Source organism: Astyanax mexicanus, chromosome 20 (assembly GCF_023375975.1).
Source record: "Astyanax mexicanus isolate ESR-SI-001 chromosome 20, AstMex3_surface, whole genome shotgun sequence".
Lineage (NCBI taxonomy): Eukaryota > Metazoa > Chordata > Actinopteri > Characiformes > Acestrorhamphidae > Astyanax > Astyanax mexicanus.
The window spans coordinates 29,544,285-29,662,682 of NC_064427.1; the positions used below are offsets into that span (position 1 = coordinate 29,544,285).

Consider the following 118,398-nt stretch of genomic DNA (forward strand, 5'->3'; position numbering starts at 1 on the left):
TCTAACTAACAATTTTACAATTGCTGCCAATTCCAACTGCATATTCCTATTTATCATTAATAGTATGTTGATTATTCTAATTATTCACTACTATTACAATTATTTTAGTACCACCTGAGCATATTTGACCTATATGGTTTCATAGTGATCAATAATCTATAAATAGTCTGACTATCTGTAAGGTTTCTTCCTTCAGCTCTGAATGAGTTTTCCTTGCCACCTTCACACTGTTATTCTGTGACTGAGAAAAAACCCTAAATAACAATATAATTTCCCAAATACTGCCATGTCCTTCCACTTACATTTCATTTTAATGATCTCAGTTTACGCAAAAATGTCTCCTATCATGACAAGGATAAAGTCACTAAGGGATTTTGATCTGGAGTTTTTGCATATTCAAATATGGAGGATCAAGCTCAACCATTTAACCTGTACCAGTTTATCTCTATATATTTACCTTATATCAAGGACATTTAGATAATATGCTCATATGTATAGCATCTAATGCATGTACATTTATATTTTATTTATTTGTAGGCAACAGTTATTAGCCAGGACACTATTACAGTAATCATGTCCATTGTATTAAACAGCAGACTCCAACATTCCTACTTTTTTCAATATTCTGTAAATCCTCTCTATATAAATTGTCTTTGTTTCCATTGATTTACTACAGTTTATTAATTAAAGTTAATTTCTTAAATGAATCCTCTTTATCTTAGATACTGTGTATAGGCTTGTACAGTACTCTCTAGCGATGCTCTCTAACTGTATGCAAATACTGTTATGCTGCCCTGTGCTGTCCAGGTACAGAGAAACAGCCATACAGAAAGACCAAAGTGTGTGGAAATCAATAAATGGCTGAAAACGTCCCATTTAACTTAAAAGCACAATCAGATCACGTCATGTCTGATTCCAGATGTGGAGATAACCTCTTATAATAACACACACTGTGTAAAGCAGACGCTGTCCAAACATAAACAGTCAGCACACTACTGCACACACTCCAGCTTTGCATAGTTTTTTGAACAGTGACCTGCTTGAACAGGAGGGATGGTGCCGACTTTGACTTTTAAATGTACCTCTTTCTAATGTGAACCACACCCGCAGGGAAAGAAAAAAGAGCGAGGCATCCTTTTGTCTTCCCTCAATAGCCAGCAGAAAGAAAGTGAATGAAAACAGCTCTGACTCTTTGTAACATACGACTGTCGCAAACTGAACTGAACGGTTAAAGCATTCTCAGACACTAACGGCTGTGGCAGGGAAAGAAAGAGCATTCAGTCTATCGTGGCCAAGGTGTTTGTGTTTGCTGTTTGATTTTGCTTTTTCTTTATGGATTTGTGAGTGTAGCTGCTTCTGTTAAAAAAGACCATCTAACCTGCGTCCATATAAAGAGCTTAAATAGAAATCTTTTTGAAATATGTCTGTCATAATAACTATTTTTGTTTGGACCATGTACTGTCCCAGAAATATTTATGATAAGAAATATAATTTTTTTTTATTATTATTTTAATTTAGGTACATTTAATGCCACTGATATGATGATGAAATCAGCATAATATTGAAATTCATTAAACCTTGAACCACATAAAATGTATAAGTATTAAAATGTCATGGCCAGATTTTTTTGTTTTCGCTGTACATTGAAGACATTGGGGTTTGAGGTCAAAAGATAAATAGATCAGAATTTTAACTGTAAGTTCATCTAAATGTGTTACACAACTTAGAATGTACAAAATAATAAATACATATAATAAAGAGGCTTAAACATAACAGTTATAATTTGAAAGTAATAAGAGCATTTCTTAAGGACCCAACAGTGATCTTTTAGCCAGGTCTACAGGCAGCTTTACGATGTGCCAGTTGAAGTGTCAACAGTTTTAATATGTGCCAGTTGAAGTGCCACGCGCTTTAAGTATTGCTAGTTGGTGGTATAGGTTGTGCTTGTTGAAGTGCTTGCTGTTTTAGAATGTGCCAAATGAAGTTCCGGCGGCTGTAGGATGTGACAGTTTAAGAGCTATCTGATTTAGAATGTGCCGGATAAAGTGCCAGCTGCAGTAGGACGTGCCAATTTAAGTGCTGGCTGCTTTAGAAAATGCTGGTAGAAGTGCCAACTGCTTTATAATGTGCAGTAGTAGAAGTAAAAGTGCAGGCTGCTTTAGAATGTGCCGGATAAAGTGCCAGCTGCTGTAGGCTGTGCCAGTTTAAGTGCCAGCTGCTTTAGAATATGCTAGTAGAAGTGCCGACTGCTTTATAATGTGCCAGTAGAAGTGCCGGCTGCTTTAGAATGTGCCGGATAAAGTGCCGGCTGCTGTAGGATGTGTCAGTTTAGGTGCAAGCTGCTTTAGAATATGCTAGTAGAAGTACAACTGCTTTATAATGTGCCAGATGAAGTGCCAGCTGCTGTAGGATGTGCCAATTTAAGAGCAGGCTGCTTTAGAAAATGCTAGTAGAAGTACAACTGCTTTATAATGTGCCGGATGAAGTGCCAGCTGCTGCAGGATGTGCCGATATAAGTGCCGACTGCTTTAGAATGTGCTGTATGAAATGTTGGCTGCTGTAGGACGTGCCAATTTAAGTGCTGGCTGCTTTAGAATATGCCAGTACAAGTAACGGCTGCTGTATATGGAGGCTATAGTTTAAGTGGCTGCTGCTGTAGGATGTGTCAGTAAAAAAGTGCAGGTGTTCTGTCGAATTTTGTAGATCACCACATGCGCAGTACCTCTGGGAAGCATGTATCGATGGGTAAGACAATTCGACAGAACACCTGGCTGCTTTACGATATGCGACTTGAACTGCTGGTTGCTTGCAATATTCCGGTTTGTTTGACTGTTTTCACTGGTGGTTTTAAGGGCGGGGCTACAGCGGCGTTGGCCCTTGCTGAAATCTGATTGCCCTCCTGAAGTGCCCCTGTCCTATCACTTATCTGCCCTTTTCGCGAGAGCGACTATCAGATTATAGGCGGATGCAATTCCATGTACAAACACTAATGGCGCTAATAAGATAAATAGAAATATTCAGTATGATTAAATATAATATTGGAGAGGTTTTGATGTTTTGAACTGACAGTATTTGTGACAAAGGTTTTAAAAATGAATAAAATGCTGGATTTTCTCAAATGCTGTGTGTTTGACAGTATTTTGTCTATATAAAGTAAAAATGCATGTGAAATTGGGAAGGCGATTTTCGTAGAGTTATTTTTGTGTAAATATTTAACATGAAAACATAAAATCTGCAATTTATTACACATAGAAGCAAATTTGCTTCTATGTATATAAATTGATTATATACATATCGAAGCAAAAGAAAAAATAAAAAATGAAGCAGAAGGAAACTTGAGATTAAATAAGCAAAAAACTTTTGCAACATAATCCACAAAAATCAACAAAAACATAAAATTAAAAACAAAAACTTGGAAAATCCATACACAAATACTTTTTAAATTATTGCAAAAGATAATTAAATAATTAAGACTATTTTTATATTTTGTCTGTTTTTAATTTGCAGTTTACACTGTTTCCTTTTGATTCATTTTTTATTTTAAATTTGTTTTGTGTAAAACTTTTGGCACAAAATAAACTCACAATAGGATTTATTGTGTAAACTTTTTAAAATGACATTCAAATGCTTGAATCTGGTGTGTCTGGTGAAATAATACTTGACCCCTATGAATATTGTGGCCTCCTAGATCCTCCACTTGCTGCTTTAGGATGTGCATCGAGTGTCCACAAGAGGTCAGGATAAGGCTAAAGTTTCATTCAGCTGTATATAGATTAGAATGGCAAAAATGAATGTAGCAGATTTGCCACTATACCAGCCTATAGTTGGAGCTCTTCGTCTTCAGAAAAAAGTGACAGTTTAGCCTGCTTTAGGTTGTAATATTGTTTTGTTAAAGCAAGAGAAATAAATGCAAAAAATACAGTCTGAAATTAGCATTTTATAAGACACAGTTAAACACAAACACTGCAGTGGCAGTTAACGGTACTATAATCAATATGTGCAGTATAAATTAGGCTACATTCAAACTACACACACTTATCGAGCTGTAAACAGCACTACAACAGGCTACGTGTGTAAATGTCTGTTCTGGGCTTTAACCCTCTGTAGTAGTAAGAAGTCAACAGTCCACAGACTTTGGTAACTCTTGCTCTTTACGTCTCTCCTCCTTTTCAAACCAGGAAACTGCGGGCTCGCTTTCAACAGCAAGCTCGAGCGGATGCTTGTCACCACTGAGAGCTACTTCTCCAACAAACAGATGATTTTAATTTAAGCCTGGCCTTTTTTTATTATTAAACTGGACTGACCAGTTGAAGCCCTGAAAATGAGGTAAGACTGCCCATTTGTGATACTAAGTTTTAGGATCATTTTTATTTCAGCAGACTGGTTTTAAGCTCATGCTTTTGAACCCTAAGTTTAGCCTGTCGAGTGTCGCAACTTTGTAACGACTGCTGTGCTCAGTACTCTCAGTAGATACTGAATTACCTGAAGTGTAATTATTAAAATTTTACTATAGATCATTCATTCGGCGAGAAACTATATAAAAATACTCCTTGCAGCTCAGACTTTCTTAAAATATGGTTCTGAAGTTTGCATTTAATCAGAGTTACGGTTAAACTGTGTCACCTTTAGTCAGAATTAAGGACTTCATGATTATTTACACTCAGTGTGAGTCACCTTCAACCTACGCCTAGTGTGAAAAAAAACTTCCTTAAGCAACATGTTCTTTTGTTCATTGTTTCTGACTACTGTTGTAGGCCTATTGTAAGTATGTTCAGTTAGAGTAAAGGCTACAGGAGGCTGTGGTGGGTGGAGGTAACATCCCTGCTGAAAGAAACCCCAGCATGATTTAACCTTTCAGATTGAACCCTGACAGGCACAGAGATTTCTTCAAAATGTCAGATTTACTGATAGACAGCTCTGAAAAAAATTAAGAGACCACCTAAGTTTCTGTATCAGTTTCTATGATTTTGCTATTTATTGGTATAAGTTTGAGTAAAATTAACATTGTTGTTTTATTCTATAAACTACGGACAACATTTATCCCAAATTTCAAATTTAAAAATTACAGTGTAATTTAGAGCATTTATTTGCAGAAAATGAGAAATAGCTGAAAAAAAAGATGCAGAGCTTTCAGACCTCAAAGACTTTTTACTCAAAGTTTAAGAGTTCAGAAATCAGTATTTGGTGGAGTAATCCTGGTTTTTAATCACAGTTTTCATGCATCTTGGCATGTTCTCCTCCACCAGTCTTGGATAACTTTATGCCTGCGCTCCTGGTGCAACAATTCAAGCAGTTCAGCTTGGTTTGATGGCTTGTGATCATCCATCTTTCTCTTGATTATGTTCCAGAGGTTTTTAATTTGGTAAATCAAAGAAACTCATGATTTTTAGGTGGTCTCTTATTTTTTTCCAGCGCTGTATATGGAGCCCCTAAAGTTACCTCATGTAAAAAAAAAATATAACGCTTATACGGCTTATTAAAGCATAGGAACTAGATCCTAATGCATGGCCATGACTTATTAAGGTGTGGAATGAGCACCAAAATCTGGCCTTGAGCTGTACATGAAGGCACAGAGATAGAAAAATGTACGTGGCCACGACTTATTAAAGCATGGGAATGAGATCCTAATGCATGTCCAGGATTTATTAAAGCATGAGAAGGAGAACCTAATGTATGGCAATGACTTATTAAGGTGTGGAAATTAGATAATGCATGACCACGGCTTGTTAAGATGTGAAACCAAAATCCTAATCCGTGACAATGACTTACTAAGGTGTGGAATGAGCACCAAAATCTGGCCTTGAGCTGTACATGAAGGCACAGAGATAGAAAAATGTATGTTTTGTCGTTAACTTGAGTAACCCAACCATGTAACCCAACCATTTCCTCTGTGCAGTTTTGAAAATGTGAGTGCAAAACTGGTGACCGGTGTCTATTTAACACCTTTTGATGCTGTTGTTCAACAATGATAAAAATAAGTTACATACACTACATGACATCCGGATGAACTCTTCAAGTTCATGTGTAACTGTTAAAAATAGTTGAATTACTTAATTTCCTGCAGTTTTCTGCCCTGACCCTGCCTGGCCTGTATCTAATGGCTCAAATTTAGCCATGTTTCAGTATATATAGTGGTTTGCACCAGTAGCCTGAACTGAACATTGCCTTATTAAAGTCTAAAATAAAAAAAACTGGTCCAAATACACATAGAAACATATGTTAAAACAACTGTTTGCATATTTACTGACTGAAATATGATATTCTTGTCATATATTTTAAAAGATCTTCCTGTTCATTCACAGCTGGGGTCTTGAAGAAAGAAAATATAATAATCATGGGTATTTAAAAGATTATATCCTTGGTAGTCGACTAATATGATGTTTATTTTTTTGATTAGTCGATTAGTCAACGATTATTTCTGCCATTTCTAAAAACCAGACACTAGACACAGCAGAACATGAAATTTAAAAGGCATTTAAATGTCTAGATGTTGTTTAAACATGGAAAGTGCTGATATTTACTGAGTAAATATGTAATCTGTTGTGTTTAGGCACTTTGGGAGACACAGACTAAGTTGAGTGTAAACTGTGTGAATGAGCCATTTACCCATCTCTCATTGCACTTCTGTCCCCAGCACTTTGTGTAATGCATGACAAATTAACGATTAGTCGACAATGAAATTTGTAGTTGACAAATTTAAATAATCAACATTGTCGATTGTAGCGACTAATCGTTACAGCCCTACTAGCCTTTTATGAGGGTATTGCTGTGAGGATTTGATTGCTCTCAGCAGCAGGAGCCGTAGTGCAGTCAGGATATTGGATGATCACCACCCACCTGCCAAATGCCCAACTCATTTCAAAAGTATTCGTTGGGCACCTTTATTCCAGAGACAAAGGTTCTACTGATCCACAATTTAATGCTGGAGAGCTTTATATAACTCTAGCCCACACCAGGCTTTAGACATGGTGCTTATAGCTTTGTGTTTATCTGCTCCAGAGAGTCCTATTCAATTGGCAGTAGTTTTATTCCTATAGGGACTAGACATGCTGACTGTGTGTGTGCTTTTGCACTTCTGTGTCAGCAATGAGTGCAACTAAAGTAGCTGAATGCATTAATTAATATATGTATTTTTAATATTATAATATCTATCACAGGACAACATCATCATGCAGCCCTAACACACAGTATTTAACACAGAGTATTGCATTCAGACTAGGGATGCAAATTATCGATTAATTCGTTAATCATTAGTTGATTGATCTTATCGATCGACTTTCGATTAATTGATAAGCGGCGTTTTTACCTGAATTTTAGTGTTTCAATAGGGCCTTTAAAAATACCAGCTAAATAGTTAAAACACTGAGCTCAAAAAGTATATATTATATTATGATAATTATATTGTATTATATTATATTATATATTCCTCAAGTAATTATGCATTAGGAAAAGAAAGCAGACTTTTTATGGTATAAGAAAATACATTCTTTAATTTAAAAAAAGAAATAAATTAAGGACTGGCTCAGTTTTTGCGTTTTTGTACCATTAGACATATTAAAAAAAAAAAAAAAAGAATAGAAGAAATTAAATAGAGAGCCAAACAGATTATTATTGAGCCTATAGATTATGAAGAAACTGCATCCAGGCTATTAATTAGGAAATCCTCAACAATCCTCAATGCAATGAGATCCTGAAACCCTGTACCGTCAACTGTCTTGATCATGCTGCATATCCTCTCTGTAATGTCCTCCGCCCTTCTCTCATCACACGCTCGCGCTCTCAGTGAAACTGTGACGGCGTTCAAATGATAACTGAGTGAGCTAGTGGAACTGTTGTATTTCAATACCGCATTACACAGAGAACATTTGACTTCTTTGCCTAAATTAACAATGTTGAAATGGTCCCACACCGCACTTATTTTCGCCCGCTTCATTTTGTTTTCAACCCTGGTCTCTCGCGAGTCGTGTTCACCTCTCGTTCTCACGCTCTGTTCAAGTTACTACAGTAGCGCCCTCTAGCGATTAATCGCGAGTAATACATTTTGTTCGAGCAACCTCTTGATCGACAATTAATCTAAAGTCGATTAATCATTTGCATCCCTAATTCAGACAACATATTATTCCTTCAATTATTCATTATTATCCTGACAGGCCTACCAAATGTCATATTCTGTTTTATTTACGGTCAAATGATAGTATGTAGGTTATCTCTTAATCAGAATCAGGACCGATAAGGTGGAGACAACTATCAGACAGTAAATATCTTTTAAAGCAAACAGACTTGAGGCCTTTGTACTGTATTTGAACAGATCATTATAGAGAATATAAGAGAAGTCACTTCACACCAGTTGAGGAGGATATATATGTTTAGTACACAGTGCTAAAACATGTGGTGTGAATGTGCATATCTCTATCTTTATTTTAGGGGCCTGGCTTTTGTGGTGTGCGTGTATTAAAGTCTTTAGGCTTGTTGCTTCTAACCACAGTTAACAGTTTTTACCCTTGTTCACAGAACTTCTACACCATTTAATTAGAAGGTCACACATTTTAATTGTATGAGGAAAAAAAAGTAATAAGCTTACTTTCTGTAATTCTGTTGTGTGATTGGGATTATGTGAATTAGTACTGACAAGATAACGTACTGTATATACCATACTTGTGCTAATGGAATTTGGCCTTGACCTTCAACCCATCCGTGCAGTAAACACAAGCACACTGGTGAGCACACTCAGTAAATACACACGGGAGTGGTGGGCAGTGAGGGTTAAGGGCCCTACAGCCTGACAAATCTGGGTATCGAGGCCATAACCTTGTTGTTGATGGTTTGGTGATTTAACCACTCAGCCACCACTGTCCCATAAAGTACTAGCATATAAAGACTCTAACACAGGCGGTATTATACGAATACAGTAAAACAATGACCTGCTTTAACATGAAACAAAATGACCCCTGACTTTTTTTCTTGGAAACATAAGGCTATCAGTTTATCAAGACACCCACAGAAACATAACTGGAAATTGTTATTGGTCAGAATGCTCACAGCCAATAGTAAAAATCATTCTGATTGGTAAGAGGCTTATTTGGACCTTAGTTCAGTGTCAATATTGCAAGATTAGCATGTGTGTCCTGTTATCTTAATTTTTTTTTCTGGTGCTTGATAGAGGAAGTTCCTTTCGCATGCATGAGTCACCGTTTTTAAATTCAGGTCACAACTTTATCACCACAAAGACTTACTGACTTCTTTTGCACTTACCCAACCCATAGTGCTCTCTTATTCTCTTATCTCTTAATTTTCTAAAGGCAGTACAAACAGCAGTAGCAGCAGTACCTAAGATTTTTCTTTTACATTTTTAAATTGAAAGCAGTAGCTTTCCTAAATGAGGAGAGGACACAATTTTATGATTAATTGTATCAGTATCCTGGCATGATCATCCCTGCGATGTCTATAAACAGAGTAGTAGTTGTCTGATAGGTTTGTTGGATGCAATTGATCTCTACATTTTGACTGCATTAAATAAACAGGCTCTGTGCAATTACACATTCACACCAAAGATGTCCCTGTATCCCCAAAATCCCCCAAACTTACAAATAGTCACTTTAAAGAGATTAAACTCACATTGAAGTCACAGAAATCCATAGGACAAAAGAAATATTCCAAAGTGAGCAATCTATAGATGGCAGTGGCATAGAAATCTCACCTTTCAAAGCTTAATAAGGAAAACCAGTCCTATTCAAGTAAGAACAAAGTATAATTAACAAACAAATAGTATAAAGTCACTTTAAATCAGTAGTATGTGACATTTGGTGTTTCTTGCTCTTGGGCTTTCAATACAGTTGAATACAATTACAGTCGATTTCACACTTTGTGTCACCCCTCGAGATGGACGTCTTTCTTGTGTGTGTGTTTTGTGTGTGTGTATGTGTTTTAGTCTGTGTGGACTCCTTACTGAATATTTTGCTATAAAAGGAAGATACAGTAGTGTCTTCATTCTGACAGCCTAATCAAATCTGTGCAGGGGAGAGAGTAGGCAAAGGTGGATATAAAGACGGTCTGATTTTGCAGACAAGCGAGAGCACAGTTTTCTGTACAACCTTATATAGACATGTACGTGTGTGTGTGTGTGTATCTGTGTCTGTGTGTATGTGTGAAGGCGCATGTGTTTAATTGTCAGTCACTGTCAGCAGTGAACCGCAGTTTCCTACTCCGTTTTACAGTAGTGACTGAGACTGTGCCAACCATTATACATTCATGAAAAAAATGTAAAGCATTTTAAGACTTTTATAAGTCCATAAACATTTAGACAAAAAGAGGAACTTTTCTGTACTGCAGGAAGCCGCCGAAAGGCTTCAGCATTTCTCGATTTTCATGAGTTTCTTTTTACGTGGTATACTGAGTAAAGCACTAATTTCACCTCTGTTTCTGAGAGAGAACTTCCTCATGATTATCGTCTCATATCCTCTTTCAGCTCTACTCAGGCTATTTCAGTGGTCAGTAACCCTGCTCACAAAGACCTGCAACCTTTGACTCGAACCCTGATTGGTTTAATGATTAGAGATGCACAGTGAGATTAGAATGAAGTATACAAATGTCAAAAAAATAAATAAATAGCTGCACCTAGAAGAAATCGATCGATAAGAAATAAACTCATGGGAAGATGTGTGTCATGGCCTCGTCCTGTTTTGTGTCCTTCTGTCTATCTCTGTGTTTACCTACCCCCCTCTGCATGTGCCCTGTGGGTGTACCCCTTTATCTCTGCCTCTGTCTTCAGTATGGTCACCTGTTTGTTTGTAGTTCCACCTCCTTGTTACCTGGTCCCAGGTGTTTCCTGTTTCCTGTCCCTGTCCGTATGTATAAATACTTGCCTTTGTTCCTGTGTTCCTTGTCCCTGGTTGTACGTCCTAAATTTTGTTTATAAATCAAGTGCGTTCGCTCTCCTCGTCTTCTTCCTGCTCCGTACATGACAATGTGGCAGACTATCATGGCAGCGGATCATCTTCATCTTTGTCAGCTTTGTCATCTTTGTCATGTATCAACTTTAGATGGCCTGGTATCATGGTGTGGGATGCAATTTTGTTCAACCTTTGGTCCCTATTATTGGCACATTGACAGCACAACGTTGAGTTAATAGGTCCTGCAACCGGTGACCCCACCTTTTCTGAATGCACAATGCAATCTGGTGCAATCGTTTTTCAACAAGACAATGTTCGTCCACATACTGCTGTCATCTCAAGAGCTTGCATTGAAGGGACAAATACTGTCATGGCCTGCTGCATCACAGACCTATCACTGGTTTAAAATGTGTGGGATGCTACAAGACGTGCTATCAACACTCGCAGCACCACTAGAAACCTCTACAACTCTTTGCTGAGACGCTGAGATGTCTGATATATTGCGCTACACATGCATTACACACTTTTTCTGCATATGAAGCTCAATAAATACAAAAAATATTTGTATAATTTATCAGCTTAAAATGAGCGTACATTAAAAACACTATCTGACAATCTTACCAACAGGGGTGACAGCTAACTATATGGCCCAGCCTTAAAGTGAGCACTTATTGGTTTTTATACAGAGTGTGTTTTTCAATGCTCTCAGGTCAGGTTAGTCCTTTTTAGGTTAGTTCTGTTTTCTGATCAGAATCAGGGTGCCATGTCAGCGGAAGTCAGTGTGCAATATTGCGCATGAGACAATTGCAGAGGAAGAGGGAAAGGTGCTCCCACATCCTCCTCTTCAGTGTATGTGTGTGTGTAAAGTTGTGGCCGTGTGCTGTGTTTTTCTGTTCATCTTTGGTGTGTGTGTGTGTGTGTGTGTGTGTGTGTTACAGAACAGTTTCATGATTTACGGGTTGACTCTTTTACCTGTGGTAGCTTTATGTGGTGTGCTGTTTTTGTGACACTTGTAACTCATTTTGAAGTCCTTCCTGTTTCAGTTGAGTCTAAGATAGCTGTTGAATGCCTACTTTTAGTTCCTAACCTTCTCCTCACCCTAGAATTACAGCTTCACTGTGTATTGTCAAACAATTTCTGCATAATAAGCATTGTTGCAATATCATTCATTTTATACATATATATTTTTTTCTGAAAATGCATGCACACACAGTTTGTCCACTCCCTGTACAAAAGTATTGCCAAGAGAATACATGCTGAATGGAAGGTGTGTGCTAAAGAGGTATAATGTCTTCCAGCATTGAGCTGTGGAACTGTGAAATTATGGTGATCCATACATTACTTTTAGGATGGGTTGTAGAGTTGAGGTCAAGATATGGTGATTATCTAATGCAAACAAATCCACACAAAAAGCTCCAAAATCTACTACTAAGCAGTAGTGCTCCAACATCTACTCCAACAAAGGCAGGTTAGACTCACATACAATTACATACAATACACTACAATAAACATATTGGCATTAACAGTATTCATTAATGATAAATAACTTTCTCCTATCATGCAACATCACTAGATACTTAAACATGCTTGCAGGAGAACACTAACTGCCGGTTTTGTTATGTTAGCTAACATGCCCAAACTGGCGAGCCTTACGTAGGGCACTGGTTTGGGCTACGTCATAGGCAACGTGTTGACGTATAAACCAGCCTTTACACTGAGAAATAGGGGGGCAGAGGGTGGGGTATTCTATGTATGTGTATATGCAGTATGTTTTACTTTATATTATGTAGCAGTCAGAAATTGGTTTTGTTTCCAAAAACATGGTGCCTTATTTCTCACCGACCTCTGTCTGAACTGTTTGTGCTCTGTTTCCTCTGTTTTAGTGAGGTGAGTATGTGCCAGGCCCGGGCCACCGTTATGATGTATGATGACGCTGGGAAGCGCTGGGTCCCCGCTGGCTCTGGAGCTCAGGCGGTCAGCAGAGTGCACATCTACCAAAATCCCGGTAACAACACCTACAGAGTGGTGGGCCGCAAACTGCAGGCGGATCAGCAGGTATGCAGTCTGGGAGCAACTGGCTTTTAATTATGTTAAGTTGTTTAGGAAAAACATGCATGTTGACAAATGTGTTGCTATTTTAGATATAATTTCTTTTAAATTCTGATGGAGGCAGTTAAACAACTTTACATTGTTTAACAAATGTTTTAAAGATCAACTTTCAGAAATTTCACAGTAAACTTTCAGCATAACATTCACAGTAAAGAAAAATACAGTACTCAGTATATTCCAGTAACGTAAGCATTAACACTGCAGCCCAGTGCCAACTCAGAGTCACATTTGGCAACACAGAAAATAAAAATGAACCAGGAAGTCAACAATTATGTGAAGAAAACTCCAGTTAAATTCCAGTACAATGTTAAAGAATACCATAATGGAAGATAGGCTGAGAAAACAACTACATATTGATGATGAGGCATGCCCAAAATGCAAATAGATGGTGCCAGGAGCCAATAGGAAATGTTTTACTCATCAAGGTTGCACTGCTCAAAAGCACCTTTAAGCCCCAAATTGTGCACTCACTAAACAAAACTACCAACTTAACCGTCACAACAACCAACTCAAGGTTTACTCACAGACACAGATTTGTTAAGTATCTTTCATGTGAGAAACCTTAGTAAACAGAACAACAGGCTGGGTTTTTTTTAGTGTATGTATAATCTAACTAAGAAACACTTTCTTCTTCATTGATATAATAAGGAACGCTTGGATAAATATGATATTACAGGTGAAAAAAGTTAGTAGTTTTTAGTGCTGTCAACATTAATGTATAAAACCATGCAATTTATTTCATATTAGGCAAGTGGTATTAATGAAATGGCTGATTTGTGTAGAGTATCCTTTAAAAGTCTTATAAGAATGTTATTTATGTTATTTATTTAAAGTAATTCTAGAGGATTCTTCTTCTACTTCTCTTTTACGGTAATATTAGATTTTATGCAAAACAGAGCCACAGAGAATGTCTCTCTAGTAAGGAAATAGTGTGTGCTTCTTCCGGGCCTGTGCTTTTCATTGTTCTGTAGTGTTCTGGTGTTTGCGTGACTTTAGCTCCTCTCAGAAAGGTCAGATTGTTTCACTGCCCTCTTTAGTTCTCAGTGTTGGTAAGGAGGCATCCACACAAAACCAACCTTTTAGAGAAGTCTGCTGATTCTTCTACTCTGAGAGCACCTGCTTTGCTGTATAACGTGTGCTGTGGAGGAAGAGCATAGGAGTGTGTGAGCGTGGGAAGCTAAGAAGCTGGATGGCATCTTAGTGGTTTAGTCTGATTATTGTCAAGTCTCACCGTGAGACTGTCTGCAGCTGGCTTCCTGTGTGTGAGTGTGACACGACTGTTGCCTCGCTTTGCTGATCACTGCTGACTTTCACCAACAACAGATTTATCAGAATAAACTTTTTCCAACCACATTTGGATCCATTTAGCAGTATTACGAGCCTTTTGTGTCTGCAGAATATTTATTTAAATTTCATACAAAGACAGAGTAACAATATTTTTTTCAAGATTTACTCTGAATGAACACTATTACAAATGCAATGTTATGTTAACTTTCCCATTAAAATATTTTTATAGTTTTATAGGGCTGCCTGGTTAAGATGACACATTATTTAACCTGTTAAAAGAACACATTTATTTTAAAAGTTTGTTTTCTTAAAGTTTTAAAGATTGATATGTATAATTTCAACATTTACATTTTTTATTTAGCTATTTTCCTCAAGCCTAAAGCTACTTAAACTATTTGGCACAGGGCTATCTTGTGTATTTTGGGGAAATTACACAGAAAAATAATCCACATTAACCATTATAAAAATGCTTTCCATAGAGCATTCAACATGCAGCTCTGGGGAATAAAAAATAAGTGACCACTAAAAAAAAATGAGTTTCTTTGATTTTACCAAATTGAAAACCTCCGGAATATGATCAAAGGGAACAATGGATGATCACAAGCCATCAAACCAAGCTGAACTGCTTGCATTTTTGCACTAAGAGTGGCATAAATTTCCCAAAAGCAGTGTGTACGACTGGTGGAGGAGAACATGCCAAGATGCAAGAAAACTATGATTAAAAATCTGTCATTAAAATATTGATTTCTGGACTTATAAAACTTTATCAGTATGAAATTGTTTTGTTTGCATTATTTGAAGTCTAAAAGCACTGCATCTTTTTTTTTTATAGAATAAAACAATAATGTTCATTTTACTGAAACATATACCTATAAATAGCAAAATAAAAAAACTGATTCAAAACTGAAGTGGTCTTTTATTTTTTTCCAGAGCTGTATACAATTTGTCATGTTTTTCTTAGATCATGCTTTGTGTCTTTCCAGGTTGTTATTAACTGCCCACTCATCAAAGGCATGAAGTATAATCAGGCCACTGCAAGCTTCCACCAGTGGCGTGATGCACGACAGGTGTGGGGTCTGAACTTCAGCAGTAAGGATGAAGCTGCACAGTTTGCTAGCTCCATGATGTACGCCCTGGAGATGCTCAGTGGTAAGTATTTTTAAGCCCCCTTTGAGGATTTGGTCAATTGCGAACAGTTTGTACATCTTTTACTGACTATATTGGAGAGTTGATGGGTTATGGTTTCTTTCATAGGTGCACCAGCTCCTCCTCCGCCCGTGCAGAATGGACCAAGCGTTGAAGAGCAGCAGAGGTACTCCGGAGTTTAGTGGTTTGAGTCGCTTACCACTGTACACAGCCTGACTTAACTCATCTAACCACTGCTCACATATTCTCATTTCTTAAGTGACTCAACACAGGCCTGTTGAACAGCATACAAACTAAGGTGTTAAAAAATCAAGAAACTACCCTCTCTTTAAGTAATGTTTAAAGATGAGTCTATATTCAGCATTTTATCAACGTGTAGTTGTATTTTTATGTCTCACAGCCATTCCTAATTACATTGTGCTCATATCCATTAAAAAAAAACAACTTATAATTAAATTGGCTTTTTTATAACTAATGTGCCTTAAAGACTTTCTTTGGTTTTACCAAATTGAAAAACTCAATCGAGAGGATGATGGATGATCACAAGTCATTAAACTAAACTGAACTACTTGATTTTTTGCACCATGAGTGGCATAAAGTTATGCCAAAATGATGAAAGCTGTGATTTTAAAACATGGTTATTCCACCAAATAACTTGATGTCTTATTTCTTAAAATTGAAGTGGTCCCTTAGTCCCGTTAGTTCTGGGCCATCATGCTACTAACTGTGTACAAGGGAAATGCATGATGCTATGTAACCCAAGTCATATTTGTGTAAAATCATATAATATTATTCTGCTTAGCTTGTCCAGAAATGCATGTGTAAACCGTGTCATCTGTGAGTGGCTTATACTTCCTGTATTTAGGGTTAGAAATAATTCTTATTCTTGCAATATCATTTCATGTTGCTTTTCTATCACAAGTCTTAATAACCCACATACTCACACCTGCACAGTTCCCCCTGCAGGCAGGAGGCAGAGTCTGTTTGGGCTGAGCGTGAACCTTAGACCTATGTGGTTCCTTGTGAGGTCACTCTGGTAGCCTGCCCAGGAAACCTCATAACTGTGACATAAAACTCAGACTCAGGCTGGAAACCTCAGGCCTTTGCACCCAGCTAATGACATTTGCATAAATAAATAAATATTTAAAAATATAATAAAAATACTAACATTTATTTCTTTTATAGACTCTTCAAAAATGTCAGACAGCCGTACACTTAGACCAGGGGTGTCCAAACTTTTTTTGTTGGGGGCCAGAAGAAGAAATATATATGAAGTCATGGGCCACAAACTCTGTAATAAAGCAAATAATGAAATATACCACTTTAAATAATAAATTTTCCTGATTAATTTTATTTACACATCATTTTACTTGACTTACTGTCTTTATCTATCTTTGACAGTGTTGTGTAAACTAAGATTTTTCAAATTGATGTTTCATTTCATGATGTCTCCTAATATTAAACTCCTTTAGACTCTTTTGCCCTTTTCTGCGCTACAACTAAGCACCCTCTCCGCTTATCGACTCTTTGGCCCGTTTTTCTGTGCAACAAGTGAGCACCCTCTCCGCTTTTAGACTTTTTTGCCCGTTTTTCTGAGCTACAACTTTACTCTCTCTTTGGCACGTTTCTGACACCTAGCGTTCAAACTTTGAATCTCACATTCACCTGCACTTAAAAGCGGGCCAACTTTCATTCTATTTCTAAAATACCTCGCGGGCTGCTCCAAAAAAAGGACACCCCTGACTTAGACCTTCAGGGCACAGTTTTAGCTATTATGTTTTGTTTTTTGTTTTTTAACAGAATGGAGCGAGAAAGACAGGAGCGAGAAAGACAGGAGCGAGAGAGACAGGAACGAGAGAGACAGGAGCAGGAGAGACAGAGACAGGCTGCTGCTGCTCCTCCAGCTGCACCTCCGGCTCCTCCTCCAGCTCCAGCTGCAGCTCCTCCACCTCCTGGAGTCCCCCCTCCACCTGGACCCCCACCTCCTCCTGCACCCCCTCCCCCACCCTCAGGTGGTGCTCCACCTGCCCCACCACCCCCACCATCAGGAGGAGGAGGTGGTGGAGGAGGTGCAGGAGCAGGACTAGCTTCAGCTCTTGCTGGGGCTAAACTCCGCAAAACAGCAAAGGTAAAAGACATTTAATCACATTTGAATGTTTACAGCTTTGAAAACTGGGATGTTGGGATGCAAACAGAAGTTCTTGTTCCTGTGTGTTTTTGCGACCTCATGTACAAGTACCAATTGTACCTGATCATCATGTCATCAGCTGCCCACTTGAATTCCAGATCTATTAAGCATTGGTAGGAAACTCAACAATGAGAGTTCAACAACTCATCATTCATTGTGTATTTAGTATTGTTTTAAGTTCTTGTATTTTAAATAAACAGTGCTCTTGGTTCTGCTATCAAAAAATGAAGTGAAGAGCAGCTCTGAGTGATCCTGCAGACTAAAGTGCTGCCACTATGATCGTAAGATTGCTGGTTCAAATCCCGTTTATGTAGCTTGCCATCAGCTGCCGGAGCCCTGAGAGAGCAGAAGTTAACCTTGCTCTCTCTGGGTGAGTAGATAGCACTCTCTTTTCACATCACTCCAGAAGGTGATGTCCACAGCACAATGTATCGGAACTGAGTCTCTGCGCTTTTCTCTGAGCACACTGGCTGACTTCCTATCGGAGGAGGCATGTGCTAGTCTTCACCCTGCTGGTGTTGGGAACTACTAGTGTCCCTAATGAGTAGGTTGGGTAATTGGTCTTGTAAATTAGGGAGAAAATGGGATAAAATTAGAAATAAATAAAAAAATGAGGTGAGGATTGGGAAGTAAAATAGTCAAATCTTTGTTCATTTAATTTAAACAATGAATGCTTATACTATTACATCATATATATACTGTTATGCTTTTATGCCCTATTGGTGTAGTATTAGCTAGTCTGGTCAGCTTCAGATAATAGTGACTGGTTTTAAGGCATCTCTAGTTTGTTCTTACAAGGTAACTTATGCAATGTAAATGTTTTTCCCAAGAACACAAACCAGTTCTTCATTGTCTTTGTTATTGAGAAACACCCCTGGTGACCCACACTAATATTCACTTTTACAGCATTTTGACAAATGTCTTACCCACTACACTGTGTCACCACCCCAGCACGCCTTATTCTATAAATCTCTATTCTATAAATCAATACAGTTTATAAACAGGCCTAAAATGTGCTAAATGTGGATTCAGGTATATTGGGGGATAGAAAACACAAATATGACAAGACCCATGGGGTCCATAGGCCTGGTTTTGTGCACCACTGAAATAATCTGTTATAACTTTTGTTCTTATCTTGTTTTTTGTAGGATGAGAGTGGAGGTCCTGCTCCTGCAGCAAAGGAGAGCAGCCCAAGCTCAGGAGGAGGAGGAGGTGGTGGTGGTGGAGGTGGTGGAGGAGGAGGATTGATGGGAGAAATGAGTGCCATCCTCGCAAGAAGGTTATTAAATATGAAATAGAAATAAATAGGAATTATTCTTGAAACACCTGGAATTTTGTTTTTTATTGTTTTTATCTTTTTAAACACATTTTAGTTTTAAGAAACTAGAAAGAACATTTTAGAAGTTAAACTTTTGGTTAATCTTTAATAGTGAGTTGTGAACTTTTAAATTTGTCCTCATATGTCTACAATTTATTTTTCAGACGGAAAGTTGCAGATACTCCAGTGGCGAAGAAAGAAGAAACTACTGTAATTTATTTTCAAAAATTGCACAAATCAAACATATATCCCAGATAATGTATCCCAGATAAACACAATCTATTCAAATTCAAATTTCAAATTTTAGCAATAAAATATTGATGCTCATTTATGTGCATTTCTGTTTTTTGTAGACCGATTCACCATCCTCAGATACCAAATCAGAAGGTAAAAATTGCATGCAGACTGAAGAAACCTGCACTTTCCTCCATTACAGTCACATTGTGTAATGTTATGTTATGTATATAATAATATAATTCTGTCCCTTTTCTTTTTTATGTATTCTTATATCTCCAGAACCCATCAAAAAGCCTTGGGAGAAGTCTGGGACCATACCAAGGTAATGAATGTCTGCAGATGTGTTTTTTTCCATTCTCTAGGGCTAACTTCCCAGTTTCTTATCAAATATCAAAGAAGCAAACTATTTGTGAATGGGATGATTTATGAAGTATAGTACAACAGTACTCAGTAAACAACCAAAAAATACAACCAAAAGCAAAACTATGAGACTCAAGAAAGAGGTCAAACCCAGAATAATAATAATAACAACAAGCAAATAAGATGAAAAGAGAGAGGCACACAAACCAAAATCATCCAGAATCATACACAAAAAGTTTATTGGGACACCATAATGTTCAATATCTAACTACAGGAGAATGTTGCCAATTACTATTCAGTTTGTCCCAAACAGACTAAATGCAGACAGTTGTGAGTGGGAACATAGATAAATGGTTCTGCCTGGTTAGAGAAGGTATAGCAGAAAATAAGTCCCTAGAGTGAGAAATTTAAAAAGGAGTCCTGAAATTTTGACAACTCAAAAATTAAGAAGCAGCTGTAGAACCTGATATGGGCAGAAGCTGTAAACAGAAGCTGTATTCAAAAGTCAAGGTATTCGAAGGATGCAACTAATGCATCCTTCATGGCCCTTGGTTACCCACAATTCAGTTCATGTACAACTTATGTGGAAAAAGAAAAACAGCATCAGTTCTGCCAGCTTTGTAAAATAGAGTTTTTTTCTCTATTTTACATCCATAAATGCATGATCCCTGCTAGGCCTCAAGTGAGTTGATGGAATATCTCATATGGATGAGGTATAGCAGATAAGGGTAATTACAGTAGTTTGCATCAGTTAAAATTAAAGAACACTGTTATTCCACTTAGAAGTAACTCCGCTCCTAAGGGCCAGGAGAAGGGTCCTACTCCAGTCTCCAGTTCACTGAACAGGTACTCCTACTCCTGCTGCAGCTGCAGTGTGTATAAAGTGTTTATTTGTGCATTTGTGTGCCACGCCTTGCAATGCAGCACCCTAATGCATGGGTGGCGCCTCCCAGCAAATCAAAACTACTGAATCAACACTGAAATCTTATACATTTATCAGTACCTTTATTGTGGTTGAAGACAACAGCATATTTTTGGAAATATACTTTTTGATCTCATGATTTTAGGGTGAACGCACCATGTTAGCTCAATTACAAATTATTTATGTGTTTAATTTACAGTTAAGCGATTAGATTGAGAGTGGTAATCCTTTCAACAGCTATATATGTGAATGTCTTATAAACTTTGAATTTATGCTTATTATGGTTTTAAAAATCTGTTGCATATGATTTCAGTATTGATTCAACAGCCAAGGGTTTCAGAGCTTCAATGTCAATGGTTTGCTCTCCAATGTTGTTCCTTGGAAACATGTGCAGTGGGCTTTTTTTTTTATCTCAAAGTTCTATTTTAGCGATCTATAGGCGAGACATATATTGAACATTGTGCAGCTTGATTTAGGACGTGTCTGTGTGTCTTTGGTATCGCGAGCATGCAAAAATATGCCTTGCGCAGCTCGAAATATGCAAAAGGCATGTACTAATTTTCTTGATTAATGATTGATGTGTTTTGGGCGTAACAGGAAATAAAACTATCAGTGTTTCACTTGCTATTCGCTTTAAAAGTCAGGTGTGCTCTGACTTTGGCGCATTGGTATCTTAACAGCGCAGACCTTTGCACGTCTCAGCAGAGGATACTGACCTGTGCGTTCAGATAATTTAAGTTATTTCATTCTTTATTCTGTTTATGTTTAATGTTAAAGCTGGATTTGTGTTTTAGCGCGTCTGTGTATGTATAAGGTATCCGTAGGTATGTACAGGAGACGGTTTACAGTCAGTGGCGCAACTGTGTTTTTTACGCCTCCCAATTAGCAAAACGCCAGAAATTTACCGGAAAACACTTTACTTCCAGACCACCACACCCATCAGTGTTTAGATTTATTCCTAAACTCCAAAGATATTTTAACTGCACAGGCGCAAGGTGTGAAACAAGTGTTCGCGGGGTGAAAGATAGGAATGAACATCTGAACATGCCTTGCAAAGGGTGTACAATAGGGCCCTGTGACTCTTAATCCAGTGGGCGGAGCTGCTGTTGAAGGACTGCTCTGTCTGTCAACTCTTTTACTGTCTTAATTTCCTGGCTCTGCTGTACACACAGCTGTGGTAGACTATTTTTGGAACTTAAAATGATGGTTTGGTGACAAACATTTTTTTAAATGTTCTTTGTTCTCCTCTTATCTGAAAAAATGCTGTCATGTTTAGTGTCCAAAGATTTCTCTTTAACTTTAGACTGTAGCATTAATGCTAACAAAAAATGGAAGTCAATAGCCTGTTCATAATAGCTGTATTTGTAAGTTGCTATATACTTGCTTCTATTTTTGTCTACCTCTATTAATGCATTTGCTCTACATGTATTGTAAAACCATACTGACGAGCCCTAGAACCACCTTTTTTGTTGCTGAAGAAGCTAAACATTTTTTACAGTGTATTAATTTTTGTAAGTATCATTTTGCTCTTATACACAATAGACAGTCTTTATAGAAGTGGACCACTGAATATAATCTGATTTAAACTAAATTTAAATACATTAATTGGCGAAGACATATTTAACTAATATCTTAAGTGTCTGCAGCTATAAAGCTAATGTAGCTAGCATGCTGTTTGGATTGTATAAATTTGATTTTGCACTGAACCATTGCTTTTAGCAGCTTCTGGTGACCATGATTTCTGGACTGATGAAGAGTGAGTGAGGCACTCCAGAATGCATTGTTGTAAACAGACTTCTAATGATCGTAAATGACTTCTCTTTCCCAGGCAAAGGCCAGGCAGCAGCACAAGTGACTCTGGCTCTAAAGACTCCGGTGTGGATATGGAGAAGTTTAAGCAGGTCAGAGACTCTTCCACTGCTACTGCCTGTATTTATTATTAAGGAGACAACAAGGCTGCTTGTTTTATTAGTGCTTCACTGTTTACGTTTGTTTTTTATGATTACAGGAGATCCTAGAGGAGATGCGTAATGAACTTCAGAAAGTAAAGGATGAAATCATTGGAGGTTAGTTATTTAAATGAAAAATGTTTACAGTAGTAAATTACAGCAAGCATGTCAAATGGCTACCACAGTCCAATTGAATTGAATAACTTTTGCAGTAGCAACATATAATCACATCAATCAGTATAGATATACTGAAATGTATAGTTTCATAGCATTTGTCTTGTAGTCCTTCTGGGATCTAAGATGTCTCCGTTTATTGAACGCATTGCCAACGTTTACTTGCATTTAACTCGGTCTTGGCTCATGGATCTTTTTTTTAGAAGAACACAAGCGGTGTTTTCCTATTTTGTGTACAATACTTGCCAACTGAGAATATAAAAAATAGGACTGGAGAATGGTTTGTAACTGGGATCAGAGTAGGGCTGCACGATATTTGAAAAAATTTACATGGCAAATGTTCCTTTTTCGACTATATGTATTGTGATATTAAACAATGCAGGGCCACTGACGCACAGTTTTCGACACGCGAGTTTACAAGCACGTGCCCATCCATGTGGATGAAGGCCATCCGGTCGTGTTTACTTATGCACGTCCTGCGATGTGACTATTGCGCATGCGAACATTGCGATGGCGATGCTTAAACAATGTATCGTGCAGCCCTAGATCAGAGGAAGTACAAATAGATTTACACTCTAATAAAAAGTTAGTGATGAGTTAATGCAAAAAATAATACATAATGGTCCTTTAACTTAAATCCCAAGCTTGCTCCTCAGCCTCAGCCCTTAACTGTAACTTTTGTATTTCTTGCCCACAGCCCTGGTGGAGGAGCTGCAGAAGTTAGGCTCCCCCTAGTGGATGAAATCACGCATTGCAGTGAAAAAGTTGAAGCACTGTCAACACAGGAAGCTGCACAAACCAGGAAGCGAACCAGGCTTGTTACTAATGTGTCTGTCAAACTACACATAAAGATGCAGATTCAGCCCAATAAAAAGATGTTATAATTTTTTTCCCCAGCAGCTGCGCTTTATCTATGATTTTTGAAAATGTTCTCTAACACCTTCTCCTCTTTTGCAGTCTCTAGTTTTCTCATATTTTTTCTGATTTACTGGAACTTTGGAATGTTTCTTTTGTTATACTTATGCCTTAAAAAAGAGTCTATTTTTTTAGCTTACGATTTACTAAGTGCCTCTCGTTATCAATAATATAGATTAGATTTAGCATACTGTACTAATCCACACATTCACAAATACCACATTATTTATTAAGAATCCATCTCTGATTTCACCAGTATTATTTGTGTTTGTACTGAAAGGCTTTTCCAGGTGAAAGACTTATGCATGTTATGAACGGTAGGAATGTTATCTTGTCCAGTATTTTCTCTCAGGGATTAGTGAATGCCAGTAAATGCATAATTTGTACATTTAAACATTTCATTTGATTTACATTCTCCAGTGTCAATAATGATTTCTGCAGTTGTGGGTGCTCTTATTTGTTTCTTTGCATCTTTTATGCCCTTGTTTGTTTGTTTTTTACTGAAATGCTTCTCCAAAGCAGAATGTCTATTGTTATATTAACTGGAATGTACCGTGGTTTTAAAATAAATTTGGCAAACCTTTGAGGCAAAGAATTAGTTTTCTTCAGAGTTTAAGAAACAACTATTTAAAACTTATATGGAGCTCTGAAATACAACCACTTGTGCCAAACTTGTCTGTCTGTTCTTTTTCATTATCTAAATTAACATGGTATTTGTTTTTCACAAAAATTCTGAACATATCTAATATATAGTTAACTTGTTCCGATTGCTAAATAATTTGCTTCTGATATCTGAACATTTAGTTGTACTCTTTATGGGTGATTCTCACGAAGACCTTCACATTAACATAAAAAAGTTTTTCACCTCATTGCAGCATTTTTTCAAGTTGAGAAGCTAAAATAGAATGTGTATTTTACTATATTGATTTTTTTTCATTTATTTTTTTTTAAATAGAATTTTATTATCATTTGAATCTGATATGATCCAGAATAATTCTCATTACCGTTACAGTAAATGACGAAGCTAGATCAACGGTTCAAAACATTTTTTGATGATTAATTTCATATTTCCACAACAAATTCCATCAACTTAACAGCACAGTCCTTGACAATTACTTTGATCTTTTTTATTTATTTATTTATAGTTAAGCAACTCTCATTACCGATGCAACATTTGTAAAATATCTTTTAATTTTTTAATTAATGGAAATTATTTTAGAATATGTTTGATCAAAAACTCATGTGGACAACAGGTGAGGGATATACTATAATAAAATGAAGAAAAGTTATGATAAGATGTGAAACATTTAAAAAAAATTAACATTTTAGATCCATAACGGTAATGAGAACACAATTAAACGGTAATGAGAATAAATGTAACGGTAATGAAACTTAGTTAACCCTTGTGTGGTGTTCGGGTCTGTGGGACCCGTTTTCATTTTTCATCAAACGAAACTGAAAAAATATTTTTTCTAACTCAAACTCATTGGCATTGGCTCATTTTTTGTGAAAAACATACATAAAAACACATTTTTGATAAACACACACTGTACACACATTTACATTTGTAAATTTGAAACTAAACAAATTTTCTTCTCATATCTTGAGTTTAATTCATTTTCTTTTACATTTTATTAAAAAAACTAATAAAAAAGAGTAGCACTTTTTGAAAGAAATGTAACATAAGAAAGGAAAAGGGCAAATATTAACCTTGTAAGCTGTTTATATTGCTTGCAGTTTAGGTGAAGCAAGCATATGTAAAGCATTTTAATGTAAAATTGCTTAATTTTGCTGAATTAAATACAAGTAACAAAGTAAATGAGTAGCAAAAATATGAACACCAAACAAGGGTTAAGGCAATTGTGTAACAAACCATGGAACCAGAAAAACAAGCAAATCTCAAGAAACTCTAGCCTTGGCTGCTGCCTTCTTGCGTTCAATCTCTGTCAGTCTTCAAAAAATGAATATAATCATATATATATATATATATATATATATATATATATTTTTATATATAGTAAATAGTAGACTGTTATGTACTACATAAATAGTGGAAAATCCACCTGCATGTAAGCTACTTTTTCCATCAGAAAGTAAAAAGCACACGAAAATAATTATAATTACAACCATCATCTATATATATATATATTTATAATGACCAAAAATGATTAAAAAAAAAAAAATATATATATATATATATATATATATATATATATATATAATGAATTACCATAAATGATCAAATAAACTCTGTTAAATGACTCTTTTAGCAGTCTTACATAAGAATCTCATTACCAGCTCAATGGTTCTTATTACAGTTATGGCCCTCACAATGCATGGTAATGAGAATATTGAGTAACGGTAATGAGATAGTCTTGGCTAATTTCACAAATAACTTAAAATGCTAATATGCTAACAACCTATAACTTTGCCAGATGTCAAAGCCTTATATTTTTGATAATATTCATGAAATAATTTATTTTTATATTTTTTTAAAGTAATGAATATTAAACCATAACGGTAATGATAATAGACAGTGTAACTGAGGACAGTTTTAGCAATATTAACACAGATTTCTCAAAGGGAGAGAAGAGTGACCAACTGACCTTATGTCCATTTTGAAGCTTGTCTCTGAAGTGATGCATCATGGGATAGCTGATCAATTTAAAGGCACAGTGTAATTTTTATAGGGAGGTAAACGGTAATGAGAAAAAAATTGTTCGGACACAGATATTTTGTTTAAAATCAAGTACATTTTTTTGTTCAACACAAAAAATGTTTATATTATGTATAAATATAGATATTCTAAATGACTTTACCCTATTTTATTGATTCGATATGCTTAAAACTTTTAATATGGTTTAACTTAAAATTAGAAAGAAGGGATACGGACACATAACGGTAATGAGAATTTCCATCTATTATTGATTTAATTTATATAAAAATAATTTTATATGATGATGAAAACAATTGATCCATACAGTGCTCCCTATTCGCTTTACACACAATATCAGAGTTTTTATGAATTAAGTATTGATTTTTAAAAAATTGTCATGGACATGTTCCCTGCAGCTTCATGAGAATCACCCCCATACCTGTTGTAATTCAAGAATGTGATCGGCCCTGGCGTTTTAATTTGCGCAAGATCTGGCACATCTCGTTGTGCGTAAAAGCGCAGGCCGTGCATAAAAGCTCGGGCTGTGCGTAAAAGCGTATGCCGTGCGTAAAACCGCGTGCCGTGTGTGAAATTGCGTGCCGTGCTTAAAAATGTATTGCGTGAAACCGCGCGCCGTGCGTAAAAGCGCATGCTGTGCGTAAAAGCTCGGGTCGTGCGTAAAAGCGCTTACTGCGCGTAAAAGGTCGGGCCGTGCGTGAAACTGCGTGCCGTGCGTAAAAGCACATGCCGTGTTTACTTAATACTGCCTAAAACAGCATGTGTGAAATCGCGCGCCGTGCGTAAAAGCGCGAGCCGTGCTAAAATCTCGTGCCCTGAGTAAAAGGGCATGTAAAAGCGCGCGCTGTGCGTAAGCATGCACCAGAAAGCGCGCTCTTTGCGTAAAACAGCCCGGAGAGCACTCAGGCTAAAATCACAACAGCTGTAGAAAATAATGAACTGTCTTATTAAGTATCAGGTGAAGATTAATTACTGTATTTTAATCTGATGAATGATCTGATCATTTTGGTCAGTTCAGGGTAATGTGGAAAACTTTACCACACCTGAAAAGAGTCCACTAACACTGCTGCTGCCTTTAAACGCATCTTAATATACGTCTGCAAAACACACTCCTGCGAATCAGCTGGGACGCTTCACAGCATTTTTAATTAAAATCTAATCCATTCACCACAATTATGCTAGTTTAATGATAGTCACAGTCTTAACAGGTGGTTTCATCAGTACTGTATATAACGTTTTGTAGACTACTCTTTAGTTTTACCTTGAAAATTACTATCATTGTTTTTTTTCTGTGTTGGCTGAATAATATATAGTTAATTTGGTGGTTCTCTGAAACTGATATACTGTTGGTCACAAACATTTGTGCCTAATAACATTTTATGTTTGGATCAACAGAAAGAAAGAATTCCAGGATAAGCTCCTCTTAAATTCTACTGCCCTATTATATTATCTACGATATATTATTAGGAGTAATACATGATAGCTCTAGAACATCATGAAATAAAGGTAATATTAATTTTCTCTTTTGATATGATGTTTTTTTCCATTATTACTTGAAACATGGGGCTCGCTCTAGGCTCCAGTATGTTCCGCGTTAGGTTGCTTAGTAACGAGACTCAGATAGCTCATAACTGATGTAGCTCATGCTACGATTTTTACTGTAAATTATGATGCATTGTGGAGTTTATAGTGCCTTAATATTACATTCTAATCCCACTTCAACAGACTCTCATAGAAAATTGGCCGACAGACTCATTACGGTCACAGCCATGGCCTTGGATGAAACAAGGGCGTGGCTTGTGGCGTTACGAGGGGCCGGGCTGGATGTGGGCGGAGTTGGATGTCCAACCCCGCCTTTCTACAGGCTGTAGTGAGACAAACTTGTCAATTCCGAAACAGAAAAACAATGAAGATAGATACATTTTCTTTGAAGCAGAACTTACAGACTACTTCTGCTTCTACTACTACCACTACTAATAATAATTATAATTATAATAATAATATGCATTAATACAATTCTGTATTATTCCTAATAATCTTTATTCGTTGTTTTTCTATATTAGCTTTTTAAATATTTGATGCAAAAAAGTGTTCTCAGCGGTCACGTGCTGCCTCAGCTGATTGGGCCGGTTCGTAACCGAGGCTGCTGAGCTCTGTGTTGTTGTTGTTGTGGATGAGGGGCTACAGGGTACAGGGGGACCGCAGGCAGCAGTTATCTGTGTTCTCTAGCTTCTTAGTGAGTTTAGACACCGCGCTGTGGGCTGTGTCTCGGCGGCGCTGTGGGGGCGGGAGGTGTGAGTTGCATAAAAGTGCATACGTGAAATCGCATGCCGTGCGCAAAAGCGCATACTGCGCGTAAAAGCGCGCGCCGTGCGTTAAAGCGCATGCCGTGCGTAAAAGCCCGCGCCCTGCGTAAAAGCGCGCGCTGTGCGAAAATATGCACCAGATACGTAAAAGCTCGGGCTGTGCGTAAAAGCGCATGTCGTGCGTAAAAGCGGGCTGCCGTGCGTAAAAGCTCGGGCTGTGCGTAAAAGCGCATGTCGTGCGTAAAAGCTCGGGCTGTGCGTAAAAGCGCATGCCGTGCGTAAAAGCGGACTGCCGTGCGTAAAAGCTCGGGCTGTGCGTAAAAGCGCATGCCGTGCGTAAAAGCGGGCTGCCGTGCGTAAAAGCTCGGGCTGTGCGTAAAAGCGCATGCCGTGCGTAAAAATCTCGCGCCGTGCGTAAAAGCTCGGGCTGTGCGTAAAAGCGCATGCCGTGCGTAAAGCGCGCGCTGTGCGTAAAAACAACCCGGAGAGCACTCAGGCTAAAATCGCAACAGCTGTAAAAAAAAAAAAATAACCAACACGTCTTATAATATCTCGCTCGCGTTTAAAAAAGCGATATAACTATATTTTCATTTACGTAAAACTCAGCTCTGTGCATAAAGTCTTCATACTCAAACCTTTTATCACAATTTTAGAGCTGAAATTTGATATAACTTGCAGGGGACGTTTTTATAAGACTTTTAACAAACCAACAGTGAACATTCAGACATGTTGTTAAAGCGTTTTAGCTTCACTTTTAAGTTGTAAATCGTTTGTCAAAAACCCTTTTTCTGCAGTAGAAAATGTAAAGGGGTTTTAGACATGTATCTCCATTCACCCCATTTATTTACAACTCACTCGCTGGCTCCCTCTAGTGTTCTGAAGTGAAGTGGGCAGCCTCGATTACGAGACAGAAAGACAATGAAGATAGATGCCTCTTATTTGGAGCAAAATGTTTAAACAAATAATAATAATATACAGGAATAGTATTTTATATTATTGTAATAACATTTATTTATAACTTTTTAAATATTTGATGAAAAAAGTGTAAAAACTTTTACGCTTATATTTACAAAAGAGCGTTTCAGCCAATCAGCATCGACCTCCCCCGTCTCTCGGCGGTCACGTGCTGCCTCAGCTGACTGGACCGGTTCATAACCGAGGCTGCTGCTGCTGAGCTCTGTGTTGTTGTTGTTGTTGTGGATGAGGGGCTACAGGGTACAGGGGGACCGCAGGCAGCAGTTCTCTGTGTTCTCTAGCTTCTCAGTGAGTCAGTGAGTTTAGACACCCCGCTGTGGGCTGTGTCTCGGCGGCGCTGTGGGGGCGGGAGGTGTGAGTTGGTGGTCAGTGAGCTGTTCCTGTCTGTAGTCTGTAGTGTAGCAGCGCGGCGCAGGGTCGGGGTTAAACACAGCGGGCTGTGTGTGGGACAGAAGCTCAGCCTCGGTAGGAAACCTGCGTGTGTTTATCGGGAGATTGGGATGCAGAGAGTTTATCCGAGGCTCCTCTAACTGGACTTTACACCACCATGTCCCCCCCGGCGCTCCGGCTGGGCGCTCTCTCCGTGTTCGCCGTTATTAGCCTGGTATTGTCTCTGTGTCCCCTCGGAACCGCGTTTCCTCTGCAGGATGAAACCGATATAGCCGCTCTGAAAGCTGTGAAACCCATAAATCATTTCCAAGTGCGTTTCAGCTGGCACAACATCAGCTGCCCTCTGTGTAAAGCCCTCTTCACCATCGTGGACATCGCTCTACTGGTAAGAAACCAGCTCCTCTCCTTTGAGTTCCTTTGGGGGTGATTTACGGGTGTTCTGCATTATGTACATAGTGTTAAACTCATTTTATATATATGTATTACACACAGAGTGATTTCTTTTAAGCGTTTATTCCTTTTATTGTTGATGATTATGGCTTACATTCCACGAAAACAAAAAAAAAACAGTGTCCCAGAAAATGTCAGTATTGTATAAGACCAATTGGTACTTGGCAGTGTGCCAAGTCCTGCTGGAAAATAAAATCCGCACCCATATAAAAGTTGTCAGTAGAGGGAAACAAAAAGTGCTGTAAGATTTTCCAGGAAAACACTGCACTGACTTTGGACTTGACCTAACACAGTGGATCAACACCAGCAGATGACATGTTTCTCCAAACCATCACTGATTGTAGAAACTTCACATTAGAGCTCCAGCAGCTTGGACTATGTGTCTCGCCACTCTTCCTCCAGACTCTGCTCCCTTGATTTCCAAATGAAAAGCAAAATTTACTAATGATTAATGATGGTTTGGAGAGACATGTCATCCACTGGTGTTGGTTCTCTGTGTTATATCAAGTCCAAAGTCAGTGCAGTGTTTTCCTGAAAAAAAATACATCACTTCATGCTTCCCTCTGCTGACAACTTTTATGGAGATGTGGATTTCATTTTCCAGCAGGACTTGGTACACTGGTACACTGCCCACACTGCCAAAAGTACCAACTGGTCTTATATAATATTCTTATTTACTGCTTTTTACTGACAATGATTTTTGGGATTTCATTGGCTGTAATTTTATTTAACAATAAAATGTATAAATAAATAGGTCACTCTGTGTGATACATCTATATATAATATGAGTTTCACATTTTGATCTGAATTACTGAAATAAAGAAACGTTTCAGTTCTCAACAAAATGATATACTAGAGCATCTCAATCAGATTATAATTGAAATGAGTATTTATTGCTTTGTTTAGAGGATCATGCTTTAAAAGCTTGTTTTTGTTTAGTTGCTTTATCATTATGTCATGTTCACTATTAAAAAAAAAGAAATTTTCTCAAAATAATTACAATAAACAGTATCATTGTCATTTTCACACTATATTTATGTCACTGATACAATAATAAATTCGCTAGTATAATTATCGTGACGGGCATACAATAAAGTGTTTCGTCTCGATAGGCCCATCACAATAATTACATTACATCTATTTATCGCACAATAAATAGACATGACCACAATAATATTTGATAATTGTGATCTCATCTATTGTGTTTATTTGTATGTTTTGTTCACATTTGTAACTGTGAACAGTATTTTAGCAATGCAATGACCGATGTTTCAATAACTATTACTCCATACACACAGTGTCAATGTGTGCATATTTCCCAAACTATTGCTAGACAATGTTTGGCCCCAAGGTCAAATTCTACTTCTTGATTTCATAAATAAATGTCTTACAGTCATGAAGATTACAGCTCAATATTCATAGATATTTTGTTACAAAGACTCTTTAGAAAATCCTTAAGTAACTTCCCTCTGTTTCTCTGCACATGACTGTCTTCCCAGAGCGACACAAACACTGAGCACGTTGCTCATGCAGTTGGAGAAGCCTGCATTCGTTTACACCTTGCCGAGGAGAAAGTGTGTCGAGACATAACAGAGCTCTTCCGTGATGACTTCATCCGTGCCCTCCAGGAGTCGTTTCTTTGGCCCACAGAGGCCTGTGCTTTACTGTTGGGACCTGACTGTGGCCACTTCGACATTTACGCCTCCTGGAACATCACCCTGCCCAAGGTTCCTAAGCCTCCAGTGGTTCCCCCAACACCACCCAAGCCTGGGTCACCCCAAAGCCGAGTGCTCTTCCTCACTGACATCCACTGGGATGCTCAGTACGCAGAGGGCAGTGCCATTAAATGTAAAGAACCTCTGTGCTGCAGGAACGAGTCTGGCACACCTACCTGGAGGCATCCTGGGGCAGGATACTGGGGCACCTACAGTAATTGTGACCTCCCCCTGCGTACTGTAGAAAACCTACTGCAGAATGTGGCCAAAGCAGGACCCTGGGACTGGGTCTACTGGACTGGAGACATTCCTGCCCACAATGTGTGGTCCCAAACAAGGGCTCAGCAGCTGAATGAGCTGACTATCATCTCTAAGCTTGTCAAGAAGTATCTAGGACCCAAAGTTACTGTGTATCCAGCTGTTGGAAACCATGAGAGCACACCAGTTAACAGCTTCCCTCCTCCATTTGTACATGGAAACCGCTCTTCTCAGTGGCTGTATGACACAATGGCGGAGGAGTGGGCAACCTGGTTGCCAGCTGAAGCTCTGGAGACTTTGCGGTAAGCACTGTGCAGTTTCTGCAGGTTTAGATCTACTTTGGCAATTGTTTTTATTTGGGTGATTAAATTCTATATCTACTAGCTGTATATGGTAGGTTTGTACATTTAGTCTAAAGCTATGGTTAAAGCATTCAATTTTTTTTTAATAATTTAATTCTAGTAGTTTGAGTTTTATCAAACAACTACACTTCTCTTTATTTAGTTCCTCACTTTTTGACGTTACTCTAAAGTCTTTCACACATTAAAGCTGGTGGTCAATTTGTTTCCTGTTTGCATGACAAGTGTTGTTATGCCACAACCCACAGCTTATGCCACAGCGTTCTTATATAAAGCAACTTCTTGGGGGTTGTTTAGAGCAATTTACTGCTAAGCAAAACAGTTATGCCTAAAAAACACATTATTAATTACTAATTTTCCAAGCAAATAAATATGCACAGAACATTCCTTTTATTGAAGCACTGTAGGAAAGAAAAACTGTAACATCAGCAAAGAATATTCACCTTGTAATAGAATTTAACTAACTAACTAAGCTAAACTAATTTGTGTTTTGGTAAATTGTCCCTGTATATTTCAGGCAAGGAGGGTTCTACACAGCCCAGGTGCAGCCGGGTCTGAGAGTGGTGTCCTTGAATATGAACTTCTGTGCAAGAGAGAACTTCTGGCTGATGGTGAACTCCACAGACCCTGCAGGCCAACTGCAGTGGCTCGTTCACATCCTGCAGGAAGCTGAGAACAAGGGAGAGAAGGTAGAGAAGCACACCCTCCTCCTCCTCACTGAAACTTAATTTTTTGGCCCTAAAGTGAAATATCTGGGAATTCTTTACCCCGTATTGTGTATTTTGTCTTCCTATTTAAAGAAGTAATTACAAAACTATAATTAAAAGTATTTATTGATTTTTTTAAAAGAAAAAAAACATCTTTAATATCCCACCACGCAAACCTACAAAGCACTGTACATTTCATCACAGCAGTGCTACTTAAATCACATATTTACTTAAGCAGTGCTGTTCAGTCATGCATGTTCTTCAGAGCTGCCAATCTAATCATACATGGGCAGTGTTACTCAAGTTGCATGTGAGTGAAACAAAGAAGTGCTGGCAGACTTTGCTAAGCAAACAAATGCTATGGCTAAGTTAGCTCAGCTGACATTACTATCCTAGCCCTGTACAGCTCATATCTTTCAGCTGGAAAACGGCTAGTGTGTAAAAAGTTAGTGAACTGATACCAAGTGTGATAAGTGATTCTGAACTCTAGATTTTGTTCATTTTTGTTAAGTACAGCATAAAAAAAAGTTTCTGCTTTTTGTTGACTCTTTCAGTCGACCCCCTCGCACACTCCTGGCGGAGTGGAGTGTGGCCCTGTTGCTTAAAAAATCCTCCATTTACAAATCCTTGCTTGGTATAAATTCAGTCTTTTTATGTATTTGGCCGAACAGGAAACATTTTGATTGTAAATAGCAAAATTCCAACTGTCTGTCTCTCTCTATGGGAAGTATGTCATGTGAGCTTATATTTAAAGAATGAGGATGTGCTGTTTTTCACAAGGCTACTGCAGTGGCACATTAGGTTGTTGACCAGTTTTCTGCCCTTTCTTCATAGGTGCACATCATTGGGCACATCCCCCCAGGTCTCTGTCTGAGCAGCTGGAGCTGGAACTACTATCACATAGTCAACAGGTCAGTACTGTGCTGAACTTTGCACTGTAGTGATTGCTAATGGCACTGTTCGCTCTGATTCTCTGATATAACATCAACACATGACTAGGCATGAGGTTTCCAGCCTTTCCATGTTACAGTTCCTTTTTCAGAGGAATGAGATCACATTTTACTTTCACTTGCACACTGTGGGAAACTTGCCAAGAACCAGTTTTAGGATGTTTTGTCTGAGAAACAATTGTGATAAACAATATTGCCATTTTAAGCGAATATTATGTAATACAATAGCATAATAATGAATTTGCACCTTACATTTAAAGAGCAATAAACTTTTAATTATTCAAAAAAAATGAAACATTTCACTTGGAATATAAAAATATATATATAACAATGTTTTAAATATTCTAAATAAGTACAATTTAAAAACTAAATCAACATACCTACTGATTAAGGTTAACAGGCTCTCTTTTTGCTAACTAAACACAATTGGTATTATTGAGGTCAACAAAAATAATTGCAGTCACATTCCTCCACTGAAATGAGTTGATAATGTAATTGTTGTGACAGGCCTATGTGTGTTTGATCTTATTTATTTGAGTTAAATGTAAGTTTATCACGAGAATGACAAGGTTTTGTACTGTCTGTCTGTCTGTCTATCATTCTTTAAAATGTGCAGGCTGGCTAGTACAATGTAATACTTTTACATACACATTTTGTAAAGGGGGGGGGGGGGGGGGGTTTGTACATATAAAATTCTTTCACAGTTGGCAGATCCATATATAGTCTAAACAAACAGGTTATTGTGGCAGGTCTAGTTAAATGCTGATGTATTCTTTTTGACACAAGGTCACAAGATATGGTTTGTAAATTCAGCAATAAAACTGCACCAGCTCTGACTCCAATCACGTCCTTAACAATTCTCTCACATGTTTCAGAGTAGCAAAGTGTGGCCTAAATAATACATACACAATATATTTCATTACATTATGTTGCACCAATTAAACAATAAAATAGGACTCTCTGTAGGAAAGACCAAAAGGGTATAAAATCTCCCAGCATTCAGCAGTGGAGCAGTGAAAGAACTGTGATGTTTGGGTTGAGCTGGGGAGTTGGTGATGGGGTGGGGTGGTGATAATCGAACATTGTGACGTCACTAACGCTTTTACCACTTAGTGCACTCAGCTTCTCACGAAAATGATACAAAATCTAGTAGAAAGCATTCCCTGGACCGTAAACAGAGTTACAGCAGCAAAAAAACACGATCAACCTTTTTTTGTAAACAACTTTTTATTTTAGAAGAAATATTAATGATAAAGTGTTTTAATACATTTGTTTTCATGGTGCAGTTTGAATGCAATGATAGAAATACCTAACAGCTAACAGCTTCATAAAAAGATAAAAGTTCTTATTGGCCTTTATATTTCTTGTGGTTATTGTCTTTTTGTTATGAAACATACAAATACTCCAAGAGTGAATGGTTAACAGAGTCACCTGTGCACTACCTTACATTGTTTTGTTCTCTTCAGCTAACATTTTAGGATTGAATGAGGTTTAACTGTTGTGTTTGCTTTGGTTGTTTTCTCTTTTTCTCCAGGTATGAAAGCACGATAACTGGTCAGTTTTTTGGACACACGCATGTTGATCAATTTCAGATGTTTTATGATGAGGAGACAATGACTCGTCCTGTGGGTGTGGCTTACATTGCCCCAAGTGTTACTACATACATTAACTTAAACCCAGGTAAGTGTAAATGACTTTTTTTTCAAACAGAACTACATTTGCATGGGGGGAACAGGGGAAAGTAAGTTTACAACAGGACAGAATGAGAATAAGAATTTTTGGTATGAATTGAAGCTACACAATATGTATTTTCAGCATTGCAAAAGTGTAGTAGTCAGATTGCATGGTGTGCAATGTAATGTACGGCAACTTGAATCATACCTATCCTATTGATATAGCTGGCTTGATACAGAAAGAAGATCTACCCAGATCTAACACAGACTATCCAGATCTATCCAGTGTCATTTATGTAACTCAAAAGTTTGATACACAGAGAGAAATGTTCTATCTGTTTTTTACAAGATGTATACATACACACAAATAAGCATCTAGTAATATTGTCTGATTTTTATTAACAAAAAATAATGTGCGTGGGTTGGTAATTTGGAAATTATTTGATTTTGGGAGAAATTACATTTAACTGACATTTTTCAGGCTACAGCAAATTATTATAGAGATATTTAGTATCTAAATATACATGCTGCATATAAAAAAATAATGACTAATATTTCACTTTTATGTCTGAAGGTTTCTAACGCAATGCTTTCCTGTATTTCATTCTTCTTAAGGATATGAAGATATTTCTTTCTTGTTCGTTTTTTATTAATGTAGCCCAGCCCGACACAATTCAAAATATCCTACTCCTTCTCCAATATCATGCAGCCCTAGTTTAAACGACAGAGATAAAAGTGACTTATCGATTAACGCATCACCTCTCCATTTAAATGTAATCTTGATTTCTTGTTAGATGTTAAAAATCACTAAAACCTTCAAAAGTTTGGCTTTTCTCAAAAGTTCTCTGGAAAATCTTCAAGATTTCAATGTTGCATTGCTTGAACACTTGAGTTTTTTCTGTATTAGCACAGACTGCTTGATTTGTACTAAATGTTTCCTTTGCTGCACAAAAACTTAATGTAGTGTTTGCTTGCACAACTCTTTACTTTTCCATAGGTTGTGATGAGATAATTTCCAACATGCCAGTTCTCAAACGAGAACTGCAACAAGAAATGGCTGGAAACCACATGCCTAGCCTAGTCATGTGCTAATGTTGTTATAGCAGAGAATCAGATTGAATTGCACAATTAACAGCCATTACAGTGCCAAGTTCAGCCTGGTAAAATGCATTAGAATCTTTGTTAATGCTGACTAATGTGGCAGATTTGAAAAAGACAAAAAATGACTGAGATTCATCTACATCAAAGCTTTTCAGTAGTAAGAATTTACTTGGGTGTTAGTGTGGTATATTTTGTGTGTGCTTGAAACAGAAAAAAATTATAAAATCGTGTTTATATTTAAGTATTTTGTTATTTCTATTTCTGTTACTAGGTTACCGGGTGTACTATGTTGATGGTAACTATCCTGGCAGCAGTCGAATTGTCTTGGACTACGACACCTTTATTCTCAACCTCACTTTAGCCAACGGTTATGCAGATGGTCAAGATGGTCTCGCCAAGCCTCAACCAGACCCGGTCTGGTCACTACTGTATCGGGCTTCTACAGCCTACGACATGCCCATTCTGTTTCCCTCCAACTGGGATGCTCTGATCAAAAACTTTCTCACTGATGATCGTGTCTTCCAAAAATTTTGGTACTTGATGCACAAAGGCCATGTGTCGGAGCCCTGCAAGGACACATGCAAAACCTCGCTGATCTGCTTTCTCCGCAGTGGTCGCTACGACCTGCTGCAGCAGTGTGATCTACTGAACCGTGGCAAAGGACAAATGGCACGTTCTGTTAGGAAGACCCTGTGCTGATTGGTTGAGCTGGGCTCTGCTGGATTAAAGCAGTCTTTTGCTAGTATGAAAGAGACAATCGGTCACAGGTGATTTTTTTCAAAACTACACGTCACATTTTTCTGAGTGTTCATTAGAAAGAAGAGAAAATTAGTGAGTCATTATTCAAATTATATCGAAAATGTGTAGCTTTTTTGTGTCTTTTGGATACTTACAATATTATCCAAAGATTACACTTCTTTTGGTATTACAGTGCATGTTTGCCTAATTACAGTATATTGCCAAAAGTATTTGCTCATCCATCCAAATAATTGAACTCATATTTAAATGACTTTCTTTGGCCACAGGTGTATAAAAACACGCACCTCTGCATGCAGCCTGCTTCTGTAAAAATAAGAGAAAGAAAAAGTGAATTCTGGCATAGTACCGTGATCCAAGTTTTCTCACTACAATATATTCCACAGTCAACTGTCAGTGATATTATAACAAACAAAGTAGAATTGGAAGTGATTGGGAATAACAGCAATTCAGCCATGTAGTGGTAGACCACATAACTTAACAGAGCAGGCCAGCGGATGCAGAGTTATATAATGCACAGTGATCACTAACTTTCTACAGAGTCGATTACTACTGACCTCCAAACTTAATGTGGCCTTCAGATCAGCTCAAGAACAGTAGAGCCTAGAGAGTTTAATATAATGGGTTTCAATGACTGAGCAACTCCAACCAAACTCTCATCACCATCCACAAGGGTGGTGAGCATCTGCTATCTACCTTTGGCAATATAGTGTACATTTAATGCTTGCCATTAATAATAGTAATAATTGAGTTAAAATGCCAACGTGCATTGTGTTAACAAAACCTCAGGGTGTTCATTGTAATAAATTAAATCAAGTAATTCTAATCATCACCTACATTATATTATATAGGCATAAGGATAATACATACAACAATGGGAAAAGGGTACTGAAAGCACACTTTTAAAGGCAAAGTATACATTTCGCCTCACTTGAAAAAGAATGAAATTGCACCTTAAGAAACACTGGGGGATGTTATTTAAAGGTTATACTAAATAATCTGTCCTTTCTCTCACATTCGAGGTGCCTATACAGAAAGTACCATTGGTTTCCTAACAGAGTGGAGTGATATGGTTTGGACTTTCTTTCTGGATGTTCTTTTGCACAATTTTGCTGCTTTTATCATTACTTTCACTATCTCACTGGATCTCATTCAGGTCAAGCTTGCAAAGACTTTCTAAAAAACTTAAGTACACACAGCGGGAGCTTTTCACACATTGCACCATATAGAAAATTCTCTATTTGTCAAAGCTGCGTTATGCACGCTTAAAGCACTCAGATTTCATGTGTAGACATGGACAGAGCCCTCTGTTAATGTTTGCTTTTCGTAACTGTGGTCTCAGTTGAGGACGTCCACTGGATGTGATGTAATTGTTGATTTAACTGGTGTATTTTTTTTTGGTTTTGAACGAATGAAAGAATAAATTAATTTTTGCAATCCAGTATCTCACTTATTTTCTTAAATGCACTTTTCTGATTTTAGTGTGATAACAAAATGTGATGTTTTTTTCTAAAAAAAAAATGATTGCCATGCCTAAAAAAAGTGGTAAAATGCGATGTGGACTGGCTGTATATTGCAATGATCAAATCATGTTTGGATTTTACTTTACCACATTCAAATATATGTACACATGCCCTGCATTATGACTGGCATACTCAGAGGCTGTGTAGACCTTTTATTAACATGCAATTTCAGTACCTCATGAAAAGCTAAGATGGATTGTGAATGGGTTACAGTTAGATTTCCTAAACTAGATTTCCATCTGAAACACCCCTAACACAAATGTAAGATTTTTTTCATAACCATTTCATGGCAAATCATTGTCTTAACTAGATTGCAGTTCCTACAGAAACTGCGAGTGTGATTGCAGTGCTGGCTGGGGTACCCAAACTTTTGACCAGTAGCTCCATTACACACAGTACTGGAGTTCTAGCTGCCGTCCTTCGATCTAGCTGCCATCCTCCGATGACCCCATTCATTCCTATGGGGCCACTTCGTACGACAATCGTACGAAATCCGTACGTCGTAACGTTTCGTGACGCATATTTTCGGAAAGAGCTCAATAAGTTCTACAGGTCCTCAATTGGTTTCATCTTCGTATCTCAAAAATTGTGACATACACGGCCGTGCAAAGTTCTGCCCATTAATTTTCAATGGGCAAAAAAGCGCACACTTACGAAGTTTTTACGAAACACGTAAGTCCGATCGGAAAGCTGTATACAAGCCCACCTTTCCCAGCTGACAGTCAATATTGGAAGCGGGTGAAATTCCTGCCCTCAGATGTCCTTACATTAAAACATCATGAGCATGAGCCTGTACTAATTCAATGTATGGACTCAGGAACGCTTAGAGAAATAAATCTGTGAACACTGTAACATGCAAAGCCACGCATCACCATAATTTAAAAACACTGCTATCTTCTCATTTAATAAGATTGTATTTATAAAAGCTATTGGATAAATTAACCTTTAACAACAATTTTGGTTTTCTTTGCTTTTTATTGTTTTATGTATTGCTTTATTATTGCAACTTCAATATTCACTATCAAATGGCACCGCCAGTATTTTCAGTTTCCAGTAGAGGGCATTGTTAGACTTTTAGACCCTGTGGATCTTCAGTTTCTGTAATAGTAATTAAAGCTGTTAAACAGGGGTTATTTTATTGTTTGCACATGGAGTTTCTGTAGGTTCACATGTGCTTCCACCAAATGTGTAGCACCTCTAACTATCAAAATATGTTACTGTGCCTGTTTACTTTGTTGAGACCAGAAAGTTACTTCTGTGGCGAGAGGTCATGGGATTTTGGGAAAATAAAGGGAAAAGAGAAATAGGGAGACACTTAAATCAGGCCCTAAAACCCACATTTACATTTTTTGTAACAAATAGATAGAAAATACAGACACAAGCAATAACAATGAAAAACATTTATTTAGAAAGCAATTTACAAAGACATTAAACATTTTTTAAATGTGTTCAAGCCTCGTTTGAGTTAGTCAGCAGCAAGCCTTTCAAAGAAAGGAAGAAACCTTGAGAAGAACCAGACTCGAAGCAGGAACCCATACTCCTTAGGATGAAAACAGATACAAAAATAAATCTACCCAAAAAATAAATAAATAAAACACACACAACAATTTTTTTTACAAATCTATTGAACTGATAGATTACAATACTACTGTGCTAAACAAAGATGAAAATAGTTAATAATAGATTTAAATACATATAATATTAGTGTAGAAGAATATGAAAAAGTATGGATTAAAATAAATAATGTTTAAAGCATTAAAAGAAAAAAACAAAATATAATTTAATCACAAAATAGAAACATTAACAAATACATACAATTAAACAAAAAGGTAACAAGCATAAAAGAGTAATCAAAGCCATGCAAATACAAAGAATAAATGGAATAAAATTCAGCAATAAAAGCAAAAAAATATTAAAACTACAACTTAATACATGAAATAGAAAAACAGTTAATATGAACACACTAAAAGATAAATGTCAAGATATAATACATCATTTATATATGATTATTAAAGCATATAGAAATTCAACTTAGACACGGAACCCCAAATATGGGTATATGAGGACTTCAGAATGATGCATGACTGCAGTGGTCTATGGGTATCCAGTGGGTAGATGCTACATTAAGGGTGAAGAGAGACGTCTGTTTCTAAAATGAACACCAGCTTCAGCAGATGCTTAATTTGTTGTCTCTCATCTTGGCTTCATCCTCCCGAAGGTGTCTCTCGCTGGCCTGGATGTAATCGAAGAGAAGGGCATTGGACGCTCCATCACCAACACAACCTCTTCCTGAAGCTCAAACCAGTCCAGCAGCTCCCTCCAGCAAGTGGTCACTTCTCACCGCTTTGATCTGCTCTCCCTCTCCTCTCCTCCTCTTAACATCCTGGAACACTCCACTGCTGCTGATCTTCCTCTTTCGGGTGGGGATGGAGAAGGTGGAGTGGCAAGTGCTGCTGCTGGAGCTCCAGGACCCTGAAGATGCTGGGTCTTCTAGGACTGGGCCTGAATTTACAGAACAGAGAGATATGTAGATTTACTTTCACATAGTTACTGTAGTTTTGTAACAGTTTATCCAATAAAGAAGAAGATCTACAGGTCTCCATACATTTGTCTCATTAACAAACACTGGTTTTAGCTTATATGGGATCCTGGGCAAAGCCTTGTTTCAGCACCTCTCATACCATTTTATACACTACATGTATTTTTAATTAAGGTACTAAGCTAAAAATGTCAAAAAAGTAACCAAATAAATAACTTACGAGTTAGGTTCTAATCGCTTTACTGCAGAATATACACCATCATGATGAAATAATAGAATTAGTACAACAAATATTTTTTTAAACAAGCAAGCCTGGATGAAAATTTTAAGAACGACAAATATTTAAAATTAAGTAGATACAGTGCAGCATTCATTCTGACAGGTGACTTTAATTTAGTTTTAGTCTTCTGACTAAAACGTATAATAGTTTGTCACACTTTAGTCATTTAGTTATCAGTTTTAGTCAATAAAAACAAAACATTTTAGCCTACTTTTAGTCAAATAAAAAGTATGTACTACATTTATGGTTTTACTGTTTTAGATGTGTATTATTTATTGCTAATATTATATATATACATACATACAAATATGATTAACCTTTAATCTGAAGTTCTCAGAATACTAGAGGACTGACATAGCTAAGGTACCATACTAATGCATAGATAACTACATAAGGTAGTTGGGTATCTATATTTTAAGAAGTTGTTCCCAGTCATTAAGGTAAACTGCACTGCAAAGTTTTAAATTAAGGGATGAACTTAGTCTCCCTGTGTTGAAAAAGCTTCTTTTACCCGGTGAAAATAGTGACACTTCCATTACATTATACTAACATTACTTTGTTTTAAAGCAACTGACCTATAAAGATAGTGAGCCAAATTTAGGTCGAACCAAGTTTATGAAATTACACACTTCTACTGCAGTACAGATTTACAGTCTCTGCTAATTAATCCATCTCAAAACCAGAAAAAACGTAAATTATACTGGAAGGCTAGATCGTTAAATAGCTTTACGAGTTTAGGGGATGTTTTTTTCTAGACTTTTTAGCAGGGTCAACATTACAGGCTTTCAGTAGCCTAATCTTTCAATATTTAACAATTAGCTATATATTTAAAACTCCCCCAGTCCAGTAACAGCTGTGTTTATTTGGTTTCTAAAATCACTGGTTAGCTGCGGGTGTAACTTTACAGACAGCGATCTCAGTTCATAATTATGCAGCTTCACATCTTATAAAATCCTGCTCTAACCAAATATCCAGCACAACAAACCCAGCTTTAAACCCAAACAATCACTGTATAAACAGAGAGAGGAGAGAAGTTTTCTTTCAGGGTTTTCTTACAGAAACAGTGAGGGTTACAAAATAGACGGAGAGTGTTTTTTCCTCCTCCGTGTTTACTAATCCGTTACTCGTTTGTGTTGGAGTTAAGATAATATGCACACTAAGTGGGCTAACGTGTATTAATATCTTTAGTGATAGAAGAGAAAAATCTAGGGAATGAAGCCTCCATCTTACTACGCTAAAGGTTCTATCAGTATGGCGGCTTGAGTTTATGGGGTGTTTGGGGAGAGTATAACCTAAACAGCTAAGCTAGGTTAGTTAGTTCGCTAACAGAACTACTTTGTGCATAAACCGCTTTCAAAAATGTAAATACATCAGCTTACCTTTTGCTTCATGTCAAATCCACAACAAAATATATATATATTTTTTATTAAATCCAGATACAGCTCCAGTTAATCCAGTGACTGCGTCCACTGGCACAACCGCATCCCATTCATTTTAACGGAGAGATCCAACAGCAGCGAGTCCTAACCAGACCGCCGCTAATTCTGGCGCATGCGCAGACGGCCGCTAAATCTGGCGCATGCGCAGTCGGCCGCTAATTTTGGCGCATGCGCAGACGGCCGCTAATTTTGGCGCATGCGCAGACGGCCGCTAATTCTGGCGCATGCGCAGACGGCCGCTAAATCTGGCGCATGCGCAGACGGCCGCTAATTCTGGCGCATGCGCAGACGGCCGCTAATTCTGGCGCATGCGCAGACGGCCGCTAATTCTGGCGCATGCGCAGACGGCCGCTAATTCTGGCGCATGCGCAGACGGCCGCTAATTTTGGCGCATGCGCAGACGGCCGCTAATTCTGGCGCATGCGCAGACGGCCGCTAATTCTGGCGCATGCGCAGACGGCCGCTAATTCTGGCGCATGCGCAGACGGCCGCTAATTTTGGCGCATGCGCAGACGGCCGCTAATTCTGGCGCATGCGCAGTCGGCCGCTAATTTTGGCGCATGCGCAGACGGCCGCTAATTCTGGCGCATGCGCAGACGGCCGCTAATTCTGGCGCCCCCCCCTTATTATTTTATTATTATTATTATTTTTTTGTCTATTTATTTTTAAATTGCTAATTTAAATCTAAATTAATCAAATGAGTTTTGGTAAAATGAGAGTTGACTTTTTAACATTAACCAGTTACCATACTTTAGTTCAGTATTAATTATGAGGCTAGAAGTTAAATATCTACAAAATCCCCTCAGGATTAGACCGGAGAACCGAGAGGCGCTCTTTCAGTCCTGTCAGGTATTTTAACTAGCGTTAGCTAACTGGCTGTTTCAGCTCTCGGTGAAGCGCGATCTTATTACTGAACTACAGCGTGGTTTAAAAGCAGCTGCTGATTGAGAAAAACACCCTGTGCTGGGAGAGGAGCTCGTGAAGCAGCTCTTAAACAGCGCTGGGTGTTTTGTTTCTGAACGAGCAGCTGCTGCAGGTAATCGGGCTAACTGTAGCTAATTAGCTTAGCCAGCTATCCTCCACTCGCTAGCTCGCTAGCGTTAGCTATCTTACAGCGTCATTCGCCATTAACACGCTTTAAATAGTCTTACCACGCTGTAGCTTAGTATTATAAGAAGACCGCGCTTCACCGAGAGCTGAAACAGTCAGCTAGCTAAATTACTCACCGGGACTGAAAGAGCTCCTCCGCGCCACTATACTCTAATCCAGCAGGGTAATCACTACTGGTGCTGGAGGCCCACCGCTCCGCCTGTTTTAGTGCCGCTGTTTTAAGACTGAGAGGCTTTTAATGAAAACAGAGTAAAGCGGAAACACAGTAAAGAGCAGCGCAGCGGACCTTCAGCACCAGTGTGAAGAAATACTACATTATTTGACCCAACATTAATGGTTGTTCCCCATAAATTACAGCGAGGATTTAAAGTGCTGCAGACTCCCTGAAGATCCCGAAGAAAAGGACGACCGTCTTGTTGTTACTGATTGAATCAGGGGAGCCACGACCATTCAAAACTAAGTGTGGGGGTTGCTGTGCCCGAGATGTTTTTTTTTATAATTATTTATTTATTTATTTATTTATATTTTACTGGCACGCGTATGTATTTCAGAGTAGGTATAATAATTTACTATGAACAGTTATATTAAAATAATGTTGTTATATTAAATCTCAGACCCCCCTCCCCTCTTTTCCATTGCCTTTGGTTTCTTCCAAAAGTCACAGCTGAGCTGCTGATGAGATTATGGATGGTGCGTTAGTATAGCTTGTCAAACACATTTCTAAACGTGGAAAATTGAACAGCACGCTTAATTATTAGTAACTTAACTATTAGTCTGCTGTATTTTAGATGTGTTATTTTGAGATTATTTATTGCTAACGTTTATTAAAACAACCTTTATGTTTTGTTATATTTAAATTATGCTTAACATTCAAATGTTTTAAAGCAACTGATATATAAAGATAGTGAGACAAATAAAGACAAGTTTCTAAAAATACACTTCTACTCCAGTACAAAATTGAAAAAATAAAAGCTCAAGGCCAGCAAAAAAAAAAAAAAAAAACATACATTATACTTGTTAAACAGCTCTTGATCAGCAAAGGGATTTTTTTCCTCGATCAGCTGGCCTCGACCTGGACGTCTTAGCAGGGAGAACATTAATGGCTTTTAGTATCCTAGTCTTTCAATACTTAACGACTAGCTATATAGTTTACTTTATACGAATAAGGGTCTCTGAATGCCAGTGCTGAGACACTGATGTGAACATTTGGTAAGGCTTAAGAAAACATTAGGGGAAAAAAAAAGTGAAACCAAGCACTGAAATGTGATTGTATCATAAAAGGTTTATATATTATTATTCCATTTTTTTTTACAAATTAAACATTAAGAAAAATAACCAAAACAGAACTCTTAACATAAGCATTTTTGTCTTTAATATTTATATTATATTTTAATATATCCATTTGTACTAACAGCAGCCTAATATAGTGTATATCAGTTCTAGTTCTAATTAAAGTTTGTGTTTATAAAGTTTGTGTACTACACAATTACATAGTACATTATTTTATTTACTATTATAAAAGGTGAACATTTGAGATTTGATTTTAAACCTTCTATATCAGAATGGCATCAACAGAGCTTCTGAAAAAGGTCACCTCTAAAACTGCTGATTCTAAAGAGTTTAGAGTTGCATGCCCACCTGTCAGACCAGACTTTTTACTTTAAAACAAGTCACTCAGATCTATCCTTAAAAACAATTGCAGAAATTCAGCAACCCAGATCAGTTGTTAATTCAAAAGAGAGACAGACAAGTGTTACAGAGACATGAGTATTTATTTCAATACATGTGTACTACAAAAATACGTTTCTGCACACATAACCATAGATCATTTCACAGTGGTAGTGGGGACAGCCTTGATTGCTTTATTTGATGTACACTCAAGCTTAAAGAGCAAGATTTACATTTTGGAGGCATAATATGCTAAACTGACACAAACATGTCTTCATTTCAAGAAAAAAACCTATGACAAACAAATGCATAATATTGTAGTGTATGCACGGCTCAGTAAAAAGCTCTTGCAGTGAAGATGGGGGATGGACATAAAACTGAGGTTATATAGCTATAGCTTTAGGGGCACAATATGCCCGAAGCCAATCCCTAAACATCAAACACCTTTTATAAGTGTGTAAAAACCTACATTAGAGCAAAGATTTAGACACAAGCAAGTGTTGTCTGCTACATAAGTGCAGGGTCACTGAAAGACACGGTCACACCAAAGTCCTCCTTGTAGATGTCCCAGGTTTTGGACTTATGTGGGTTGTCCAGTTCCTCCCTTGACAGATAGAGCCTGTTTTGGGACCAAAGCATTATAGATTGCATTAAAGCAGCAGTCCATATAACTTTTCTTTTACATTAAAAGCAGTAATGTTACTAAATTGAGAGGGGACAACATATCAAAATATTCTAATAAATGAATTGAATGGCCTGGCATTTTTATATATAAAATCTATAACCACAGTGGTCTGGTAGGTAAACACAGCCAGTGTCTGCTTCTGAGAACAATGGACAACAAAAACCTCACCTGTTGTTCTCTACAAATGAAGTGTTGAACCAGAAATAGAAAGGGCAGTCCTCATACCCCTTTGGAAGACCCTGGGCATAGAGAACAATAGAGAAAAAACATTTTGCCAAACAACTGGAAAATTGTATGTCCATAAAATCATTCTTACGTTACAATAGATTGGGAACTTACAGCACTGGATTCAAACATGACCTTAACATCACCACAAACCACTGGCCCTTCCTGTAAGCTGATCACCACAGCATTGTTTTCAGTATCTGGGAACAGCTGGTAAAATATGAGAACATAGTATATGAGCAAACAGTAAAATAAACATAAGACAAACATCTGAAAGACCTTTTCCAACAATTACATTGTGATTTATGTCTTTAGTGGGCTGCTACTGTCTTTAAAAGGTTCAATATAATGAGCTTATTGAGTATTTAAAAGTTGTTCTTTGATACATAAATTGTACATATTTAAAGTATGATTTGGATTTAAGATGATACTGATTCACAAACGCTTTCACTAGTGTATTTATGTACAAAATCTTTTAATAGTGTATGTAAGGCTGTTTTTTTTCACACTATAGTTTGTTTGCTCTGGTCCAAGTCAGGCAATTAATTGATGCTCTTGAAGCATTTCCCTCATTGTTTGTTGTTTTAACAGAGGAAAAAAAATGAAGCTCACCAAAATGAGTCACAACAATCTTTGTAATCTCTTTGGTTGTTGGTCAGAGCTGTCTTGGCTGGGAGCAAGAAAGTAAACTGATTTCTGTGCAGTTTAACATGGAGCCACAGAAGAGGTGGCATAATTCACATCTTAAAGAGTATGCATGACAGATGGGTTGGATCAAGGTCAGATCATGTTCTTGCACAAACCAACCAATTCAGAGTACATTTTATACTAGACCGAAGACCAACAGTTCTCAGCAGTCTTATTGCAGTTGTGATTACTGTACACACCCATGTCCAAACAAACAGCATGAAAATGAACAGTTTAATTTGACAAATTTAAAAAAGTAGGTGTGAATCACCCTAAACTACTAAATCATTTAGGGGTTGTGGGATTAGCCCACTTTACATGTCTGTTCTGGATATGCCATATAGCTCTGGTTTTAATTAGGATGGTTCACAGATTTTCACTTTCATGTACTGAAACTACATTTGACTATGAGAAAGTAAATACAGTTTTATACTGTAGAAAACCTTTAAAAGTTAGCTTACCCTACAGTTTGTCTGTGTGGCACAGACACACTGGAACACCTGCTCTCTTTTCACTATGATCCGCACCTTCAGATCACTGCCATTGCCCTTTCCCACACCTGCACAACAAACACAGCAATGCCCAGGAGCATTAAAACCAATTCCTCCACAACAGTGCAGTCACTCTGAAAGGACCAGACTGACTGCAGATTTTAATTGGAACTACACAGGAACAGCCCTTAAATATACACTGCCCCCCAAAGTACTTAGTGATATAATAAGTGAGTCTCATTTCTTTATTTCTGCTTAAGATGTGAAAATAAATTGGGTTTGACATTAAAAGATGAATAGAAGACAAAAGGTCAACATTTCAGCTTTTATTTTCAGGTATTTGGATCTGGTATACAGTTTAAAAGATAGCACCTTTTATTTGAACTCACCAATTTGTCTTCAATATTAATCTTTTATTGATGTTTTTGTTACACCCAAATGTTTTCAGTGTAGAGCATTAAAAAGTGATTGGCCTAACTGTTCCAATACTTTTGGAAAGGAGTGCAGACATACAGCTCTGGAAAAAAATAAGAGACCACTAAAAATGATTAGTTTCTTTGATTTTACCAAATTGAAAACCTCTGGAATATAATCAAGAGGAAGATGGATGATCTCAAGCCATCAAACCAAACTGAACTGCTTGAATTATTTTTGCACCAGGAGTGGCCTAAAGTTATCAAAAAGCAGTGTGTAAGGCAGGTGGAGGAGAACATGCCAAGATGCATGAAAACCAATTTTTTTCAGAGCTGTATGTTTAACTACTTGGTCTTATCCTTCAACTGATTGGATATAAATAAAAATCCATAGCAAAATTCTTTTATATGTGGATTTCCTACATCTGTTTGCCAGTGTGAATGCACTGAGTAGCACTGGCAGAGCAGCACAAAAAAAATTGAGAGCATGTGTGCTGTTTAACAGAAAGGGTCATTCATATCAGATCAAACAGTCATTAATGAGACTTGTAATGTGAACACAGCCAATGACACTGGTAAAAATATTTTATATAATATTTTATTGTGTGTATAATTCTATTAGAATTCTGGTATTGAACTATATACAAATAATGAGTATATACATTTACCTGCGATTGAGTGAATGCGCATGCTCTTAATTTTCAGGCTCTGTGGAGGAGGCAGCTGCCGGTTATACTTGTTCTTCATGATCTCATAGTACCCAACGTACCTGCTCTACAGTTACAGGAAAAGAACCTGTCAAACTCTCCTTCAGTGGAAACAGTCACAGTCTGAACACCGAAGTCAACACGACTCACCTGAGATGGAGTTTCGACACCCTGAAACTTTGAGCTCATGCTTTTATCTGTGCGTCTCTCCCCAAAGTAATCCAGGCTGTCCTGCAGAGCACAGCCAAAACTAAAGGAGCAGTTCTGACACTCTGAATATATACATACACATTCACCTCACCTCAGGAGAAATACAGTACCTGCGCACTCTCAAACTGATCGCTGTCAATCAACCATGTACACACCATCGTACCCGTGCGCCCTGTTGTAACAGAAAAAACAGTTCTCAAGCTGACTTGATTCGAAATGCTCAATGGCCCTTCTCAAATATTACATTACAAACACATTTTCTTTTAACTTAAATTCAGCTTGTCAGCCATTGTGTGTTTGTTTCTTTAGTCTGGCACCCCTGCCGTCTATGAGACTACATACGTAAGAAGAAGAGGACAGCCGGGCATAAGCATAAACAGTGTACAATATGAGAACACGAGTGCAATATGAGACATCATAACATTTAATGTAGTTAAACAGGTTTAAACTGATTGTGCTTTTCGTATACTGAAGGATTTGCCCTGAAGACTATCGTATTATAACTAACTTTTTCAATCATAAATGTGGTATCACCTCTGTGTAATTTTATTCACTCCAAATCTGAAAATTCAGCCTCTAGGTTCAAAATTTACTAAACCTCATGCAATTATTAAAATATCTTAAAATTGTACAACATTCTACATCTATAGTAGGTACAAAATAACTTTGGCTCATTGTTAAATAATATTTACTTTCATGAAAATATATTTATGTTTACAAAACATGAGTATTTCTGATGGATTCCTCCCAGTTTCTGAGATATCAACACAACAGGTTCCAACAGATTGTTTGGCCTGAGTCGGGCTTGTGTACAGTTTTATGATTGGCTGCATAGTTTGTGTCAAATAATTAAACAAAATATTTCACATATAAAATAATGGGGTACAAAGTTTTGTCACAATCTAACAATGATACAAATACACTAGTAACTCCCAACTAACCACATGGGTTACCAGAGTAACCACTCGACAACCACCTTAAAAACCCTAGCAACACATCTGAAATATTACAGTAGCCATGTAGCAGCACCTTATTAGGATGTGGAAACAATTTCAGCAGTGAATATTATTAGTACTGCATCTTTAACACTGAATTTCACAACTGTGTTGTGTGTCCATGGGTTGGTTTCCCAAACAGAGATTAAGCCTTTAATTTGTAGCAGAGATGGAGAAACAATAAAAACAATAAGACAGTAAAAATAATCAAAATCTTGTTTAAATACTTTTGCTAGTTTTAGTTTCCTCACTGTTTCCCCTGATTGTTGCAGTCACCAGGATAATCATGTGTGAACTTCATACCTAAATTCTTACACACCTGCCTAAAACAACTCAGAGTTGTGCAATCTCAAACAGAATTGGTTTAGGTTTCTTCAGGTTTATGACCCCGTGTGATACTTCTCTATAAAAAGTACAAAAGTACAGACTGTAGCTATGCAACAAATGGTTTTCTGCTTTTATGGAGAGTAAAATACTGGTCACACAATTCAAGTCAATTCGGAAGCAAATCTATTTGAGATGACTAACTGCAGTAAGAAGTGACTGCATATTGATTTTTGCCCAGGACTAACAAAGTGGCTACAGGTGTCCAGCAGCTGTATCACCCACAGAGTTAAACTGCAAACTTCAGACACCCAACGTAAGCCCTATTGCGAAGGGATTAGTTTTATCTGTGGAGGTGGAGTAATGCATTTTTACTTCATTACATCAGGAAAATACAGTATACTTTGCATAAATGACTCAGATGGGAGCAGCTAATAATTTTACGTATTGCATTTCACCACCAAAAACATGTAATAAGAATATATTATAACCAACTTACAGTAAATACAAAAATACAGTAACATGTTCATAACAAACAGGTCTGGAAAAAATAGAGACCACTTCAGTTTCTGAATCAGTTTCTCTGATTTTGCCATTTATAGGTTTATGTTTGAGTAAAATAACCATTGCTGTTTTATTCTAAAAACTATGGACAACTTTTCTCCCAAATTCCAAATACAAATATTTTAATTTAGAGCATTTATTTGCAGAAAATTATAACAAGCTGAAATAACAGAAAAGATGCAACGTTTGAATTTGACTACTGTACAAAGCATACACCTGAGTTTTGCTATACCCTGACATATCCGTGCCATGACAAAAAAACTTAACTCTTCTGCAATGCTCCCATACCTCAGAAAACCCACAACACTATTTACATGTATATTGTTGAATATTTACAAACATTTCAAATTGCATAGGATTAATGACTGACATTTAGACGTTAATAATATCACAGAGAATGATATCTGTTAATAATTACAATACCCCACCTCCTCAGCTAAAATAAATAAGTGAATCCAGTTTAGATAGGGCTTTAGACATCCAGCTGAACAACTATTGTGATAGGTTAACCTAAAAATCAAATCAAATACATATAGAAAACATTGATGATGTCTTTAAATCAGTGAAAACTTCAGCATCACCTTTGCCTCCTTTGCAGTGGATGGCAATGACGTTGCTCTGATCTGCAGCCATCCATTCCCTCACACTGGCAGTGTAGTTCAACATGTCACTGAGAACACAGTAACACAAAGTTCAATATGTGAATTAGGTTCTTTGCCCAAACCCGACCCAAGGTCCGACCTGGCTCAAGCCAAGCCATTATTTTTATTTAATATAAAGCTATGAATCACAATGTAGCAGAAACAAATCAAACTGTGTTTTAAAAAAAGTTGCACAAGTGCAAAGTGCACACTCCACTTAACTTGCAGCGTTGTGTAGTGCAGTGCAAAAAGCCTTATTAATTATTTTGTTTGTGTGTTTGCACATAGACTATAAGCACAATATTAAATTTATTAAATATTAAAAATTAAATATTATTTTCTTTTCTTAAACCATGTTAAATTATACTAAATTAGAGGAAAGTCATTTAGACATCATTCTTCTAGCCTAATGTTTAGGCCTTTGAATCATTGTTTGCATTGTTCTTGTTATAATCTTTTTGGAGAAAGTATTTTTTTTTTCTTAAATAATAGGTCTTCTTCAGTGTTGCAATGTTAATTAACATTATTCTGAACAGATTTTGCTCATTCTAAACAGCACGAATTTTTTTTTTTTTTTTAAAGCGCAGTTTTAATGCTCTACTTACTCAAAAAAATGTTAGGTTTAATTCAGGCTTTGGCTCAAAATGACAGTGTATGGGGCAGGTTGGGTCGAGCTCTAATGTGAATCCTTATACTGCATTCCATCTGAACTAGGAATTCAGAACTGGGTATTTCCAAGTTCCAAGTAGGACTTTTCAACTGGAATAACCCCACAAGTTCAAAACGCAAGATGGCTTCACCAAACATCAACAGTAGTAAAAGCAGTAGTATTTTACGTTTCATTAGCACGTCTAGCTGTTCAGGTTTCCATTGTGTGTGAATGTGCGTCTGGTATCGCTGACAATGCAAAAATGTATAACCTGGGACAAAAAATGTGGGACATATTTTGGTTACATTTGTTATAAAACACTAGTACATGATTAACAAACAAGCTGTAGTAAACATCAAAGTCTTTAGCTAACTTTTTCCCCTTATTTCACAATTCCCTCAATTGTGAAATAAGAAAACAAGGGATACAATATGTATACACATGTAGACTACAAATAGTGTTAACCTATTAATTTCAATTATTTTCCATTCTTTTTCTATGCTTTCGCCTCAAATTTATGTGTTAAAGTTAATGTGTTTAAAACATCAGTGTATACAAGAATGTATATCAAAACTGATTATAGTAGGCCTATATTTACATTAAATGTATTTAAATAAAAAACAACATTTATTTAAGCAATGCTGACACACAATCTTCAATAATAAAATATGTGTCAAATCCTGGGAGCTCCATAGTGTAGGGCTAAATTACTTCACTCTGTGTTGATGTATTCATCAGCTCAGGCCCATTCCAAACACTGATAAACATTTCTACAGTGATTTATAGTTTTTTTTTTTACAAATTATAAATAAACTAATTTGGCAGATATGTGGTTGTCGTGGAACATGTTGGCTGAGATTTGTATATTGTGTAGATTTAAAATGCATCTGTTTAGATCTTGCCTTTTTGCCACACTACTGGTCATTTATTTGCATATATAACCAATATGCTTCCCAAAGAGAGGAAGAGAGCAAGAGCTTAATTACAGCATAAACACACACTTTTTCTCTGTGAATTTACAGTTATATCCCATCTGAAACTCTAATCAGATTAGGACCACACACAGCCAGCTTGCTTATGCAAAGTGCTAAGTAAAAATCGCCTAAACATCAAATTATTTATAAATAGCTTTTCTCAGTCGATAAACAGGGTCAATAAATGGAAACGCAAAGATTTGTAGAGTAAATTTCTTTGACTTTCTGGGTATTTTTATTTTTCCAAAACTTATCCAGACCTTGAAATGACTATTTTCAAATTGCATGACTTCTCCAGGTTTTTCATGACCCTTTTCCACAGTGCTTCATATACACCTCAATTATAACTAGGTATGTACAGGTGCTAGTTTTACTAATAGGGTAAGTTATGAGATGTTTTTGAAACATTTTTGACATATTTTGTACAGTTATTTTAACAGAACGTTGTCTACTCAGGTGTGAAGTTATTTCCAGCTCCAACATTAAAGCTAAGTGGAACACAGCATTAGCGGCAGAAGAAGCCTTTGTGTAAAGTGCTGCTCGTTACTTACTCTAATGACGGCACGTTATGGTCGTCAATCATCACTCGCTGCACTCTGTAATGGAACAACAGTGGATCGTAGCCTTTTTCACCTGAAACAAGACCAAAACTATGCTCAGCACCACTCATTTAGTGAGTTTCTCCAGCAATATAATATAATATGATATGATCTAACTTACTGCAGAGATTGTAAACTCTGTAATGATCTGGATGCTTTGTGTCCAGAAATCTGGCAACTTCCTAAATAGAGAAAATTGTAGCATTGTTACATAAACTGTTTAAATCAATTATTTAGCTAAAATAATTGCCTTCTACAGACTTCTCAGTTTTATTTTATTTTCTTAAACGTTTAGCTTACTTTTATGGGATTCCTGTAGAGTGCCTGCTTTCCAGATGAGGGAAAAGACATGGCAATAACTCTGTCTGAGAAAGGAAATAGAAAAACAAACATTATTAACTATTAGAACTCAAACCATAAGCAGAAAATCTAGATAAAAAAAAAAAGATTACATAATTAAGCATCCCAACCTGTGACATAAGTAAGATCCAAATCAAATCCATCCTTTTGGTACCGTCTTTTGTTCTCGGACACCTGCAAGATTCACAAATACCACAAATCAGCATACAAACAGTGACCTGGGTGTATTTTAAAAGTTTTGATAGATTTTAATAATAATAAAGTATACATTATTTTCCAATCTATCTCTCTCTCTCTCTCTCTCTCTCTCTCTCTCTCTCTCTCTCTCTCTATATATATATATATATATATATATATATATATATATATATATATATATATATATATATATTAAAATGTATATTTTTTTATTTAATACACTTTTAATCATGACAAAATAATTAAACTGTAATTAAGTTTAAAATTTCATTAGCAATAAAAGAATGATTACGAGAAAAAGAGGCCAACACTCATTTAGATCCTCACCATTCTTCTAGTGACTTTCTCCAGCTCTTTCTTCTGAGAGGCCAGACGGAAGAAACGCACCAGAATAACTATCCTCAAAGCCCTCAGGAAGCTCACCACCCTGTTAATGAGAGCAAATCACATGATTAGCTGAGAAAGAAGAACATCTACATTAATAGTTTACCACATCATCTTAACACAGCATTTGTTCTTTGCATAGTCTGATAATTTATTGATGAATGGATATTAAAAACAGTTTATTGGAGCTGTAATGAAACATTGAAAAAAATTCCTGTAATACAAAATCTGTTACAACCTAAATCAACACTTATACTTACCTATACTAAACACTTGTGTAACATCCAAGAAAAACCTATATAAAAAAAAACTAAAATCTAAAAACTCTGATCTTAACATTTGAAAATGAACAGGCTTCTTACTACATCAATACTGTATTGATATACAGTATTGTACTAATTTAATAAATGAATGTTGCACCACTATCTACATGATGTTAACAATTATCACTCTACAGAACGCTGCTTTAATGATTAACAAACAATATATATATATATATATATATATATATATATATATTGTGGACCCCCCCCCCCCCCCCCCCCCGATAATTTCATCAATGCAACATTGGACATACAATATACCTAAACTGTACCTGGGAATAAGTTTGGTTCCTGAGAAGTTTGAGAACGTATAGATCATGGTCACAATCAGAGTGATGACAACAATGCAGGCATCCATGATGTTCAACTTGGAGCTGAAGTACACCTTGAATCTGAAACACACAGTGAAGAAAGCTCGCCAACATTTAGCAGCATCATTGTTTCAGAGCAAAACAGTGAACGCTGTTACTAGACAACGTAACTTTGATGTAGCTGAAAAAAACCTCTTGTAAAACAGCACATTACTGCATACGTAGTCATATTTGGGTGTCCACATGCTTCTTTCACTTGTGATGGTCTTTGCTGGTTCTGCCTAACTGTCAACTGCAAGTGTAATACATGCTTTGATCCAAAAGTAAGGAGTTTATACATCTGGAAAGGCTTATAAATACAAAACAAAAGAGAAAGAAGCATATAGTCTGCTGTGGAAACATTACAGGATTTTACAAAAATATGATAATGCAGTACTAAAAAAAAAAAAAAAAAAAATCACTAGGGTTATCTTGACCACTTCACCAAAGTTACAGAGTAAAACTTTCTGAATTAGTCATGCATTACTTGGGTAATTAAGAATGGATTATAATAAGATGATGATATGCATTAATTTTATATGCTTATAAACAAAGAAGAAACAGTCCACAAACAACTGTTTTGACTATCTACATTTCTATTAAGAGAAAAAAACATTCTATAGATAAATCTTAAAAAGGCACAACCAAGCATTACATTTCCTTTTCCTGTGCAGAACTGGGTCAATGTAAATGCCTCCAAGAACTGTTGCACAAATTCAATACTCTGGTCAAACAGGAAACTGCTGCCAGAACAGCACTTCCTGCCACAAGCATAAAAAGACCAGCATAAAAAAGACCAACATGCATGTACAAGTACAAATAATATTATCTGATAAAACGACCCCTCTTTCTTGTGAAGCATTAAATGACTGGCTATACAAATCTCCAGATCTGTAACACAGGTATATAAATTAAGATGATTTATATCTTGCAAATTCACCAGCTCATCAGAGCTATTATGACAAGAGCTAGCTAAAAAATGCATTTGTTGTACAGTCTCTTACTAACCCTTCTACATAGACCCTCAGCAGCACATCAATGATGAAGAAGAAGGAGATGACCAGTGAGATGGCCTCCAGAGGGGTTCTCACTTCAGTTTGGTCTTGCAGGGAGAGGTCAACAATCACCAAAGCAATGTCCAGTATGATGAGCACTACTCCAAAGACCCTGAGTTAGACAGAAGGGAAAGGGAATGTGCCAATTAATCCTGTTTTACAAATGAAAATATACACATTTCACAATGTACAGCAAAAAATTTGTTTACACTAATACAAGTGTCAACGAAATAAGAAAAAATAAGAGTATCTTATCTCTTAAAAGTTTTAACCTTCATAATTTGTTTAAAAAAACAAAGTGTTTGCATTAAGTGTTCGTAATGATTTCATATTTTAATTCCTTTATTTCATTTCTTAACTGTACTTCAGAACAAAAGAATCAGAAAAAAACTGATAGAAAAAAAAATCAACTTAAGCAACTGTTTCAGCAATTAATATTTATTTACCCTATATGATTAATCCTAGTTTAAACTGTTTGATCAGTTAGACAGAAATATAAACATGTCACTGACCCATAAAATAACTCAAGTTAGTGAATATTTAAACTCACCGAAAGCCAAATGACATCACAAAAGGAGCAATTCTTTTCCTGGTGCGACTGCAAGACAAACCGAAGACATTGAGTAAAAAATCTGACTCATTGCATTTGTTCTATTCTATATTGTTTTAGTTGATGGGTGGGTGAGTTCTTACTAATAAAATGTGTCTGGTTCCTCATTTCCCTCTTTGCCATCATCAATCTGCACTTGAGCTTCTTCCATTGTACCGTTTCTTCACCAAAAAAGAAAAGAAAAAACAAAAGCAATATAGCACAAGAGAAAGAGAGAGAGAGAGAGAGAGAGAAAGAAAGTTTTAGTAACTCTTTATACTTGTACACTTGTCCAAAAGTATCTAGACAATATTTTCCTATATAATGCACCTACATAATTAATCAGATTTTTTCATCACAGTAGAAGGTTTCGAGATAAACATAACAAAGCTCTGTGAAAACACCTTGAACTACACAAATCCCAAACTGCTTAGCCCACATGCATCAACAGAGGGACTGCAGACTCTTTTAATTTGACTGTGCTAGCTAACAAGGCTGGAGGTTGGGGGGGGGGGGGGGGGCAGGGGTTGGATCACGTTTCATCCAACACCTCTATGATGAACTGGTGTGGTGTACCTATCCAGAACTGATCGTCCAGCATCTGTACCTGCCCTCAGAAATACCAACTACTAATCTGCTAAATTTAAAGTTTAATTAGCAGCTTCTTATTCAAACAATTAGACATACAGAGTAGTTGGAAACAGCCCAGAACCCCAGCAGACTTAACAAGTAAAGAAGTCCATTCAGTGAAGAATCACCACCTACTGTGACACTTTATGATTTGAAAAAAAAAAAAAAACAATGTAATGTACACTGACATGCCAAAAATCTTGGAATAACAGTATCTAAATTGCTCACAAAGCATAACCACCTCATGGTACAGCTTGGAAATGCCCACATTCATATATTTTGATTGAGAATTATTATCTTGTGAGTAAGGCTTATATTTCTGAAGCTGGGTGGTGATTTAACTTTCCTCAATCCACACATTTCTGTGTGTGTACTGGAAATACATTATAGGGGGCATCACCACCCAGGGTGGACAGCACAGTGGATAATAATGGTTGTGACTGGTGACAACTGGCTAGAAATACAAACTAGTCCATGCAAACAGACAAACTAGCTCCAACTGCATGACCTGTGGCATGTCAATGTAAACTTACAGTATAAACACTTACTTCCCAAACAACCAGCCTACTCCCAAGCTTTGGCATGCCATAATCACAGTTCTATTTTCTATCCTTAATCAGGGACAATGTTATGTATGTAATTATTAGTTGCGGAAAATATGAAACAAATCACTGATTTGATTTAAGTGCAATGCAAAATGCATTAAAAAAATGCATGGCGGTATGTGGTGTAAATTTTGTATTTGTTTATAGAAGAGCAAACTTGTGATAATATGGAGTGTAAAGCTGATTGGACTGCCAAAGTGCTGCTGGAACTATAAGGGTAAAGGTCGCAAGTGCTGGTGAAGTTCAAGTCTTTTAACTGGATGTTATTCACTCACCCATTAACGTCTTTGGAATCCAACCCAGGGTTAAAATGCACTGATGTCATTTCTAAGAGATATTTTTTCTGTTCCACAAGAGGAAAAACAGCTGTTATGTCTGATTATTATGGAAGCACATTTCTACCACTTGGAAAAAATAAGGGTCCTCCACTTATAATTATAGATAGTAAGTAATAATTGTGAGATACTAAGTCATATTTCATAGTTATGAGATATATAGTCATAATAAGATACCGAGTCATACTTCTGGGACACTGAGACAATGTATCTAGTAAGTCATAAATATAAGATACTAGGTCAGTTATGAGATACTAGTCATAGTTATGAGCCCCCAGACTTACCATCTCATATTTATGAATTAGCGTCTCATTATTATGACTTAGCATCTCATAAGTATGACAGTATCAAAATTATGACTTAGTATCTCAAAATTATGACTTAATATCTCTCGCAATAATGACATAGCACCTCATAAGTATGATAGTATCTCAGAAGTATGACTTAGCATCTCAAAATTATAACTTAGTATCTCAAAACTATGACTTTTTTTTTTCAAAGCAGTGGAAATGGGCTTCCACAGACTCTGAATGTATTAAACTGTCTCAAAGGAAAAAAAATGGACTGGAAAAGAAACACCAATAGATGTATGTATACCCTAACTACCCACTTTGCTGGTTCCCCCCAAAAAATATCAAGCAAAATGTTCAAAGTTGAACTGAAACGAGGAGAAAACGAGTTTTTAAACCTGTGAAAGGCTTTACCTGTTAGACTGTTCAGATCTGGGCTTGTGTTACTCAGGAATTCAACAAAAGAAGCTTCAAATATCTCTGGGCCTAAAGAGAAAAAAAAACAATAATAAACACAGGCTACAGGTTTTTACATCATGTTACAAAGCAAAAGTCTCCAAATGTAGTTAAAGTTACATGTTAAAGCAAACAGTTCGCACCAAACCACCTCAAAAACGCTGTGAACGTTTGTAAAATGACTTCAGCATTAAAAACTGTAACATTTTAGTAAGTACACACTGGATAAACGGTGCTACTGCACGCTGATACAAACCACACAGCATCCGCGGAAGGTTACAGCCTTTTTTTCTCCTTTTCCTGCTCTTTCTTTCAGCTCTTCTGTCTTCTATTCACCAACAAGAGTAAGTCTTTCCACAGTCTCGCATTCCGCTGCGCTTTATTTCACTCTGGCGTTATTTCATCGTTGTCTGTGCGATGTTCGGAAAGTCTCGTGACTCAGAGAAACTAAGGAAAACGGTTCAAAGGTTCACAGCGTTACTTTCTTCCTTCTGTCCACAACTCATCCGCCCATTCCCTGCTAACGTAGCGGATTTTAACTTCCCCCAGCTGTTAAACTGAACCAGACCACAGAGCTCTCTCCCTCCGCCTTCGGCTCACATTTCTCATAAGGAGCAATGTGTCAGAGACCCACACTGAAAAAAGAGAACTGAGGGACCAACTTTTAAATTAAATTAAATATTTTTGTTTTAACCCTCTAAGGAATAAAAAAATAAAAAATAATAGAAAATTAACCTTGTTGTTTTATTCTATAAACTACGGACATTTTCCCATTTCTCCAAACAAAAATATTGTAATTTAGAGCATTTATTTGCAGAAAATGAGAAATGTCTGAAATAACAAAAAAGATGCAGAGCATATTCATAAACTTTTAATAGTTCAGAAATCAATATCGAATAACCCTGGATTTTAATCACAGTTACATGCATCTTGGCATGTTCTCCTTGTCCAGTCTTACACACTGCTTTTGGATAACTTTATGTCACTCCTGGTGCAAAAATTCAAGCAGTTCAGCTTGATTAGATGGCTTGTGATCATCCATCTTTCTCTTGATTATATTCCAGAGGTTTTTTAACTTGGTAAAATCAAAGAAACTCATAATTTTAAGTGGTCTCTTATTTTTTTTCTCCATATATTATATATATATATATATATATATATATATATATATATATATATATATATATATATATATATATATATGGACATTTATGGAAATAATAAATTGCTTCGCATATTGGTTCAATACAGGACACAATAATTAATTGTCAAATAAAGGATGTTCTGCATTTTACAGGATAGGTGGCAACCCTAGCATGAATTATATCTAGTGGGAGGATTTTCTCTTTGAGATTTTTTTTATTTTTTTATTTTGATAACAAGCTGATTAATTGAATAAAACACATTGCTTTAGTAAGCTTACACATTAATACAGTATATAAAATATATATATTTTTACATATTCTTGTACATATACATATTTTTATTTATGACCCACTTGTATGCCTCATTGTATTGGAGGTATTCCTGGTAAAATTATATTAAAAGTAAAACAAAATAAATACATGCATAACAAATAAGGTATGGCATGAAATGGTTTGGAATGGTGTAATAGCCAAATGATGGTTTGTTGACTGAGAGCAACATCATGCCATAGATGGTTAAATCAAGCTAATGAGTTAGAATAACACTCTATAGAATAGTTTGGATGATGTTTGGGAAATTACCTTATCCCTTTAAATGTTTCTCTGTTTTTTTTTTTTTTTTTTTTTTTTAAGTGCATCTCTGCTTCCAAAAACACCTGATTTAAATTATCTGCTTGTTATCAAGCAACTGCAGGAAGTAAGTAATACCCAGTTAATCAAGTTAATCCAGGACCAAGATCTACACCTTTTATGATTGCTCATTCTACAGGGACTTTAAGCTATCAAAAAGAGATGCAATATTTTTTTCCAAAAACATTCAGAAAAAGTAGCCTACTTTTGCAATAATTAAATTAATCTGAAAATTAATGTAATGTTTTTTTTTTAACAATTTACATGACTTTGGTTGGTGATTTTTACAATTTTATTTATGTAGCCTAATTTCCAGGAACTTGATCCCTAATCACCAAACTGTTGATGGTGGAAAATTTCTGCTGAATTGACATGTTGTCAGATAGAAATGCTGACTGGTGATACTCTGGTAAACTTGAGTCACTTGCTCAAATTTCTTGCTTTACATTACTGTAGATTTCATAAGAACTACCCAAGCGTAGCATTGGTTCCCTTATAATGCGCTCTGATTGGCTATTTTTTTTCTACTGCACTACGATTGGCTGACTAAATCTTAAAGTCTGATTGGCCACTTCAGTTCTGCAGTGTAATTGGCTAGCTCTGGGCTGTTAGAGCTCGTTTATGGTAAGTCAAGTATGAATGTCTGAACAGCCAAAGGTTTAAATTCACCAAATCAATTAATTTATTAACATACATGACTGTGACCAGGGTTATTCAACCAAATATTGATTTCTGAACTCTTAAAACTTTATGAATATGAACTTGTTGTCTTTGTTTGAGGTCTGAAAACTCTGCATATTTTTTGTTATTTCGGCATTTCTTTCTGCAAATAAATGCTCTAAATGACAATATTTTTATATGAAAATGTTTCCCATAGTTTATAGAATAAAACAACAATGTTCATTTTACTCAAACATATACCTATAAATAGCAAAATCAGAGAAACTGATTTAGAATCTGAAGTGTTTTTTCCATAGCTGTATAAAGGAAAATAAATGAAAAAGAACTAAATAAAATTATTGAATTTAATAATAAAATAAAAATACATGGTAAACATATTGCATATACCTTATAAATGTTTATACACAATTGGGACGACCCAATATGCCAGTGCTTCTCAATATTGGTCCTGCAGTACCGCTGTCCTGCTTGTTTTAGTGTTTACCTGCTGTAACACACCCAGTTCTCCTCAGCAAGAGCTGGTTAATTAGTTCATTAGTTGGATCAGGTGTGCTGTAATTAGTATGAACTCTAAAACCTGGAGGGACCAGAACTAGTGAGAACAACTGCACTAAGCAAAGCCTGAAAAAAGTGAACACATTTTGTTACCTGAATTCTGTTTGGCTTTGCAAATTGCAGCAATTCATTTGCTTCTTGCTTCTTTTGCTTTTGTCAAATAATACATAATATTTCAGTTTTTGTTTTCAAAATCTGGTTAAACAGCCAATCAAACAACAGCTCTTTTCCATTTTGCATTTGTATTTTATGTCAGAAGCATATCCTCTATAAAACATGTTTCTATAGGTGAATGTTGGGCTGTTTGGCATTTCAAAAATTACTAGCCCCACAGTTCAGTCCTGCACTCTGATTGACTAGCTAAGTGCTGCAAAGGCTTGGCTAGTTCTGCCTTGCTCATTGATTGACTATTTTAATCAGTCTCATTGGCTGTTTGTATCCTGCAGTCTGAATTGTTTGTTAAATTCTGAGATCGTATTGGCTAGTTAATCTCTAGTTTATTCTGCTGTCTGAATCTGCACTTAGGCCCAAACCCATTTCACCCCTTGGCCCTTCCATACAGCCCAAAGCTAATTTCAGGTCCCTATCAAAAAGGATTTAAGGAATGGGGAATATTAACATATTGCTTCACCACCTGCCCCCTTTCTGTCATACGATGCCCTAAAGTTAACTAGTTAACCAGCAGCTAGGTTGAACTTTTGCGCTCCACTGCTATATATCTGTATCGGGTAATTCTTAGAGGGAGGATTTCATCCCTTTTCTTGTAACTCTCTTCTCAGCGGAAGGGGTTACACTCGAAAGCAAGGGTAGGGGTAAAAGAGAAATGGGATTGGGCCTTAGCACTTTACCCCCATCCCCACCCCATCCCCTTTCCAAGCCTAGGGAATCATGCAAAATATGAAGTTTTGCATTTGAATACAAATTATAAATAAGCAAAGTATCAAGTGTATTCAAATAAGTAGAAAACCAATAAAGTGTTCACAATATTGTTTTTTTTTTTGGCACCTTATCCGTTTGTACCAAAACAACATTGTCTTGAAAGAAGTCAGTGGAATGTAAGGAATGGGAAATGGTGAAACACTTTCTCTGGATTTAATAGAGACCATGCGTAACAAACTGCTCCTATAAATAATGGGAATAAAACTTAAAAGGCGGCAACACCTGAGCTCTCAGTCTGCAGAGGACCCAGTGGTTTAGGGATGAGGCTAGCTGTGCGCATTTCATACTGCTGTCAGGATATCTCCCTCCGTTTAGGCTGTTAAAACGAGGTTAAAGACTTTTAGACTTTTTAAACATTTTGTTTTCTTTGGTCCAATTTTTGTCTGTCTCTTTCTACTGGTCATGTCAGCAGCACTGATGCTCTTTATCCTGGTGTCCTATGGAATTGCGTCATCTAGTGTGTTAGTAAGTGATTTATTTATTTTTTCTTAATATGTTATATTTGATGATTAGAAAATTACAAATCTGTGATAATGTTTTTTTTGTCTTATTGTCTAATTAAGGGAGATGATGAGTGTCATGTGGAGGTGTCTAATCTAAGAGCTAGTATACAGAAGCTTGATGAAGTGTTGTTGCTTGGCGAGTGGAAACTGGCGCACATGCGTGCACACCGCCGCTTCAAACAGGTGCCCAAACTGGATCCATTGATAGACCACAACGAGACCACCTTACCATCACTGCCGAGCACCGGGGGAAACATACTGGTTCATGACAGAGGTGATATGTTGCACCAAGGTCACTGCACACTATACATCTACAAGTATATAGCTATCTCTTCTAATTAATGAATTGAGGGTCTATTTAAAGCAACAGTACGTAGCATTTTTAACAGTTTCATAACATGGTGATGCTCCATTGACTTTGTACTTGGGTACCTGTACTTGGCTCGGCATGGCGCTAGCTGCTCTGTGTTACTTTTGAGGAGCATTCGGGTAAAAACTCGTGTGAAAACTGTATAATTATCGTTATCGTATCATATTAGTCATATTATTTTAAAAATCCTGTAATGTTATTGTACCATTATAGTTCAAATGCTTGTATTAATTTCTGTGTCACTTCTCAATAGTCAGAAAAAAATATGTGATAAGTGTTTCCTTCTTGAGAAGTGGCCTCACTGTAAGAAATACAATAATTCCAAATCTCTCATAATGCTGCTTTGTATTTTTATGGTGTGATACTTTTTGTACCAGAATTCCAGTCAAAAGTAAACTTTTGTATACTTTAGTATACATGGGTTGGGACAAACCTCTGTAGGCTAAATGTTTAATGTTTTTTTAGATAATCCAATACATTTTAGAATGTACAAAATGGACTATATGGACTGCAGATAAATAGTTTATTTTAATACTAAATAAGCATTTGTCCAGAAAGTGTAATGTTGGACTTTAAGCGTATGTGTACACAAATATGTAAATGTTTGTTAGATGTTTTGTTTGTCCTTTTCAGATTGCTCTGAGCTGTTTGACAGAATAAGGCCTAATAGTGGGTTCTACAGGATTAAACCCAAACCAACAATGGAGCCTTTCCTGGTCTACTGCGATATGGACGATGGAGGAGGATGGACTGTAATGCAGAAACGTTGCAATGGAAAAGTGGACTTTAACAGGTTATGCATACCACTTTCTTGTGATTTTTTTAATATATATTTGTCAATTTAAGTGTTTAATTGTGGGAGGTAGGAGTTCTGAGACTGTTCTTTGGTAGGATTCTGGCACACTATTGTAAAAATAAAGGGATGTTACTGATTTGAAACAGCTATAAGTTGCTGTAAAATTCAATATCTTTAATGTTTGCATCAATTGCAGAGACTGGGAGGAGTATAAGAATGGATTTGGTAATTTCCAGTTAAGTAAAGATGAGTTCTGGCTGGGCAATGATCGTATTCACATCTTGCTGAATAGAGGTAGGTTGATTTTTACTTCATTATTTTTTACTGCATGGTTTCACATGTGGAAAGAACGTTATCTTGACTTTCTTTGAAGGACAAAATGTGATGAAGATTGATTTGATGGACTGGAATGGACAGAAATCATATGCAATATATGACAACTTCAGAGTGGCAGATGAAAAAGTATGTTTTCCATATAATATCTTACTAAAACTTAAAACTAAAACAACTCAACGACTCATAATATTACAGTATTTTTTTTTTAAGTTTGAGCTCATACCTGTTTTTTTTTTTTTTATCCATATTTAATGTAGGATAAGTACAGGCTGCATTATGGCATGTACAGTGGCCGGGCGGGGGATGCTTTATCTGGTGGAAGTAACATGGTGGAGCAGTGGTCTGCCTCCCACAGCGGCATGGGGTTCAGCACCAGGGACCAGGATAATGATCGCTACCTGCAAGGAAGCTGTGCCAAAGAGAACAAAGGAGGCTGGTGGTACAACAGGTAAAGTACAAAAATAAACCAACGTATAGTTATTCTAACAATTTCCAACATGTCTATGTTTTAGGCTGTAGACCATTGTTTTTATTTGATATGTTTATATGGATAAAGTGCATAAGCAAATATTTGCGCCACATTTAAAAAAGTTATTTAAAATAAAATGGACTTTGTGTGGTCCAGCAGACAAAGGTGCTACCAGATAATGGATCAATACCTTTTCCTTCCAATGATGTCACATCAGTGGAAGTTCTAATAGGCTTCACATGTATCAGAGGAGGCCTGTGTTAGTCTTCACACTCCTAGTGTTTGCGGTATTACTAGTGATACGGGAGTTTATATGAATGGAGATTGGGCTTGCAAATCAGAGAGAAAATTGGAGAATTATGATCTGATCTTCTGATCTGGATCTACAGAAAACTAATTCATGCTTTTATAACTAGCAGGTTGGACTATTGTAATGCTCTCCTCTCTGGCCTACCAAAAGCTACAACACACCAGCTACAGTTCATTCAAAACTCTACTAAGAACCAAATGAGAGCACACATTACACAGATTTTAAAGTCTTTTACACTGGTGGCCTGTTTGTTTTCGTACTGATTTCAAAATTCTTCCACTAGTTTACAAAGCACTACATGAGCTTGCACTAGACTATCTTACTGAAATGCTTTCGATTTATGAACCAGGAAGGCCCCTCAGATCCTCCAGATCTTCTCTTTAGTTGTTCCGCGAAGAAAAACAAAAATCTTTGGTGATGCTGCTTTTAGCCACTACGCTCCAAAATGTTGGAACAACCTTCCAACTGATGTGAGAGAAGCTCAAAAGATTAAAATCTTTAAGCGCAAACTAAAAACCTATTTTTTCAGTCTGGCTTTTATGTAGTGCTTGTAACTTCTATTTTATATTCATCAACATTTCTGTCTATTTTATATTCAATTATTAATTATATATTTTTTTCTCTTTTCCTTCTTTTTATTTTCTTCAATCACCTGTGAAGTACCTTGATTTTCAATCGTATTTGTCTGAAAGGTGCTGTATGAATAAAGTTTGATTCATTAATTGATAGAGAACATCTTTAGCACAGTCCTTTATGACAAATGTCTGACACCTCTTGACTGGATGCATTTACATAACCATATGCAACTCTCTCACATTCATTTTAGACATAAAAAGTAGCTTGTTGTCTGTCCATAGACATTTAATTAAAAGTGGCATTTGTTGCTTATTTTCGTTTATCTCACTAACTTACATGTCAAAAGTCATGTTAGCAGTATGTAAATGGATCATGAAGTGTTACCTCAGAGGACAGCTTATGAACACTCACACCTGTGTAAGTTGTGATGTGTTATCTTGATTGTGAGCGAGGCTAAAGACTGGCCAGAGTACAACAATTTTTTTTTCTAAAGTCAATTCTGAGTGTTAAATCGCAGCATGTGTTTTTTCGGCAGGTGCCATGCTGCTAATCTGAACGGACGATTTTATCGAGGGGGAACGTACACAGCCAATCATGACAATGGAGTGGTGTGGAGCACCTGGAAAGGGCTTTGGTACTCCCTCAGACAAACAAGCATGAAGGTGCGGCCTGCGGCTTTTATGGACAGTCTGGGCAGTGGGGCAGGACCTGATGCCTAGTTAAAACCCTCTGTCTCATTTCTATGCTTATATCTTCACTTTATATCTACACTCCAAGAGAATTGTATTTGTAAGTGAACTTTAGACTAAAGCATTATATCAAAGAAAGTGGTGTACAGAAGTGGCTTATCTTAATATATCCTATACTGACAAATACTGACAAATCTAAGAAATGAGTGTACTTTATTTACTGAGAAATATTTGACATGTTCCTTTGGGATATCTTTCTAAAGCATGCGATTATATTACAAATCTAGACATTAAATACACAATAGTGTGCATGATAAAGTAAACAAGCATTCAAAATCTACTCTTTGTGTGAAAAATTATTTATGATGAGTCTGATGTGTCTAATGGTTTTCAAAGCAGAGAAATCAAATAAAAATAATATTAATATATTTTCATTTTCTAAAAAGAAATCTTTTCTAAAAAGAAACCCATAGTTTGTCCCTTGTCAAAGTTGCTTATAAGTTTGTAGTTATTGCAAACAAATAGGCTGAAATAAACTTTTACATTTTTACTATAATATCTCTGTGTAGTTTAGATGTTATAAAAAAAATAATCTCTTAATATGCATTAGTATCGAACACGATGGAGCTCGAACTCAGAAGCCTTAATAGAGGAGAAGAGTGAGTACAGCTCTCAGCTCAAACAAACAAATGCTACTGTTACTCCTAAAATATAAACAGGTGAGTACTCCAGGAAACAAGTCAAAAGTATGCTTAACAGGAGCAGCAGCTGTATGTGTGGGTGTGTGAGAGGTGCAGATAAATAAAGTAAAGAAGAAAAACTAAGAAGAGGATGGAGGGGTCAGAGAGTAAGAGTTAGTTATGAGATTTAATCCATATTTCAAAATAAATCAAAAGTGATCTACCTTCTGAACTTTACATTGCTAAATAAAAACACTACTTGCTAAAATGTCACTAAATCACAGTAATACGTTTGGGCCAAACTTTTAAAAAGATCGATTTGCATAAAAACAATATCACATTGAAAGTTTCCAGATTAATTGTGAGTATTAACAATTTAGCACTGACAGCACACATTAATAAAAAAAGGAAAATTTGACATATTGTTTTATTTTACAGACAATATATAACATTGGCTGTTCATCATCTCTGAAACATTACATTTTCCAGTGTAACGACATTCCCACATATAGTACTGCTGTTTGACTTCTATGAGTGCATCTAAATGATTCATCATTGCTGTACTAAAAAAAGATTCTCAATTAAAGGTATGAAAATAGCAGATTTTTTATTTACAAATATATATGAAAACATGTTCATCTGCAGGTTAAATCTTGGACTCAGCATGAGTCTATCTGACTTATTTCTCAAATGCAAAGATGAGTTTATAAAACAGCCCCATCTGCTATAGTCCATTGCATATTACACATTACATTTCATAAATTTCACCAGAGGGAAAACTAGTTTGTTTGCCTTCATGAAGCAGCTTAGTGTTCATGAGCAGTTCCTTAACATACCAAATATTTCCTAGAACCAATACCCAACTGTAACTGGGAATTCTGTGCCACTGGGGTCTGTAAACACACACTAAGCGGAGATGCTGAAATGTTTGACTTTCAAGAACCCCAGATCCCCACAATATTGACCCATGTTTGTTTTTTAAATTCAAAATCTATGGATACACTGCAATCCCTGCATCTAACTTCCTTATTGCACTTTTTCAAGTCTTTGGAAAAATAAAAGGGTTCTTCTCATGTTATTTCAAAGCACTCAATTTAGGATAAACACGCCATGTTAGTATATATAGCCTACAGCTCTGGAAAAAAGTTAGAGACCGCTTCAGTTTCTGAATCAGTTTCTCTGATTTAGCTATTTATAGGTTTATGTTTGAGTAAAATAAACATTGTGTTTTTTTCTATAAACTACAGACAACATTTTTATAAATATTGTCATTTAAAGCATTTATTTGCAGAAAATGAGAAATGGCTGAAAAAAAAAATATGCAGAGCTTTCAGACCTCAAATAATCCAAAGAAAACAAGTTCATATTCATAATGTTTTAAGAGTTTAAAAATCAATATTTGGTGGAATAACCCTGTTTTTTAATCACAGTTTTCATGCATCTTGGCATCATGTTCTCCTTGTTGGTTGTGATCATCCATCTTTCTCTTGATTATATTTCAGAGGTTTTTAATTAGGTAAAATTAAAGAAACTTAGAATTTTTAACTGCTCTCTTTTTTTTCCAGAGCTGTATATACTATTTTATGTGAAAGATTGATAAAATGATCCATTATATTATATCATATAACACTAAACCAGCCATTGCTGTGTCTTAATGTTTGTATGTTTTTTTCTAATGAATCTAAATCAGTAGATCAATAAATCAGTAACATCCCGTTGCATTGCCATGAGCATGCTTGCCAGTATTCTACCTTACCAGCTGGAAAACACCTCACAACTGTCAGGGTGTTTGAGTATGTGAGAACCTTTTTTTTTTAAGCTTACGAAGTGTAAATTATAAAATAACAAAATTTACAAAACAAAACAATGTACAACAAAGAAATACAACAGGTGTAAATATAACATTATTCTTACATAACATGCTTATATAACTTACATATACTTTACCTACGTACAAATATATATTATTGAATTTAGCCTTGGTAGTTTGCCTTGTGTAAAATTGATCAATACTGTTTAATAACATAAATCATCAATCTTTTTAACATAACATGCATTGGCTCCCAGAATGTATTTGGACACTTTGCAACTTAGAAAATTAGAAAAAAATATTTGTCAAGTAGAAAATTACCATTTTGGAATAATGTGTTTAAAATAAATGCTACTTGTTTTGACAGTTGGCTAATCAGGCCAATTAACTTACAATTAGAGAACATATACATTCAGTAAGCATGACACAGATGTCCAACTACTTTTTGTCCGATAACATAATCTTCTTCTGCACTTTTCAAGAAATTCATTTATAAGTACACTGTCAAAATGTAAAACAAAATGGCTCAATGTAAAATTGTGCTCCATAATCACTGACTTGCATAATTTTTTAAAACTCATCCAAATTCCTCTATGTTTTTTATGGCAATTTTAAACATAGTGGTTTTATTTGACAAAACAAACAAACAAAGAAAAACATACACTATTTAATCCCTCTGATAAATAAATAAATGACCTATATCAACATTATCTCCATATTATTCCATATATTTTGATGTTTTTTTTTCATGCCTATCAATCAGGCTTTTGGGAATTCACTTCAGAAGCACATAAGTACTCAGAGTTCATGAGCTGGATATAGGCTGGATGTACATGATAAAAGCAGGCTCAGATAAAATTAGGTAAGTCTGTGGTCCTTCATAACCTCCAGTCCATCCTCCTCTCCCAGGTATCCAGAGATGTCCATCATGCGTTTCTCAGAGTCAGTCAGGCCGTAAGAGGAGTTACTGTAGTCTGCAGAGAGTGGAAGGCTCCTGCAGCGGCCCTTGCGCTGATCAGAGCTGGAAAAGGTAGAACTTCTTTGCCGCTGGCTGCTAGCAGACGAGTTGGCTTCCCGAAGTTTCCTGGCCAGAATGTTCCTCTGGATGGGTGAAGGGCCTCTCCGGCTCCAGCTCTGTTCTGCCCTCTCCACTCTGTCCATACCCAAAGAAGGTGCTCTGCCCAATGAGCGACTGTTGTTCAGGGGATCTTTGGTTGGTGGTGAAGTCCCTAAATTTCCAGCAACTGGTTTGGATTTTGAGAGGGAAGGTGGAGTGCCCACCCATGGTCTCCTTCTCTGGTCACGTGAGCTGTCTGGTATTCCATATTTGGGTCGAGACCAGTCCTCCATCTCTGGAATGGGATGCTCCCAGGCTCTGGTCCTGCAGCTGCCTTCTGGAAGCTGGCGTGGTGCAACCTGGGTCATGCTCCTTTCCCTGAAGGGACGCGGTGGAGGCAGCTGCTGCAGCTGGCTCTCGTTGAAACTACAAGTCCTCCTGAAATTTGGATTCTTGGAGCAATCGAGTCGACTGCGCTCAACCATTGCCACCCAGTCCGCAGTGCGTTCCTGGCGCTGCTCCCTGGCACTGAAGGCAGACTTTGGTGTGCCCAGTATCAGATCAACCTTAGGGCTTAGCCTGTCAGGCAGAGTTGCAGAGTTTTTGTGAGGCCACATCGGCTCTGAGAAAGGGGACTTTGGTGGAAGGTGGAAGCGACCAATATTGGGTTCCTCTTGGTTTTCCATTTCCTGAGGCACTGGTGTCAAGCCAGCAGACGTGGACGCTGTGGCCTCCAACATAGTGTCATCAATAGGACTTTGAGAGACATGATAGACCTGAGTGGTCTCTTTAAGTCCCTGCTTTTTCATTTCTTTAAGCTGCTGCTGAGCCAAACGATAACCAAAAATCGGAGGCAGAATCTTTTGACCAGAAGGTGACAACCGTTCAGGGTCCTGGACCAAGGGCAAAGGTAGCGAAAGGCTCTGTTGACGAGCCAATACACCTTTGTCTGATGCAGATCCGGGATATGTTAGACCTTTCTGAGGTCCAGTGGCCTGCAGACTCTCCGAGAAACTGGGTCTCTGCAGACTGTACCCACAGATAGAAGCCTCGTCTGAGTTTTTGCGCCCGCTGGGAGAATGCATGGATTCACGTCGCACCGAGCTGCACTTTGGAGCGTGGCACAGTTTCCTCCAAACTGTGATGATGATGGTGATCAAGATGACCACCAGACACAGAGAGATACCGGCCACCACAACCATATTTCCCCCCAGAAAAGAGTGCAAAGCTGGAGGAGGTGGGAAGGAAGGAGGAGGCAGGTCCTCTAAACATCACAGGAAGGACAGATTTAGACTTCCACTTGTCAAAGTGCAACAAAAAGCATTTAAATCTAAATCTAAATAAATATTAAAAAATGTTCTTGGCTGAGACACTGATTTAGTGAGTTAGGGATGAAGCTTACCAGCGCAGTCTTCCAGGGAGCAGTGTGACTGATCTCTCACCAGGCCAGTGCACTGCATGCCACCACTAGAAGGCAGCAGACACTCACGCACTCGCTCTCGCACTCCCTCGCCACAGGTCACGCTGCAGCCGCTCCACGTTTGCCAGGGGCCCCAGATCTCTACTAATAAATCACAGATATATGGTTTAAAGACCAGAGAGAATGTGGTTGGTAGAATGTGTGTAAATCCTATACACATGATGCTGTAATAAAAAAAAAACTTTACTATGAACATGACTCTTCTTACTGGAAAATCCAAAAATAGACTGAAATAAAATACAATTTCCTTTCCAAGCATGAGTTTGCCAGTGACATACAATACATAGGAAATACATCAATTATAAGTAACATTGATGCAATAATTGCTGGGTTTTATGCATGCAACTGTTTTCATTTAACCATTTCAAAGCTCCCCAAAAGCATGCCCAGTAAAATCTGTATTTATTATCCAAAACTTAACTCTGTATATTAAACCAGGTGAGCTTGTGAAGGAATTTAGCAAATAAATGGGAGTGGTAGTTGGGGGCATCAATGAGAAATTTGGAACCAGACGTTTTTAATAAGAGAAGCTGAATTAGTTTATAATACCTCTTAGCATGGAACAATCAAGCAACAGAAAAGCAAATCAAAGAAATTAAGTTTACATCTATATATATATATATATATATATATATATATATATATATATATATCTATAAGATCTAAAAGAAAGTTGAAGCTAATAAAAAGGACAGGGAATGCACACTGACAAAAAATAAGAGACCACTTTAGTTCGCTATTTATGGTTATATGTTTAAGTAAAATTAACATTTTTCTTTTATTCTATAAACTACGAACCACTTTTCTCCCAAATTCCAAATGATAATATCGTCATTTAGAGCATTTATTTGCAGAAAATGAGAAATGGCTGAAATAACTAAAAAGATGCAGTGTTCAGGCATTAAATAATGCAAAGAAAACAAGTTCATATTCATAAAGTTTTAAGAGTTCAGAAATCAATATTTGGTGGATTATCCCTGTTTTTTAATCACGGTTTTATACATCTTGGCATGTTCTCTCCTCCACCAATCTTACACACTGCTTTTGGATAACTTTATGCCACTCCTAGAAAAGCAGTTTGTCTTGGTTTAATGGCTTGTGATCAACCATCTTCCTCTTGATTATATTTCAGAGGTTTTCAATTTGGTAAAATTAAAGAAACTCATAATTTTTAAGTGGTCTGTAATTTTTGTGATGAAAAGCAATGCTTTACTGTTTTAACAAGTGCAGAAACTCATTCTCACCAGCATTCCTCTGCACGATGATGCAGGTGTGTGCTGAACTGGGAGACTGGCTGTAGATGAGGGCAAAATGGAAGCAGTACTTATTCCTGCCGAGGTCGAAGACAGAGCAGTTAAACTCGGTCTCATTCTCGCCTTGGCTGAGGAAGTTAAAAGCCAGCTGAGATGGATCTGCTTGCTCTGCAGCTGTATTGACCTCCTTATACAGCAGCACTTTCCCAGTGGTGACCGTGCAGGGTGGGGAGAGCAGGCGGACCGACACTGTGCCCTCACAGCCATTCCTGTAGATGTTCTCCACCAGCAGCTTGTAGGAAAAGATGCGGGAAAGGTAGAGCGGCCCTGAGGATTTGATGTCCTGCTGGGAGAGGTGGGATTTGAGGGCCACCTGGATGAAGCCACGTTCGGTCAGCTGGGAAGCGCAGTCCAGCTCCACCTGCTGGGACTTGACGACCTTGATGTCACGCCTCATGCGGTTCTGCACCTTGTCTATGCTTTTCTTCCCGATCTGGTTGTGCTCCAGGTAGCTGACCTCCAGGTAGAGGGATGAGGTCTTGCTGCTGGAGCAGGCGTGGAAGTGGTCATTAGTGGACACAGCGATTTGAAAGGCGTCTGAGCTGTGATTGTTGCTAGCCCGCTCCACTCCAAGATGGAAAGTGGGCCACTGGACTCGCAATACTGGGCTCCACCACTGGCTAGATGTTTTGTTAGATGAGCCCTGCTGGGCTCTTTGCTCTATCTTGAAGCTGAAATTTCCAGCGTACAAGAAGCATGCGCAGTCAAACTCCAATGAGCCTCCAGACTGGTTAAACTGGAGAGGCTTGGTCAGCACGGTTACATTCTTATCAATGTCCACCAAAGCCATGGCCAGCTCTTCGTCCGTCAGGTTGCCGACTGCGTCGTAATTGACAAAAACGCTGCCATTGCTCAGAGCAACGTGAACTGAGGGCCACAGATGGAGACTGGCCATTGCTTAAAAATGAAAAACACACACAAATATGAAAATAATTAGTGAGCAAAAAGCAGAAATGGACAAATAATGCAGTTGTAAAAAGCAGATGTACTAATAAATGAAGCAATGAAGGGGGTGGAACTATGTAGGGAGGTACAATTTATGCACAATTTATGAATTTACTGGACAATATTACAATGTTTGCATTGTTTTCCATTGTCGATCTGTAACTCCAGCTGGCCAAAAGACTTCCTGTAGCTCAGCTGATGGAATACTGTGCTAGCAATAACAGTATCATGGGTTTCATTCCAAGTGAGCTATGTGGTTTTTACAGTCACAATCATCTAGGGTGAACTAAAGGTGATTGGGACAAAAGGTTACATAGAACAGTTTAGCTATACACGGTTTATATTCTTGCATGGAGAGGATAAAACAAAAAAAATCATCTGTCTGTGAAACCATCTGTCTGCAAAATCAAAATGAACATTGTCAATATTACAGAAATAGAAGACTGTCCTATTATTACTCTTAATTCACCCTATATTGAATAAATGTATTGTATTCCAGAAGAGTTTAAATGATATTGGCCTGGAACCGGCCCAAAAATAAAAAGAACATGCTTAGATCAATTTAACAATAAACAGGAAATATACCTACTCAGCATTCACAATCCCTTATGTACTGTGGTACAGTAATTTTTATTTGACGCATACAGTTTTGCATCTGCTTGACAATAGATCTCTGCTGCTCTGTGTTTGCTCGACAAGCCATTGTGATTTACAAATGCCGCTACGCGTAGGTCACTTCCTGAGAAAAAAAATACATACAAGGGGAAAACGGGCAGGAAGAGGCCCTCCCTTCTCTTCCTCCGAGTCCGAGCCTGCTCCAGTAAAAAGAGCTGAACCACAGCTTATCACTGGCCTGCATTTAAACTTCAATAGCAGGTGGAGCTGTGATACAGCCAAGGTTAAATGAACCTGTGCGCTGAAAAAGCGATAAATTAAATGTACTTTATTTAATTAGTTTTTTATTCAAATGTGTCTTTTGATTTTGCTTCAGCTCATTTACTTTAGAAATGGCTGAGATTAAATTATAAAACAAATCAGAACAGTGTATTCTCCTTCTTATTCATGCATGGATGAAGGTATCGCAGCCCAGTAACTTGTTGTTTGAACCTGTGAAATGCTGTAGGCTACCTATTTACATAACATTAGAGTTACTTAGAGATCTTAGAGTGCCTGCTTACCAAATCCCATAAGCAGCAGCAGCAGGAATGGGATCAGTGGGGTGAAACCCTGTGTCATTCCGACGCATGTGTCTTCTTTCTCTCTCGCACAGCATCACTCTCTTCTGCCATTCATTCATTCAAACATTTCTGTGAGTAACAGCCATTCAGACAAGGAGAGAGCAATTAATTCACCTTTGATGCTATAGTAGTATATAGTTGTAGTCATCCCTTAAAGGATTAGAGACAGAAACAGGACAGCATTGGCTTTAATTAAATTAACTCACAAATAATTTAAAATATTAATAATACATTAATAATAATCTAGATTATTTCATTATTTTTATCCTGTTGTTTTAGCTTATTGAGTATGAAACACAGTAATGTCTCATATGTTTCATAGAAAGACTAAGAGGTGTCTGACCATTATACTAACAGTGTGAATAGAAGTGTAGACATGAATAGTGTTATTACACAGCAATTTGCTGGGTGAGTTTCTTGTTTACTACATGCAGTACAAACGTTTGGACACAAATTCTCATTAATATTTGTTTTTTATTTGTATTATTTACTGCATTGTAGAATTATTATTAAAGTTATAAAAAACTATGAAGGCACACAACTGCAGTCAGGTACTAGACAAAACATTGTTTGGCCTTAACAAACACCGGATATAAAAACCCAATGCAAGGTGGTTTGGGATGAGTTTGGGACGAGAGCACAGAGTGCAGGAAAAGCAGTTATCAAGAGCTCAGAACCTCTAGAACTCCTTTAAGATGGTTGGAGGACCATTCCAAGTTCTGCCTAATGAAGCCGACTGAGAGAATCAGCCAAGGGTGGGCAAAGTTGGCATCAAGGCAAAAGGTGCTACTTTGTACTTAAAGAGTGGGAAATCTAAAGTATAAAAAAGTATATTTTAAAAAGTATTTTGGCTTGTTTAACACTTTTTTGGTTTACTTTATGATTTGTATAAGTTTTGATGTTTTTAATATCAATCTACAATCTAGAAAATAATAAAAAATAAATAAAGATAAAAACGAATTAAATGAGAAGGGGTGTGTCCAAACATTTGTCTAGTATTGGACTATTTATATGTGTAACTTAATTGCTTTCATGTCTTTTCATTCATTTTTATTCCGGCCACTCCAGTTGGCATACCACCCCCAAGATGCCCTATTATATATTTTTTATTGTTTTATCTTATTCTGCAATACTACTTTATTTATTGTCTAAATATGCACTGCTAAATTACTATATACCTACCTGTATTATCTGTCTGTATAGCTGACATCAGTTATCTTCTCAATATGCACAGCAACTGGTGTTTATTATTGTTGTTTTACTGTGTTTACTGCACTACCTCTATTACACAGACACTAAAATACTGTACTTTTCTTTCTTAGAATAAATGATTTTACTCAAACATATACCCATAAATAGCAAAATCGGAGAAACTGATTCAGAAACTGAAGTGGTCTCCTATTTTTTTTCCAAATCATCTGCTACTGGATGTGCAGAGTTTTCGTCTGGCTATAATAAAGTATCTCTCTCTCTATCTATAATGTATAAAATAAATAAAATAAAAATAAACATTGCATGAGAAGGTTTTTGTCCAAACTTTAGACTGGTACTGCACTAAGAAGAAAAACTGCAGTTCAGTGAATTTTATCAGAGCTGTCCAGACCTACATCCTATTCTCATTCATCTCTCACCCTCACTCTGACAGGTCTGATACATGCAGTTTCAATAAAAACTACATCATCTGCATATACTATTATTTTACTCCTTAAGTGAAATTAACATATTTTACCTTATTTAAAGCGTCAGAAATTAAACATAAATAAAACAGCCGTCTTCTCACAAACAAACAGTAACTTCAACTTTCCACATCCTCTCCAAACCTTCAAACAAGCAGTTCTAACCTTTCTCATCTCTCATACACTGGCTATAATATAATAACATCACACAGGCTGGGTTTACTCACGGTCTCAGTTCTGGAGGAATCAGGGGAGTCACTCCGCCGCGCGACTCGGAGCTCATCTCGTGGGGGAGCTCGCGACAGATCAAGCTGGAGATCCGGGCGCTCGTCAGGACCGCGCCGTGCACGCGCACGGGCAGCGCGCACGCGCAGGAGCGGAGAAGTACGTGATCCTGGGGCTGATCTCACAGCGAGCGCCCCCTGCCGGTCATTAGAGCAGCAGCTAGACTGGGATGTGGTTGGTTGAGGCGGTTTGGCCCTTGGCTAGAACAAAAATTCAATTTAGCAGTGTTGACCTGTACAATAGGCTACAGTTTCCAAAACCAGAACAGAATTTAAACAGGGATACTGACAGATTTCTAGATGCTCCATTATGTCAAAGCAAGTCTGAAGGGTAACTAGCTGGAAAACTTGGTTAAAACCGCTTGTTAAAACTGACCCAGGGATGCAATGAATGTTCAATAAAATATTAGGTCAGAAAAAAGCCATCAAATCACAACCAGCTTGTGAAAAAGATGCAAACTTCATTCATTAGAATCTGTGGAATATTATGTTTGATTCAGCCTCTGGCCAGAAAAAATAACATTCTAGGTTATTAGCGAACTGTTTTGCCATGGTGGTTGCTAAGGTGTTGTGTTTTATACTTTTAACATTTTACCGTAGTCCAAAAACTTTTGGCTAAAAATGTGTTTTTTTTGTGTGTTTTTTTTTTTTTTGGGATGAATAATAAAGCATCTATCGATCATATAATAGAGTTGTGTACAAATGCTATTGATCCAATGCAAATACATCTGGATAACAGGACTATATGCTCATAAGCTTTTTGCCTGGTCAGTCTCCAAAACATGAGTCTAAATCTATGTTCACAAATGTTTTACTAAAACATAGTTATGTGGCACCAAAAGCTGGTTGGTCCAAAAGCTCCTCCATGTACAAACAGTACTGGAGAACAATGCAGAGAAAGGAGCCATTTGTGTTCTCAGCTGGAGTATAGGAGAGTATGTCCACCAACTATTACTATTGAAAAAAAACTGTATGGTTATTTTACAAACACATAAATCAGATGGGTTCAGAAAGCATGAAACTAATTTATTAGTTGTATGATTTTGCTGAATGTGGTGTTTGTATCTCGAAGAATTTGACTGGGAAAAAAAATTGTTGTTGAATTTATGGGCAAATCTTGAATGCATTCCTATGAGATTGTTTTAGCCACAATAGTTTTGTTTGGAAGCTTACTGTATGAATATCATTGCAAGTAATTGTAAAAAACAAATAGATTTTTCCAGAATAGAATAACATGACAGCGTTGGAATGGGGCTGATATCTTGAAACTTTTGGCTTGAGACAAACACACTGATAAGGGGAGTCTCTTGAACATCATAGCTTCTTTCAAGTCTCATAATGCCCTAAACTCTTCCAGCAATTCAGTTTCAGAGTAATTTCATTGTACTTCACCCTCCTCACATGCTGCCCTGGAATGAATCTTGAAAAGGCAAGGAAATGTTTTTTTTTATTACACTGTACTGTTCATAAAACACAATGAACAATGTTCCACTAAACAGAACCTATTTTTAGCAAGGGCTCTCTCACAGTCATATGATCATAAATGTAAACAAAACATAGGAAGTTGAAATTTTTATACCAAAGGTTTTTAATTACATGTTGAATATCTGTGGTGGAAGACAGTTCAGATGGTGGCAGGCCCATTAATCTCTGCATTTATGAAAAAATTCCAGCTGCATACATTTGTCTAGAACAGCTTAATTTATACACCATGAAATGATTTATTTGTTCATGTTGATGGTATTTTATAGTGTTTTTAAAATTTTAGATACCCTTTTGAACATATAAGCTGCCCTTTAAAGTCCAAATGCAGTAACAGTCTTGGGGAAAAATAGCTAGATACTTTCATCTATGATTATGAAGATTTCTTATCTAACAAACCTGAGTCTAGAATGTTCTCGTGTCCCTGAAGGCCTTGATTACTTGGATCAGGTGTGTAAGATTAGGGGGGGGAGCTGAACTCGGCAAGATGGTAGAATATCCAGGACCAGGAATGAGCATCCCTGCTTTAAGCAGAGCTGAGCAGAAACCTTTCAGTCTACTACCTCACGCTGTCAACCAAGGCCCTCAGCCACAACTAAGCTGTTTAGGATTGTAGACACACTGTTTAGGACAGCCTACTCTACCTTATTCAGCAACTGTGTTTTTTACAGTTAACATAGATATGACATTTATATTTTTTTATACATTTATATATATTCTTGTGCAAACTTTTGGGCATCCTTTGTCAAAATACTGTACATGTATAAATGTAAGTTCACATTTTCTACAGAGAACACACTAAAGTGCATTCTAAAATATGACTAAGGTTATATACTTAAATTAGACATTTCTTTCTTTCTTTCTTTCATATTTTATTGTCAGAGAGTACTGTCATATTTAAGTTAGCATAGAGTTAGAGTGTCGGTTGACCATAGGTACCCAAACACTTGCACAAGGCTGTACCAACAGCTAATTATTATGGTATTATTATACAGTGGTTGAATAGTGGTGGTTGTTCTGAGTCCCACAAGTCCAGGCCACACAGCGAGAGCGAGCAGTGTTCTGTTCTGTACAGAGGTGCCTGAAAGAGTCGTACAGTAGAAACTGCAGATGAAGCATCGTACTCAAGCATCAGAACAAGTTGGGATAGAAACGCAGGCCTTCCACCGAGTCGTCTCTGCATAGGTGCCCCATTTTCTCAGCCAGCAGCAGCCTGTAAGGAAGGATGCAGAGAAGGCAGGAAGGAAGACGTTGATAGTTACTTAGCTGTTTTTGAGTTCAAGAAAAAACAGGGTATGCAGACAATGCTGTGAGAATACAATGTGTAATAAACGACTCACAGACTTAACTAGTCCAGTTTTCAGTAGTCACTGTATATTATAATACACAAATTTGCATTAAAAATTTAGAATCCCATGATTATTAAGCCCTGCTAATCTGAAGTAATGTTTTACAAGTACAACATGCATTTTTCCTTAAAATTACAACAAAGACAACTTTAAAAGAGTTCTTCACACCGTTTCCATATCCTCAGGTTATTTATACCATCAGCTGAAATGTTCTTTAACCTCCTAATAGGCCAGAATTTATGTCAATTGTCTGCCTGACATTACACCTCTAAATCTTAAGGATTTCTATCCAATCATTACATAAAAAGGTTTCATGATTGATAAGGAACAATACTGAAAAGCATAATTGTAATTGTAATAGAAAATATATAAAAAAGTAAATATGCTAATGTCAAAATATTATGAATAAAATCATAAAATTGGCTCTTTCCTGAACTTCATTATAAAATCAAACAGTTCATGTCCTCCAAACCTTTAGTTTTGTTATGTTTCTCTAGTTTTTACATCTATTTTCAAACATGCAGAATTTGGGTTGGTTCCTGTTACTGATCTGGAATTTCTGCAGTGTTTTACTGTAGAAAAAAGGGGTTTGTATCACCTGCACCTGTAGCCTGTATACAGGACAAGGCATGTTTAGGGGTTAAAAGAAATGATAACAAAGTACTTTTTCTTCAAAACCGATATTGATATATTTGACCTAGGAAATGAAGGTAAACTATGCTCATTAAACTACTCAGCTCCCTAAACAAAATACTACTTAACTGGGAGTTCTACACAACAAACAGTGTACTGAGAGAGGGAACTGAATATATTTGTTATTTTCTGGCTCTAAAATCCATTCCAGACCCTTCTGCTGATTTTGGCCCCATATTAATTGTGACGTGATCTCTATTCTTCAGGGAAACAAAAGTCGTCCTTCCCTCAACCCTTCTGGCACAATTTAACACTTTAATACATTCATTGTTTCTACTGATGTGACCACAGGGACATCACTATTTACATGAATAGTATGTCATCATGAATAGTACTAATCAATGTCAATATTTGTCACCAATACCACATCTACTAGAGTTATACTGTTTTTAGGATCCAACTTTACCTCTCTTTTGCCAGAAGAACAGACAGTCCTAAAAGTTTAGCAAACTCCTCGGCTGTCAAGGAACCCTTGTCAGACACCTGTGAAACAGGAAAGGAAAGAAGCCCCATTAAACACCAATGAGACACGCACCACAACTAACATGTGTGTTTTGACACACTGAACAGCGCACATGTGTTTAAAGGTCAACTTAACCACCTCCTTCAAACATGCTTTTGTTAGCCTATGAAAATTTTTGGATAAAATGAATAGATTATGCAAAACAAGAAAGATCAAGATAAAACAATGTGGTTTTGTTAGAGATGGAAAGTGCAACTCCCCTCAGACTACTGAAGTTTCTTACTACAAGTACCAACTGAACATTCCACTCACTGACCACATTCGCCTTGGACTCTTCAGACATGGAACATTCTGATCTGACACGCCTCTGCTTCTTTGACCTACAGTGCAGTACTTCCAGCCATCCTCACACATCTGCTGGTGGCGTCTTCTCTCCAATGGATTCTGATTACGGTGGTTTGGAGAGACAACCCACTCACTAACTAAGGCTCAATCCTAGGGCTGGGCGATATGGAAAAAAATCTTATTACGATATAGTTTTTCATATCAGCCGATATCGATATGTATCACGATATAAATCAAATCACTTTCTGTTACACTTAAAGGTTTCTATTTTTACTCAGAAGTGACAGAATAAGGGAGTTATGGACAAAATCACTAGCAGGCTCAGAGCCTTGTGGACAGACACTAGGATGTTAACATCTTGCCAGGTGGGTACAGCTTTTAAATTAATTTTAAAAAGGGGACAAATATATAAACTAAAAAATATGTAAGACCCTTTACATTATATGTCTGTTTAATTTAAATTGCAATAACACTTTATTTATTTTTATAAAATTATATTTAATCAAAAGATCATTCCCCTCCCTGAATGCAGGCAACTACATAAAGCAAAATACAAGAGTATATCACAGTGTTCACAGGTGATTTTGATACAGTCTTAGTCTTTTCACTAAAATGTATAATAGTTTTAGTTACATTTTAGTCTATCGGATATTATTAGTTTTAGTCAGATTTCAGTCTAGTTTAATTTTGGTCATATAAAAAGTATGTATTACATATGTTTTACTGTTTTTCTATTTTCTATTTGTTGTAATTTTAGATAATTTACTGCTTATGTTTTTTTTTAAATAAGAGCCTTTAGTTTTTTTTTCATTTAAATTAAGCTAACATTTAAATATTTAAAAAAAAAAGTGGCCTATAATGGAGGTGGGAGGAATAAAGTCAAGTTTCTGAAATGATCCACTTCTACTGCAGTACAGATTTATACTAACATTACTGGCTTTCAGTAGACTAGACTTACATTACTTAAGTGTATTTAAAACTCCAGTTCAGTAACAGCAATGTTTAGCTCAGTTCAAATACAGCTAGACAGATTATATAATCTTCTGTATTTAGTAAAATATCCAGCATAACAGACTCTCTATCTGTTAAAAACTATAAAACACAAAGACAGAGGAGAATGCTGCCCTCAGGGTTTTCTAACAGAAACAGTGAGAGTTAGGAAAAAAGATGGAAAGTGCTTCCTTTCTGTGTGTTTATATACTAACCCCTCACTCGTGCTGAAGTTAACCTTAATTTACACGAAACGTGGATTAACACGGCTAACGTGCGTTACCCATTAGTTTATTAGAATGTAAAAAGCAGTGAAAGCATCTTAGCTAATGATGACAGATTGCACAGATCCCTTTTACACCTAAACATCGCTAACTTTAAACTGGAGACAAGCTAATCTAACTAGCAGCAAACAGAGCAGCGTTTACCTGCCTTCAGAAATCTGAACAAGCTCACCTCTCTAAATATCTTGGAGACGCATGCCTCATATTTAAAAGGTGAGTTTTCCAGTGTAGCGCCGCTGAATAGTATAAATGAAGTTTATCCAGTAAATGGGAGAGAAGGAGCCGCTATGTGAGGAGTTCAGAGTGGAGGGGCTCGGGGGGTGGGGCGGAGGGGGATGGTGGAGAGGGGAGGGGAGGGGTTGTACTGGGCTGAGCAGCAGTTCAGCGTGCTGCCTGATCTCGTGCTGCGCCTTTTCACAACGCTACTTAAACGGGAAATAGAAAATTTAGTTTATCGAATTTCTCGCCCCGACTTATCGCGATATATAGTTTCCTCGATAACTATCGATATCGTTTTATCGCCCAGCACTACTCAATCCTATTTCTTAGTTGTACCCCTAAGCCTTGTTTTCCAGTGTTACCCTCTCCTTGGAACTAAATTACAAAGGAAATGGTTGAAATCCTCCCTCTAAGAAATAGGAAAACTTCAAGAAGCGATATTATCTAAATGAATGAATGAATAAATGAATGAATAAATGAATGAATGAGCACGTTACTAGTGGTACTGTGTAGGTGACCCTGCCAATCTGTTGTAATAACAGAGGAGCAGCAAATATCAGCAAAGTTGCTTCTGGACTTCAGTTACATTTAGGGCATTTTACCTTTCGTCAAAAAAGTAGAGGTTTAATGACAATTAGTAATAGGGAGCTATTTGCTCACTTCTTGTTTAAATTTTCTTATTCCACATTAAATATTCAAGACCAGTTTCAGGTGTTTCAGACCCAAATTATCTCTTCTGTCTGAAATGCACAGAAGAGAAGACTTTAATATTATACTATAAAATCCATATAGCAAATAAATCAAATTAACTAAAATATTTATTAGCTTTTTTATTTCCATAGCATTGTGATATATATTTTATATTTCATATTGACCTTTTTTCTTTCATAAACCATCCCTAAACAGTAAAAACATGATTTAAAATTGTTCTAAATCACATTAAATTAGAAAAATGAGCTGTTACTTTCCCTCAATAGTTCTAGCAATACTGTGTTTCCAGTGCAGTGGATGGGACCAAGTTACTGTTTTATTAGTTTATTAACTTGTTTATTGGCTGGTTCATGGTCTATTCTGATGAACACCAGCTCTCTAGTGTTATGGACAACAAAACATTTAAAAATAAAGAGAATACATGATGTGTATTGTAATGGATGCAGGGTCTGAAAGCTTCACTGCAAAAAAAAAATCCATTTACAAAAACAAGAAAAACTATATAAAAACTGATATGTATAAACGTATATTAGGCATACATAATGATGACTAATAATTTGGTATGCTTGTTAATGAAAAAAGGGCCATAATACATTGAAACATCATTAAATTGTGATATTGTATTGTTTATCATCATTTTTACAGAGACAATAATACAACACTGTGGTTTTCTTTAGTCACTTGTGCAGCCATCTTGCTGGTGATTTCTCATAACCCTTCAATTTGGGGGCCTTGTAGCCCTAACACGTCACCCTACCCTTCTATCCTAACAAGAATCATGATACCCTAACCCTAGGCGTGAACACACAAAACAGATGAGTAGGGCTAAGTGTTAGGGGCAAGGGATGAAATGGGATTTGGCCTAACTCTGACTGAACTGAGAAGGCTCTCTATTAAGCAGCCATGGAGAGAATGAGGCGAAAACATTCAGCATAAGATTGTTCCAAGTTCTGCTCCACCAAACCCCGTAATTAAACATGATGGAGTTAGTGGCCACTTAAGTGATTTAGCAGGAGTTACATGACAGAGGCCTGACACTCACATTATCGAGAGCAGACGCAATCATCTCCTCTTCACTGTGAGACTGCAGCTGAACCACCATCACACCACTGTCGAACACTCGCAACCTGAGAGGAAAAGATAAACAATAATGAACCAGTTTCCACTGGGAACGACTAAAAGCCCAGCCAGAGTGCAAAACGGAGGCCAAACCCCCTGAAACAGCGTCCAGCAAATACACCGCATCTCCAGGCAAGAGCTACTTGAGTGGGGTCGGTGGTAATGTTGGGATCAGGATAGCAAATGGTTGTTTTCTTTAGAAAGATGGAAAGCGAAGAGAGCAGACATGGCCTCTTGAAAACAGGAAGTCAGACGGGAAGTGGCTGACTGCGTCCTCCATTGGCCTGCCTCCCATCTGGCGACCCCCCTAAAACTCGGCTTACCGCACACACTCACCTCAGAGGGAGCTTTAGAGACTCAAACATCTTGCAGGCGTTCACTAGATCCTCTGGAGAGAGAAGCTAGAAAGAAGAGAGGGGGAAAATAGGGATGACCGGAATGAGGTCAGACTTAACAAATAATGATAAAAAAAAAAAAAAGATCAGCACCTGAAAGATGATTTGATTTTTGAGGACATTTTAGAGGGATAATTGATATGTACTGTACTATAAAAGAAAGAGGTATATTGTGATGCTGGGAGACAATGATATAAATTTATGTTATGCTATTTCCTTGTACTAAATCTTCAATCAATTAAATCAATCAATTAAATCAATTTAAAAAATCTATTAAACAATCAATCAATCAATAATTAAGTAAATAGACAAATAAATAAAAAAATTAATAAATAAATGCTGTGCATTTTTATGCCCACAGTTTTCTGTAAGTATCAGTCAGAAAAGATTGCACTAACACAGTATTATATGAACTGGCAAGAAGCACGCTTTGGAAAGTTGAAGGCAGATGGCCATACTGTAAATCCGTCTAAGCAGAAGGTCAGGCTAAGCACTGATCAGTCTGTGACAGAGATCTCCAATACAACATAAAGCTCTGGTCAGTAGAACTGTAAGAATTGATCTTTCTATAAATCAATCTTTCTCAAGTGGACTACCTCTTATTTATTTAAAACTTAATAATAAGAATATTCTTATTAATATACCAGTAATGGTAATTTTGTGTCACATTTAACAATGCCAAAAACAAAATCCAAGCTACAACATTAAATATGGTTTAAATTCTACTGAATCCAGTTTACCTCCATGCCTCTGGCTCGATTCACCAGACAGTAGACTTCTGTAAGGGCCATCATACCACCTCGCTCCTATGAGGAGCACCAGCAGAGCCATGAGCAGAGAGAGGGAGAAAGAACACACCATGAAAGGCCATGATAGGGACAGATTAGTCTTAATAAGAAAAAGTAGGCCGGTCACGATAATTATGTTATTTACTTACTGTACAATATATGAACATGATCTTAATAATTTATGCTCAATACTCAATACTACCCATCTGGCATGCTTTACACAATTTTTTACAAGGTGACTACCAAAGATGGTTATAAAACTCATGTGACATGTAAAAAGGCTGTTTAAAAGAAAGTCCACTAATTCCTTTGATTCTCTCCCCATGCTTTATTTTAAAGAAATTATTGACTGCATGTTCAAATAATTGATATTCATAACAAAAAAAATTCACTCCTCCAAATGGCACTCATTCCTGTTCCTGGAACTCACTCCTGTTACTTTTTATGTTTTGAGAAACAGGAATGAAAGTAACAGGAATGAGTTTTTAGCATAGAATTAGCAAAAACACTAAAAATAGCTAAATGGCTGCTATGCTAATAGCATGGGGACACTGATGTCATTCATTTTCCCAAATTTTTTATTTCAAAACTAAACAAATAAGATCTAAGAATTAATTAAGGTTACAGGACAGAGTGTTGAGATTGTCCTCCTTACAAGTTTAGACCAAATATACAGGAAAAACTAATTTTGGTCTTCCCATGGTCTTCAGAAAAAACAACTGATGTAACTTCCTGTTGTAAATGTGACTCAGATGGAGTAATGTGTTACGGTAACAGGACTGAGTGAAACCCAGGGACACAAATAAAATGTGTATTTTAACTTAAATATTATGGATTTATTATGAAAAAAAAAAAAAGATTAAAGCATAGATGAGGTTTGGAGTCACACATTTCATGGTAAAGTCATAGAATGGGGACAGGTAACAAAAGCTTTTTTCAGTGTTCTAAGTAGTTTTTATTTATTTTTTTGAATTACATATCTAACTTTGCGTAATAATAAAATGTATTTAAAATTATTTTGTGTGCACATTTATACATGGAATTTCCTGGGGCCAGAAATTGCACCGATTCAGAGGAATATGCAACAATCCAACAGACAACAAGAATGATATTAAAATCTATTCCTGGTTACTGATTTTGCGGAGTTACAGTGTCATCATGATAAGTATCAAACAGAGATGGAGCAGAGATAAAAGATAAAACACAGTCTAGACAAAGAGACTCATGTCAAACAGGTTGTTTAGTTTCTCATACTACTAATACACACACACACACACACACACACACACACACGCAGATACACACACATTAACTCACCTCCAGTGGTGCCTGCAGCATGTCTCCCAGCTGTTTAGCGAGCTGCATGTGGTAGTGTGTGCCAGATCCGTGCGTTTCCCTGGTTACAGGGTTGGCGATACCCATGCTCAGCAAATAGGACTTGAAGCGGATAGTCTGAGAGGCAACAAGGAAAAAACTTCATTAGCCCTCAAAAATTAGACACATTACGTCAGACAGTACAAGCACTGTAAAACCAGTATCAGGCAATATTATGTGCCATTTCAAGAGAGTTTGTCTGACCCAAGAAAAGCAGAAACATCTTTTTATTTTGTAAAATAAAAAAATATTGCTTAAGAATGTATATCATCACCATCTCCACTTTTGTCAACTTTGCATAATTTCATCAACAGCTGTCCTTCACATTGTATCAAAATCTAATCTAATGATTTTTATACATACAGTTGTGGTCAAAAGTTTACATACACTTGTAAAAAAACATAATGTTATGGCTGTCTTGAGTTTTCAATAAGTTCTACAACTCTTATTTTTCTGTGATAGAGTGATCGGAACACATACATGTTTGTCACAAAAAACAGTCATAAAATTTGGTTCTTTCATAAATTTATTATGGGTCTGCTGAAAATGTCACCAAATCTGCTGGGTCAAAAATATACATACAGCAACAAAATTTGTCAATTTTGGTGATGTAGCGAGTTGTGTCAATCAAATTAGCTTCATGTCATGGCCTCTTCACTTCTTGTAAGTGATTCTGATTGACTACAGCTGTTGACTTCTCATGAGCCCATTTAAATAGGGCTCATTTGACCCAGTGATTAGACTCAGCTACAAAAGCTACAATGGGAAAGTCAAAGGAACTCAGTGTGGATCTGAAAAAGCGAATTATTGACTTGAACAAGTCAGGGAAGTCACTTGGAGCCATTTCAAAGCAGCTACAGGTCCCAAGAGCAACTGTGCAGACAATTATACGCAAGTATAAAGTGCATGGAACAGTTGTGTCACTGCCACGATCAGGAAGAAAACGCAAGCTATCACATGCTGCCGAGAGGAGATTGTTCAGGATGGTCAAGAGTCAACCAAGAATCACCAAGAAGCAGGTCTGCAAGGATTTGGAAGCTGATGGAACACAGGTGTCAGTCTCCACAGTCAAGCGTGTTTTACATCGCCATGGACTGAGAGGCTGCCGTGCAAGAAAGAAGCCCTTGCTCCAGAAAAGGCACCTTAAGACTCGGCTGAAGTTTTCTGCTGATCACATGGACAAAGATAAAACCTTCTGGAGGAAAGTTCTCTGGTCAGACGAAACAAAAATTTAGCTGTTTGGCCACAACACCCAGCAATATGTTTGGAGGAGAAAAGGTGAGGCCTTTAATCCCAGGAACACCATGCCTACTGTCAAGCATGGTGGTGGTAGTATTATGCTCTGGGGATGTTTTGCTGCCAGTGGAACTGGTTCTTTGCAGAAAGTAAATGGGATAATGAAGAAGGAGGATTACCTCCAAATTCTGCAGGAAAACTTAAAAACATCAGCCCGAAGGTTGGGTCTTGGGCGCAGTTGGGTGTTCCAACAAGACAATGACCCAAAACACACATCAAAAGTGGTAAAGGAATGGCTAAACCAGGCTAGAATTAAGGTTTTAGAATGGCCTTCCCAAAGTCCTGACTTAAACCCCATTGAGAACATGTGGAAAGTGCTAAAGAAACGGGTTCATGCAAGAAAACCATCACATTTAGCTGAACTGCACCAATTCTGTCAAGAAGAGTGGTCAAACATTCGACCTGAAGCTTGCCAGGAGCTTGTGGATGGCTACCAAAAGCGCCTAGTTGCCGTGAAAATGGCCAAGGGACATGTAACCAAATACTAATGTTGCTGTATGTATATTTTTGACCCAGCAGATTTGGTGACATTTTCAGCAGACCCATAATAAATTTATGAAAGAACCAAATTTTATGACTGTTTTTTGTGACAAACATGTATGTGTTCCGATCACTCTATCACAGAAAAATAAGAGTTGTAGAACTTATTGAAAACTCAAGACAGCCATAACATTATGTTTTTTTACAAGTGTATGTAAACTTTTGACCACAACTGTAATTGTACTGAAAGATAAGACGGTTCATCCTTTTGTAAAATTACCGTTCTGGAGATACATATTTTTTCTTGAATATCTGTTAATTTGTTTTTATTTTTTCTTGTAGCAATTTCACTCAATAAATACATATTTTCTAAACTAGGCAGAAACTGATTTTAAATTTTTAATGTGTCAGGAACTCTGTAAAACAAACATCTTTCAAAATGTTAAACTCTTCAGGAAACAAGCTATAATATGGAATTAGTTGTAGTTTGCTAAATTACGAGCACATCTTTTGGAAAAGACATTCTGAATTATTTAATTAGTATGTCACATTTGAAAAACCCTTTTTCTACTATATCATGCTAAAAAGAGCACATGGACATTAAATGTGCAGAAGTGTGTTTTTGTAGAGGGAATTTTTTCACTCTGGAAATCCCTCCAAAAAAGACATTTGATAAGGAAAGTCTAAATTTTTGCAACTTTAATTTTACTAAATTATAGAATTCCTAGGCCTTTTTTTAAATGAGGGTTTAATTTCACTACATTTGTCATTTTTACATAAATCAATTTCAGCAGAATCTATCTACTATTTACACTAGGCCTTCCACAATAGCTTTTTGTGAACAATATATTGTTCCAGAATAACTGAGATAAACGATATAACTTTCATTTTTAAAACCACTGATGCACTGATTACATTGATAATATAATAGCAGAATAATGCAATTACATTATTACAAATAAACATTGCAATAAATATTAATTTAATAAAGTATTATTAATGAGAGTCGTTTGCTTTTTTTTGGCAACTCATACAGTCTGTCAAAAGTTTGTATTGTGTATTGTAAAATGCAGCATTTTTTTGTAGCAAATAGGTCTAAAAAAACTATTACCCTTAAGCAACATCTTATATAGTAGGATGCAATGGCCGTTGCGTGGCTCAAATGTTTTTTTTTCTTTTATGTAAATAAATTGTAAAAAATAAATTTCAATAAAAAATAACAAGGCCATGCCCACATATTGTACAATAAGTTGGAAATGTAATTATCATGACAGGCCTAATTTATACCATCATTTCATAATTGTATTAAATTATTTTACATATCATTTCATGGTGCCTCTCATGTCAGCATGATTTATGTGTCTGAGACTCCTACTCAGAAAAAACTGAACCCAGCATGGATTACTCTGCTACGTTTGCCAAGCAATAGGCTTAGAAGCACCCCATAGAGCAAGAGGCCTGACCAGAGCTAAGCCAATGGAAATATTTAGCATCTTTTCATTATCCATTTAACTGCTGCTTTCAGAAAACAAAAAAAAGTAACTGACAAATATTTTATAAGTTTATCGCCACAGTTCGAGCACACATAGCTTCATATAGTGATCATATAGGGTGAAAAACACCTCCACTAAAATTAGGACATCGGTATAGTATCCTCAACATGCTTGATCGTATAAAGCCTATTAACCCTGGGAGAATTAAAGCAGTAATAGATTAAGCCAAAGACCTGTAGACCAAGAGATCAAATGAAGTGGCTAAAAAATCTTATTTAAAAGCTGTTTATACTGTGTTTACAGTTAAGATGCACCAAATATTTGTCAACCAAACATATTTAACTGAAAACGGGGAAAATGACATGCTTTCAGCATTTAGCCACAAAAAGATAAAAAAAAATCACATTAAACAATACAATACAAAACAATGCTTTTAACTTAAATTGGAGTATTTCTATGGCGTCAAAATAGGGTCAAAAGTTTTGAGAACCAGAAGTACAATCCATAACTAAGAAATTTGAATTTGAAAACATAAGGAGTATTAATGATCAAAAAATTTTAAATCATGTTTGTAAACAGAACATTTACTTTGAATAGAGAGTTTAATATTCCGTTTTGTACTTTACCTTCATAAGAAATCTGTTTTCGCTTTCATTATTTTTCTTTCTCCTCAGTTACGCTTCTCTCGGTCTCGCTTTCAGTATTTATTAAGCAGCAGAGGCAGGCCCAGCCCTGATTTTGGTGCATCTCTAAATTACTGTATATTTAGTTTAGTTTAATTGTAAAAAAATATATTAATATAATATATTATATTATTATAATATAGAACTGTGTGTGATTCTCAAAAACCATACAAATAAAAAATATAAAATAAATACATTCAGATACACAGATTTTTTTTACAATTTGACTTCTGCACACAAGACACAAAGCACTGAAAGCTAAATGAGTTCTGATGCTGCTACGACATCTGTTGCTAGGTCTGCTCTAACATTAGATAAGCTGGCATCAGTCCTACTGGAGCACTCATTCAGCTGCTGCTAGGTTAATCTTGCCAATCTTGAATCGTCAACAATCTTAAACTGACTAGGTGTTTACAGGCCTATTCTGGAAACAAACTATATCTGATTACTGTGTCCCGCAGAAAGGCTTCCCTTTCAGTTAAATATAAATCAGTTAACTATATACCTTTCACTACCAGATCAGGAGCATCCCTCGCTATCTTTAAGAAACTCCTGAAGACAGAGCTCTTCAAAGAGCACTTACTCTCCTAACACCTCTAACTAACTAACTGCTTCTAACCTCATTTCCTTGTTCCCCTCTTTTCCTCCTCTATCCCACTGTTTCCCTTTGACCGCCACTAGGCCCTGTCTACTTTATTTTTTTATACCATAAACTCTTATGTGTTCTATTACTAAATGTACATCATTAATGTAAGTCGCTTTGCACAAAAGCGTCTGCCAAACGTAATGTAATGTAATCTGTTTAATGATTGGGAACTAATAGTCAATCAAAAACTATTTAAATTAGGAATGCACAAAATATTTGGCAACTGAAAATGGCAAAAAAAACAAAAAAAAATGGTGTTGAGCAGAATCAGTGAACAGACGGAACATTTTATACTGATATTTCTTCCAATTTTTTTGTCATTAGCTGGGACACCCATTCCCAAAAGCTACTATTGACAGGGGGGTAATAGCTACCAAGTGCTAACTTCAAGTCACATGAAGCAAGGTTCCAGACCTTTTCTGCTCATATATATTCTGCTCTCTAATTGTTTATATTCAGAGCAATAAAAATGGCAAACAAAAAAATACAATTGATCTATTATTTAATGGTATTACTTTATTGCAAACTGATAAGAAAAATATGCTGATGTACTAAAGAACCTATCAAAACTTGTTCCCAAACTTTTGACAGACAGAGAGTGCGTCACGATTCAAACCTGAAGGAAAGTCTACCCTGCAGCTAGGCTTTTGTGTGCCTGACACCTGACTCTACATTGTTATACACTGTGCTACAGAGATACCGTCACACCTGCTGAAGCACCTGCCAAGCTGCTACAATTCATGTGTCTGTCTCACCTCATCCTCTGTGATGTCGCCCTGTTTGTCTTTGATTTTGTTGGCGATGGATCTGGACAGCTCAACCATCTCTTTGGCCTGAGAGAGAGAGAGATAGAGAGAGAGGGAGACAGAAAGAAAGAAAGAAAGAGAGAGAGAGAGAGAGAGAGAGAGAGAGAGAGAGCGAGGACAAAGGCAGGTTACCGAGATTTCACACTGTGGTCACAGAAGTGGGCAGTATAGAGGCTGATGGCAGAGCACTGACCTTCTCCATAAGCTTGCTGAGATCTTCAAAGGCCTGACGGAAACACAGAGGGGAGCAGAAGAGGATTAGGAATGGCCATCAGCCAAAAAAAACTGTTACAACTCATGCTAATCGTGCTAATAAAAAAAAAAGTGTGTACACATTTTGAGCAAAGGAGAGTTCTATGCATATTATCTGACTTAAATGTAATGTATACATATATGTGTCAAGTAATATAGTATATGTGTCCAACTAAGGCTGGAAATCTACGGCTGGAAAGTGTGAAAATTATAATTGATTTCACCACAGGAGTTAAATTAACAGTTTTAGACCACCTTTTCCACATATGGGGGTGGTGGTATTTTTTATCATATGTGTTTCTTGTTATTTTAGAGCTGAACTTGAGCTGTTAATCAGTGGGGAGTGGGCATAGGTGCAGTTCTGCGCTCCGGCCTCTGGCTGGGCACCCTCTTATCTCCACTTTTAGCAGGACAGGAAGCCTTTCAAGCCACTCTCCCACTCCATGATGTCACACAGCCACAAAAACAGGGCCGTGCTAACTCCCAACATCAAAAGCCCAGGAAGAGGAACATCTACAGCCCATCCAGAGAAGTCAGAGATGCCAGAGTCTTCTTGCAGTCCCAAATATGTCACATACCCTGTCTGTTCTAAATACATGATTTACCATTAACTCTGTCACATGCTTCTGGGTCTAGCAGGGTTTTAGTTTTATGTTCTCTTTGTCTCACCTCTGAAATGTTTTTATCAGTCTCCTTCCGCTTCTCCTCCAGCTTCCGCTCAATGCCAACAATCCCTACTGCGCGTGTCCTTCCTGCCTGTAGAAACACAAAAGACGGGAAAAGAAAACAATCAGTCGTTCATTCTCTCATGCACACACACACAAATACATGCTAAGAAAGAACAGAAGAAAGGGTAGGGCTAACACAAATCCATCTATACTTCCCTTTCTCCAAACACAGAGAAAAAAAATAACAACACTTAAGAAGAGTAAGAAATTGCAGTGTTTTTTTTTTTTTTAAACATACACTATAATTGGGCACCGAGTGGTCCAGCGGTCTAAAGCGCTGCCACTATGAGCAGGAGGTCGCAGGTTCAAACCCCAGCTCATGCAGCTTTGCCGTCAAGCTGCCGGCGCTCAGAAAGAGCAAAATTGTCCCTGCCCCAAAATTGTGGGTAGATGGCGCTCTCTCCCTACATCACTCCTACGTTGATGTCTGCAGCACAGGGCATCTAGGAGCGTACCAGAGCCGGTATCGGGCGTATCGGTTGTGTACCGGAGCCGAAAAGAAGCAGTGTCTGGCTTCACATGTATCAAAAGAGGCATGTGCTAGTCTTCACCCTCCTGGTGTGTTGGGGCATTACTAGTGATAGGGGGGGTCGTGATGAGTGGGTTGGGTAATTGGCTGTGTAAACTGAGACGAAAATGGGAAAATTTGAAATAAAACTATAAACATACACTATAATTGTACTGTGTACTCTGGAGCAGTTGTGCCCTAGTTGCTCAAATCAGTACTTTTGGGATGAATCAAAGTTGTGAATGAGGAATCATCCAACATCCTGACCTCACCTCAAAGCTATTATCGCTCATTGCAATCAAATCCTCACAGCCAGGCCCTTTGCAACAAGGCAAGCAAACCAATCAATTGCCTACGGCCCCGAGCTGGCCCCTCTAAATTCTGTGACGGTCAATGCAGAACAGTACAACGTCATTTTGATTGGGGCCCCCAAATGCCCTGAAACGACCTTTCTCACAGCAATGCTATCACCAAAATCTATCCTGGACAAAAGAGACAGATACCGTTACTTCAATTAAAAAAGCTAAATAAATACCCTTGAAAACAATTAATATGTAGTGGTCCCAATGCTTTTGTCCATATATGTTGGTTTTGCACTTTTTGAGCTTTGTTTTGTACTTTGTAGGATGTATGGACTTAATGCTGTACAATCATTATCTGTGGCCCTTCAGTACAGGGGAAATTTTATAATGACTTGTATGTATAAACCTCTTATTTAACTAAAATGTGCTGGGCAGGTTGCCTCCAGAACCAGGTTTGAAAAATACTGAAGTAGAGGGAGTCACAGACACTGTTTAATCATAATAAAACAGTGCCACCTTGAGGCCTCACTATGCACTACTTCTTTATAGTGCAAGATCTTTATCATAAGGAAGAGTCAGGATACATTAAATTGGACCCCAGAGAAATTTAGGTCAATACTAATATACTGTAGTATTATTGCTATTGGTAAATATTTATTGCATAATACTGAATTACTGTATAACATGCTTTTAAATAGGTCAATTATGCCAAAACCCCATACAGTTCAGAAACTGTTTATCGGTAACTTCTATAATCTGCTGATTAATAAATTATAGGACAGCAACACACAAATGTACTCGAAATGGTACATTTGAACACAAAACACCACCATGCTTGGTATACCAAACATAAAACATTTTCATAGGAAGATTTCTATTTAAAAAGTCCAAAACTAGGCATAACTGTTTTGTTTTTCAAAATCCGTCCTTGAAATACACATTTAAAATGTAAATCTACAGTTTTACAGCTATATTGGCCAATATCATCACTAAGACCTGACCTTTGGTCCAGCTGTGGTGTCAATGGGCTGCGACACTGGTGTATTCTCCCACCTCTTCTGGGTCATTTCCTCTGTCAGCCGCCTGTAAAACTGTATATAAGGAGTGTTTTAGATTTCTGTTCGCATTGCTGCTACATACTTAAATGTTAAGTAATATTGTGTAATAATCACATTTAAATTTCAGTACATTACTGGTCAACAGGTTTAGAACACACCAATTTTTTTCCTTTATTTTTTTCCCTTTAAACTCTTCAGGTCCAGTCAGTAATCAGTATTGTATCAGTAATGGTACAAAATCCATTATACAAAAATATACTATATAATAAGTAAACTGCAAGGTCCTTTAAAGAAAACAAATGAACTAAAACCTGAAACAAATGTTATTTTCGTATTGTAAATATATATATATATTGTAAAAGCATATTGTTAGAAAAAAAAAAAAACATTATATACAGTATAGGCCAAAATTTGGACACCTTCTCATTCAATGCGTTTTTTTTTTTCATGACTATTTACATTGTAGATTCTCACTGAAGGGATCAAACCTATGAATGAACACATGTGGAGTTTTATGTACTTAACAAAAAATGACCTGGCCTCCACAGTCACCGGACCTGAACCCAATCCAGAGGGTTTGGGGTGAGCTGGACCACAGAGTGAAGGCAAAGGGCCAACAAGTGCTAAACACCTCTGGGAACTCCTTCAAGACTGTTGGAAAACCATTTCAGGTGACCACCTCTTGAAGCTCATTGAGAGAATGCAAAGAGTGTGCAAATCAGTAATCAGAGCAAAGGGTGGCTATTTTGAGGAAACTGGAATATAATTTTTTATAAAGTTATTTCGCCTTTTTTTGTTAAGTACATAACTCCACATGTGGTCATTCATAGTTTTGATGCCTTCAGTGAGAATCTACAATGTAAATAGTCATGAAAATAAAGAAAACGCATTGAAAAAGAGATGGTGTGTCCAAACTTTTGGCCTGTACTGTATTGTTTTAAAAAAAGGGGGTGATTTGATCAAGCAATTCATTGGTAAGTAGAAATGGAAATCAACTGAGCTTTGGAAATACATTTATAAAGCCTTTGTCTGTAGTAAAGCATTGGTGGAACAGATCATGTTACTTCACTCTCTACTGTAGCATTTACACAACACACTCACACTTTCATCATAATAACTAGAAAAAGACACAAAAACATAACATAACACTGTAACTATTACATGTATAAGTATTTTACACATAAAGCCAGAGAATGGTGAGTACTGTTTCCTACACCTCCAAAAGACTGGAGAAAGAAAATATCTTGCTTAACATTGAACTAAGTCTCAGCTTCAGCCCAGAAACGTACCTCAATCTGCCCATGTTCCTTAAAGGACAGCTTAATATAGGAGAACTTGCTGTGCTGGTAGGGTCCGGGATCCTTATTGGCAGGGGCTGCATGCAGATGAATAACAATCTTGGCACTGAAGGATTAAATAAACAATAACATTTTACTAGAGGTGTTATAATGCCCCTAGTGCAATTACATTTTTGAGAATATAAAACGTAGCCTAACACAAATTGGTAAAGACTCACTGATTATCATTGATTTGTTCCACACAAACTTAAGCACAACAAGTATTTTTGCCCATTAATATACATTAATAACCACATAAGATTCAGGTACTGTGCTTTGAACATTGTTTTATTCAATACTATAATGAAACTGCTGCATCAGATTTATAATCTATGCAATATTTATGTAGTTGGAGCACAAATTCTGTACCTCTTTCCAATGCCTGCAGCCTGCTCCTCAAAGAATATGATCTGAGACAGTGGTATACATATGCAGCACTCCTACAGGGGTAAACAAAGTGAGTATAAACATTCATGCATTTTATTGCAAAGGGCATAATAATAAGACTTGTAGCTGTACAATAAAGGAAAATACATAAACAAAATCTGAAATAATCTTACATGATTCTTTTGGTCCCTCCAAAGTAAACGATGTGTGCTCAGAAGAACAACTCCTACGTCAAGCTTTGCCTGGCAATTAAACATATATGAGAATATATGCACAGGGTTTGATAAAATGCAATGAAAACAACATAACAGTCTAACATGCAGTAAACTACTTGATTCTATACAGCTCTGCTGACAGTCTCTCTGTAGCTGATGATCTGTTGTGATGGGACTCTGTAATAAACTATTACCCCAAATGCTGAATCAGCTATCAGAGGAGGAGGCACACATGCACCAGACTAAATCAGACTATATCATTAGGTTTTACCAAACTTTAGTCTTTTGTTTTGGACTGTGGTTCATGGCCCCTTTCACACCTGCTACTTTGGTTTGGACCCAAACTGAAAAGTCCCCTTCATGTGGGTCACGTGGAATTATTTAGTAAAGAAAACGTGTTAAACAAACCAGAATATGTTTACCACATTTAGCTTTGAGGATAGATCTGCACACTCTTTGTATTTAATACTGAAGACAGTAAAGCTATAGAGGAACACATGTTGAATTAATATTTTGTAATCAAAAAGTGTTAAACAAATATGTTTTATACTATAGATTCTTCTAAGTAGCACATTTAGCAGACAGATCTGCACGCTCTTGGTGTATTAATCTCAATGTTTTCATGAGGTAGAGTCACCTGCAATAGTTTTATCAGTGTCTTAAAAGAGTTTCTGGAGGTTGCTGCATTTTCTTCACGCTGTGTGGCTCCAGCTTCATCAGTTTAACTAAATTACCTCAAATCACCATCTCAGTTGATCAGGTTTAGGTCGGGGGATTGTGGAGGCCAAACAATTTTTTTTAATGTTTACTACATTATTCTACTACTGAATCGAGAAGAAAACTAATGTATCGCCCATCCCTACAAGTAAGTTACTAAACAAACATAACCGGATATTATTTTTATATATTCATTAATTTGAGCATTATGGAGCTTGTTTGGTAGTTTGTCTCTGGACAGACTCTCTTATTTGGCTCTTAGTGGAGTTAAACCAGATTAAATCACAGTAACAAGCTTAAACAAAGTTACCTTCTCATCTCCATCATACAGTCTGACTCCTCTCTGCTGGATCACTAAAGTCTCGTTCATTTCGAGAAGCCCATTAGCCCACGTAAATCGATCCATTTTAAGTGTATAAAGGAATAATTTGGCGGATTATTAAAGCAGAATTAATACATTCTGTACGTTTAGTACGTGACACTTCCCAGTGAATGTTTACTTCCGGTGTGGTGCCAGTCCATGTGCCTGTCTAAATTAAAGATTTACTTTAGGGTTTTTGCTTGTTTCTCCAACATGTATATATTTTTTAAAATAAACAATCATAAATAAAGTAGCTAGTGAATTATAAGGAAGCAAAGTCCTTCCAAAGACGAAGCACGGTAGCCTGTCGGTGCTTTTAATGCATTTACAATCTTGAAGACTTATAATAATTTTCACAAAGTCTACAACATATTTCATAGACCCGGCCATTTGATTCACAGACAAAACTTGCATTAAAAACTTGCCTTGGAAATAATTTTATAATCGATTAATTTGTGAAATCTGCCTTTTGGGCTCAGACAGGGATGTATAGATTTACTATTTCACTATTTTTTTTTCTTTTGCATAGGGTGCACAGCAAACAGTGTATGAAAACGTAGATATATATATATATATATTTTAAATTAAGACATCAAAACATTTTTTTTTATATAAAAACAGTAAAAAAAAAAAAAAAAACAATATAAGGACAAGTCTCAATCGTCTGCATGCTCCCTATCTAGCCCCTATCAATTCCCCCTTGTTAGTGCGCTTCATGCCAGTCATGAAACTTTTATCAGACACAACCCACTCAAGAATCGCTTTCGGGTTTTCCGTCCACCAGATGGCGCTCCCGAGCGAGTTCAAAATTAATGGGTTCATATGGAGAATTTGAGCAAAATCGTAGTTTATTAAAGTTTAATATCGTTTAACTTAAAAGGCTACTTATTTCCTCAACACAGAACAATATTAAATGTTTAAGCATCAAAAACTATTATCATTTCAAAAGCTTTTTCCAGCTAATAAAAAGTGCTCTGGCTGTAACTCCAGCATCAGATGACCAACCACTCAGTGCACAGTAGCAGTAATGCTAGAGAATCTCCTCACTCCATTACTTTACATTTACTGTACTGTACAGAGCCCCTAAGGTGACATCAGTTAAAAAATATTGTGTGGCCATGACTTATTAGGGCATGAAAATGAGATCCTAATGTGTAGAAATGAGATAAATAAGGTATGTAAATGAGATAATTAAGTTTTTTAAGCTTTTCTGTAAATCAATGACAATAAAAAGGCTAAATATCAAAGCTCCAATACAAGGATAATCTTTTGTAAGAAAATGGAGAGTTAATGGTTTCTTTTTATGTTAATCTTGGAATGAATTATGGTGATATTTTGGAGTCTCTTGCAGTGAGACATGGCGTAACTCTAAGTAAAAGACACTTCATTCTCATACAGACAGTATACAGACCCATTTACCTTCCTTAGGTGTCATATTGTGCACAACCTCTGAGAGATGCTTGCTTTCTTAGCTGTGGAACAAAAGGACCTTGTGGCCATGCCTTAAGTAAACTTGTTCCCACGCCTTAATTATCTCATATCCCATACCTTAGTAAGTGGTGGCCATGCATTATTTTTTAACATGATGTCACCATAGGGGCTACGCAGTAATGAATATATTTGTGACACTCGTGCTTGATTAATTAATAAATATAGGCTGTATAGCTTATATTAGCTTATATTATTAATCTCAAAAACACTGTTAAGGGGCTCTATGTAAAAAAAAAACTAACTAGGGTGTAGGGTGCATGCAAGGATTTGAGATTCGTCATGAGTCACAAACATGTGCACTGGGTCCTACCGCAGGACATCGCGTGATTGCGTATTTCCGGTTAGCCAGAGGCTAACCAGCTACCAGCGAGAACAACAGACATAATAGAAACAGCGATAATTATGCTTTTCTCTGGCTGTTCTTATTTCTGCAGTAGCGCAGTTCAAAGCGGATGTGTTCTCCTGATAATCTGAGTATGATAGAAGTACAGCCGAGCGTTAATTTAGTGTTTATTGTCGGCCGCAGTGATGCGGGGCAGCCTGCAGATCAATAGCTAGCCTAGCTGCTATAGCTAGCATTAGCCGCAGTGCTGAAAGCCTGCAGACATGAAGTTACTGAATTACAGTAACTACTGAGACCCATAACCAGCTCTTTATCAGCGAGCAGCACCTGTTTACGCTTCTGTTGTTTTACATTTCTCACGATAACTGTGATTTATTAATGTATTTGAATAACCTGCACGGTGTTAGCTTGTTGGTTAGCTAGCTGGCTAATAGATTTCCATTCACTGAGACCAAAACAAGCTAGACTGACTCCCTCAGAACTGCAGCCACAGCAGGAACTAACGTGGGTTCAAGATGGACAAGAAATCTTTTGATATCGTCCTGGACGAAATAAAAAAGGTATTTATTAAATATACACTGTGTAAGCATAAAAAATGTCTTCTGTGAATTAGATATGTTAGGTTGCAAATACAGTTAAATTAAGAGACACTTCAGTTTCTGAATCAGTTTCTCTGATTTTGCTATGTAACGTTATAGGTATATATTTGGGTAAAATTAACATTGTTGTTTTATTCTATAAACTACCAAATAAAAATATTGTCATTTGGAGCATTTATTTGCAAAAAATGAAAAATGGATGAAAATACAAAAAATATACAGAGATTTCAGACCTCAAATAATGCAAAGAAAACAAGTTCATATTCATAAATATGTAAGAATTCAGAAATCAATATTTGATGGAATAACCCTGGTTTTTATGCATCCTGGCTTGTTCTACTCCACAAGTCTCTCACACTGCTTAAAAACACTGATCCATCTGAACGTTTAATTACAGAGAGTAAAAACCCTGTTTATTAATTGTAAGATGAGTTGCAGAAATGTAATACAAAATTCTGCTTTTCAAAACATGATATATACTGTATATCGTGGAAGTAAAGTTTTGATATAGTATTTTTACTGTGTCACCCAACACTATAAACCTGTTATGTCAATTAAAATTAAGGAATATATTGTGATCTAAATTTTGTTTATATCGTCCAGCCCTAAATGTTAGTATGATTTTTTTTTAACATTTCAGATATTTTAATGTATGTAAATTGCAGTATATGTCCCTGATGTTCACTGATTACAGGTTACAAGTTTGTAGATACAGATGCTGTATCTTTTGTGTTCTGTGTTTTATTATTGTTCATATTGTTACTTGAATTACAGTATATTTTATCAGCTGAAACTGTCATAACTTTAGTTTTGGTTTTCTCTTTATTTCAGTGTGTGTTGACAGACCAGCGCATCAAAGCAATAGAGCAGGTGCACGGCTATTTCTCCAGTGAACAGGTACAGTAGCTAAATGTCTGCTGTAAACTTCACTTTTTAAAATAAAGGTTCTTCAGATTAGGGATGCATATATAGGAATTCTGGAAATTCCGGTGTGATATCTGATATTACACATGTATGTATCAGCCTGTATATGTTATGTATTATCCTTTTATATCAAGCAGCAAAAAGGATGACCTATTTAATTTGCCTTGTGTGTAGTGCAGGTCTGTCGATGTACATGCATATGTGCATATTGCATCACCAATTAAAGTCTTACATTTTATTTCTGGAAATATTTCTGTTTTATTCTTGTGAATGTTTACTGTATTAGAATCTCTTTGTCATTTTAAGAAATTTAAGTTAAACACTAATGTTTGTGGGATAATTGTTAGCCTTCACATGTGTCAGAGGAGGCACGTGCTAGTTTTCACACTCCTGACATAGGGGGTATTCCTAGTGATTGGGGAGTCCAGCTGATAGGTGGTGTAAATGGGGAGAAAAAAATTAGAGAAAACAAATCCAATATATTTGATGCTGATTTCTGTTTGCCTTTCATATTCCTTTATTAGGTGATTGACATTCTGAAATACTTCTCCTGGGCAGAGCCACAGATAAAAGCAGTCAAAGCGTTTCAACATGTAAGTGGCTGCTTGTTTTGTTGTTCTGTTAAAATCAGTGCCTTTGACTTGTTTAATTGAAGTGAGCTTAATAAGCATTAATTAAGAACTTTTTTTCCTCTTGGTAGAAAATGGTGGCTATTCCTACAACCAAGGTTGCAAACATTTTGAACACTTTCACGTTCTCAAAGGACAAGCTCATTGTGCTGGAGCTGATTGCACTGTAAGTTGTGAAGGACTGGATAATAACGTTTCTGCTGCGTGCTTGTTTCAGCAGCATGTTATATAATTTGTTCAGGTTTTAATTTAAATGTTTGCATTTCAATGACAGCAATATATCTGATGCCCATAATTATCGCCCGGTGGAGGATCAGTTCCGTGTTCACCTGTCAGAGAAGAAACGAGCACGCCGGATACTCGAACAGGTAAAATAAATTATATAAACTTCTTTCTACTATTCATTTTTTTGTTGCGAAACTGCATACAGCTCTGGAAACAAATTAGACCTCAGTTTCTGTATCAGTTTTTCTGATTTTGCTATTTATAGATATATGTTTGAGTAAAATGAATATTGTTGTTTTATTCTATAAACTACGGACATTTCTCACAAATTTTAAATAAACATATCGTAATATAGAGCATTTATTTGCAGAAAATGAGAAATGGCTGAAATAACAAAAAAGATGCAAAGCTTTCAGACCTCAAATAATGCAAAGAAAGTTTTAAAAGTTCAGAAATCAATATTTGATGGAATAACACTGATTTTAATTACAGTTTTCATGCGTCTTGGCATGTTCTCCTCCACCAGTTTTACGCACTGCTTTTGGATAACTTTATGCCACTACTGATGCAAAAATTCAAAAAGTTCAGCTTGGTTTGATGGCTTGAGATCATCAATATTCCTCTTGATTATATTCCAGAGGTTTTGATATTGGTAAAATGAAAGAAACTCATCAATTTTTTTTAGCTGTGTAGTGCAATTATATTTTAAGAATAAATAATTATAATGCTTAGTACAATGCATATGCAATTATTTTGTTATACAACCCCTGGCAAAAAGTATGGAATCACCAGTCTTGGATGAGCACTCCTTCAGACATTTCATTCTGTAAAACAAACTCTGATCAAAAACATGATACAATAATAAGGTCATTCCAAAGTGCAACTTGTTGGCTTTCAGGAACACTCAAAGAAATGAAGAAAAAACATTGTGGAAGTCAGTGAATGTTACTTTTATTGACCAACCACAGGGAAAAAAATATGGAATCACTCAATTCTGAGGAAAAAAGTATGGAATCACTCAAATTGAAGGTAGAAAATAAGGACACACCCAGTCAATTTCCTTTCCCTAAATGGACACCTGCCTCAGATTAAATCTGCTCGTTAGTCTGCAGTTAAAAACACCTGCAGTCATGACACTTTGGAGGGCTGCTGGACGAATTAGAGTGGCAAGAACCATGGCTCCAACAAGAGAAATGTCTCTTGAAACAAAAGAGAGGATTGTGAAACTTCTTGAAGAAGGTAACTCTTCACGCATGGTTGCTAAAGATGTGGGCTGTTCACGGTCAGCTGTATCCAAGATATGGACCAAATACAAACAGCATGGAATGGTTGTTAAAGCCAAGCGTACTGGTAGACCGAGAAAGACATCAAAGCGTCAAGACAAGCAACTTAAGGCCATTTGTCTTGAAAACCGAAAAAGTACAACTAAACAGATGAAGCATAAATGGGAAGAAGCTGGAGCCAATGTATGTGACCGAACCGTAAGAAATCGCCTAAAGGAAATGGGATTTCAATACAGGAAAGCTAAAAGAAAACCATCATTGACACCTAAACATAAAAGAACAAGACTGCAGTGGGCTAAGGAGAGGCAATCATGGACTGTGGATGACTGGATGAAAGTTATCTTCAGTGATGAGTCAAGAATCTGCATTGGACAAGGTGATGATGCTGGAACTTTTGTTTGGTGCCGTTCCAGTGAGATTTATGAAGAGGCCTGCCTGAAGAAAACAACCAAATTTCCAGAGTCCTTGATGATATGGGGCTGCATGTCAGGCAAAGGCACTGGGGAGATGACTGTGGTTAATTCTTCTATCAATGCACAAGTTTACATTGACATTTTGGACAGTTTTCTCATCCCTTCAATTGAACAGATGTTTGGAGATAATGAAATAATTTTCCAAGATGACAATGCATCGTGCCATAGGGCAAAAACAGTGAAGGCATTCCTTGGAGAAAGACACATTCAGTCGATGTCATGGCCTGCAAATAGTCCAGATCTCAACCCAATTGAAAACCTGTGGTGGAAATTGAAAAAAATGGTCCACAAGAAGGCTCCGACCTGCAAAGCTGATCTGGCAACTGCTATCAAAGAGAGTTGGCACCAAATTGATGCAGAATACTGTTTGTCACTCATCAAGTCCATGCCTCAGAGACTGAAAGCCGTTATAAAAGCCAAAGGTGGTGCAACTAAATACTAGTGATGTATTTTGAATCATCTTTTGTTTATCTGTTTTTCATGATTCCATACTTTTTTCCTCAGAATTGAGTGATTCCATATTTTTTTCCCTGTGGTTGGTCAATAAAAGTAACATTCACTGACTTCCACAATGTTTTTTCTTCATTTCTTTGAGTGTTCCTGAAAGCCAACAAGTTGCACTTTGGAATGACCTTATTATTGTATCATGTTTTTGATCAGAGTTTGTTTTACAGAATGAAATGTCTGAAGGAGTGCTCATCCAAGACTGGTGATTCCATACTTTTTGCCAGGGGTTGTAGCTGAATGTGTGACCAACCAAAAGTGACATTTATCTTGTATTTCATAGAAATAAAACAATGTTCATGAACATGTTCTTCTTTTTATGCATGAATCAGATCAGCACGGGTTTAAATGCTTTATTGACTAGCCAGGCTGTAGAGTTTTTGCCACATTGCTGCTGCTGATTGTCTCAGTCTGATGCCTATTGTCTCTTATGAACTCAGACTGGGTGCCATCCAGCATGTCATTCTAATCTCAAGAATCTAAAGAATATGCTTTAAATATACTGTACTTCTGATTCTGATGCTGCTGTGCACTGAGTGTGCTGTACATTCTGTTCAGGTGTGTAAAGTGGGATGTAAGGCCCCAGTGGCGATGATTTCCTCTTGTGGGATGATCCCTGGTAACCCTTACCCAAAAGGCAAACCCAGCCAGCTCACTGGAACCTTCCCTGTGAGTATCATCCTCTTGAGCTTACTTAAGCAGTTTTAATAGATTTAAAGCTCTAGTTTCATCTAGTTTGTAACATGTAATTAATTCAGTGGTTGATGCATTTCAGTTATTTATTTTACTATACATTATTTTCAAATCTAAGGGCTTACCTCCAAGAAAAGAGGGAGAGGAGATTAGTGCGGAGGGGAAGGGGATTGCTAATCGAATTATTGGACCCAGCAAACCAGTAAGTTTCTTTTCTCTGATTTAAAGTATGAAATACTCTTTTTACTTTATTGTTTGGATTTCCTCTGTTTAACTCGTTGCAATTCTTGTTATTTTTTCCCTTTTTTAACCAGTCTCCCTCAAGCTACAATCCACACAGGCCTGTCCCCTACCCGATCCCACCCTGCAGACCACATGCCACCATTGCACCAAGTAAGATGAAAGATTAAACAGTTAAATAAACATGCATAGACAGTACAGTAAGCTCTGTAAGAGAGGATGAAGTGACCCGATCAGGGTGATGAAGAAATTAGGTGTGTGTTAGTTCTTATTAGGAAATTGACAAGAAACTTTGCTCTTGAAAGGTGTGCAGCCAGCTGCACTGTGTGTGATGGAGAGAGAAAGTTAAAGACAAAGAGAAAAGAAGGGAGAGACAAAGACTCACATGGCATAATGACCAGCAAGAAAGAAAGTAAAAACAGTCAGATAGGAACTACTTTCTGTAATGGTTAATCTGTTAAGCTGCAACCTTGTTACTTAGTCATTAATGTATTTAATGTATTAATGCCTTATAATTTACTAATGGCTGCATTTATTTGGTGGCTTTTATATTGATGAGAATGAAGAGCTAAAGTGTTAACTAAAATATGTCTCCTTCTCATATTTAAGGATGTTTAAGAGTTGACTAAATGTACTTACGCAGGAAGTGGCCTCTTCTCATAGAGTGAAAGACAGAAGAAGGTTGTTAAAAAAAAGGATTAACATTTAAAGAAAGTTTATTCCTTTTAAACATTGCTAAATGTCATTGTTTAAAATTTTAACAAATATAAATATACTCAATGAGTCTAATTATCCAACATTCAGACCTATCTAACGTTCTCCTGAACATTGCAAAGACAACAATTATATCCTTACTGCAATTCTTCAAAATCTATTAGAAAGCCTTTCCTGGACTATAGAAACAGTTACCCTAACAAAAACAGCAATTTCTTTTTTTAATAAATAACGAATGAGCAGGTCTTCCAATACTTTGTCTAAATAGTGCTGCTATGACATAATAAAAAAATAATTTGTGAATCTTAAGCCCTTTTTTTGTGTTTTTTTATGTACGTCTTACTTAGCTATAGAATATATTTACGTTATAAAATGTTCTCCAACTACATTTCCTTCATTTATATTTATTAAAAATTCATATAAGCAATGACTTTTATATTTGACTAGTTTTTTATCTTTCTGTACTGCTCATACCTCTTAGTATTAAGAATATACTGTATACCTCTACAGAGAGAAACAGCGGTAAAGTTTATAGTGAATAATTCTAAAGCAATAGGTAACAATTCTGTGATCTGTGTGCAATTTGAACTTGGTGGCGAGATTTTGTCTTTTTGGAGTAGTGTAAACCCACTACCCAGCAGGCTCTGTTCCCCTGCTCAGGTGCATACAACAATGCTGGCCTGGTCTCAGTGGGAGGGGTCATTACTGCCAGCGTGCCACCCCCTCCCTACAGTGCCGCTTCGAGATCAGCAGGTATGACACAACTCCTGCCGCTGATGCTGTCACTGCCACTGCCATTGCTGATGCTCAAAGAGCTGTGCTAACTGCCCCCATGCTAACTGCCCCTGCACCTCACCAGCACGTGCTCTGCTGTGTCCGCCTAGTGAACTCGGCATGCTTCCTAATTAACATCAGTTTAGCGCTTCAGAAAAACTGTGACTAATTTTGTGACCAGAATATTGAGAGCTCAAGTTGTTGAGTTTAAAATGATAATGAATTAAGTTTTTTTTGTAGATTAATAGCATTGTAAATTATGTGCAGTGAATTGACTTGAATGGCTGTGTTTACTATATGTGGCTTGTACATGATGGGGCTTTATATGGTGCAGAATGGGTTGTTTTTCTTGATTTATGAAGCTTTTCTTAACCTCTAAGCTATCTATCTGACTGCATAGTTTTTCACCAATAAATGGGTTGTGGTTTTGCGTAGTAGAACTTTTTTTTCTCCTCCCCCCTGTTGTTCGAGTCAGAGTTTTCAGTGGTTTTGCTTAGTATGTCAACATATCAACATCTGGTTCTAAGCAGGTTTGTGGTGATTTGAATAAGTCGGTGGTGTTTTTGTATACCTTTCATTCTTCAGGTGGTGGTTTTGAGTGAATATAATGCTGGAAATTAACTAGTATTTTTAAAAAAATGTTAAAACGCAGCTTTGCATGGTGTGCTTGGGTCCCTAAATCTTTGCGGCACAATTTATAGTTTTTAGTTGAGGACTTTCACTATCTATTATTAATTCTTTTTTCCTACTTATTTCAGCTTACACTCGACCTGCCATTCAGCAGAACCCCCCTTCCAGTGGCTCGGCCGCATCCACAATCTCGCCTTCCAGTTCAGCTCCTCCTACGCCTTCTACCTCACAGGCTCAGCCAACCACTCCAATAACCCCCGTCTTCCCTGGCATGGTCCCATCTCAGGGCTCTGTTACACACTCTCCTGGCCCCAACTCTTCTTCCTCTGTCATCAAGAGCCCTCCTATGCCTATTGGCTCTCCTCAGGTTGCCCCTAGCCCCAGTGGCCACAGCACCCCTGGACCTGCTATGACCCCTTCTGGCAGGAACACCCCATCAGTTATCAAAGCTCACACGCCCTCTGGCACTCCTGGTAGACCTGGCACGGCACAATCTTTCCATGGGTCATCCCGCTCTGGAACTCCCCTGGGTCCTAATCCAAGAGGTACGCCGGACCCTCTGTCTTCTCAGGTTATGGGACTGTCTGCTATGAAAGGATTCCCACCCTCTGCTGAGGCCCAATTAGATCACATGCAGTCCAAATCCTCTGGATCAGTCATACGAAGCTACACGCCTTCAGGGCTGCCTCATGGACGCTCCACTCCTGGCATGCAAGGTCTGGGGGCTTTGCCTTCAGGCACCCCCACAGCGACTTGCGCCCCTAGCCCCAAGCCATCACCAAGCCACTTACAAGCTGGTTTAGCAAATCCTGCACTGTATAGTGATCAGCCAATGAGCTCCATAGGTCATCACAGCGGAGGTAGTGGCAGTAACAGCCCTGTCCCATCTGCCTTCAAAGGGCCGTCATCTCGCTCCGGGACTCCCTCGCTTAGTTCCCTTGTAATGCCTAACTCCGCTGCCCTGGCACGCTCTTTGGGCCTGAGTCACAGTAGTGCGTCTCCTCAACCCTCCCTACCAGGCTCTGCAGTAATTGCTGGCCTGCAGGGTTTGTCTGCTCAACCAGGAGGAAGCCCCAGCACTCCATTTGCCGGCATCTCCCCTTTCCCCTCAATGTCCACAGCCTCACCTCTCCCCGGAGCCCAGTCCTCAATGCACTCGTCCAATTCCGTCGTTCCACCAACGGCCTCCACTGTATACTCCGGTCTGGACCATGCGGGAGCTTCAGCTGCCTTCGGCCTCGGACTGACCACAGCCCAATCGATGTTCCCAGGACTTGCCCCAGGTGCCAACCCTGCCTTCCCTGGGTTTGGGGGTTCAGGTGCCCCTGCAGCAGGTAGTCCTGTGCTCTCTTCCTTCATGGGGCTCCCAGGGGCATCGTCCTCAGTGGCCACAGTGGCCCCTCTTCAGGCAGCAGCAGTGGCAGCGGCGGCAGCAGCAGGAGTGCCCTCCAATTCCCCTGTGCTTCCAGGCTTTGCCTCGGCGTTCAGCTCCAACTTTAACCCTGCACTGGTGGGCCAGCCTAGGTAAGAGTTTACATTGAGTACACAGTGCCCACAACAGGTTCTGTGGTTTTTAAAAAGCTAATACCGTACCAGCCAATAAAAAATATGTCTGTGATGTAGATTAAAAGTGAAGTTATCCAAACTACGAAGAAAAACATTTGAAATTGTTTAGAAAACAAAAAAGTGTTAAACAAACCAGAATTTGTTTTAGATTTTAGATTCTAGTAGTCACCACTTGCTTAAATAACAGCTTTACGCATCTTGGCTGGATTTTCTCAGTCAGCTTTATGAGGTAGTCCCCTGGAATGGCTTTCAGTGTATAAATTGAACTTATTTTCCACTTAATGTGTTTGAGAGCATCAGTTGTAAAGTTATGAAGAGGTAGAGTTAGTATACAGTGAAACGCCCTATTTAAATAATTAACTGAAGTACCCTCAAGTTCAGTCAAAGACCATCAAAAATGTTGTGATGAAACTGGCTTTCATCAGAACCGCCTTAGAAAAGGAAGAGCAAGAGTTACCTTTGTTGTACAGGATACGTTTATCAAAGTTACCAGCCTCAGAAACCACAAGTTAACAGCACCCCAAATAAAAGTATTTTGGTTAAACATTTTTAAGTTACTACATGATTCCTTATGTGTTTCTTTATAGGCTGGATAACTTCAGTATTAAATTACAATGTAGGAAAAAATATATATGTATAAAAACATTGAATGAGGTGACGTGTCCAATACTTTTGTCTGGTACTGTATTTGCACACAGATATAATGTTATCTTCAAAGTGCTGTTTCTGTATCTGCAACACGTTTGTTTGTAAAACACTTGACCATGGTTGTAAAAAATCATGCTTAAAGTTACTCTGACCCACCCAAGTGACAAAGCCCAGAAAGAGCTCTACCAAGAATTTCACAGCCTAATAAAAGAGGTTCCCCCAGAGCCTGTTATCAGGATAGTATAGAATATTGATTGAGCCACAGGTCTACGGAGTGCATACTGAGGGCTCTTAGAGTTTAGAAGCCCTGGTTGTAAATGACTAATTGAAATTACACCAGTATGTGATTTTCCATTCTAGGTCATGTGTCTGCCATAAAGCTCAAAGTTTAATTGCCATTTATATCATCAAAGATAAATACCATGCTTCTTGGTCAAAATGCGATAGGGAAAGGGTTAGGGTTAAATGAACGACAGATAAAATAATACTATTTGCCTTCTTAATCAGATAACTACCAAAGACTATATGAATTTTTAATCAAAACTTTTTAAATCAAGGGGGTCTTTTTTTTTAAACTGCAAACATTATATTACAGTATATTTTTTTTAAATGTGGTCAAAATGGTATAATTGTAATATCTATATGAAGAAAAGTCAAAAGAAAAATGCCCACCACGGATGTCTTTTCCTTAAAACCTATAATATGATCTATAATAAACACCGGTCAGAGGCAGATAACGTATTAAAATAATAGAAATGTGTGTGTTTTTTTTTATAGATCATCACTGTTATGATTTATTTTCATTCTGAAATTCAAATAGTTCCTTGTTTTGCCTTACATTTGTCAGCTTGTCATAATTCTTGTATTTGTGTGTATCAGTGCTCTCCAGGCCCCAGGAGGAGCTGCGTTCCCTGGACTGCTGTCGTTTCCTGGCGGAATGCCTGGCTTTTCCTCCAGCGCTGCTCCTGCTGCCCTTTCAGGCCTCCACAACCCCGCTGTTCAGTCTGCACTGCTACAGGTACCAAACTACAAACCCTCCTCTCCACTTCATTCATTTCAGAGGTTTTCTATTAGGGGTCTACACGGGACTAAGCTCTCAGTAGAATTCATCTGGCTACCACATAAAATAACATTTGTATTTTTTGAGACCATGTAATGGATGAACATTAGTCCACTTTATTTGTATTGTTAAGTTGGCTGTTTAAAAAAGAAAACATAACGCAATAATTAAAATATAAATTTGAAAGTGTTTGCCTGTTATAGAAATGACATTTTACAGTATATGGAGATTAACGTATTAATTAACTTTTTAATTTTTATTCAACTTAGCAATGCACATTGTGTTTCTTAACAAGGAGATTCCGTTATTGTAAAGGTTTAGTTTAAAACAGCAGTTTTTTATTTGAATTTTATTTTAGTTTCTTAGCTATTTTCTGATTCTTGTATTCAATATCTAAATATCTATTCCTAATTACCAAATGTTTATTGCTGTTTAAAGATGTATGCCATATTTTTTGCACTATAATGCGCACTTAAAATCCTTTAACTTTGCAAAAAAACGTCAGTGCGTCTTTAAGTCCAGTGCTCCTTGTGTATCAATTTTACCAGTCAGGTTGTAAGGTGCTGAAGTACAGCGTTATACAAGAGTTACAATTTAATTCTCCAGCACCGGGACTGTAGTAGCATTAGCATTAGCCGCTAACCGCTATTTCCCCGTTCAGAGGTGAGTGTTATAGGCCTATAACCTGCTGCCAACCCTGGCTTATGCTAATGCTCCAGCCTTTAGTGCTGGAGAAATTCAGGAATCTAAGCTTACTGTAAATAAATGGAAGCCCCTTATAGTGTCGTTTAAAAAGCGGTATACGTAATCTTTATGTATAAAAATAGAGCAAAAAATAGACATTCATTGATGGCGCACCTTATAATCCGGTGCGCCTTATAGTGCAAAAAAAAAAAGGTAATTGCATTGTTATTATGTTAGTACATTATCATTATAATAGTGGCATAAAATGATAATAAATGATATTTTGTTCCAGAAATATTTGTAATAAACTACAATATCACCTAAACAAAAAATAGTATAGTGACTGGACTAATTGCACAATTATTAGCCTTTTGTATTGATTTTTATTAATTTGCACGATTTTGTAACTGTATATCCCACTCCCACTGGATGAATCAACTGTATGTCTTCTAATCCTGCTGTTCTTTATGACTGGCTTTGTTAAAATTAGCTCCAGTGATTTAATGCTTGTTTTTCTTTTCTTCTTTTTTGTACAGGCTCATTCTGCATCAGCATTAGATGGCTTCCATCCTCAGCCCAATGGCTTCAGCAGCTACCCTGCTGCTGCAGGGACCCCCTTTCCTTCTGCGGCTGCAGGAACCCCCTTCCCTCTGCAGCCAGGTCTGCATCCCCAGCTAGGCTGGCAGTGATCCTCGCTCTGAGGAAGGACTTCTGGAACACAGTACCTCAAATGGGCGACTGAGAGTGGTTTGAGTGGTTTCGGAGAGAGAGTGTGTGAGAGAAATAAAAATAAGGGTAAATAATAACTGTTATTAATGATTAAAGAAGCCCTGTATTGAGACAGTGAGAGGCTGTTAATAATAAACAGCAAAAAACACTCCACTATACAAAAGAATGAGCGTGAGAGAGGGGAGAGCGGTGGTCTGTAGCTCTTCTGAGCAGCAGCATTACTGCTGGATATGCAGTTTTCTTTGTTTTAAAGTTTGACACATGATTTGGTAGAGCAATGATGGTTGGAATAGGCATCATAATTTCTGAAACAAATTAAAATAATACTACATTATTCTGTAGTATTGTGTTTTTACTAGTTTTTTAGTTTTTGTTTGTTTGTTTTGAGAGGCTTTACCATCAGTTAGTGTAATGGTTTTGATGGTTTTACCGAAAAAGTAATTAAATCATGATGGAATGGATGTATGGCATTGGAAAAACTGTGAAGATTTTACTTTTAACACTCCTTTCATGAAATTCTCGGAATTTCTCAAGAGCCAGCTAATGGAAATATACTGTATGTGAATACCCTTGTATACCCTGGGTAAAGCAGCTGTTAAATGTGTGTGTGTGATGTGTGTGGTAGGTTATTATTAATATTATTATTTTTTAACCTGTTTTTTTTTTTTTATACAAGCCGGTGTCTGTATAGAAGAATTTGGATGAACAGGATACCATTGTGGTTTACTCATGGTGGGTCTATATATCTGTTTCTAGATGAAGTTTATGACTCACATACTGTACTAGAAACAACAGTAGGTGTAGGCTAGTTTAAGTATCATGAAATAAATCTTTTTTTTTCTACTTGCCTGCTCTTTAGTTTAATCTTTTTTTCTGCCTGTCAAACTATTTACCTCTCCAGGCAGAGTTTTTTTATTATATTGTAATGCTTGAAAAAAACTACAGTCAACTACAGAATTATTGGCATTTCTTTTTGCAGTCATTTCTTGCTGTATTTTTATGTTCATCTTGATGAAAACTCCATCCACAGCCAAGTTCCAGCCAGTTCTGGGAGTGGCAGACATGCTTTGGGCTTTAATATAGATCTCTGGACCAGTAAAACTGAGAAAAAAGAAGGGTAAATAATTGTTATTAATGATTAAATGAGACCTGTGTTAATAAGAAATAGAGCAAAACACTCCACTTGGGTAAAGTACTATACAAAACAATGCGAGCGAGAGAGGGCAAGCAGTAGGGATGCAACAGTTAGTCGATATTAATTGACAATGTTGATATTAAAAATGTGTCGTCTCTAAATGTTCATTGTCGACTAATCAATTTGTAGCACTAAACAAAGTACTGTGGACAGAAACACAATACTCAACTCTGCCCGTGGCTCCAAAAGGGCCCAACCACAACAGATTACACATTTCCTGACTAAATAGAAGCACCTTCCACATTTTAAGAACAAAGCTCTAGACATTTGAAGGGCATTTAAATCCCACATTGAACTGTTTTTATCATTGTGAAGCAATGGAGAAAGCTAGAAACAGAGATGGGTATGACAAATAATTGTCAGATTAGTCGACTACCATAATAATTATTGGTTGCTATCCTAGGGAGCAGTAGTCTGTAGCTCTTCCGAGCAGAACTTCTGCTTAGTTTGCATTTGTTAATTTAGGTAGTCATTACTTCATGTATGTTCATGTATCTCAAGTATTTAAATACTTTGTCATTAAAAACGGCAAAAGCCCCATTAGAAACCTCATTTATTTAGTACCAGTACTTTAACCCAACTGGCACCAGGCGCCAGGTGACCCAAAAATCACATCTTGTAGTCTTCTCAGCTTAATAACTCAAGAATGCCTTAACATATTAGCATAAACCTAAAAGAATCAGTGGTCCGCCACCATGTTTAACAGTAGGTAAACAGTGCTTCTACGGATTTATACAGTATATTTGAGTGTCTGACAAAAAAAAGTTCCATTTTTGTTTCAAATGACCACATTACAAGGTTTGGGTGCTGTATGGCTTTGTGGTTTACTCTTTTCATAGAGCGTCTCCAGAAAGGTTCCTTCTTGGAGGGAAGTTGACACCTTAACACCACTTACCTTGTCTTGCTTACCATTTTTTCGATCTGTATGTAAGGATATTATTCTTATTTATCGCAATAGCTGAGCTATTGTCACAACTGTTGACGATTTTTTTTGCAGCTGTTTCATGCTTTTCAGGCTTTTTATGGTTTATGTTTTTGTTATTGCCTGCTCTAATATAGATGAGTTATAGTACAGTTTTTTTTAATACAGGTACAGCATCTCTTGGACCACAGTTGTAACTCCCTCACTCATGTTTACAGTTAAGTTAAAAGAAGAGGGAGCTAATTGTGCCCTAATATTTTTTTATTTTTGTGATGCTCTGCATCAGTGACACATTGTGTTACTGTATGTTTATGTTTTATGAGATTGTTTTTATCCGTTTTCCTAAAATTTGCCAATAATTCTGGAGTTGACTGTACAATGAGCTCTTCTATTTTAGCACTGTATAGTATATCTTCACTGCATGAAATTCATGAAAATCGGATTAACTTGGGCATCAAGGACATGAGGTTACATTTTGAAACGTCTACAATTAAAAGAAAAAAAATCTACAACTTTGTATTTACTTCTTGGGAAGATTTTTTTTTATTTCTCATTTGATTGTCTTCAACAAACACAATATGTGAGTTTTTCTCTGTTTTCTCAGGGATGATTATGAGGAGGTCAGGTCTTTAATGGTGTGAGAAGAAAGTACAATGACAGATTTGACCCCAGGGTTTTAGGTCAAGTTGGTGTTTACAAAATGTGTTTAAGCAAGAGAAAAACTACTGCTTCAGTGCATTGGGTCACTTAGAAGCTTTTACTCAATCACACATTTACCATCCTATTGTCACCTTAATACATTTATATTTGAATTTCAGCTTTAATTCCAAAATATTGAATGTATCAGTTTTATTCTATTGTTTTGATTTAGTTTAATGAAATTAAATCCTTCAACTACAGGATGATGGAAATGTGGTAACACTGTTGTAGTAATGACTAAACGTCTCGGTCATGTGACTGATTTTACATCAACCTTTTCCTGAAGTGTTGGGCAATACTGTAGTGTACATGTCATGTGCTACTATATATTCTGTTTTACAGTAATATATAAAATAACTACTGGAAATGTGTTTCAGGGAGAAGATTCATATTTGGTACAACGTCAAATCTTAACATTTAGTTTTACACAGTATTCTGACAGCAGTTAAATACAAAATTTCTACTATAAAATGTAATTTAAATAATGCTACAACACAAGCTAAATAAATCTAAATAGGTTGATTTACCTGTTAACTGAATAACATGACTATTTCTGGCAATCAGATCTCATAGAAGAATTATAACAAGATTTATAATTATTTGGTATATTATATTTTCCTAAAATACAGACCTGGGAAAGAATAAGAGACCACTTAAATTGGAAGATGGATGAACACAAGCCATCAAACCAAGCTGAACTGCTTGACTTTTTGCACCAGGAGTGGCAGAAATTTATTCAAAAGCAGTGTGTAAGACTGGTGGAGGAGAACATGCCAAGGTACATTAAAACTGTGCTTAAAAACCAGGGTTAAAACTTTATGAATATGAACATGTTTTCTGTGCATTATTTAAAGTCTGAAAGCTCAGCATCTTTTTTGTTATTTCAGCCATTTCTCATTTTCTGCAAATAAATGCTCTAAAAGAAAATATTTTTATTTGAAATTTGGGAGAAATGTTGTCCGTAGTTTACAGAATTAAACAATGTTAATTTTACTCAAACATATACCTATAAATAGCAAAATCAGAAAAACTGGTTCAGAAACTGAAATGGTCTCGTAATTTTTTCCAGAGCTGTATTATGGTTCACCAAATAATGTTTGTATCACTAAAGGGGATCTTTGAGAATTAAATCCTAGGTTATTATTTGTAAATTGAATGGATAATCTGATGAACAGGTAAGTAGTGTATCCTTCTCTTTTCTTTCAGAAGTACTGATTAACTGCAGTAGAATTTGATCTGGGCAGTTATTCAAAAAATATGTGAAACCAGAACCTCTATTCAGTGTAATTCTGCACATAAAGACT

General features: G+C 37.0%; 7 protein-coding genes and 1 long non-coding RNA gene across 12 annotated transcripts; 4 read left to right on the top strand and 4 right to left on the bottom strand.

Annotated features, from left to right (window-relative positions):
- The first annotated feature begins 4,033 nt into the window (after nt 1-4,033).
- Nucleotides 4,034-24,156, top strand: vaspa (vasodilator stimulated phosphoprotein a). Of its 2 annotated transcripts, XM_007252456.4 has the most exons (13): nt 4,034-4,326; nt 12,773-12,944; nt 15,269-15,434; nt 15,540-15,597; nt 17,232-17,559; nt 18,768-18,898; nt 19,102-19,147; nt 19,291-19,324; nt 19,454-19,496; nt 20,318-20,380; nt 22,285-22,357; nt 22,465-22,522; nt 23,277-24,156. In XM_007252456.4, the coding sequence occupies exons 1-13, from the start codon at nt 4,322-4,324 to the stop codon at nt 23,312-23,314; spliced, it is 1,215 nt and encodes a 404-aa protein (XP_007252518.2). In that variant the 5' UTR covers nt 4,034-4,321; the 3' UTR covers nt 23,315-24,156. The 2 variants fall into 2 exon arrangements, with proteins under 2 accessions (XP_007252518.2, XP_049324952.1); XM_049468995.1 differs by lacking the exon at nt 20,318-20,380 and having other exon boundaries at nt 4,035-4,326.
- Nucleotides 24,157-29,617: 5,461 nt separating this feature from the next.
- Nucleotides 29,618-39,249, top strand: smpd1 (sphingomyelin phosphodiesterase 1). The gene is made up of 6 exons (XM_049468894.1): nt 29,618-30,224; nt 31,789-32,564; nt 33,139-33,310; nt 34,163-34,239; nt 35,813-35,958; nt 37,324-39,249. The coding sequence occupies exons 1-6, from the start codon at nt 29,997-29,999 to the stop codon at nt 37,749-37,751; spliced, it is 1,827 nt and encodes a 608-aa protein (XP_049324851.1). The 5' UTR covers nt 29,618-29,996; the 3' UTR covers nt 37,752-39,249.
- A 1,467-nt stretch (nt 39,250-40,716) lies between these two features.
- LOC125784918 (uncharacterized) lies at nt 40,717-44,809 on the bottom strand. Its single transcript, XR_007427540.1, has 2 exons — nt 43,530-44,809; nt 40,717-41,833 (listed from the first exon to the last, which is right to left on the bottom strand). It is a non-coding gene; the product is annotated as an uncharacterized LOC125784918 (long non-coding RNA).
- A 1,643-nt stretch (nt 44,810-46,452) lies between these two features.
- On the bottom strand, nt 46,453-60,648 carry tpte (transmembrane phosphatase with tensin homology). 3 transcript variants are annotated; one of them, XM_049468992.1, is made up of 20 exons: nt 60,363-60,648; nt 60,065-60,136; nt 59,301-59,368; nt 57,895-57,972; nt 57,752-57,799; nt 57,155-57,313; nt 56,069-56,188; nt 55,417-55,516; nt 55,002-55,065; nt 54,832-54,896; nt 54,653-54,713; nt 54,484-54,565; nt 52,250-52,338; nt 49,896-49,957; nt 49,726-49,806; nt 49,537-49,642; nt 48,426-48,523; nt 47,392-47,487; nt 47,221-47,291; nt 46,453-46,986 (listed from the first exon to the last, which is right to left on the bottom strand). In XM_049468992.1, the coding sequence occupies exons 3-20, from the start codon at nt 59,348-59,350 to the stop codon at nt 46,875-46,877; spliced, it is 1,542 nt and encodes a 513-aa protein (XP_049324949.1). In that variant the 5' UTR covers nt 59,351-59,368; nt 60,065-60,136; nt 60,363-60,648; the 3' UTR covers nt 46,453-46,874. The 3 variants fall into 3 exon arrangements, with proteins under 3 accessions (XP_049324949.1, XP_049324950.1, XP_049324951.1); XM_049468993.1 differs by lacking the exon at nt 59,301-59,368; XM_049468994.1 differs by lacking the exons at nt 49,537-49,642; nt 49,726-49,806; nt 49,896-49,957.
- A 3,545-nt stretch (nt 60,649-64,193) lies between these two features.
- On the top strand, nt 64,194-68,445 carry fgl1b (fibrinogen like 1B). The gene is made up of 7 exons (XM_007252452.4): nt 64,194-64,521; nt 64,620-64,833; nt 65,563-65,722; nt 65,922-66,019; nt 66,099-66,187; nt 66,319-66,509; nt 67,952-68,445. Exons 1-7 carry the CDS (start codon nt 64,459-64,461, stop codon nt 68,133-68,135), a joined length of 999 nt encoding a protein of 332 aa, XP_007252514.3. The 5' UTR covers nt 64,194-64,458; the 3' UTR covers nt 68,136-68,445.
- Nucleotides 68,446-68,953: 508 nt separating this feature from the next.
- LOC103042186 (thrombospondin type-1 domain-containing protein 1) lies at nt 68,954-79,161 on the bottom strand. Its single transcript, XM_007252457.4, has 5 exons — nt 78,532-79,161; nt 76,569-76,697; nt 74,377-75,342; nt 73,055-73,216; nt 68,954-72,916 (listed from the first exon to the last, which is right to left on the bottom strand). Exons 2-5 carry the CDS (start codon nt 76,624-76,626, stop codon nt 71,454-71,456), a joined length of 2,649 nt encoding a protein of 882 aa, XP_007252519.3. The 5' UTR covers nt 76,627-76,697; nt 78,532-79,161; the 3' UTR covers nt 68,954-71,453.
- Nucleotides 79,162-80,152: 991 nt separating this feature from the next.
- Nucleotides 80,153-100,223, bottom strand: vps36 (vacuolar protein sorting 36 homolog). The gene is made up of 14 exons (XM_007252459.4): nt 100,019-100,223; nt 98,950-99,018; nt 98,759-98,829; nt 98,342-98,456; nt 96,996-97,085; nt 95,126-95,212; nt 94,398-94,430; nt 94,154-94,231; nt 88,744-88,878; nt 87,379-87,444; nt 86,580-86,644; nt 86,167-86,251; nt 82,519-82,595; nt 80,153-81,283 (listed from the first exon to the last, which is right to left on the bottom strand). The coding sequence occupies exons 1-14, from the start codon at nt 100,112-100,114 to the stop codon at nt 81,202-81,204; spliced, it is 1,149 nt and encodes a 382-aa protein (XP_007252521.1). The 5' UTR covers nt 100,115-100,223; the 3' UTR covers nt 80,153-81,201.
- A 1,654-nt stretch (nt 100,224-101,877) lies between these two features.
- Nucleotides 101,878-116,907, top strand: proser1 (proline and serine rich 1). 2 transcript variants are annotated; one of them, XM_022681313.2, is made up of 12 exons: nt 101,878-102,463; nt 103,334-103,399; nt 103,951-104,019; nt 104,127-104,221; nt 104,330-104,423; nt 107,099-107,209; nt 107,352-107,435; nt 107,548-107,626; nt 108,848-108,940; nt 109,720-111,115; nt 112,685-112,823; nt 114,086-116,907. In XM_022681313.2, exons 1-12 carry the CDS (start codon nt 102,419-102,421, stop codon nt 114,236-114,238), a joined length of 2,424 nt encoding a protein of 807 aa, XP_022537034.2. In that variant the 5' UTR covers nt 101,878-102,418; the 3' UTR covers nt 114,239-116,907. The 2 variants fall into 2 exon arrangements, with proteins under 2 accessions (XP_022537034.2, XP_022537035.2); XM_022681314.2 differs by lacking the exon at nt 108,848-108,940.
- Nucleotides 116,908-118,398: the final 1,491 nt, after the last annotated feature.

Excerpts from the sequence above, each read along its gene's own strand:
- LOC103042186 (XM_007252457.4), bottom strand. The coding sequence starts at position 76,626 with ATGACACAGGGTTTCACCCCACTGATCCCATTCCTGCTGCTGCTGCTT. Across the intron at positions 75,343-76,568 it reads GCTGCTGCTTATGGGATTTG|CAATGGCCAGTCTCCATCTG; the intron begins GTAAGCAGGCAC and ends TTCATTTTTAAG. Across the intron at positions 72,917-73,054 it reads CTCCCTGGAAGACTGCGCTG|AGGACCTGCCTCCTCCTTCC; the intron begins GTAAGCTTCATC and ends TGTGATGTTTAG.
- vps36 (XM_007252459.4), bottom strand. The coding sequence starts at position 100,114 with ATGGATCGATTTACGTGGGCTAATGGGCTTCTCGAAATGAACGAGACT. Across the intron at positions 98,457-98,758 it reads GCTGCAGGCATTGGAAAGAG|TGCCAAGATTGTTATTCATC; the intron begins GTACAGAATTTG and ends TTAATCCTTCAG. Across the intron at positions 94,431-95,125 it reads CTGATAAAAACATTTCAGAG|GCCTTTGAAGATCTCAGCAA; the intron begins GTGAGACAAAGA and ends TGTTTCCGTCAG.
- tpte (XM_049468992.1), bottom strand. The coding sequence starts at position 59,350 with ATGACATCAGTGCATTTTAACCCTGGGTTGGATTCCAAAGACGTTAAT. Across the intron at positions 55,517-56,068 it reads GGAACCAAACTTATTCCCAG|GGTGGTGAGCTTCCTGAGGG; the intron begins GTACAGTTTAGG and ends TCTCATTAACAG. Across the intron at positions 52,339-54,483 it reads CATAACGTGCCGTCATTAGA|TGACATGTTGAACTACACTG; the intron begins GTAAGTAACGAG and ends CTGTGTTCTCAG.
- proser1 (XM_022681313.2), top strand. The coding sequence starts at position 102,419 with ATGGACAAGAAATCTTTTGATATCGTCCTGGACGAAATAAAAAAG. Across the intron at positions 104,424-107,098 it reads CACGCCGGATACTCGAACAG|GTGTGTAAAGTGGGATGTAA; the intron begins GTAAAATAAATT and ends CATTCTGTTCAG. Across the intron at positions 107,210-107,351 it reads AGCTCACTGGAACCTTCCCT|GGCTTACCTCCAAGAAAAGA; the intron begins GTGAGTATCATC and ends TTCAAATCTAAG.
- smpd1 (XM_049468894.1), top strand. The coding sequence starts at position 29,997 with ATGTCCCCCCCGGCGCTCCGGCTGGGCGCTCTCTCCGTGTTCGCCGTT. Across the intron at positions 30,225-31,788 it reads TCGTGGACATCGCTCTACTG|AGCGACACAAACACTGAGCA; the intron begins GTAAGAAACCAG and ends CTGTCTTCCCAG. Across the intron at positions 33,311-34,162 it reads CTGAGAACAAGGGAGAGAAG|GTGCACATCATTGGGCACAT; the intron begins GTAGAGAAGCAC and ends CTTTCTTCATAG.
- vaspa (XM_007252456.4), top strand. Across the intron at positions 17,560-18,767 it reads AACTCCGCAAAACAGCAAAG|GATGAGAGTGGAGGTCCTGC; the intron begins GTAAAAGACATT and ends TGTTTTTTGTAG. Across the intron at positions 20,381-22,284 it reads GTCTCCAGTTCACTGAACAG|GCAAAGGCCAGGCAGCAGCA; the intron begins GTACTCCTACTC and ends TCTCTTTCCCAG.
- fgl1b (XM_007252452.4), top strand. The coding sequence starts at position 64,459 with ATGTCAGCAGCACTGATGCTCTTTATCCTGGTGTCCTATGGAATTGCG. Across the intron at positions 66,188-66,318 it reads TCAGAGTGGCAGATGAAAAA|GATAAGTACAGGCTGCATTA; the intron begins GTATGTTTTCCA and ends TATTTAATGTAG. Across the intron at positions 66,510-67,951 it reads GGAGGCTGGTGGTACAACAG|GTGCCATGCTGCTAATCTGA; the intron begins GTAAAGTACAAA and ends TTTTTTCGGCAG.